This window comes from Phragmites australis, chromosome 2 (genome assembly GCF_958298935.1).
Source record: "Phragmites australis chromosome 2, lpPhrAust1.1, whole genome shotgun sequence".
NCBI classification, from domain to species: Eukaryota; Viridiplantae; Streptophyta; class Magnoliopsida; order Poales; family Poaceae; genus Phragmites; species Phragmites australis.
Genome location: NC_084922.1, coordinates 8,853,846 through 8,974,624, shown reverse-complemented (window position 1 = coordinate 8,974,624; position 120,779 = coordinate 8,853,846). Strand labels below are relative to the sequence as shown.

The 120,779-nt window shown below is 42.3% G+C and overlaps 5 protein-coding genes and 1 long non-coding RNA gene across 12 annotated transcripts in view; 4 read left to right on the top strand and 2 right to left on the bottom strand.

The window, feature by feature from the left end:
* Positions 1-26,333: 26,333 nt before the first annotated feature.
* Positions 26,334-28,675, bottom strand: LOC133898345 (clavaminate synthase-like protein At3g21360). Its single transcript, XM_062339016.1, has 3 exons — positions 28,136-28,675; positions 27,266-27,519; positions 26,334-26,865 (listed from the first exon to the last, which is right to left on the bottom strand). Exons 1-3 carry the CDS (start codon positions 28,499-28,501, stop codon positions 26,505-26,507), a joined length of 981 nt encoding a protein of 326 aa, XP_062195000.1. The 5' UTR covers positions 28,502-28,675; the 3' UTR covers positions 26,334-26,504.
* Positions 28,676-50,375: 21,700 nt separating this feature from the next.
* On the top strand, positions 50,376-55,706 carry LOC133898309 (NADP-dependent malic enzyme, chloroplastic). The gene is made up of 20 exons (XM_062338961.1): positions 50,376-50,641; positions 50,780-51,030; positions 51,921-52,041; positions 52,126-52,200; positions 52,351-52,502; positions 52,593-52,698; positions 52,767-52,832; positions 52,951-53,046; positions 53,137-53,208; positions 53,298-53,381; positions 53,509-53,607; positions 53,757-53,804; positions 53,906-53,959; positions 54,048-54,146; positions 54,257-54,346; positions 54,419-54,496; positions 54,839-54,913; positions 55,002-55,092; positions 55,221-55,349; positions 55,430-55,706. Exons 1-20 carry the CDS (start codon positions 50,594-50,596, stop codon positions 55,516-55,518), a joined length of 1,923 nt encoding a protein of 640 aa, XP_062194945.1. The 5' UTR covers positions 50,376-50,593; the 3' UTR covers positions 55,519-55,706.
* A 644-nt stretch (positions 55,707-56,350) lies between these two features.
* LOC133898318 (2-oxoglutarate-Fe(II) type oxidoreductase hxnY-like) lies at positions 56,351-60,647 on the bottom strand. 5 transcript variants are annotated; one of them, XM_062338972.1, is made up of 12 exons: positions 60,278-60,647; positions 59,172-59,317; positions 58,941-59,059; positions 58,706-58,804; positions 58,325-58,376; positions 57,850-57,986; positions 57,671-57,771; positions 57,531-57,589; positions 57,314-57,370; positions 57,044-57,089; positions 56,726-56,805; positions 56,351-56,613 (listed from the first exon to the last, which is right to left on the bottom strand). In XM_062338972.1, exons 1-12 carry the CDS (start codon positions 60,362-60,364, stop codon positions 56,523-56,525), a joined length of 1,074 nt encoding a protein of 357 aa, XP_062194956.1. In that variant the 5' UTR covers positions 60,365-60,647; the 3' UTR covers positions 56,351-56,522. The 5 variants fall into 5 exon arrangements, with proteins under 5 accessions (XP_062194956.1, XP_062194964.1, XP_062194973.1 ...); XM_062338980.1 differs by having other exon boundaries at positions 58,941-59,053; XM_062338989.1 differs by having other exon boundaries at positions 57,865-57,986; positions 60,278-60,645.
* An 11,232-nt stretch (positions 60,648-71,879) lies between these two features.
* On the top strand, positions 71,880-74,948 carry LOC133898300 (uncharacterized). Of its 3 annotated transcripts, none has more exons than XR_009906223.1 (5): positions 71,880-72,841; positions 72,966-73,077; positions 73,191-73,268; positions 73,379-73,498; positions 74,580-74,948. It is a non-coding gene; the product is annotated as an uncharacterized LOC133898300 (long non-coding RNA). The 3 variants fall into 3 exon arrangements; XR_009906222.1 differs by having other exon boundaries at positions 74,576-74,948; XR_009906224.1 differs by lacking the exon at positions 73,379-73,498 and having other exon boundaries at positions 74,576-74,948.
* A 13,838-nt stretch (positions 74,949-88,786) lies between these two features.
* LOC133898293 (transcription factor MYBS3-like) lies at positions 88,787-94,178 on the top strand. Its single transcript, XM_062338932.1, has 3 exons — positions 88,787-89,248; positions 93,116-93,324; positions 93,423-94,178. The coding sequence occupies exons 1-3, from the start codon at positions 88,924-88,926 to the stop codon at positions 93,990-93,992; spliced, it is 1,104 nt and encodes a 367-aa protein (XP_062194916.1). The 5' UTR covers positions 88,787-88,923; the 3' UTR covers positions 93,993-94,178.
* Positions 94,179-118,350: 24,172 nt separating this feature from the next.
* Positions 118,351-120,779, top strand: part of LOC133909829 (cytokinin dehydrogenase 1-like) — a 2,486-nt gene continuing 57 nt past the window's right edge. The window contains exons 1-4 of the mRNA XM_062352378.1: positions 118,351-118,977; positions 119,465-119,877; positions 119,985-120,250; positions 120,333-120,779. The exon at positions 120,333-120,779 is cut by the window's right edge and continues 57 nt beyond it. Coding sequence (XP_062208362.1) covers positions 118,386-118,977; positions 119,465-119,877; positions 119,985-120,250; positions 120,333-120,621 — 1,560 coding nt within the window. The 5' untranslated portion in view covers positions 118,351-118,385 and the 3' untranslated portion in view covers positions 120,622-120,779. The remainder of the gene's footprint in view (positions 118,978-119,464; positions 119,878-119,984; positions 120,251-120,332) is intronic.

Here is a 120,779-nt window from a genome sequence, read left to right as displayed (position 1 = left end):
TTTATAAATTGTTACTTAGATCTATATTTTTATAATAATTTTACTAAAATATATATAGTTTTACGATAAAATTGACGATAAATCAGTAGTTTTATAAATTATTGTTTAAATCTGTAGTTGGTGATAATTTTATTAAAATATCTGTAGTTTTATAAAAATTTACTTTATTTATGGTTTAGTTAGTGACAAAATGGCGGTGTTGGATAAAGAGGGTGAGAGCTTGCTATGGGTAAGATAAGCTCAGCAATTTTGTGATCGTTGTAGCTCTTTCTCGAAAATCCTATTTCACGGACGCGCTAGTGTCCTGATATAAAAATTTTCTTAATAACTTTTTCTTGATTGTTTTTTTATTTTTTTTCTTTAAAAATTTGAGCTAAGCTTTTTCTAGAAAAGTTTTCTCAAAAATTTTGCAGAAATGTTTTTTGAAAAATTCCGAAAATTGGAAAACACGGAGGAAAATAAGTTTTAAAATAAGAAAAGAAGGGAGCTGTTAGAAAAGGGCGCGAGTTTATCGATTCGCCAGTGTGAATTAGCAACATCGGCTCTACAGAACATGTTAACTATCAGCAGGCATGACACATCACATAAAACTCGCATTGGTTCTCCCCCACCCCCAAATTCTTTTAGGGCGTGTTTAGATAGCTGCACGTTTACGTTGCACGAACAGGATTTTTTTATTTTAGTTTTTTTAAATTAATATTTTAATAACAGCACGTGGATATCTAAAATTTTATAACTAAGTCTCTTTTATCACGTCAAAGTGTCTGACGTGATTCTTCAATGTAGTCACACTATATTCATTGACGTATTTATTGTCATATTCATTGGTGTGATCAAAGTGGCTATGCTGACAGAAATCTCGGCGTATTTATACGTGGATTCGACATGGCAGCAGTATTTTCTGTGAACAAACAGTGTTTTTAGCGATTTCAATCGGTCTCTTTCCACTCTCTTTATTTGAGCAGTGAGGTTGTCGTACTCTAAAATTTATGAAACTTTTTCTATATGTCCTATAATTCACGATGAATCTATTTTAAAAGGATTCACCTCAATACCCCATCTAGGTTTCAAAATAAAAACTCCAAAAATAGCTACTTTTAGAAATTCTAGCAATTTTTAAGGTCTCAAATAAATTCCCAAAAATATGAGAAAATTCAATAATATTCCTCTCATATGGCATAATAATTTCTAAAATTATTTCCAACCCTAGGTTACTTGGTGAAAAAAGTAAGTTTTTTCGCAATGCTCCATTTATATGCATTTTTATCATTTCATACTATTTCATACTCAGGCTGCCACGTCGAACCCACGTGTAAAGGTGCTGGGGTTTCCGTCAGCGTGACCACTTTGATCACGCTAGGCACTTTGGCGTGACAAAAGGAGCTAGTTCCTAAAAATTTAGATGCCCACGTGCTGTTATTAAAATATTAGTTTCAAAAAACTAAAATTAAAAAAAAATCTCCACGAACAGAGCCTGCTCCTGCCGGCCTGGCTCGCGAGAAACGCGAATTTCATTCGTATCCGCGGAGCCAGGTTGCACAGTGTTTTTACATCGGTGGGAACTATCTCGTGCGAGCACGCGTAGCCAACCAAATACCCGTCAAAAGGCACCAGCTGCACGCGCGGAGCCAGTTGAGCAACCAAACACCTGTACGAGCCTGTTTGAGTTGCACGCGCAGAGTCAGGACAGCGGGAGCCGAGCAGCCAAACAGACCCTTAGTTCCTAAGGTTATGATTGGTTGTGTACGTGTTTTATTTATATGAACTATATATAAATATTGAGCAGCTCATATTTATTAAAAAATAGTTTATTGTATCTGCATGGATAATCTGGGTTGAGTTTTTGTTTGATTGATCGAATCTGGATAAATTATAATAGTTAAGATTATAAATAATTACTCATATAAATATGATTTTTTTTATACTAACAAATGGATCGTCTGTATAAGCAAATATTGTATACTGTATCTGCCAAACCATACTGTATATGTACATTTATATTCACCAAACTAGAAAAATAATATATAAAAACAATTAAATATATTTCTCTTTAAAATTATATGTACGCACGTAGCCCCTATCCACTCATACATATAACCACTCAGACCCGAGTGTAGCAAACCAAACGTCCAAACAACTGCAAAGGGATCGATTCCTTTTGTAGATTTATCGCACGTTGCTTGCAAATGTGATCCAGTCATGGCGGCGAAAGGCGCTCGCTCCAGCAGCCAACGAGTGCACGAGGCAGTAGAGTGAGACTGCTCGCCAGGTCCCATCCCCGGCCGCGAAGCAGCCAACGAGGAGCCGAAACGTGGCGCGTGTTTCTGTCAGTGTCAGTGGGGGTTCCACATGGCTGGAGGCGACTGGCGATGGACGCGGCCGCGGGGTGGCTACGGCTACTTGCTGCGCCGTCGCGACTTGACCTTGGCCAACCCCGGCCACCCCACATCTAGCACCATCATCTCCCCTACTCTAGCCTATCTAGATAGCCCTCTCTGTGATTCTCTGCTTCTTCTTTTGCATCACGTACTGCTCCGTTTTGATGCTACTTCTACCGATGGACGTTGTGGTTTTTGTGTTACCAATCAATGATCCATAACCATCCATAGCGGTTATGTGTATCAGTTGTACATGTCCATTGATATTATATAAATACAAGATCTATGAAAGAATAATTAATTTCACTTTTAATCTCTGTAGTTTACTGTCTTTACATTTACTTATAACAGTTTAGTTGTTTCTCAACAACAAAATAGTCAAGTCTTTGCAAGGTCTTCCTGTAAAGAAATATTTGAAAACGCAATTCTACAACGTATGCAAGAAGAGGCTATGGTATAAACATGACGGGCGCAATGGCTATGGTGCAGTTTTGTTGTGAAAATAGTTTTAAAATGTAAATCATTATGTAAATTTGATGTTTTATTTTTCCTTGCCTTTGACTTGTAAACCAAATCATGTTGGCACATTTACTACTTTCTCTTTTAATATAATCAATCACATTATGGCTTTCGAAAAAAAACTAAATAGCGAAGTCTTGGCTTGGATATTTTGGAGTCACATGATAGATAGGTCAGTAGAATCCACACATGTATTTATGCATGCTTAATTGGTAAGATCGTTAGTACTTGCGATGGAAATTTCATGCATGTTAACCAATAACCATGTTAATTGTCCATTTCTTAACAGGTTGCACGGAAAATAACGATCCAGAGATGAGCATGATGCATTGGGTGAGAAGAATTATAATTAATTGTGACTGGCGCGGAAGAAAGGGTTGTCATTTTCATTTAGGCGCATGGAGACCTTAATGACGTCGTTTCAAAGTGAAAATGTTTCCATCGAGGAATGATGCAAAAGCGGAAAATCGAAAAGCCACCACTGGAACTTGGGGCAAAATCATTTGTAAGTGCTTTTGACCACTTTTCCAGAAGTGAAAAGCACGATTTGGAAGCGACTTGAAAGTTTGGTTTTTAACTAACACTATACAGTTATCGGAAGCTTTTGTAATAACAAGCTTTTGGAACATCAACTCTCTTTTCATCGCAGCAAAGAAGAAATAGTTCACAAGCTGATGAGCCTAAGTGTCTGTTTGTTTGGGTTTTTACTTTTAGTTTTTTTGAAAAACTGTGCTTTTGATTTATCTGAAAAGCTGTTTTTGAATTTTAGCTGTTGGATTTTACAATAATTTTTTAACTTCTCAACGCACTACTTCTCAGAAAAGCTACTCTCAGCTAGCTTCTCAGCTTCTAGTTCATTTCCTTAAAAGCAGACTTCTAACTTCTCTAGAAATCGCTTTTCAGCAAACCTGTTTGTTTGTGCTTCTGGCTTCTGGACTTCTGACAGAAGTAGAAATCAGAAACAGTCTGAAATAAATAGATCCTAAGCCTTATCGATACGACATTAACCAATCTTCTCTCTTAGTGTAACTAACTCTCACGGATATTGATCTCCTTTGGTAGAGCTTCACCATTTAGTTCTATATCTGATCTAAAATTTATACATTAAAATAAAATAATTTAAATATTTCCAATGTACCTAGCTCCAAATCCATAAAATTTTGAAGTTAGAGACACACATCTCTACAAAATCTTAGAGCCAGAGCTCTGTCAAATAAATCTTAGAACACAAGAATTAAAAATGTCAAAAAAGTGTTGGCAAACAACTCAAGGATAAGACAAATTGCATATAGATAAAGAATCAAAATTTGCGATGGCATTTACAAACAAGAAAGAAGTATGAGACATAACAGTACAGTTGTGTGCATGTCGCATAAACATTATTAGCTTTCTGTCAGCAATTTATTGATGTGAAAGAAATATATTATCACAAAATCAACCATAGACTTGGTTACTATTGCTTCATTCATGAGCATGTAACTGATAAGGAACAAAATACATGTCTGATCACTAAATGCTACTAGAACACAACTGTCAAAAGTGTGCAAGCTTTTTGATAGTTTTTGCAAGTCAAATAGTTTTATAGTTGCATCTCGAGATGTTGTAAACAAGATTAATTTGTTAAATATAACAGGAATACATTGGTGGATAGGTGCACCAGACAATTTGTTAAATATAACAGGAATATTACTCCCTCCGGTCAAAAATACATGACATTTTTAACTTTTTACAGTTTTTGACGTGCAACTTTGATTATTATTTTTTATTAGAATATAGTTATAATATCTAATAAAAATATAATATTATGAAAGCATTTTTTCGAGAAATCTCGAAAGGGCGGGGAGTTCGTGCAATTCACTATAGAAGAATAGAGTTAAATCAGTTTATAAGGAAAATCGGGCCTAAAAACCTTTAAACAATTGCACGGTTTATTACAAGGAAAGATCGGTGAAAACCCTGACAACGGCTGGAAAAGGCCAAGACGGTCACCTAGGATAACACACCACCACACACCAACAACTTACAAACGGCGGAGTCCGACATGAGTCATCATTGCAAAACTTGTCGAAGTGACAAAGCAGCTCCGACTTCCCATAACAGACCATAGCCTCCTCCGCGACACCACACCCAGACACACAATAACCCAGAAGGCATCCACAAGGGGGAGCCTGCCCCGTGTCATCGTTGTCAAGTTCATTGCACCCCACGATGAAGCCGCTTCAACTTCACACGACAAACACCCCTAACACATGCTAGCCGACCACAGTGAAGCAAGAGGCAGCTTTGAGGAGTAGAGGCATCGCCGAACGACCTAGCCCTACGACAAACTGGACACCATTTGCGGTGCAGGACCTCCAAGGCGACGACTTCAAGAAGGTAGCGATACCAGAGGTGCTGTCGTCGCTCGTCCAGGAATCGGACAGGGTTTTCACCCAAAGAGCCCCGTAGAGGGGAGGGGGGCACCACGACTACACACCATGGGGGAGAGCGGTGCCCAAGAGCATCGCCATAGCTGGCACCGGCGAACTGTTGGGGCGAAGCTTTCGCTTGGAGCCTCCCCACCCAAGCATGTGAAGAACCGCGGCTTACCGTCACCGGCTTGACACCCACACAAGGCTGCATGGAGCCCTGATGCCCAGCGCAGAGCACCACGGCACCGCGACAAGGTCGACACCACAACAAAGGCAAACACCGAGGCCACACCCCGGCCAGCCACTGAGCAGCCATCGACGGAGCCGTCGCGCCGACATAACTGTGATAATATATTTCTTTCACATCAATAAATTGCTGACATAAAGCTAATGATGTTTATGCGACATGCACACAACTGTACTGTTATGTCTCATACTTCTTTCTTGTTTGTAAATACTATTGCAAATTTTGATTCTTTATCTATATGCAATTTTCTTTATTATTGAGTTTTCCTTATCCTCTAAAAAGTATCCTCTTCACTATTCAGGAAGGAAGAGATATAGTTTTGGCCAAGATAGAAGTTTCTCAGGTTCGTATGGAACTTTTAAAGCTTACAAACATACTCAATGATGCATTTTATATTTCACATGATGGAGTAATTGGAACAGTAAACAACTTTCATCACGGACGTCTTTCCAGTGTAGAGGTAACTATGTGAATTGTATAATGTACAGATACCACATTGATTCAATATCCTCAGTGCTTCTCAAAAGAATCTATTGGTTGAGTAGGATGAGATAAATGATGCTTGGGGTCAAGCTACACTTCTATTGCATACCATGGCTCAGTATTTCAACCCAAAAATTAAGTATCCTTGGCTGCTTGGGACAATGATGTTTTTTTAAAAAAGACCAGAAGACAAATTGCCAAATTCCACTAACATATTGTCACTTAAAGATATAACTCCACTAAAAACTTTCACACAATTGTTATATTTCTTTTTACCATGTATGAATTGTTTTTGGACAATTTGCACCTGCAGGGGAAGTTGTTTTCAGGTTGAGTAGAATCAAAATTTTACTACTATATTGGTGTCCTATGCTGCAAGGTACGTTATGTCCAATCAGATCCTGATTTCTATTACATTTGTAGTTGACGTCTCTTTAATTGACTTACAACATTAAAGACATCACGTCCTTTATATTTTGTTAGAAAATTGTGTCAGATATCTAATTTGTATTTTACTCTAAATTAGGATTTCCATCCTATTTGCTTAGTTATTATGGCGATGAAAGGAGCAAAGGAAACATGCTAGAATAGAGATTACTTACCAACTGTTGCGGCTGCAGAGATCCTGAAAGAGAGGACAAACACCGACAACCAATGTTTCGGCAACAACCAAACTGAAGTGGACAAATGTTGTTTAACTGCAGTAAAAGTTTTGGCAAAAACAAATCTGAAATACAACTGGTGTTCATGAGTTGTAGAGTTGGAGATGTTTATGGCTTGTGACTATGAACCTGTCCGAACATGATATGACAATCAAAGGAGCAGAGAAAGCATGCTACAGCAGAGAAATCTCATCACCTGTTGCGGCCACAATGGAGATGCTGAAAGAGAGGACAAACACCAGAAGACTGTTTCGGCTAAAGTCAAACTAGTTCTGGCAAGAACAAATCTGAACTAAGTATGGAAGACAATGTTTCAGCTAAAACCAAACTGGTTCTGGCAAAAACAAATCTGAACCATGGCTGCCGTTCATGAGTAGTAGAGTAGGACACATATATTGCTTGTGCCAATAAACGTGTCCGATCAGGATACAAAAAGTTGGATATATTTTTTGCTTGTGCCAATAAACTTGTCCGAACAGAATACGAATGTATGAAATATGCTTGCTTGTGCTAATAAACGTGTCCTAATAGGATACAAAAGGTTGTATATATTTTTTGCTTGTGCCAATAAACGTGTCCAAATATAATACGAATGTACGAAATCAATCTGTATGCTTTGCTTTCCAATCTATATCCAAATCGAATAGATATTATTCCATATATTTTAATCTTTTAAACAAACTTTTGGGTTAAATCTAGACCGTTAGATGTTCATAGCTTGAGTGGTCTAGATTTTTTTCTTCTTTTAGATTAACGTGATAATTTCGTGATGTTGAGAGCGAATATAAAAACTTTTTTCTTCTCAAATATTAAGATAATAGATTTGTCATATACAGTTTATAATGTTTGGTTCAACACCTTGCTCGTGCTAAACTTAAAAACGTGATAATTTCCAATTTTTGTGGTTGTAGTGTAGCATTTCAAAAGGACAAAACAAAGGCAGGGACCCTGATCGTACTGTTGGACAAACGGTATCTTGGAACAGGCGGCTTCTTCATCCAAAGGGGACCTACAAAAGGCACTTGGGCTGTTGGATGGGTCAGTCCCAATCATACGGGTACGGGACTCTTGTATGATTGTTAACAGTGGGCCTAACTACACTCTCTTTCGGCTCTGGACTTTGTTCACATTCACATGAATGATCGCGTCATTGACTGGCTTAAATCAGTATATCATGCATCCCATGTATATCAGAGATCAACGGTGGCAAATCCCTTGTTCCACTCTGTTCTAATGGTGGTACACTTGTTGTAGGTGCTAATTGATTGAGGCCCATTTGGATAATAGGATTTTTTTTTTCAATTATAAGGTGACACGCACCACGCTTATATATTTGAGCACATCTCTGTTACATATCTACAGATAATAACACTGAGAGTTGGTTCCTGAGAACAGAAATTTTGTTTGAATCACAAGAATCGGATAATAACACTGAGAGTTGGTTCCTGAGAACAGAAATTTTGTTTGAATTTCACAAGAATCGGATAATAACACTGAGAGTTGGTTCCTGAGAACAGAAATTTTGTGCAGCATACGATCCTAGAAAAAATTCCGCATTTCAAAGAGGCCCGAATTATTTTTGCAAATGGCAGCAATAGAAAGATAGGCAATGCAATAATCAAGGGAACTGCCGATCGAGAAAGCAGCTTTCTGCAGCTCCATCCATATAACATCCATCAGTTCATCGCGCCGGAGGAAAGAAGTCATAAAAGAGGGGTAATGTCATGGCAGGAGAAGGAGTCTAAAAGTGAAAATTTATCCAACATTAGAAAATATCATGATGTTTTAAATGCTGGTAACCCAGTCATTGCTGAAGAGGTGACCCCAATTACTGCTTTTGACCCTAGAGAGGGGAATATTTTAGCTTTCACAGAGTTTGAAAAGTTTATTGAGAAATGTGATATTGAGGTACCCATGATGGGTGTTTTGAAAAGTGTTAACTCAGGAGTTAAAGGTGGGCAGGTGCTTGGAGATGAGGGGTGTGTTTTGTTCAATCTTATACAAAATAGACAATTGTTTGTGGATGGTGATATTGACCAAACAAGATTGGACATCCCTACTAACCAAGAAGTCTATAAGGTGGATGTTGCTTCTCAGACTACAATTCCTGGGGATCATTTTGTGGTGCACAGCTTGGAGGGTCCATATCTGATGGATGCTGCGAAATGGCCTAAGCTGAACCTCTAATCTGAGAAGCTTGGGGTGTTAGAAGTCGGGCAAGTATCTAAGGCCCTGTTTATTTCAGCTTCGGATTGTGGCTTTTAGCTTTTACAATCCGAAGCTAAAACAATAGCTTTTTAAAATCTGCTGGTTGGATTGTGGGAATCTGAGAAGCAGGTTTTTCTCAGCTTTTGATAGATTGTGAAAGTCCATTTTACTAAACTGTTCATCAAAGTTTTTTAGAATCTACAACCTAAAAGCTTTTCACAATCCAGCTTTTATAAGCTGCTTTTCAGAATCTCTAACTGAAACAAACAAGCCCTAATAACCCTGGTGATCAGACACAAGGGCTCCAACTTTGTACCTCCCAGAGTGTAAACAAATTTAATGCTGACGGTGATGAGGATCTTTTGGATCTGAAAGATAACACTCAGTCTGAAGACATTTTTTCTGAGAAGAGGAAGGCAAGATAGGGGCTCATGACCAAGGTTGGTCTATCCCCCTGTTGCCAAGAAAATCAGGAAGAAATGTAAAAGAAATATGTTGCCAACTAGGTTCAATACCAGAGCTTCTAAGGATGGGGTTCCAATTCAAGAAAAGGTCATGCTCAGAATGAAGATTAAAAACCTGCAAGATAATGAAATGGAAGATCCTGCTCACTTTGGAGGATAGGAAATTCCTGGAGGCTTCACTTTCTCACATCTTGTCTATTGTGGAGATGTAATCTGGACTGCTTATTTGGCTTGGAGTGTTTCTCAGGTAGTTTGATCATGGGTGAGCTTTGTGTCAGTTCTGTTGTCTCACTGGTGGTGAGGTCTCCCCGGCCTTGAGTCTTTTTTTCCTTGTTTCGGTGATATCCTGGTAGACTCTTAAATTTGGCTTCCGATAGAAGCCGAAAAGAAGAAAGCGCTCGGCGCTCCTGAGATAGCTTGCCGTGATGAACTGATGATGGCCACTTTTGGCGAAGCCTCCAAGAAGCCATGTGCTGCAGCTGCTGGTACTGCTGTACATCATGTCTTGGAAACTAGTTTAAGCTCGGCTTCTCCTCAGAGCTAAAGCTGGCCAAGGGAGCTAAAGCCATGTCGCCACAAGACATGGCTATTTCGGTCCAGTAGAGCCACGACACGATAATAAATGGATTGGACGGCATATGATACTCTGGGCTATAGCCACAGTACGTCCGGTCGGTATGGTACGGATCTTTTAAGTTTTTGTATTTTTTAATATTTTAATATTTTATTTAGTTCTAATACCAATATAATTATGTAGCGTAATAGTAGTGTACCTAATCTAGATATATGAGATCTCCGGTTTGATTTCCAGCGATCTCAATTTTTCATGATTTGCTAATTTTGATCGTGCTAACGAAAAAAACACATCAGACCTGTCGTACTATAGACCTATCTAACCTGACACGATCATAAGTAAATCATGTTTAGAAGTAAGGCTCAACACGTGAACCGACGACACGATACGACCTATTTTACTAACATGCCTAGCAGCCGTACCGGCTCAGTTGGCCATGTCTGCTCAGAGCACTCCGCCTACCTACAGCTCACGCGCTTGTTTGGTCTACTTGAACGCGAACCCATTTCCTCCTCTAGAACACGCAAAATGCTTTGGGCGCATATGGTTTGGAAGATATATATGGATAGAGCATTACGGAATGACTGGTCACGCCACGGTCCACGGCGCCTGATCTCGCGCGTCACTAGTCGGCAGTATGAAAACGCAATGGGAAGCTAGGCTCCCATGGAGAAGAGCAGGATGAGGGCACCGAGAAAGGAAAGGAGGCGGTTGGTGAGCAACTTCACTGAGCTGAGCACCGGCCGGAACAGTGACCCGTGTGGTGGTGGCTCCCTTCGTCTGTGGCAGCTGCACGGTTGGTTTCTCCTCCGAGAATCTGAGACCCCGCACGTTTTCGGATAACGAGTAGTGTGCAGTGTGGTACGCAATGCAATGCACCACATGCCGCAATTCGTTGCCGCTTTAGCCCGGCTGGACTCCCTGGCCAACCGGTGGCGATATTGCCCTGTCCCCATCGATCTTATCAGGCACCAAATGGCGAGCACTATTCCTTCGCCAGCGTACAGTCTCCGATCCAATCGGCTCCCGGCCTCGGTGGGCGCCACGGGTTCACACAGGACGGAGCACTAGCCTTGGTTGCCAGCAGCAGCTGCGGCCGCCACAGGGAAAAGTAGTATCCTTGCTGCAAACTCTTTTAGCAAAGAGCTCTCGCGGATGGTTGCTGTTGCGGCGACAGGAATGGATTCACGTGGGAGACTATTCAACCGTGCTTCGCGTGCCTTGGGCACAGTGGCTCGACTGGACACCATGTTTTCGTTTGATGATTCCTAGCTTTATGAATCGGCATCGCTTGCCCCTGATAATTGTTTGTCTCCCTTACCTTCTGTTGTTCATCACCCCAATTTTGCTGCATTGTGCCCTTTCAGAACCCTAAGGACCCTTTGGCTTGAGAAAAAAACGTAAGAGAACTATAGAAGTAGGAATTTTTCCTTTGCACTCACTGTTCATCCGTTTGGTTCACGGGAATGGAATAACATAAGAAATTGTTCTTTGTACTCGATTTTACAGGAAAAGTATATGAAAAAAGAATACACTTCGGTCTATTTTTCTCTTCTCGTAGGTTCGAGTAGATTCGTGTGTTTTTTGGGTACTCATCAAAACACCAACTTCAAAAAAAAAAATCTTAATTTTTCACCCAACATCCTATCATATTCATGTGTTTTTCGTATTCCTACGTTTTTTCAATTATGCATTTTTAGGGGCCGTTTGGTAGAGCTCTGATTCTATGGTGAGAGTGATTCTATGGTGAAAGTAGGGTGGAAATGATTCTGTGATAGAAGTGATTCTATTTGTAAAATCGTTTGGTATGCTAGTGGTGGAAGTGATTCCCGAGAGAATATTGTGTTGAAATCGAGGAGAATCAGGTGAAAACTAGTTTTTTCATCTCCCACCTCGCTATACAAAACGAGAAGTGATTTCCGCGCGGAATCACTCCCCGACCAACCCGTTTGATAGCGCTGGGAACGATTCCAGCGCGAAATCAGCTCACAGAACTCTACCAAATGAGACCTTAGCCCAACATCACCCTAGTCATCGCTAGTGAAGAAGACTTATTCCGTGGCATTGATGCAGGATCAAGGCATACCAAATCATTCTTTTTTTTATCATTATTAGTATGAAAATGTTGGAGTCTATATTTTTCGAGCACAAATAAAAATACTACCTATGTTATGTTGCACATCCCCAACAATAAAATCAATTCGTAGTTGCAAAGGCATGTTCAGCATTCGTAACTCATTCTGTCATATTCACTTGTTTCGTGCAAACAAATATATTATTCAGAAACATATAACAGAGTTCAAAGCAAACCAGCTCTGAATCTCAGATAACTAACGGATAGATCTTTTATCTTATAGCAGTTCATTACTTCCCTTTAGGCTTTTGTATAGCTTGATACAAATTAATAGGCTATTAGTCTCATAATTTACTCACAAGTATACCCTTAATTAATTAATTAGCCTTTCATATCTTTCATGTGCTACATATACAGGCAGTGAGCAGCGTCCCCAGAAATTTTCCTCCATTCTCTCTAGACCGTTTGATATAGGCTTTTAGTTTAATTTAGACTATTAGATGTTCATAACAATGAGTAGTCTAGATTTTTTTATTAATATAATAATTTCATGATTTTAAGAGCGAACATGATGACTCATTTTTCATCTTAAATAATAATATAATAGATGATGATATGTGGGACCCATGTTAAGTGTGCTAGAGCCAGACTACAAAAGAGATTACCTTTTATGCTATGTGTTAGACGAGTGGCAAATAATACTTGTCCATTCGATTATAAATACATGTTATTTTGAAAAAAAATTGGTCAAAATTGTTAAACTCTAACTAATAATTTTTTAAAAATATTTAGTTTGAAAACCTTAAAGTCATATGTGTACATTATTTTGAAAAATACTTTCATAATATCACAAGTTCAATAGATTTTATAAATATATTTTAATAAAATAATAATAATCAAAGCTATACACTGAAGATCATCTCTTATTAAAAAAACATATATTTATGACGAGAGGAAGTAGCTAACTGTTGACTAACTGTTGGAGCTGCGTTAGATATGCAAACCTGCTATGTTTCTATTTCTTTCATTCTTTGCTAAAATCCTGGGTGCAGCCTTCTTTTCATCAACAACTTAGAGACTCATTTACCAGCCAAACATGCAAAATTTAGTCCAATGTTGGTTCGTCGCGACCCGCTCTATTCCCAGCCAGCGCTCTTTCCTATCGACCTTGTAGTTCACATATTAGCGTTGTAGCAGAGCGACATTGTTTGATCGCCCGAGACGAAGAAACCGATCTAGGTAGCGTCATGTGCATTTTATAGTATGCACTTGTTCTAATGCATCCTGTGTTTGTATTTAGGATCGAGAATTTAAGGTTATCAATTGTACGACATAGAAAAATACCGAACACAGATGGATGTTAATAGGTTATAGATATTATCTTATTAGATACTCCTCTTTATTTTGGCGAATCACATGCGATGGCATGTGAAACTTACAATTGGAGTACAACACAGATTATCTAGCAACAGGCACCACAAGCGAGGAACGGCTGGAAGTAGGCGGTGCGGGTCGCTATGGTCACCGGGATGAACATGTATGGCAGCTGCATTGTCATCATCCTCATACGCTGCTGCTGCTGCAGCAGCAGCAGCATCACCTGCTCCATGGCAACACAGTTACACTGCTGCAGCAACGAGACCAAAGGCTGTTGTTGCATGATCACCAATGGCAAGACGCTGGTGGTGAACGCCTGTTGCATCATGCAAATTTGCATGCATGGGTGGTTTGCGGATCCTAACGCCATCATTGGCGGGAAATACTGCGGACAAATGGCTGCAGTAGCGATGCTCGTAGAAAGAGCGAGGAGAGCAAATATCTTAGCTAACTGTGATGCATCGTTCCTGAAGGTTTTTTTTTTTTTTTGCTAGTGTGTTTAACTTTCTCGAGTTGCTAGTCGGTGCTAATGATACTGGTGACAGATTACTGATGGATATGGGGCCTATTTATATACATGAGAGATCATGTGGTTCAAGCAAGATTTTGCCCTTTGCTAAACATCTTTGCAGGGTAGATAAGGTAGGGATTGACGTACGTGGCGTTTCATCGATTTGGACATTTCCTGAACCCTTTTCCTGCAAAATATAATTTGCACTAGATATTTGGTTAATAAAGTGGCTTTCTTGTATGTATTTTCTTGATACATGGACGAGGGAGATATGGCGAGTTTATCATTTTTTTTTCTCGAAGTGACAGCAGCAGCTCTACTGATTTTTTCATAGATTAGGGGATAAAATGAGAGTCACAGCATACTGCGTCAACGAGAAGTCTCACTTGGACTGGGATCCAACAGCAGGCAATGAAAATAGGCTGGAAGGAGCATGCAACAGAAAGGAAATTACTCTACGTTTGCACCCACAGGTTGCTCCCTCCACGCGGCTCTCCTGACCTTAACTGATTCTTTGATCAAGGAGGCAACCCTTTGAGCGGGCAGAGTTTGATTTTGGAGAACCCTTCTATTGCGCTCCTTCCAAATATACCATAAAAAATAAATAATGATACTGTCGAACTCCTTTCTACGATCGTGGTCGATATGCTTGTTGGCTTGGTGCCACCATGCTCGAATTCTCTGAAAGGAGTCCATCCGAGAGATCTGTTCCAAACTGTACCAGGCGGTGATCTGCTGCCAAGTTTCTTTAGAGAAAGAGCAATCCTTACACAGGTGATTTACCGTTTCATCCTCTTGATCACATAGCCGACAGGTTGTAGTATCACCCCATCCACGCGTTGCCAAGTTATCTCCCGTTAGGGTCTTGTCTTGGAGAAGGATCCATGAGAAGTTTTTGTATTTAGGTTCCGCTTTTGCTCTCCATATGTTTGTCATATTGTACCTTCTAAACTTTCCTATGAATTGCATGTGATAATGCACTTTTCATCGTGTACTCGCTGTTTTCGGTCCATCTCCAAGTGAAGGAATCCTGGGAACCTTCGGAGATGGTCATTCCTTACAGTTGTTCCCAGAGCAGCGCTATTTGATCAAGCTCCGATTGCGTTTCTATTGGACCGAGCCAGTTAATCCATTTGTGGTTGGGGAGGGCATTGCAGACTAGCTATTTCTTTCTCCTAGATTTTGCATAGATACTCGGGGCAATGTTCTTTGGAGCCTATCCATAGATCTAGTTGGATTGCTAGAAAAGAGTTTTGTTGCTGTCACCTAGGGTTACGATCGTTGAAGCACTGAATAAATCTTGGTCTATCTGATCGCAAAGTAATTGCATATGTGTCCAAGGCCTTTCCTCTTCTTTCCAACTAAACCATAACACATGTAAGCCGTAGAGCATAGGCAAAACTCTACAAATCTAAAATGCCCAGACCTCCAAGGGTCTTTGGCATGCAAACCGTGTTCCAATTCACAAGGCAGTGCCCTCCTGTGACCTTCTCTGGTTTGTCATCTCTCCAAAGGAATGCTCTTCTAAGGTGGCCAGTCCTTTTGGCTAGCCATTTTTTGAGAGGGAACACAGTAAGGAAGTAAATCGGCTGCAATGACATGGCTGTCTTAACTAGTGTTTCTCTGCCCACCAAAGACATGAACTTGCCTTTCCAACCCAGCAGCCTACTTCCTAGGTTGTCAATCACCGGTTGGATTTCTGATTTGGTTAGTCTTCTCTTGTGTAGCAGTAGTCCCAGATAACGGCAAGGGAATTCACAGATCTTCCCCGGAAAGTTTTGTAGTAGTGTTTCCGTGGGAACTTCCTCGCATCAAATTGGGTAAATCTCTGTTTTTTTCATGTTCTTTGCCAACTCGGAGCATTTCTCAAAAACTGAAAGGATCATGCTGGGAGCCGTGAGATCAGAGGTGTTTGGACAAGAGAAAATAGCCACGTCATCCACGTACAGGGAGCATCTCATGCTTGCCTGACAAGGCAGAACCAGTTTGATGATGCTTTTTTGTGCCGCGAGCTCTATTAGACGCTGCAAAGGGTCTATTGCTATAATGAAAAGCATCGATGATAGGGGGTCCCATTGACAAAGGCCTCTAGCATGTTGAATTTGTTGCCCCGGCTGACCGTTGAGAAGAACTCTAGAAGTTGATGTTCTAAGGAGCGCCGATTTTCAATTCTTCCATCTCTGGCCAAAACCAATGGTTTGCATCATTTCAAGCAGGTAAGGCCAATTTACAGAGTCAAAGGGCTTCGAGATATCAAGTTTGATGAACAGAGCTGGTTTTTCAACCTTTGTAGCTCTCGGGTCACGCTTTGGACGTAGATGAAATTATCATGGATGCATCGCTTCTTGACAAACATATTTTGGCTGATTGACACAATATCTTTGAGTCACTTTCCCAATCTATTTGCTAGAAGCTTCGTTATAATCTTAGATACGCTATTTATTAAGCTAATTTGAAGGTAATCAGCCACCTTCAAGGCTTCACTCTTTTTCGGCAATAGAAGGAAGTTTTCTCATTCATGAGAGCAAGATCATGAACATTTAGGCTGTGGAAACATTGTATTGCCACAACCACATCCTCTTTTATAATGTGTCAGGAAGACTTGTAGAAAATCCCTATAAAACTGTTTGATCTCGGGGATTTCTCATTTGGTATATTGTGAGGAACCATCCAAACAGTATTCTAATTAATCATTAAGTCAATCATTTTCTTAATCACGACTTTAACAATTAATCAAAATACAGCTCTGGTAGTCCCGACACGTGTTTTGTGTTCAAGACCGAAACACATGCCTTTTCAGTATGGAACATCATAACAAATCTTAAGAAAGAGCGAGCAATTAACATTATATTACAAGTTCTTAAACATGCACTAAATTAACAATTTACAGCAAAAGAGAGCTAGAAGGAGACTAAAACCTACTCAACTCCTAACCAACAAAAGAAACTATGCATCGGAAACAAAAGTTGGAGACAACAAAGATGGGTGAAGCCATATGCCCTTAGGCTTCACCTCAAACGCGCGACCTCCAAGAGTAGGATGCACTACTCATTCCCACCACTCGCATCGGTGGGCGTGAAGTAGCCAAAAAATAACTCCTCCTCACCTGTAAAACCTATAGAGCAGCTGAGTACGAAGGTACTCGCAAGACTTAATTTATAATGGGCACTTATAATAGCCCGACTTTAAGGATTATGCATTGGGGTGTTAGAAGGAATATGGCCACATGGTTAAGTAAATTCATATACGAAAACAAAATTTGACAGAAACATGTATTAGCATCTATACTTGACCAAAGTAACAAATTAGCTCATTAACATCAACTAAACATAACGTAAAAGAACCATTGTAGTAACATCTATAATGAACCATCTCAACCATACCAAACCACATTCATAACTCTACAACTGCTATAAATGAATAGAACCATACTCATGACCGAGAACGCGACATTTCAAAATATTTTTATACTGTAGGGGTACTCTTTTACCTACACGACTTAAGCACCATACAGCTTGCATAACCACAAAGGTTCATACAAGGGGTACTCATGTCCACCTTCTCCAGTAAGTTCTGACCGTTTGATCATGCGCCGATAGGTGCGGGGGTCATCCAAAACTACTCCCAGAGAAAATTGGATACCCCAACCGGCCTCACACCCGACACCATCGACCCGTATGACAAAAAGCCAACAACTACAAAGGTAATCATCTTATTGTTCCCATATACGACATGTAGTAAGCACGAAAAGTGCTAAAGCCAACTGCAACAACGATCGTTGCTTAAACGATGCAAGCGGTCTACGGTGTTCGAGTCCCTCTCCCGACCTACCTAGGGAAACTCTACATCTGGGCAGGACAAACTCCCCTAACACTACCCACATCTCACCTCATCCACCCCACTCATCCAACTAACACCATCAACCCATCATTATGATCATTGTATAGGTAGTTAAAGCCTACGCTCGCGAACAATGAGATATTTCACCGCTTGACTACTACCGAGGACCTAAGCACTTGCTAAGCATCACGAATAACATTTTAAATTAGAAGACATCATATTAAACCTAGGCTACAAGGATATAGATCAATAATTATTCAATATAAGATAATTAGGGCATCAACATAGGTTCTACCCATCATAAATCCGACATCGACTTGAACTCATGCATAACATACATAAAGCATATTTACCACATCATATCATACAAGATCCAAAATATTGGAATAAATATGCTTAGATGCTTACCTTGCTGCTATGGAATTTCCCTTATGCTACACGCGCAACACTCACAAAACTCGGGTAGATTGGCATTCCTTCAAGCATGATCGCGACATGCTTTGGTTTTCGTTCACTAAAGAAGAACGAGTGCAATAATGAGCATAAATGAAATGCACAATGTATGCTAAAATATGCATAACAAAAAGCTAAAGGTGTAAGATATACGGAGGAATAATGAAACTTACGATCTAAACAACGCCGAAAAAGTAACAGGAGGCCGGTGACTCCAGGTTGAACTCAGAGTACCCGGCTTCCGGAACCTTTGAGTGAATCTCTGGGTGAGGGCTCTCGGTTAGCTATTTTTGAAATAACCCGGAACCACCGGATGAGTCCAGATACTCCGGGTTGGGCCGGACACTCTGGGGGAGACTCCGAGTGGGGATCTTGGCTATTTACCTGGACCCTCCGAGTCGAGTTCGGATACTTCGGATTGGGTCGAACACTCTGGGTTGATTCGAACTATCCAAGTTCTGGCCGAGTTAAGTTCTAAAGTGTTTTCCGTGGCCGATTCAACTCGCATGCTAAATCTATTCCACCAAAACATGCAGATACACTATACAAAAGGTTCTAGACTTGAATTGCACCCTAAATAGCCATAGTTCTCGAGGGCAATTCAATGGGGTTTCTCAAGGTTTACCTGAAGTATCCGGGTCAATCCAGATTATCCAGGTTGTCCAGAGAGGCTGCTTCAAGTGGAAAATCTCGACCGATTTGATTTGCGAGCTTCTCCAAACCAAAGAAAAACATGTTTGAGAGTGTTTATAGAGTCTATAACTCACTCACCAACCTAGCAACACAATTTCTAACTCAAAACTCACCCAAATCCTCATTTTAGCTCCAAAGCTCAAGAACTCAAGAACTTTACAACCGAATCTTCAAACTCGGGATTCATCCAACCAAAACATTCATCGATGCCATGGGAGCCTAGGAGACTCACCAAAGATGCTTTGCCAAGCTTAGAGACCGTCGGTTTAAGGAGGAAAAGCTCTAAAAGAGGAAGAACACCGGTGCTCCTTGTGCTTCAACCAAGAACACCAAAAGACATCAAAACTGGCTCGAATCCTTCGGGGAAACGAAAATGAATTGGATGGATGGGTAGCACATGAGCTCAAGATCACGTGAGTACCACATGCATACCTCGATTCCTTCTCTTGAGGTGGGATTTTGGGGGAGAAGGAGAGAGGGAGCTTGAGAGGGGAGTGAGAGGGAGAGCTCCTTGCCTTGGCTGGTTGAGGAGCACAGGAGTGTGAGAGAGAGCACGAGAGTGGTTGGGCTGCTGCCCATAGAGAAGGAGAGATGCATGGTGGGGCCATATGTGGGGCCCACATGTTAGAGAAAAGGGTTTATTTTAACTTTATCTTCCAAAATTCTTTCTCTCGCCCGATTGACTTTAAATGAATTGCACTAGCATTCCAAAATAAATTACCTCAAAACTAATCATGACGCTAATAAAGTATAATTAGACTTAATCATGTGATTATGAGTTTGGGACATGACACATATTCTTATTAGATTTCTCTATTTCATCTTCCATGAACGGTTGCTCAAGGTCAGATAGATCGATCATTTGATAGCCCAGCTGCTCCCAATTGTTCTCTTTGTTTGTTGTTGTCCAATAGACCTTCTTTTGCTCCACGTTTATAGCCATCCCTTCTTCCGTTTGTAAAGTGTGAATGAAGTGCTTCCTTCATCATGCATTCGCTCTAATTTGGAAATTTTTTGAATTCATGTCTCCCTTCTGTATCCAAGTCATTCTTGAGTGTTGTCTCAGGCGGGTATGTTCAATTGCCGCTAGACCAACCACTTTTTTCTTAAGCTTCCTGAATTCCTTCTCATCTTAGGTCAGCAGCCTCTGCTCTTGGGCCACGTCCAGCCTGAAGATAACTTCGTCCACAATCGCCAGCCGCAACCTGGTGTTTCCAATTGATCGACGCACCCATATCTTCAAAGCCTTGGCTGTTCTATTGAGCTTGACCCAAAGCCATAACAAGGGATTCCTAATATTCAACGGTTGCTCCTAGGCTGCCTGAATCGTCTCCAAGAAATTTAGCATCTTTACCCAGAACGATTCAAAACGGAAGCCTAAAATTTCACTGAATCTTCCTCACCTTGGACTAATAATGTACAATGGTCAGAGGCCACAGAAGAGACTGCATGGAGGCCTGCTCGAGGGAACATAAGGTACCATTCTGATGTGGCGAAACAATGGTCAATACGGGTAAGCGTAGGGCAATCTTGTTCATTGCTCGAGGTGAAACATCTCCCTTTAAGCTGGAGCTCTCTGATTTGAAGATCATCAATAGTTCGCTTGAATTTCCCCATCAATAGATGATTTAGTCTGCCATTGTTTTTGTCTTTGACTTTGTATATTAGATTAAAATCACCTAAAAACAACCACTTGTCACGCAACTGTAGCTTGATTCCTTTAACTCTTCAAGGAAGGGCAGCTTCTGCTCTTCTGTTTGTGGTCCATACACCATGCAAATGACCTAGTTACATTGTCATTGAGCATAGTTATATTAGTCGAAATGGTGTGATCTGTTGTTGTAATACCAAGGGAGAAGTGGTTAGAAGATCAAGCAAGAAGGATGCTGGCATTGGCCCCCAAGGACGGAAGAAAAGCATAAGATTGTGCGAAATCAGCCCCTAGAATTTCTATGATGTCTTGTTGAGAGAAAACTTGTAGTTTTGTTTCTTGCAGACAGATGATTTTAGCCAATGTGGAAATCACCATGTTGTGCACAGAAGATCTTCTCGCCGGGGAGTTTAAACCCCGAACGTTCCAGCACAAGATATTGCAACTAAATTGAGCCATGAAAGAAACACCAAACACTACTAGGGTACTGATTAAAGGGGTGAGGAGGTACAAAAGTGGACGAAAGCACAAACTGATAGTTGATTGCCTTCCTCTGTCTCAGTCTTCGTGTCTAGATGCTCACCCCAATCTTCCAGTTGTGGCTCAGTAGGTTGACAGAAGCCCAACTGGTACTAGTGGCTACTTGAACAACTGCTACTGATAACACCCTAAAGGTAGTCTGACCTTGACACCTGAAACACAAACCACTACTACTAAACTTAAATGGTGAGGTACGATACTCTTAGCGGTACAAACATTGGTGATCATAACAAAGGTACAAACAACCATGATGGACCAAACGATGCTTCTCCTTCTTGTCGGAGTCCCTCCCATCACACTGAAGCCAACTCTGAGGGGGGCACCCTCTTGGATTTACTGGGCTTGGTGTGGTTCCCTTTTTCCACCAGCATGGTGATGACCTCCATTGTGGGTTTGCTCAGAGGCTGCTAAAAGCGTTGCAAGTAGCGGTCAGATAAAGATTTGTTAGTATTGGTCAGAGAAAGCTCCGCAAGCTTTTTTTGGCAAGGACTTCTTATGCAAGCTGCTCAGTGGTTTTGCCTCGAGTGAGTTTGTTTGCAAATCTATCACTACGCCTAGGCGTCTGCTGTGTGCGTTGTACAGGGGCACGTAAGGGAGGACTTGAAACAGGTGGTTTTGGACACAGTGGAGGAGAAGGTGCCATGGCGACTGAAGCAACAAAAACTTCCAGCGTTTGTACCTCAGGGGTGACATGGCAAGCGCTGGTGGTGATCTCAACACCACGTCCTTCTTGGTCTATCTCATGGTCTGCCTCTGCAGCGCGCCCTTGGATCTCGCACGCAACCGTGAAGGTAAGCAGGTGAAGTTCCACGCACGAAATTGTTGGCGTTGGAGTGCAGACTTGCCGACACATTCACCTGGTTCGATCCTATGGATGATGGAATCACTAATCATCCCCCATCGACAGGCAACGTCACGGGGGAGGCTATCGGAGGCGGGGGAGGGGCGGTGAAGCCGACCGTGGGATAGGTGGACTATGCAAACCTACAAGTGTGGAGGTAGTAGCCAGTTCATTAAGCATAGGATCGAAGTCCAAGGGAGTAGAGCAAGGTAACACGCTTGAAGAGGCTTGAAACAGCAACACTTCACCTTCTTAGGGAAGAGAGCAAAGCTTCTGGCGGGCAGGGGAGCAGAACTTGGCGATCGGCGACGCGAAGGATACCTTCTTGCGCCGATGCCATCTCTAGACTCCATGGCGCGAAGCAAAACTTTGACCCCATTAGAGTAGCAGTTGAGCATTGACAACTTCGTCCCTAACCCTTATGCTTCTGAAGATGATCAGAAAGTCCTTTAGATGGTGCTTCACCAATTGACACTTATGAATAGCGACACGGAACTATGTCATCAGAGCATCCGAGAGGACGGAGGGTTTCGTTTGAGATCGGGTCCCTACCAGCCGGCAGACAACCACTCTTTCCAAGAGCATCTCCCTCCTCCGCTCAATGCATGGCGAGTTTATCATTTCATATGTGAAAGCCTCAAAGCCACATCAGATTGGTTTGCTATTTAGTAAAACTGAGCTTCTAATGTTGTGATTTCCTGATGTGCATATAGGACCCTTCTTGTACTGAATTTGTCCACAACTTTAGATATGATGTGCTCACACGTCAAACTCACAAGAGTAACATTTCACGTGCTGGATTTTTTCTTAACAGATGTTGTGAAGTATGGATAATCGACTAGATATTTAGAACCTTTTCCAAAGGAGCTTTAATATATTATGCACATATTATTGTGTCGAAACGTATGCGAGCTCCGTCGACAAGCTAATGTAAGTAGTACAAGATACTGTTAAAGAAGAAAAAAGAAAGAACTTATCTCCCAAAGTATGAACCATAAATCTAGCCACTTATCCTAGTTTTGTCCAGAATAATTTGTTGTCACCTCCCAGAGTCTGAACTATAGATGGTCAAATGGGCCACTTAGATCGATCTGATACGGGCCCGGCTCGGTATGGTTCGGCTATGGCACGGTTTGAACGGCCCAACTACTGCAACGGGCCGTGCCGTGCCGGTCTGTGTGACTCCTCTCGGCCCACGGCACGGCCCGTCAGCCACCGTGCCATGCCGGGTCGGCTCGGGCATGACAGGCACGGGCGATCCAACAGCACATGAGCGGTCTGTCGGTACAGCCGGTCTGATAAAAAAAGAATAGCTACAAAATTAAAAAAAATATATAGAAAATAAATAATAATAATAATAATAATAGATAAAAATAGTTACAAAATTAAAAAAATATAGAAAATAGAAAATAGTCGGATCCATAAGTACCAGTCCGATCGTGTCTAGCTAGGCCATGCCCGTGCCGGCCTCACTAGCCGAGCCGTGCCGCGCGCTCGGTTCAGGCATGACCCATAGCCTCGTAATGTGCCGACCCGACCCGTCTCAGCTCAGACTGTACCGTATTTGAACCATGCCTATAGTATTATGACTCGGGCCAGCCCAGTAAACCCTGTCTATTTACATATCTTTAGTCTGAACCATAGAACGCTCCAGAGATGCTTGATTAATCTACCCCTGGGATTCCCTTTTCAGCTGCTGCCTCGTAGGCGGATCAGATCGCCAGGGAGCTGAAGATAGCACAGTGGCAAAGCGATGTTTAGATCAGCTAGCGGAGCTGCAACACGATCAGGCAAGGAAAAACAAATCTTTTCTCCAGCACCTTTGCTTTCGGGAGGGAGAGAGGGAGAGAAAGCGATCGAGACGGATGATTTGAGGCGCGATTTTTCTGGATTGGAGTGGGCATCTGCACAGCGCTGGCAGCACTAATGATCGATCGATCACTTGGCTTTGGTTGGATAGATCAGTTTTCCGCATCTGGGGCGAGATGCTTACGTTCTCCTGTCTGCTGATTATTGTAGTTTGTGCGGCTAATCGCGTGCCTAAGAGTGAGTAATGATGGATAAATTTTTTTTGAGAGGAAGGCAGACTCTTATTCATTCATAATGTTTTGAGGTACATGAAACATTTCTGGATGCCGAAGGAGCCAAACATATCTCCCTGGTGCCAGGTTACAAACACTTTAAGCAAGAACATGAGCCTTATTGTTAAAGCCTCGACCTTCATGCTTGAAATTGACCTCCTGAAAGAAGGTACTCATTTCTTTGATTTCCTTTAGGATGGAGGAGTACGCACACAGGTTCCGCTTCTGAAGATTCATGATAACTTCCAAGCAGTCTGACGCAATCACACACTTGCGCACATCCATGTCTAGGGCCAAGGATATTTCTTCATTGCAAGCCAATGCTTCCAGAGACGGTGGATGAACCAGCCCGTCAATGACAACAGCGCTAGCATCAACATAGTTCCTTGTACTGTCCCTGCACATTACACCCACAACTCCTTTATTGCCAAATCGCGCCATCGCGCCGTCAACATTGAATTTGAAGCGACCTTCAGGAGGAGCTATCCATTTAGGTACATGTTGCTTAGTCTTCATTGACGATGTTGCTGTGCTTCCTTCATATAACCAGAATGTTCATAGTGCCAAGCCCATGAGTCTTGCTGGTCAAGAGGGATATTTAAAATTGCCTCCTTATCCATGTCAAGGAAATATTTGTTGAGCGCATCCTTCCTCCAAGTTTTTGTCGTTTGATCGATGAGGTCACTTAACAAAATAGGTGGAAATTATTCCTTGGGGTAGAGAGGCTTAAGCATCCAGTCACGTGGAAGCCAATTATGGCTCCATACATAAGTATTTAGCCCATTGCCTATCCTTCTGATAAAAACCTTGTTTCAAGACCTCTCGCCCCTCCATGACTGCACGCCATGTTTGAGAAGGCCTACTACCCAGTTCAGCTTGCATAAAATCCACATGTGGATAATAAACTGCTTTTAAAACTCGAGCAGCCAAAGATGAAGGATCTTCTGTTGGTCGGCCTGGCTTTGTGCCTCAGATGGCTTTGGTGCTAGTGTTGCGACCCCTCCAAGCCATGGGCCGTTATTCCTTTGCAACATGAGCGTGAAGTCATCGCGCTCTTCGACGCTTCTACCAAATTTGAGGTTGGCAAGGGGGACTCCACGCTCTTTTGGACATATGCTTGGATTGGAGGCCATTCTATCCGATCCATGGCACCATACCTCTTTAGCTGTGTCGCCCATCACTCATGAGGAGTAGAATTGTTAAGGATGCCAAGCTCAACCGAAGGTGGGTCCGAGACATTACAAGCCATCTGTCCGTTTCAGTGTTATCCCAATACCTGCAGCTATGGTCTCAACTTGACTCAATCAAGCGACGGAAAAGACTGTGTGATTTGGAAATGGACTCCTTCTGGTCAGTACTCAGCTAGATTGGCATATCACCTCATGCTTCAGGGTTGCGTCCGATTTGGGGGAGCCAGGTTGGTTTGGAGAGCATGGGCGCCATCGATGGTAAAATTCTTTGGTTGGTTGGGGCTCCATGATCGCCTATGGACAGCGGCTCGAAGGAGACGACATGAACTACAACCTGATGACTCATACACACACTGCTCGCATATACCAGAAATCACCGATCACTTGCTCTTGCCCTTCACCTTGGAGCATGAGATTTGGTGGCGTGTCCTAGGTGTTCATGCTCTAGAGGAGGATTTCTCTATCCTAGATTGGTGGCTGGATCTCTAGGGGCGCGTAGCCAAAGATCACCGCAAAGGACTGGACTCCCTAATCCTCCTCACTTGCGGGTGGATTTGGCTTTCGTGCAATGATATCATCTTCAACAACCGCCACAACTCTTCTGACTCCCTGGTGGGCCTCATCTAGGAGGACGCTGGTGTGACACTAGGGCAAAGAAACTTTCAATCCTCATGGAGCGACTGAGCAGTTTTGGTTCGGTTATCTAATTAGCGCCGGCATTAGGGCAATTCAGTTGTTACTTCCTTGTGCAAGCTCGAATTCTAGTGTTTGCAGGAACGTGGCCTGACAAGGGTCGTGTAAGACTCGCTCCTTTTAATCCTCTTAATGCAAATATGCGTATCTCTCCTACGTACTCGAGAAAAAAAATTAACCCAATGTCATCCAAAAGTGAGACTGTAGAGGAGTGCATAGAGCGGCTGTATAGGGCATGCAGAGGCCAGAGGGATAGGTCCAGTGACAGAAAATGGGCAGCGGAGGGTTCGCGCGAGCGTTAACCTAATCCCTTGAGTTTACAGCAGCGAATAAAATGGATCAGTCTTAGAACATGAAGCAACTAGACCAATAATCACGTAGACACCACCAACATTCTAACAGTACACTGTGTAAAAAACACAATCTAACAATACACAAAATAATAGCAGCAATACATCCGTACTTCCTTTTGTTAACGACGTGCTGTTTGGAAGTACAAGCCTCTTCTCACAGCGTGAAATTATTCCTAGTTCAAAGGAGCTGCATATCAGCATACACCCATATATACTGAAGCCCTATTCTTTGCCTCTGGTTCATGGTACACTTGCATATTATCATTTACAAAGCGAAGCAAGTATGCGCCGTGGAGGCTCAAACGACCGCCGCGAGTGCAGGACTGCCCAGTTGTCGATCAGGAGGATATCACCTTGCTGCCATGGAATGGCAACACATTCCTCTTCCAAGATCTTCCCACATTCGGCTATGACATCGGCGGGCAAGGGCGAACCATCGCCGAACGTGACAGCCTTGACAGGGTCGTTACGAGCATCCTTCCACCCGGTGTAGGCAGCAACCATGCTGTTGAACCATATCTTCCTGCCCCGGCTTTCGTCCCACTTGACTGCCGGTATCGGACCCATTATGGTTTTAACTCCATCGTCAGTCCATTCTAGCTTCATTCCAAGCTTGGTAGCCCTGTGAAGAACATATGCGTTAAGAATTCAGCAAGAAGCAGCAAGGTACTTCAGCAAAAGCCTAAAGTCCCACTGAAATTTCATTTCATTTGATTTGGCAATACGAAAGAAGTCCAAAATTTCATAATCTTGGATTGAAAGGATGGCATGAATGCATCTCTGCAGTGTGCTGTACTGATGACAAGATGACACGGAGACCAAGATGAACAGCTTTTGGAATGGACTAGAATTGATAGCGCCGTTGAAGTACTTTAGTTCTACTAGAGCTAATCTTTAAATAGTACTATGTTTCATGTCTGTCACGGATATCTGATAAAATACAACGATACATGAGATTTCTGAATGCAAATCTAAATGTTCAGAAGTCAAGACAAAATTATGATATAATGCAATGATGTTACCTTTCCTTGGCCATGGATTTATCTTTAGTGAGAAATGTAGATTGCCATCCACGACCGATTGGAGAAGATGGGTTGTCACCCTCTCCTAAGATCCTTGTGTATATTAATCCGTCCTTCTCCAATTTCTCCACAAATTCAGGGAATTTTTCCTTCATCCTCTTGTAGACATAATGGCTCAACACAATTGGTGTTTCTCCACCACTCTTCGGTTCAACTTCACAGAAGAAGAACAGTTTGGATGGAAATGTTGGAACCTAAAATCAAAGTGCATTACTTACAGTAAGTTCTGATCACCAAACAGATCTCAAAATAAGCTTTTTACAGGAAAAATACCAAAATGAGCTTATGTGTTCAAAAACAAAATTTTCACTCGGTAACATTTGACCCTAAACAGAACAATAAAAGGTAAAAGCAAACTAGAGTGCTTTTTAAATACTGCACATTGACATTGTTTCTAAAGCTTGGCCTCGCTACGGTTAACTTATCCAGAAGTTTCAGCACGTGCAATAAATACCGAATTGCTTATTAATCCACGTTGACAGAGTGAACTATGATTAAATGGTTCCAACTTTGAAGACTCCAACTACAGTACTAAATGGTCTGAAAAAAAATACTATCTTGAATATTCAGTGCTCAAATTATGTGCCCCTCCAACATTGATAAAATCGGCACTTAGCACAGGTTTGCTCCTAACTGTTAATAGCTATTGCTTCATTGCAACTTTTTCTTGAAGAGGAGCACCAAAGCGAACCCCATTTCAGTGTCCTAGGATTATGATATAGATTTTCCATTTTGTGACGCTTCCTGAAATCAGCTTTTTTTTTATTGCAGGTTAAAAAGAGCACTGAATTCAGTTGTTCTGCTGTTCACCTGCGCCATCTCGTGGTGGAAGGGGATCTTCTGGTCGGGCGGCGACTCGTTTGCGGTGAACACCCGGCCCACTACGTTGGTCCGCGGCGCCGCGCCGCCAACGTACGGCAGCTCCTCGTACCCGAAGGCCTCCACGGCGCGGTCGAAGTCGGCGGCGGTCCGCGCGGGAAACCCGCGCAGGAGCAGCGCCCCCGCGGCCCGCAGCAGCGGCTCCAGCCGAGACGCCCTCTCCGACCGCACGGCCTCCAGGAAGTCGTCGACGCCGCCGGACGCCGGGGTACCGCTCGGGACGAGCACCGCAGGGAAGGCGACGCCCTCGACGACGCGCTGCTGCGGGACGTGGGCGTCCTGGAAGAAGCTCGCCATTAGCGTTCGCTTTGGTTCGGCGGCGTGGTGTCTGACAAAGAGGCCAGTGAGAGTGGTGACGAAGACGATGAGGCTGGAGGGTGCGTCCGGATTCGTCAGGAGTTTGGAATGATCCTTCGGGGATGAACATGGACGGGTTCTGGAATGATGGGGGCAGGAGGTTGGATGGTGTACACGCACTTGCCACTGATGGCAACATGGTGTTGCTTGCATGTTTGGAGGCTGTAGTTTTCAAAAGGCACGGTATTAAAAAAATACGAGAGAATGACCTATGACCTATGACCCGTGTGAACAGTACTAATCAGATATTATTTCTTTTCTCATCATTCTCAATTCAAAACAGTGTTCTTTTATTGCTTCAAAAATATTATATTTTTTTTATACGTGTTTCATAGTTCATATGTAACCTATTTTAATTGGATTTATCCAAAAAATCATATGCATAATGTAAACTAATTTTTTTAAAAAAAATATCACTCTTATAATTTCTAACAATTGTTAGCGCTCAAATAAAAATGCCAAAGATCTAGGAAAATTCACTAATAACCTTTTTAGTTGATGAATTAATTTTTTAAATTATTTTTAGCCCTAGGTTATATGATGAAAAATAAGTTCCTTTATAATGCTACACTTATATGTATTTTATAATTTCATGTGATATTCTTCTTTTAATTCAATTTGAATTCAAATAAAATTTAAACAATACAAAATTTAACCGTTGAAAATATAGTCGCTGCAAAAAAAATTATTTATAGGACATTAATAAAATATAGGGAAGTGGAATTTAAGGAGTGAGATTTAGAGAGTCGATTGGAGTGTGCTGATAAATAGGGAGTGTAATCTGGATAGAAGAATAGGGAGCTAAATTTTAGAAATTAATTGGAGATGCTTTTAGAAACCACATGTAATACCATAGTTTAGTAAAAAGAGGTTTTGGATGTAGCGTCCAAAACTCTAAAAAGATCATAGTTTTATCAACACTATGGTTTTCAAACTACAAAATTTTGTCAATACTATGTTTGCATGTTGTAGCTTCAAACACCTCTGAACTTTTTAAAACTAAAGTATTTTGTAAAACCGTAGTATTTTTTTTTTCAAAGCTCCAAAAATACTTTGCATCCAAGCATCACATTGTGCTGTTTCACATACTGGATCGAAAACTCTTGCAGAGATTGAAGTTTTTCCTTTTGCTAGGTGCGGAAATTGGAGTTGAGCTTGAAGAGTCTATTACATTTGTTCTTTTGAAATTCAAGCTAGATGAGCCGTTTTAGTTTTTATGTTCTTGGGAAATCTGCCCTAATTGTAGTTGATGCATTCTCTTGACAGCATGTAAGGGTTCGTGATTTTATTTTATTTTTTTGGAAAAAGAATGGGTTCATGAATACAAAAGCCAGATTTGCACTTGCCCATTAAATTTCCCACGGATTAAGTCTGTTTTTACTCCCAGACAGAAACTTCACTCAATTTTGTTCAATTTTTTCAAATCTGGTCAATTTACCCTTTGATGAAATTTATCTTTTTTGTTTCTCCTTGTACAAGTTGTATTTTAATTTCAAATTTTATGGGATGTCAGAAGACATTATACCCTATGTTAGAAAAATATTTACATTTTTGCCCCCTTTTTCATGCATTTATGTACCTTACGGTTTAAAATAGTATCAAATAATCCCAACCTATGAATATAATAACGAAAAATTCTAAAACATTTGTAACATAGGGTTAACGCCTTCTAGCATCCCATAAAATTTAAAATTAAAATACAACTTTTCCCATTTCCCACGGATCGCCCCGTTTTTACGAACATGATCTTGCCACTGCAAAGCCCAAACGCAGCTAGCCCCGGTTCAAAAGGTTAGGGAATGCCGCAATTAAAGTCGAATAGAGGGTATGGCGGATTCCCTCTGTTCACACAACTTCCTCAGATTATGTGCTGTATGTAGTATGGGCCGTAAGATTGAGCAAACTTCGTCGGGCCCGACCATAGATTTTGTTTTGGTCTCAAGTGTTTTTTCTCCCCATGACACTGACTGTATTAACAGGCACTTGCTTTTATTTTTTGACTTGCAGCGACGAACAAAATAAATTAAGCTGACGACGTCTACTCTAGATTAGTATGCTACTAGCTTGTATGCCAAGAATTATACGAGTGCAAGGTAAGTCTTCACTGGTCTTGATTTTTCAAGTAAGCTCAGTCACCAATTTCACCAAGTTGAGCTAGTCCAGTCCGATCTGAAAAACAAACAAATAAAGGTTTGAGTCGGTCCAGGAGCGACCCGTTAGGTAATTTATGCTGTAGTCGTTAAACAGAGGCTGTCTACTGTTGGGCTGATCCATGCGTGCATGCTTTCGCTCAAGCCTCCGTAGCGCAATTACTCCTTGCTGCGCCTGCACATAATTCGCCTCTCGCAAGACACGGCGCTACCTGTGGAAGGGAGCCTCGGATATCGGCAGCGGTGCATCCATGTTGTGTTTCGCAGGGTGTAACGGACACTGTTTAAATTTTCGTTTTGCAATGATATATTATATATGGGATATTCACTTTTTTACTACTATGAGAAAATAATAATTGCTTATTTATCATCATGTTCTACATGTATAGGCTCAGTGTGGTTCGCATATCATCCTCAATAACAATTGTTACTTTCTTAGAGTGATAACTAAGCAATTATCTTATTATACGTAGAACGTCATATGACATCATCTAGCTTAAAAAAGTAGGTTATCAGGACCTCTAACAGGTCAGATCGAAATATCTAGTAATCTTTTGTTCTAGATCCGTCACTGTATATTGATTTGAGCCAGGGCTACCGCCTTCACATCACTGTTAGCCTCCTCTCGTGCCGTGGTGAAGGGATTGATGATGTCTCAAGAGAGGATAAATTATGACATCTAAACTAATCGGCTTAAAAAAATTTATAATATAAATCTATATCAATTGCTATCTAAATATGATTTAGGTTTATATAGTATGTTTACTCTATCATTTAAAAAGCTTTATAACCTATAGCCAATCCAAATAGACTACTCTAGGATGGTAAACATACAAAAGTAGATTACAAGTATGTAAATCACAAAACGTAAATAAAGTAGAGGGAGCAAACTCGACACAAGAGATTTTTATCCCGTGATATCAATAATATAAACATCACCTTTAATCCACGCTAGAGCAGATACCTAGGCTATAGCCCGATTACGACCCTTGAGCCACCTAAGCCTCAAGTAGGTTAAGCCACCAAAGCAATGCCTCACCAAAAACCTCTCTTCCAATTACTTATTGTTATCTTTACTTTGAAGCTTGAGCCACCAAGATAAGGGTCTTCTTGTCTCCATACAAAAGTATTGTCGTTGCTCCACACTAAGTCGGATGGTCAACAAGCATGAGCCACCAAGGTTTAAGGTGCCAGTGAGTCACTAAGACTCTAAAGTATCAGCGTACCACTTGGCATAATGTAGAATTACTCTTTGATCCACTCTCTAGGCAGCAACACCTAGATACAACTCTCTCTGAGTTTATTAGCACCAATCAATCTCTAATCTTATGCTTAATTGCTTTGGATGATTATTTTTAGCACTTTGGTGGCTTGAATATCTTCTCAAGTGTATATGAGATTTTCTGAACTTCAACGCACTTAAATGGCTGAGTGGAAATATTTACAGCCTCAAACATGCGAATTAGCCGTTGATCCAACGATAACAAAAGACTGTGAATACCGAATAATTGGGCATCAATAGCAATACAAACACTAGACTATCTGACGTGTACAACAGTAGCAATTAGCCGTTGGAATTCCATGCAAACTCATTTTTTCCTTAACGTCGGATGTTCCGGCATGTAGCTTCTCTGAACACCGGACTATCCAGTGTGTGGTCCACCCTTACAGCCTACCAATGCTAGCTGTCACTAGCCGTTAATTCTCTGATGATTCTCCGATATTATCACCGGACTATCCGACGTGTGTAATTTCATCTCTATTGGGTCAAAAGAAAACCTTCTGGAAAATACTATGACAAATCTTTCAATGTGCATAACTTCATGCGACGAACCATCTGACGTGTGCAACACTTGAACTCCTTTTGAAATGCTTCGACGCGCACAACTTTATGTTGTTGGACCATCCAACATGTACAAAACACCAGCGGAAACACTCCGATATGTATAATTATCTTTGCACTGGAGTATCTGACGTGTATATTTTTTATAGGATTTCTTAATTCAATCATCTTTGTCCTAGCTACGGTAACTTCTTTATACACTTTACCTATAAAAGCTATTAAAGTGTATATTTAACAAATATGTTAATCTTATTAACTATATTATTATTAATCACTAAAATCACCTTAAATACTAAAAAGACTATGTTGGCTACACCGGCTAAGAAAATCAGGTGATTGCGTGTTCCACAAAGGCATCAGCCTCGAAGAACACATGGAAATAAACTAGTCTAGTAACGTGAGACGCCTAAATGAACAGTCAAACGACCAGCTATCTACGTAGTACAAGCTCCCAGCCCAGCTGAATTATGCCAGTTTTTTTATATAGAAAAGGTCCCACTGACAAAATGGATCTGGACCTGTGAGGTAAATATCCTCGGGTGTCCCGAGGCAATTCGTTTCATCCTAAACCAAAAGGCCAATGATGAATTCGGTACCATTTTTGTAACTAGTTCGCGCCGGAATTTCGACGCCCAAACTAAGTTCACGTACCTGTTCTGCAATCAACTTGAGCTCGTGCACGTCGTCCTTCCTCGCTTCGTTCGTCGGTCGTCACTGCACAAGTGCGCGTGGCAAGAAATGCCTACCTCTCCAATCAAAGCGCACTGTGAGAATCGACCCGATCCCTCGGCGGGACCGCAGATATACACAACGATGCCAATTTTGATCATGCAACTGGGAATAGTTTATACTTTCGGCACAGCGATGCAGTCATGAGCTGACAAGCTAGCACAGTAGCTCGATCACTGTGCTATGGACTAAGATCGATCGGTGGTTCAGAAGGGAAATTGTTTGACATGAACGGACCTGACCGTCTCTAATGCTTGACGCAAATATTGACGCCGCTCCCAGGAACAAACACGCTGCGCCATCTCCATCCACGAGGCGCGAATGTGTTTGCAATTTGCAAGCCTGTGGCTGGCGGTACAGAGCAGCCGCTGCTTTTGTCTATGCCTTTGATGGCCCACGGGGTACAGGTGCGGGTCGCGATCTGGCGGCATGATTGGGGGCACGACGCGGCCACGATCCATCCACGAGGCCGCGTCGCGGTCTGGCGGCGCTGCGACAGCCACCGCGCCCAGCCGATTTCGTGTGGTTCCCGTGGGTCGAGCGCGCCAGTAGTACGAGCACTATGTAGTGGGAACTCACATCGCTTATGATTCTGGCACGTAAGTAGATCCGAGATCATGGTACCTTACGCTCAATGGTGGATTTAGGACCATTAAGCAGAAGATCGCCTCTTTTTCAGCTTCCTCGTCTTCTTCTATGTCTAAAAATTGAAGGAAGCTTGGTGCTCTCAGTGCGCCCGGGGTAGGTGGGGCTCTGGATCCAACCCTGCTGACGCTGTTTTCGGCAACTGAATTATCGCGAGAAATCTACTTCTACTTCATCACCAACTTGTGCGGTGCCGACTCTCTTGTGCGAAAAGCGTCGCGGAATCTGGAGCGGTCTGCCATCTCACAACGGTGGCGACAGGGGACCTCTTTCGGCGTAAGCTCAGCGGTGCGTCTGCCATTTCACAACGGTGGCGGCTTTGCTTGTTTGGGATCTCCGATAGACTCATACAAGAGTCTTTCTAATAAAATTACCTCCTAATATCGTTGTATTCTCAGAGCCGGCACTGAGGAGGTCGAACAGGGTGGCCGCTCTAAGCCTTAAAATCGAGGAGCTCCTCTTTATATACCTGTGTATAGTATATATATCTACCAATTTGTACGACGATAGATACAACTAGGATCAAAATAGCAGATAGGCTTAATAGTTCGTATAGTAGGACGCAGGTGGTTTGGTTCCTTCAATTCATAAAAGATCAAGTGACCTGCTTGCATATTTAGTCTATTTGGCTGTTTGCCTGTTTCGTTTTTTTTTTCTGTCCAAACATTCTAGTTTTCTGTGTTTCGCAGAACTACAACTCCAAGGCGTTCCATATACTCGCAGCTCCAATCGAGGACAGACGTTAGCCATTGCTATATGACTTTTCATCGCTAGTTTTTCTCCTATATAGTTTTTACTTCACCTCAAATTAATCTGATCCTTACTGAGATCAGACGTTTGAAATATGAAAAACTCCCAGCTCGCTCTGGCGATTGATGGGTCCAGCTCTGTTGCACGGTACGAGGGCGGCTTCCGTGTGCGCTCAATCATCGCCGTTATAAAACCTGACCGTTCATGCTACCAATCATAGAAGCAGTAAGTAACTACCTACCAGTGCAGCGTTTGTAGTGTGGTGCTGGCACCTACAAGCAGATAGCTCCAAAGTTATATTGTGGCTACAAGTTACCTGCTGTATATACTGATGAGTAATTAGAGTTGTACATAGTGAGTTGTACATAGGCATGCAGATACAACTGATCGAGTGAATATCTCTACCTAGCTAACATGTATTAACGCAAGCATACATACGTGTACTTCTATCCCTCACAATTTTGTTCCTGCGAGTATTTTCGATAATTTTGTTTCTACGAGTATTTACGATAAGCTCGAATAACTTGAAATACATCATATCGTCAACTAGAACAACCTAGAATACATTCGATCGGACGCATTTCAAGTTGTTTCAGCTTATCGTAATGGACTCATTTTAAATTGTTCCAGCTTATTGTAATTACTCACGGACTTTACCCAAAATATTATTTTTGCAATTGATATATAAATATTTCAATGTTTATGTTCAATGGGTCCCTTTTTAGTTTCGCTTTGGGCCACTGAAATCTCAGGACCGGCCCTATGTATTCTCCAATAGACTCTCAATATCTAACTCCCTATATCCCAACGACTATATTTTTAAATGGCTATAATTCAAATCGTGATATTTTTAAAAACTATTTTAAAACATATAAATATTAATAGTAGTTACCATTCAACTCATGGTAACAATAGTTACAACTCGGGCATGGGTATTGTAACTCTAGTTACGATATTGGCAGGTGCACTGTGACCGCAGTTACTATTCAAGTCATGGTAACAATAGTTACAACTCGGGCATGGGTAGCATAACTCTAGTTACGACACTGGTAGGTATAATGTGACCGTAGTTACCATTCAAGCCGTGGTAACAATAGTTACAACTCGAGCATGGGCAGCATAACTAGAGTAAACGTAATTACAACACCCTCACGCTATGGTAAAAGTATTTATGACCTATAGCAATCTATAGAATTTGAATCATGTTATCATTCCAATACTAGTCAGGTCTTACATATTAAAACTTTAGAAGATGGTGCTTATAATATTTGCACCATATATGTTATACAATTTACTTTAATATTGCGAGATCGATATGATCTCTATGAGAAGAATCAAGGTGTTGTACATCCAACATATCAAGGAATTAATCAGTTCTCAGGCCTAAAGTCTAATGGCAATCAGCTTAGGACTTCAACTAACACATGTCTTCATACTCCCTATATAAAAAACATTAGGAAAATATCCATTTTACTTCCCAAACTATGCCAGTGGTCTGGATAACCCTTTGAACTTTCAAACCGTCCATTTTACTCCACCGAAGTTTCAATGACAGATCACTTAACCCCCTGAAGTGTTTTATCTAAGAGGTTTTGATGACGTGGACGTCATGTCACCTGGTTTTTTACCACGTGGCAGCCACCTCATCATCTTCCTCCTCACTCTCTCTCCTCTACTCCTTGCCCACACCCTACTCTACTCTTGTGCCACTGATGTCGCCGTCGGCGCGTCCTCCCGTGCGACCTCCCTCGCTGACCCGCTCGGTAGGCGTAGCCCAACACGCTGCCAAGCCAGCCCAGCTGGCCTCCTACCTCTGCGGTGCCGCTTCCCCTCTCTACTCTCCCTTCTGCCGTCCTGATAGCCCGAGGCCACGCCACCGCTGGCCCATCCCATCCCTCCTTGAGCCACCACCTTGACCACCCCTGTGGCACCCCGACCACGACCGCGCTGTGACCAGCCCCACGACCGCCTCTGCTTCGTCGATCATGCCCTAACCACCTCTGCGGCACCCCTGAACACACTGCCCCCTCCCTCCGTGAGGCCCCCGGTGAGCACCTACGCCACCTACACCCCTCCTCTCCCTCCTCTCTTTCCCTTTCCCCTCCTGCCAGGGCCGCCACCGTGCACGCCGCCTCCTACCGAGGGTAGCCCACCTTGGGCTCCCTTCAATCCCCCTCGGTCAGGGCATTGCCTCCCCTCACCGAGGTGGTGCTCGTGCAGGAAAACCACTCTAGCAGGTTAAGTGATCCGGTATTGAAACTTCGGGGGAGTAAAATGGACGATTTGAAAGTTCAGGGGGTTATCCGAACCACTGGCATAGTTCGGAGGAGTAAAGTGGACTTTTTTTCAAAATATTAACACTAGAGATTACCAGGGATTAGAACTCGATCTTTGTATGATTAGCTTGTAATTGACCTACATCAATCACACCATATCGACAAGTCACCTGCTTATGAAAAGCAAACTGTGGGTTGGTTATGTGGGGTAAAACCGTGTCTAACAAACTTAGAGAACACTGATTGTCACCGAGGAAATAACATGTTAGAGGTGGAATGTTTCATAGATTTAGAGCACCAGGAATGAGATTATTCAAGTTCACATATTTGTGTAGGAGTGTAGGCAGGTTGTTGAAGTCAAGTTGCGGATTCACGGTCGCGAGCTTCATGAACAAGAACTGAAAGTGTAATTAACAGAAAAAAGAATCAGAATTTTGAGCTATGACCATGTGACACAACTAAATGTAAGTGGCATACTCACCTCAACTTACTGCTGTAGCGGTTGAACATAGGAAACAAACCGTCGCTCATCGTCGCCTCCTCCACCTTCGGCTTCACCAGGCTCTCGCCGCCCCTCGCGCGCACCCACATCGGGTCGGACACCGATGACCCCTCCGGGGACCCACACACCCCGAACAAGTCGGCACCACCGCCGCCATAGAGCATCTCCAAGAACCTGCAGTCCAACGTGCCGAAGTCAAGCCCCGGAGCGGAGGCGATGGCGGCCATGAGCAGGCTGGTGACGTAGTCGCTATCCATGGACTCCAAGGAACCGCAAGAATTGCACAAGAAGCAAAGGAAGTCATCGCCTCCTACAAGCCGATCTTTTCGCCGCCCTCGCCCGACAAGCGCCACAGCCGCCCGTAGCCGGCCGCCAAATGACACCCTCGCCGGGCTACGAGGGCTGCGCAAAGCAGCCGCTACACTGGTGAGTGCTCTGTTGCGAGCGACGCAGGAACAAGTGATGACGTGCGAAGCGTGAGACGAGCGCGGGATTGAGGATTTCGCCGACTAGGAGTTCGATTAAAGTTCGCTACATTTTGTGAGCTCGGAGGCTTTTTTTGGGCGTAACTATTTTTTAGAATGTTTTTGAGTTTTTGTTGAAGGAGTTTTTTTAACTAATATACTAAAATTTAGCTATTAAAACTGATTTTAAGTATTGTTGGAGTTGCCCTAAGTACGCACTTGCCGTTTTGCCAAGTCCGTCGGTTTCGCATGAACTGTCTCGTCCTGTTGGAGTCAACATTCGTGGTCAGATGAACCCGAAAACTGCTGACAGGTGTTGGGTGCGACATGCCCATGCGTCTAAGTTCAGATCGTTCTCAGAACTGAGTTGAAGCAAACGAAATTCCTGCCAGCACTTCACTGCAGACTAGCCCTTTGCTGTCAGACTCAAATCATAATGATCAAGGAAACTGTGTACGTATGTGGTTACGTGCCATAGGCCCATGTACTGTAATTACGCCCACCGATTTTGAACCGTTGATCCGTTTGACGCAGCTTGGATTGGAAGCAGCGTTCCAGCGCGGCCCCCGGCACGCAACGCAGCTGCCACGAAGCAACAGGAAATTAATACTTTAATTATAGTACGTGAGAATCTAAAGATTTAATAAATAGTTTTTTTCACGTCAAAGTGATTGACGTGATTCCCACCTTAGCTACGACAATCTCTTTGGCATGAGGAGCCATGCTAGCAGTCGCTTCAGCGTCGTGCCATACGTTGCTGATGTGGTAGTTCTGAGTCGTGTCATGAGGGTTAGTACGATCGGTTGTCATGCCAACCTCTTTGACGTGGCTCAGTTGTATATATAAGGTCGTCTCGATCTTTCTCTCCGGCACCTTTTCTTCCTCCTCCAGCTACTCGTGATAGAGGCGACGCTTCCCTCTCCTCTAATTCCTTCAATAAATCCATCGATTTCGGACCCAAACCAAAGGAGATTTCATGAGGAAATATTTATTAAAGGTAAATACTCCATTGTATTTATTCAATTTCAATTTTCACCGTACTTTTAGATAGTTTATGGCTACAAAGGGTTTGGAGATTAGGTGATGAAATTTTTAATTTTTGGTTAGATTACCTATTGGTTGTTTGTTGTTGCTCAATGTTTAATTTAGCATGTTTATTATTTTTGTATATAGACTATTTTACTCTTGTAGGATGTGGTGCGAAATTGACAAGTTAAGGTGTAGTGCATAGGGAAGTATTATTGATTGTAAAAGTGTTTGGTGCATATTAAATTCGTATAATGGATTTGTATTTGTGCAGTTGTACGATATGACTTCTAATTTGTTTTGGGTTAGGGTAGATGCATATGACATTACTTTTGCTGATATAATGTAATAATTTGCATAAGTGAGAGATTTGCTACTTCTTTTAATGGATTGATAGGCCTGAGATGTATGATCCGAGGATTCTAAAGGTGAAATGGTTTACTCAGTATCCGAAACCCTATGACAAGTTTGTTCATTGGGTTTCTACTCCACCAAATTCGCCAAAACTAACGGATGAAGAGAAGTTGGAGTTGAGGAAAAAAGTGTAGCAGATCCTCCGTTGTGCAATTGTAGGAAGCAAAGTGTGCTTTGTGAAACTTCTAGGGGATCGCCTTACTTCCTCTGTGAAGGGATGACAAAGGTAAAAATTGAGTATGGTTGCTTGTTTACAATTTGAATAAGGTTGAATTAGATGTTATGTAACGTGTATCATAAATTTGAATGTAGCGTCATGGTGCTATTTGTAACTTTAGAGATTTATTGTACAAGCCCGATGGTGAATGGATAGAGGAGAAAGATGATCGAGTGAAGGGTGATATGGTGATATAACCATGTCGTCCAAGGAATATTTAACCTTTTGCTACTCTACCGAAGTGATAATTCCTCACTGAGGATGGCTAATGTATCCTCCTGAGTTTATGACAGTGGGTCTAGTGGCAAATTCGACACTCTACTGGATGGTAGGGTGGCAAAAAATCAAATGCCCCATCACCCAAGGATGTGCCCTTGTGGTGTGAATGCTCAATACGGAATAGTGCCCTCCGAACTTAGTGTGGGGTACTACTGCGAGCATGTGGTTAGCAAGGATATTGTTAGTTTTATGCTTATTATCTATATTTTCTGTTTCGATATTCTATGCTGATTGTACCTTATTAATGGGAATTCATATTGGGAATAGAGTACACAGATATGTTTATGGGAGTACCTTGATCAAGATGAGGTGAATCATGAGATTGCACGGCAGAGTATGCGTCATTTGATGGTGCTTTCAAGTTATCTAGAGCATCATAAGAAGGTAACTCATGATTTTTACCGTGCTATGTATCCTCAACACATGAGGAGAACCATGGAGGGTCAAGAGGCGGGGGCTACGACGGTGCAAATAGAGACAATGAAGGCTCTTGTTGCTAATCTGCCTATGGTTATCTTGGACGATGATGATGTTAATAATGATGAGTTGCTCTATAATGGGTTGAACGATTAGCACGAGGGGTCAGTTCGATGGTATATGGTTAGATGGTACTATGTGAACTATTTGTGAACTTTATGTGTAATCACCATCGATTTTACCATGTGAATAATATGGAATTTAATTGCATTGAGGTCATTCCATGATTAGTTTAATTATTGACAAAAAATAGGGATTACACCACAGCTACCAATTGAGCAACTACACCTAACAACACGAATTTTTCTTGCCCATATACAAGTTCTTAACAGGAAAAAAAACAATTTCTAGGAATAAAAAAATACAATCATGTAAAAAAATGAGAGAAGAGATGGATCATAGCACACAACGAATACGAGCATGATACCTTGTTCATAATGTTCCACTGGCCAATAGAAGGGTCACATACTTTTTCTTTTCTAGAGTCATGGTATTTAAGCTAGAAAAATATAAGTTGAACATCAGTACATGGTAACTAAAAAAAATATATTTGTAAAAACAATATATGATGTTATTTTTTACTCCAAAAGAAGAAGCACATTTACCCTTGGAGCTGGGAGTACACGAGCATCAACCAAGGTACCTTGGTTGATCACCTTAATACCAAATTCTTTTGCATAGTAGTAATCGCCATAGTTGTTACTACTAGCAACCTGAGAATATAAACAAGGTATCACTTTATGAAAATAAATAGCATGGATACAAGAAAAACTATAAGTACTATAAGAAGAAAAGTCAAAGATAGGCATAGTTATATATTCACCTCTAAAATACTGCTCTCCCTTTGTGCTGGTATATCGTAGCCAATAATTTGAAAATGGTTGAACTATGTCATGCCAGGGGGTTTGGCGTGACACATTCTGGTGTCACGCTAGCGGTAATGCATTTGTAGGGAAAACTGGGATCAAGGTGGGAGGGAAACGGGCTGGCGTGACGCTAAGTCTAGCCACGCTAAGTAAGTTGGCATGACTGAGTCTGGTGTCATGCCAGTCCATTTCTATTTGCATTGGTGCATTGGGAGTGATGGAATGAGGGGAGGGCCAACATGATGCCTTGACGGGTCACGCCAAAGGTCTTGGCATGATTGAACGGTATGTCATGCCAATACATTTGGCGTGACAAGCCTGTATGCCACTTCCAAGGCTATACATGATTATCACGCCAGGAGTATTGGCGTGACTATGTTTCCAGACATGCCAGGAAAGTTGGCATGAAAAACTACTGCTAGATAGACCAGAACTTGGAAGTCTATATGATGCTTTGTGTGGAAACCACATCGAAAGGAACATCCAATCTCGCAGATACATATTATTTGAAGATATCAAAATACTACACTTGCTCCCTTTCTTTTGTCGAGGGTTTTAACAATTGTTGCAAATGCAATTGATATCCTTTCTCAAATAATCGAGATGCAATTACATAGCAGCACACACTGTCATTTGATGGCAAGAAACTGTGTTGCCACTCCCGTTCGAAAACAAATACCCACCAACAAGGTGACACAACCACACGCGAGTGTACCTCTCGACGACCTCCTCCGCTGCATTAGGAGCACACTCCCAGAAGTTGGCAACCACCCAGGCAAAGATGATGCCAGATGGTTTCTTATCCTTCGCTCCCTGCTCTGGCTTAGGAGGCCTACTGCCAAGGAACACCTCCACCATATCGTTCCATCCAGCAGGCTGCACGATCCCATACATAGGCTGCCCGTCCACATGTAGCCCCACTATCATGGCCACATCCTGTAGCGTGACCGTGAGCTCCCCGCAAGGGAGGTGGAAGGTGTGTGTCTCCGGCCTCCAGCGGTCCACTAGTGCAGTCAGCGTTGTGTTATCGAACATCGGCAACCCCGCCATGACCAACCTAGCCAATGAAAAGAATCCTGCATACCAAATGTACGGGGCGTACCTCTCATCCCACCTGAGAGAACTGTGAGTGCGTATCCAAAGGGGTTTCAGCACCTGAAAGATACAATTTAAAATGAATTTGTTATTTACACATGCATGTTACTTAGCAATTATGCATAGCAGTTATGGACAAATCATACCTCGCCATTGTCAACCATCAGGTGTGCTCGGTGGTCCCTGTCGTAGTATATTGCAAGGAGTGGGTAATCGGGATGCGCCATCGCCCTGCAATATGAATTGTCACACGGTCGTTAGATAACGAACAAAAACAACATAATTGTCGTCATATATAAATTTTTTGACAAGGAACATAATATAATATTAAGGGAAAACTGCAAAAAACCCCCCAAAAGTCACTTGGATTTTGACTTTCCCCCCCAAAAGTTATTTTGTTGCAAAAAGCCCCCCAAAAGTTTGACTTTGTTGCAAAAAACCCCCTAAAAATTCAAAAAAATAAAAAAATCATTAAAAATATTCTAAAAAAAACTAGAGACAATTCTAAGACCTTCTGTGAAATTTGTTTTCAAAAATAATATCCTTTGCATCATATTTCATGGAGAGGAAGTTTGGAAAAAAAGAAAAATGTGCAGCTCATTTATTAACTCATGTTATTTTAACTTTGTCATGTCTACCATTATTTTTCCTACACAAATAATTGTTTAAGTAAACTAATAAAAGTGGTTTCACTAATTTTGGGGGTGTTATGGATTAGTTATGAATTAATCTATCTGCAACCCATTTACTGAATCCTGCACATTACAATAACTATTTCAAGATTTCATGTATTTTTACAAGATAGAGAATCATGTAAGAAGACTAAAAAAATTTGTTTCATGATTTTTGGATTAGTAAATAATTAACTATGCATTTAACTCGAATTAATAAATGAGTTACACGTTTTTCTTTTTTTTCAAACTTACTCTCCATGAAATATGATGCAAAGGATATTATTTTTGAAAACAAATTTCACAAAAGGTCTTATAATTGTCTCTAGTTTTTTTTAGAATTTTTTGTGATTTGTTTTAAATTCTTTTGAATTTTTGGGGGTGTTTTTGCAACAAAATCAAACCTTTAGGGGGTTTTTTGCAACAAAACAACTTTTGGGGGGGAAAGTCAAAATCCAAGTGACTTTTGGGGGGGGGGGGGGGTTTTGCATTTATCCCTAATATTAAATAGGTTGCCTCTATCAAACTACGATTTACTGCCCCTTTCTAGAGTTCCCCTTTTTCTCTATAAGTTGGCTGATTCTTCGAACACTCCTTATGTTGTTCCATCCTGTGGCCAAACCGATGGCATAAGGAGCAACGTATTTTAATAGGCGCCTCATAAAAGTCGTCAGCTCCATACATGTTATCACCATAACCATTATTGCAATCATCCATCTCGTTTTGGAGCCGTTTTCGCTTCCTCCTCCCTGATTTTTGTTTTAGTAGACCACAGTCCGGCACATATTCATCACCGTTGTAATTAGGCCATTGCGAAGAATCAAGTAAAGGCTCGAAGGTGGACTCCAAGCCTTCAAAGCCATTCTCTTAGAATACACTGGGGTCAAGTAGTTAGAGGATATGTGGTCCACTCTTCTCATCTGGCATGCCGTGATAACATATGAGCACGGGACATGTAACAATTGCGGAGTCCTGCACGTGCACTCTGCTGTAGTTAAGTCTACTTTACAGATCCTGCCGCCAGAGCTCTCACCACCTACGCTAGTCCGAAATGCTGATGTAATGTTGTAAACATAGCTCCTTGGATTAAAGAGTTGTGCCTCTTGGGTAGTAGATATTTCTCCCTGCTTTGTGAGGTGCTTAGCGATAGCTTTTGTCCACACCTCACCAGCATCAAGTCCATTACGTGCTTTCTTCCACTAATCGACAAAATAGAAGTTGCATTTGTGGAAGGTGTACTCCACGATGACAGATACTGGCATTGCACGAATACCTTTAAGAATGTTGTTGAATACCTTCGAGATATTTGTGGTCATTGTTCCATATCTACAACCACCCTCATCATACGCTAACGCCCATTTGCACTTATTAGACATTTCACTCTTCAACCACTCTGTCACAGTATTGTTCAAGAACTTTTCCAATTCTACATGTTTTTTGTTAAACTGTCTCTCCTCTTTAACTTTGAAAAGTATCTTCAGTTTCTTTATTACCTCCCTGCTCTTCTGTCTTCTCTAAATGTTGGTAGCAAAATGGCGCATGCACCACCGGTGCACAAGAGGAGGGTAACCCTCCATTTGTTCTCTAGCTGCATTAAGGAGATCCTGGTGCTGATCCGATATCACACAGACTTGGCACCCCGCTCCAATTAACAGCAAACCAGGTACAAGAACCAAGACCAACTACTATTCCTCACTCCCTCTGTCAACGCCAATGCTAGAGGTACCAACTGATCCTCCGCATCGATGCAACATCAATTATCAGTGCACCCTTGTACTTTCTCGTTAAGAAAGTACCATCGACGCTAATTATGGGCCTAAAATGCTTGAAGGCCTCCATGCATTGAGGAAGGCACCAAAACACACGCTGCATGACAGACTTCATGACACCACTATCGCTGCCCATCATGCCACCAGATGAAATGAACCACTTAGTCCTAGAGTTGAAATGTAAAATTGCATACAAGATCCTACGGACCCTCGCGTACGCCTCCTTCCAATCTCCCCATAGTAATACCATGACATGTTGCTTCGCCATCCATGTCTTGCCATATAACATGTGGTAATTGGTAAACCCAACTATAAACTCAATTAGAGATGCCACAATCGTGCCCGGGTTTGCCTGAACAATGGGGGTGATGCGTTGACCAAGATACCTCACCGCGCACTAGGAGTGCACTTGTTTGGGCCTTGCTGACCCATAAGTGTGAGATTGTTTCACATTTGTGACTTTCCATCGTCGATCATCGCTTGGAATAAGACAGACCCATACACCCCATACACAACATTTGTATTTTATAGTGTACCTCTCCTTCGCATAAGAATGAACCACGTTGTATGGTCTATGGTGCCGCATTGAGTAGTCCTTGAACCAGAATTCACTTCATCAAGACTATCAAATATCATTCTCTTCTTAACCAACTTCTTCTCACTGTCTACTTCCTCCTCCATGGACACTAAGCCATTATCATAAAGTGCATTCTTGGTCAATGAAATGTTCGCGTAGGCCGGCACCTTGGGCACATCCACATGTACAACCTTCAGTGTCCTTATCTCCTGTTCCGTGTAAATTTCATCCCACCAAGCCTCCTTCTCTTCCTCGCCTACTTCTCCTCCCACCTCAACACCCAAGAGTCGTTGCTTAACACTAGGCACATGTTCATCTTTTTTTTACCTCATCATCTTCATCTTCGTCCTCACTGTCTGACAAAAAGATTTGTGTCTCCTCAACATTTACTTGGGCCTCCTCATCCTAAAAAAAAACCATCATCGAAGTCATACATACCACAACCAAATCAAAGTTATTGGAACCACCGGCAACTATCTCCTGAATAGAGGCACGAGGTACCTACGGAACAGTAACATCGGCGAGTTCAGAGATACTGGCAATCTCTGGGACAATGGCGGGAATTTTCTGAGTCAAATGCTTAGCAGGCTCCACTTCTTGTCTAATACTACCCGACACATGTTGAACCAATGGCATCGAGCTTCCTTCGATACCCATATCAACTACCAACTCCGCGCAACAAACTTGAGAGCCATTCACACAATTCTTGTACAACTTTCAATCATTCTCCGGCGCCAACTCCATAACAATATAGTGAGCCCTACCACCCCAGTCGGCATCATACCTTCCACGTACGGTTACATTACATACATCCACATCAACATACATAACTTACCTAACCTGAGCAACAATTTCATCGAATCAAGGAGAGTTCCCAAATTTCAACACTTGCTCTCTCATCTTATCAAACTTCCCATTTGCATTAACCGTTCCATTAAAAAACATACGAACAACCTGATCCATCTACACACATAAACCATCCAATCATTACACATATACAAAAATATCATCGCTATAACACATGAAAATCCTACACATTATCCAATTCAATTCCTACACCTCATCATTTCATCAAAACAATTCAAAAATGCTCATATATATATAGAAGAATATGCATTGCTCATATACATTAAGCCTATCCACAACTGATTCAATTTCCTACGCTCAAATAATTGTATGCAACAAATTTCACACAATACACATACGTAATTATACATACATAGCACTATATATGACATCCGATCTAACTCAAAACATAGAAATTTCATAACAACATCAACATTATCTTAAACCCTAACTACCCTTGAACTATAAATGCAAGCCAAAACCTAAAAAAAACTTAGAGGGAATGGATGAGCTACCTTCCTAGAACACGTTTCCGCGAAATCCCCTTCAAATCGGGCTTGATTGGTGGAGATATAGGGGGATTCATCGACGCTGGAGAGGGAAGTGTCACCTCTGTTGCGCGCGGCTGGAGGAGGAAGAAGAGGTGCGGGGGAGAAGGGCAGGGGCGGCCTTCTATATGCAGCTGAGTCACGCCAAAGGGGTTGGTGTGACAGTCGGTCGCGCCAACCCTTATGGCATGACTCAAACCTGCCACGTCGGCGACGTGTGGCACGATGTTGGGGTAGCCGCTAGCGTGACTCTTTAGTCACGTCAAAGAGATTGGCATGAACAAGGTGAGAGTCATGCCAATTTCTCAGTCATGCCAATTTCTCTGGTGTGATGTGACTAAAGAGGTTACTTCTTAGATATTTAGATTCTTACGTGTTGTTATTAAAATATTAGTTTAAAATAGGCTAAAAAAATCCCAAAAGAAGCAACGCCGAGCTGACATCAACTGACACTTGGGTCCTAGTTTCATGGGTCAGGTCACATGGACTGGCCAAAGGACCCAAAGGTGTACCCAGGGGAGGTCTCGTTCTATCTAGCTATTCGGGCTCTATCCTACGCGCTACACTTTGAACTGTCAAACTGGCTTGTGGAGACCTCCAAATGTGAGGTTGGACTTCCATGTAGAGTGAGTTGTGTGCAAATGGGTGAGGTAGGGATGGCAATACGAAAATTCTCCGCGGCTGTGGGTGAACATACCCGCCCTTGCTAGGAAGAAATTTTCCCATCACTATTCCTCATCTTTTGTCCCTGGGATGGGTTACCCATGTGGTCTCTATCTCTATTACAAGCTAATAAAATACTAATATTAGCACAAAATACAATATTTTATCTTTACATTCAATATGATTAGCACAAATCAAATTAGCTGTTGGCATGCACATCTTTGTTCGCGTTTAGTGGCATACCATTGTGCAACCAGAGGTGGGTACATGACATCACGGGCTCGCTGACGATTTCTGTTCTGGTCGAGTTTTTATGCATTTGGGATGCTGTGGAACAGGTTGAATTATCAGATGCTCTAGATAAGTTCATTTGGCGATGGTTCGCAAACCAGCAATACTCATCATCGTCGGCCTACATGGCCTTTTTCCATAGACAAACAGAGCTATCAGGGGCGAAACAGCTATGTAAGACGAAGGCGCCGGTAAAATACAAGTTCTTCTTTTGGTTGGTTCTCTATGGTCGCTGCTAGACAAATGACCGCCTAGAAAGACACAACTTGAGGAATTATGGCATTTACTTCCTGTGTTGTCAGGCCTCTGAAATCATCCAACACGTGCTCCTCGTTTGTATCTGTAACCGTGAGGTCTGGTTCCATCTACTGAGGCCAATGGGTCTCCATCGTTTTACTCCACGGACGGACATGGAATTGGTGGACTGGTGGCAACACGCAAGCGGCTTCCAAAGGACATAAGGTACGTTTTCGACTCCATTTTCATTCTGGGAAGCTGGTTTCTCTCTAAAAAAAAATCAAATTAGTATAAGATCTAAAGATAGATGCATATCATTGATAGGAAGGTTAGCATAAATACAAAATAGCATAAGATAAATATCTAAATTCATAAAATAACATAATATAGGTATTTAAAAACCATCATTTGTAAGAAAAATCGAGGCTTGTGGGGGGAGAGGTGAGGTGCGGGAACATCCCGCCCCCGCTCTACCTACTTGAGAAAGAAATTCCACTATTTATATATTTAAAGGGGAGAAAAGCTCCCCATCTCATTTCTTATAGGTGAATTTCTCGTGACGGGATGGAGAAGGGGCGCTTAATATCCCATCCCTCCGTGCGGTGTGTGTGGGGGTGTTTCAGCAAGCCTGCGTGGCGGTGGAGGTGGCTACTCGCCGCGGCGCGAGAGCCCACACGAGCTGACGCGCTCACGTCTCGTCGTTTACCGCCCCGACTGACACTGTCACGGGCCATTTGGTTTCCTCCTTGCTACAGTGCAGGTTGATCCAGGTTGGTCGTCCTGCCGTCTCGGCGAGTGGTGACTTCGGCGTGCGTGAGTAGGTTCAGTGAACTCCAGCTGAAATCCTGGTCCTCCGAGTACGTATACAGTTCACATGGCACTATCGCACCACGTGATTTTCTTTATCTTTTTTTTTGAAAAAAAACTGCTCCCGCCGCAAAGCATTCTCCACGACAAAAATAATGCTCTTGGAAAATGTACAAAGATACTAGGTTCTCAAGATTTTTCAGTCAGTGTCTTGTAAGACTAGAAACTGACGGCGAGAAAACAAGTTGGTTGCTCGGCCAGCCCCAATTGACGGCCACGGCCCACGGCGCACTCGCCCACCAAACCGGACCAAATCTGACGACCTTGAAGGCTTAATACCTTATTCCTCGTTGGATCCCATCTGCGTATTCGCCTTTGGCAGCAAAGAGAAAAGCGCAAAACATATATGCATCCTTCTCCAATTGGCCGCGCATGGGGCGAGTATAATATCGTGGGAATGACGGAATATCATACTCTCATGCAATTTGATAAGGCCACGTCTCTCTAATTTATTATTATTACTGCAACAACAGGAGAAGAAGAAAGTAAAAAAAAAATGTTCGGTACATGGTTTTTACATCCAATAATTTGTTTTGTATTCATACCCTAAACCCTTCCTATTGGCCTCCACCTCTTCTGTGCCATGCACAGATCCCTTCGATAACCTTTGCTATTTGTATTACCCTTCTACTCGCACGCCGCCTTGTTATTCCGGCCGTGCCTCGAGATTGAGGTCCTCTTGTCAGATCTTGCCGCCTCTTTATGCCAACGATTCATAGAGCTTGAGACCCTCACGAGGAGACCCTACCATTACCCTATTTTATCACGTCCTCACTGCATGATAAATCTGCCGATCATTCCATATTACATCTTGTCTCTTAGCTTTTGGTTCCCATTGGTCGTTCCTCCAACCTAGCCACCGGCCTTCGAGCTCAGCAAATGTGTGATAAACTTATATTGCAAGGTAGGGTCACTAGCAACCTGGTTCTTCCTCCATGAATTTCACTTCCACCACCAACCATATAGGGCGAGACATCATAATTCATCACGGAGAAACAATTTAATTTTTTATTTTATTTTGATTCTATTTAGGATGTTAATGGACGATTAGTTCTACAAATTATCTGGATCGAATGCGTGTATGGATTTGATGAATGCTGTGTAGAGTTTAGCACTTTTATGAATTTCCTCAAAATTATTTTATTTTCACCGATTTTTTTTTATTTCTTTTGTTTGGGTGGAAATTTTCATCATCTGTCACCAAACGATGAGAGGAGATGTCTATAGGGTTTGACGGGATGTCGTTTACACGCAAAATTTCTGCATGAGGATTTAGCTCCACGTGATCCAAACAACCCCTAAAAATAGGACACAGATCTCTTGCAGTGGCACTGTGCTGAAGAAGGCAATGGTAGTGATTGCACAGCGGTTTATGAGTGGTGAACTGTACCAGCTTCCCTACGGTGCACGAGTAATTTGATCTGAGCCGTTCGATTTTAATCCGATGGTTGAAAAGTGATACTAATGTAGATCATTGTAGTTCCTCTGAGGGGTAAATTCGCTGAGGATCCGTGTCCCTAAAAATATACACTAATCAACTGGATCATTTCAGCCGACGAAGCCGCAGCACAACATTTGGTTTTGCCGTTTGAAGCAGGTAAACCGCGGTTCAGAGGTCACCGGCGAAGGAACCCAGTCAAACGGCGCGCGCCTCCCGAATTAAATACTCCCCCGCCGAGCCAGCCCCCCTCCCCTTTTATACCCCCTCCTTCCTCGCCACCACCCCCATTCCCCTCTCCACGCTGCTCGGCTCGGAAGAGGGAGGAGGAGGAGGAGGCAAGACAGCTGCCACGCGCCTCGCTCCCGCTCTCCGCGGAACTCGCCGCCACCATGCTCTCCGCGCGCACCGTCGCCGCTGCCTCTTCCCCCGCTTCCCTGGTACGCGCGCTTGTGCACGTAATTCCCCCAACCAGCGCGTCTTGGGCTGCGCAATTGCGGTTTAGTCCCCTTCCAGCTGAGTTACCACCTTTGGGTGTCTAATCGGGCGAGCTTGTTCGTATCTGTTTGTCTCCGCAGTGGAAGCGTGGAGGTGGCGAGGGCGGGAGCTCTGACGGCTGCAGGAGCTGCAGGGAGGTGCGGAGGAGGGCCGCTGCGGTGAGGGTGCGGGCGGCGGCGCCCAGGAGGGTGGAGGCCGTCACGATGGGGTCCGCTGCGCAGACCGAGGAGGAGGAGATGGCGGCAGCCGGCGGTGGGGTCGAGGACCCCTACAGCAAGGATAGGGCCACGGAAGAGCAGCCCGTCACGCCCTGGGCCTTCTCCGTCGCGAGGTGAGCGGGGGGCGAGTCGGATCGCGCTGGGGTGGGAACTCAGGAATTGGATCTGGGTGGGCGGACCTCTCGATGCGCCGATCTGGAATGGTTTCTATGTGCTTTTTTTGTTTGCTGATTTGGTTCAGGGTTTCTGTTGATCTGGCTTCGTCCGCGTGATGCTGACGTGTCTACAAGTGTGGATGCGTCGGGCTCTCACTTTACTTTACTGCTCGCTAATGTGATCAAATCTATTTGAGTAATGGTGCTTGTGGTTTTTGCTCGGTAGAATCTTGTGTCGTGTGGCGTTCACCAAAGGGGAAACTGTCCCTTTAGTTTGGTTTTTCTCCATCCATAATTTATCGCACAGTGCTTCAACTGAACTGTATTATAATCCGGTCAGCTTGATTTAGTCTTTTTTTGTCGCCTATAGATTATAGGCTGCGCAGTATCCTTGGAGTTATTGAGCCGTTCACATGTGAATTTCTAGCATTTTTCAGTTTAGAGAATAATTTTGGCGGTGTTTTCGAGAATTCAATGTCTGATTTGTGTCACCGATAGAGGTATTTTTGAGTAGGTCTAGAGTTGCTGAGCGAAGCGAAGAATCAGCGGGTCCTGGTAAAGGCTGGAGTATATTCTAATCTGGCCCACAGCAAAACCTCTTTGTCTTGTTTCCTCCACTACAATTCGACAGGTGAAATATGATGGGAAGAGATACTAAATTTATAATAAAATAGTAATAGCGAACAAAGTTGTTACGTAACTGACTGTAAATGATAAACCTTGTGCTGCTGTAGAATGTCTATCTTTAGTTGCAAGTTGAATGAATATCATACCTCTGCAAGAAATCAAATAATTTCTTGCACACCATATTGAAACAAAATGCTGATGTAAGATTATTTCTGCAACAGTGGCTACACCCTTTTGAGGGATCCACATCACAACAAGGGTCTCGCCTTCACTGAGAAGGAGCGGGATGCACACTACTTGCGTGGCCTTCTTCCTCCGGCAGTTGTGTCTCAGGACCTCCAAGTATGGGCAATATCTGCAAGCCACAATCACTGTATTAATTATGCTGAGCTTTTTTCCCTGAAGGTCGTCTTCATCTGTATGTAGATAAAGAAGATGATGCACAACCTGCGCCAATACCAGGTCCCGCTGCAGCGCTATATGGCCATGATGGACCTTCAGGTAATCCCAGTTAATACCAGGTTGTGAATGCCTGGCTGTTGTTGTTGTTGTTGAAGATCTTACAGAATCCAGCATTATTGGTATGTTATGTTCAGTTAGAATGATTGGTTTTGGTTGCAACATTGTGCATAACGCCTTCTCTTTCATCAGGAGAGAAATGAGAGACTTTTCTACAAGCTTTTAATTGATAATGTGGAGGAGTTGCTCCCTGTGGTTTACACACCGACTGTAGGTGAGGCCTGCCAGAAATATGGGTGCATCTTTAGACACCCACAGGGTCTGTATGTCAGCCTGAGGGACAAGTACGTTACAGATTTGCTTGAATTTAAAAGATTTATGTATTTATCTTCCATCTGTCTATTGGATTCTGACTGATTGGAGGTGCATTCCAGGGGAAAGGTCCTAGATGTTCTGAGAAACTGGCCCGAGAGGAACATTCAAGTTATTGTTGTTACTGATGGTGAGCGAATCTTGGGGCTTGGAGATTTGGGTTGTCAGGTATGATTGTCTGATTAGTTGCTTACTTCAGGGCCTTTTCTTATATTTGGTTGAATGGTCTTCTATAGGGAATGGGAATTCCTGTTGGCAAACTTTCTCTCTACACTGCTCTTGGAGGAGTTCGCCCATCAGCTGTAAGCATTCACATATTTTCTGTTCTGGTTTTGTCCCTTCCCTTGTTGTGATCCCAATACATTTGGTACTAACAAAAAACTAAATCGTCTTAACTTGTGAGTTCAAAATTACTTTCAGTGTTTACCCATTACAATTGATGTTGGTACAAACAATGAGCAATTGCTTAATGATGAGTTCTACATTGGAATCCGGCAAAGACGTGCAACTGGCAAGGTATGTACTTGTGACAAGGTTGCAAGAAGTAATGAGTTGGCAAAATATCCGAAACTTGAGATCTGATCTGTGCATTATCATTAATGGCAGGAGTACCATGAGCTCATGGAAGAGTTCATGAATGCTGTCAAGCAAATCTATGGCGAGAAAGTCCTCATCCAGGTCAGTCACAGATTCGGTGTACTATTTTGTTATTTATTAGATCAATTTACTTTTATTACAAGAATCATAAGACCAGAAACTTGTTACAGTTTGAGGACTTCGCCAATCATAATGCTTTTGATTTACTTGCAAAATATAGCAAGAGCCATCTTGTTTTCAATGATGATATCCAGGTAAGGGGAACCCACCCATGATACTTTTTATTTTTGCCAGGAGGCATCCTTATGATCCTTATTGAGTCATAATAGTCATCCTTCAGATTATTGCCTTCTGTAATTTTACCAAAATGGATGATTGCAGGGCACAGCATCAGTGGTCCTTGCAGGTTTGTTAGCAGCACTCGAAGTGGTTGGCGGAACCCTAGCAGAGCACACTTATTTGTTCCTTGGTGCTGGAGAGGTTAGTTAACACTTCTCTTGGTGGACTTGTGTTCTTTTGTTGCCTAACGGCTAAACATAGTTTTGTTGCCTAACGGCTAAACATAGTTTTTATTTTCTGAATGGAAATTGTACCCATAAATAAAATTTTGATTATGTATTTGACTCCAGGCTGGAACTGGCATTGCAGAACTCATTGCTCTTGAGATTTCAAAACAGGTAACTACACTTTTTCGGATCTCATGTGGGGCAGGGCAGTTTCAGTAATCCTAATGCTTACTGCTAATATTTACTGTTTTCAAATTTTCATTGATTTGTAGACAAAGGCTCCGGTTGAAGAGTGCCGCAAGAAGGTTTGGTTGGTGGACTCAAAGGTTTGGAACCACAGGAAAATGCACTGTTTCTACTACAGTTTTTGTTCACCTGTTTAGCTGAAAGCTTAATACAGTATTATATATTTAGGGTTTGATTGTTGACTCTCGAAAAGAGACCCTTCAGCCATTCAAAAAGCCTTGGGCACATGAACATGAGCCTTTGACGAACTTGTTGGATGCTGTCCAGGTATTCATTTTGATACATATTTAAGATTGTAATTCAATTCATTAGGGACTGCTGCCTTCACTGAAATATATTTCATCATATTGTGCTAATCTTTTTCGTTAATCCTCCAGTCCATCAAACCTACAGTTCTGATTGGGACTTCTGGAGTTGGCAGGACTTTTACAAAAGAAGTTGTCGAGGCAATGGCTTCCTTCAATGAGGTATTTTTGACGACTTCGCTACCTGGTGGTATAGAAAGGATGCTTGGCTAACTTATGACATTGCAAATACAGAGGCCTATCATCTTTTCACTGTCAAATCCAACATCACATTCTGAATGTACTGCTGAAGAAGCATATAACTGGACCGATGTGAGTTTTCTCAACCCAAGACTCTGACAGATATGCAAATTCGTGTACTCACAAGTCACAACGTTTGGCATTGCTTTGTGCAACTATATACCATTTGAAATGCAGTGATCACTAGCGACTAGCCCAACTATATACCATTTGAAATCATGAAATGCAGTGATCACTAGCGATTAGCGCAACTATATACCATTTAAAATGCAGTGATCACTAGGGATTAGCTAAAAATGATCTGTGTTCACTTTCCTGTTTCTATAAATGTTGCATAGCTGGCCAGTGTGGATAAATTTGAGAAAAAAACTTTGTGCAGCCTGTGGTATGCAACTTATATGTCTTTACTTGCAGGGTCGTGCAGTATTTGCCAGCGGCAGTCCATTTGACCCTGTGGAGTACAATGGAAAGATTCATGTACCTGGCCAGGTATTACTTCTTTTTTGCAATATCTTGCTGATCTAGACACCTTTAAAACAGAAGTTCTTTATTGAATAATTGTGCCTATCTACAACAGGCAAACAATGCTTACATTTTCCCTGGATTTGGCCTCGGAGTCGTTATATCTGGAGCGATCCGTGTCCATGAGGACATGCTTCTTGCTGCCTGTAAGTACCTTCTGATGGGAATTGATAGACATACAAATGTTCTGACTCGTCTCTTGAACTGTATTTACTGGGGAGATTAAGTGTGAACTTCTGTTGTAACCAAGTTCGTGTTTTGTTCCTTCAAACAGCGGAAGCTCTAGCTGAACAGGCCACCCAGGAGAACTTTGACAAGGGATCGATCTTCCCACCCTTCACCAATATCAGAAAGATCTCTGCGCACATTGCTGCTGCTGTGGCTGCCAAAGCCTATGAACTCGGTATGCTCTTCCTCCATTTCTCTCTAGATGCCATTCCATTTCTTCCTACCAGCGCTTGACATCGCGTGCCATCCTTCCAGGTTTGGCAACCCGCCTTAGTCCCCCCAAAGACCTGGTGAAATATGCAGAGAGCTGCATGTACACCCCTGTCTATCGCAGCTACCGGTAGCGCTGCGGGGATCAGTTTTGCAGTAATAAAAACCTATCAATGCAGGGTACTGCAATGTTGTTGCCGTCGCTGTTTGTCGCCGCCACCGCTCTTGCTGCTGGTGGTGGTGGTAGACATTGTATCTGCCTATACATACATCATATCAGTTGTAACTTGTAACGTTATGGAAGCAAACCATCTTGTACCAATGTTTGTTGTTCATTCTTTCTCTCGATCATGACGAGCGTATTAAGAGCACACGGATTGTAGTTCTCAGAGAAACGGTCTGCATGCCAGCATCCTTCGAGCATATCTATATTGAAAAGTCCAATGTGCTTAGTTATCTAGTAGTGTAAGAAATCCAGATGACGAAAGTAATCGACACAAAGGGAAAAGCTGCAAGTTGATTCAGGCCTCCGGCAGAAGTAACTTGTTGCTGCCGGTGTTCGCCTGTGGTTCCAAAATGTATGGCTGCATATGCTCCCAGTCCCAGCTAGACTATGAAATAATGGAGCTCTACTTCAACATGAAACCAGCCTCGCCGTCCACAGCCATAAACTACGTCGCGGCGACTTTGCCATTTCTTTTTCGAGCAAAGCATGATCGCGTGAAATTGTTGGATGAAGCTGATTCCTACCAGGACCGTGACATCACGCGGCTCACAAAGTATTGGCGCATGGTGCACCACGTGGGCGGGACAAGTTTCCGCCACAACAAATGGCACCGCTGCACCAAACCAAACAGATGCAGAGGCGAGAATTATCACGATGCCTACTGGCTACTGCCATCACATCGAAAGCTATTGCAAAAAAGGCAGAGGGATCAGGGAAGAACTCGACAACGACAGGGATAAGCTCGAAATTCTCTACACATGCACAAAGAAGACAATTCCTCTCTTCATGATTCATGAAGAATGGCATCTATAGAACTACTATGCTTATACTGATACAGTGATACTGGTACATTACCATACTTGATGGCTGAAAGGGCAAAACAGAAGAGGTGACAATAACGTAGGGCATCTTTCAGGCCTTGTTGTTGCTGTAGGAGCTCAGATCTGCATGTGTGTCCTTGTAGCGCTGGGACAGGTACGCAGAGCATGTGATTGGAGGGAACCTGAACAGACAATGCAATTACAAGCGTTTAAACTCCTTGGGACTTATGTGTTCTAGTTGTGATGATAAATTGCAGATGACAACTTTAACTGGCTGGAGGAACTGGAACTTACTTTGGAGGATTTGTTTCGGATTTGCAGGTCGGCAGGCACTCGACTACACAGTCGTGGCTTGGCTCCACGAAGTAGGCTATCTGTTCCAAGCAAGGGGGGAAATACAATGATCAAATTGGATGGAATCCGCTGTAACTGAAATAGGAACAACTTAAGGGCTTGTGGTTTTCTTTTTCCTTGTTCTTTTTCGAGGAGAATGGTAGGTTACAGTATGCATAAATAATACAATCCTCCTCCTTTTCCTTCCGCACTAGTTTCAGCTCATTCAGATATGCCAGTTCATGATCTTGATAGATTTACATAACAGAAGAAACTTACCGAGTAGCGTTCTCGTCCATCTAGGACCACTCGATGTAAGGTCGACCTACAAGTGTCAGAATCAATTGTAATGCAGCATAAAAAAACCAGCAACAAGCGGATCATAAGAGATAAGAAAATGTTTTTTTTATCTATTTTCTTCCTCAAACAGACAGCTTGGTGCAGAACCAACACTAATAATCCTCCCAATAATAAGCAAATAATAATAGTATCCAGATGCCAGCAATAAGAAGTACAAACATGCTACTGTGCTAATATAGATTGGCCTACCTGAAAATGCAGTTACTCCACCTTTCGAGCATATCACCAAGATTGACGATAAAGCCTCTGAAAAATCAAGGTCAAACATGTGAGGATCTTCACCAACATTCAGTATGGAACAACTTAAGAGTTACGATTAACAGGATGAATTTCATTCATGCCTTCACCTCCCAGACATGCAGCCAGAATGAGACATACATCTAAGTAATTAAATTAACAGGTTTACCCTTTCACAGGAGCCACATATTCCCATACTTGAGGCTGAGCATTCCTATCCTTACATATCTGCAGAATTCAGAGGGCAAATCCCAGTTTGAAACAAAGCCAAGAGAAATATAAGAGAAGTATTGTTTCAAGGAGTATTACTTGGAGCCCAACTACATCATCGGTTGCTAGGAGAGTTATCAGTCCATAGTCTGAATGGGCACCCGCTCCATAAACACCCTTTGCAGGATTTGACACTTGACCTGATGATAAAAGAACATCAAACAATAAAATTCGTCATGTTTCTTGTGGATAAATATCATTTGACATGAAGGCATGACCTGTCTTTTGTCCACCTTCATAGTGCAAAAGCCTTAGTGTGGCTATAGGCTCGCCAAGCATTTCAGGTCTATCAAAGAAGTCCACATCTAGGTTCAAAGCAAGAGCAATGATTCTTGAAACTGATTTTGCCACTCTCCTGAAATCCTCACAACGTTGATCAAATCAGAACAGTATAAACTCTGATTGAAGAAATAAATCTTCATAACCAAATTTCAATGGATTAAAGATGAGCACATATCAAAAAGATTTTATTTAATATTTAGAAGCTTTCTAGTGTAACGTCAGGCTTACCAGATGTTCATTGTGCTACTTCCAAAAAAAAAAAAAAACGTGGGAATTAAGTTTACTTTCAATCTTATGGATCATCCTTGCTCACTTTGACATTCTTAAAATTTTGAAGTCACTATCATAAAAGATGCGCTTCTATACAAAAGAAGTATCTTCATTACTGTATTCAAGGTGCAATAAACTCACAATGCCTCCGAGTGATATTGCTCCATCACCTCTCTCCATTTGGGCAATACTTCTGAAAGAACGATAGGAGAAGTTAATGTCAAGCATGTAAAGACAATGTAATGCATGATTATCATAAAAATAATAAACATCAAAGGAAAGATAGGCTTAAAAGTGATGACACCCTTATAGCGCTTATATATGCAAAGAAGGATTTATCCATAGGTGGTAAACACTTAACATAAACGAGTTGAACTAAAGAATCTACTGTTCTTTACGCACCAAGTTTCAAGCATAGGATAGACTGGAACCTATCAAACATTAGGCTTTGTTATCCATTGCTAATTCAGTTTTAGAAGAGGGGTTTTGGTAAATTGTGTATGAAAAAGGGAAACAACTTACCTTCTGAAGGCCACTGATTTGGACCATAAAATGGTCTGTTTGCTTGTGGATCATCTACAGGAACCTCAACTCCTATATAATAACCTTCCTTGTAGTCACCTGGAACAGATCAGAAGTACCGATGGTAAGAGTGCACAATCTGGAACTGAAAATGATACAATACACAAACCAAGGATATTCAGATTGAAGTGTGATTCAATACAGCTGCCTATGTAGAAGTACTTCGTAGTTTAACCTGCTCTTTTGAAATTACTCCAGCCACAACAGCATGATAACCTGTCCAGATTTTCATCCCAAGAGCATGGTTCCAAAACTGCAGAGCTACTCAACACTTGCAGTGCAACCAGCCTATAACTTGTTGATGGCCCATAAAAAGCAAATTTCAGTGTAGCCACAAATGGTAGTTAATGGATTACCATTCACTTGATTTTCTGGATCAAGAATTTCATCTAGCATGGGAGTATACCCTCTATTCTTCTCGTCCCGGAGAAGCGTCATTTTGTCACTGTGGGGCAGGTCAAAGAACTTCTTGCTCTGGTCAAAAACCTCATCCATGAACTCCTGGCTTATCCCATGATCCACCACATAGAAGAAGCCTGAATCCAGGCATGCCTGCCAAAGAAGAAGAAGAAGAAAACATTCGTTTAGCAAACAAGATGATGCACAACTATTAGAAGATTCGGAAACAGCAGAGATATGTAACACTTGAACGTTCAGCTGCTATACATGCAAACTATAATTTAACAAGAAGCCAAAAAGAAAATGGAATAGATTCTTCCCACATCGGCCAATTATAATAAAATACATTGATGCATACTGGATTTCAGTGGCCGGATACTAAATTATAGCCAGTCAAAAGGCAACACATTATGGCACAAATGAACTAATTCATGAGTTGTAGGGAGGGACTTATGTCACCACAAACAGAAACTAAAGCAAGTGTTGGAAACTGAAAATCTAGAACACGGTGTACTTTGACTTTCTAATCCGAAAACTGGGAATACGATATTACAAGTTGATGCATGTCATATAACGCTCTTACGTTTTACCTATTTAGCATGCAAAAATTGTAACTTGCATTTCATATAAAACTCGGTTCTTAGAGGCAAATGGTCCTCTTGGCATAATCAAGGATTCTAGTTGAAGATGTATACTAATACAAATAATTTATCCAAGTACCGCTGATACTCCACCTTGGTTTCCGAATGCAGCAAATTTGAAGGCACAATTAGACAACGTACGAGGTGAAAGCAACAGTTGATTAATGATAGTTCAATTAAACATTACTAGTATAATATTTCGAACAGGGCTAAGTCCATGTTTTTGCTGAACTTGTGCACTAACAGCGACAAAAGAAACATCTATTATAACAAGCAGATTCCTGCCCGCTAAACAAAAGAAAGAAAACCTAGAAACATGCTTCGATGAAATTTGTGCCTTCCTATATGGATGAATAACCAAAGAAGACGAACGATTTAACCGTGATCATAATTCTCAAGAAAGGAAGTTCCGAGCTTTCTGCAATTCAAACAACTGAAAATTGAGATTATATCAAGAAAAGAAACCGAGGACCTGCTTGAGGAGCGCGACAGATTTCTGGATGTCCGGGTCAGCCAGGCTGATGCAATTCAGACTCGTCCTCGAGGTCGAGCTATCCATGCTTCGCCCCCTCTGATCTCTGTCTTAGATTCCCTCTTATTTTGCTCCCTGTTGCTGCCGCCGCCGCCGCCTCTCCTCTTTTTCTCGTTGATTCACGTCCGCGTGTCTAGCTAGCCGCCTCCTTTCCTGATGCGTTCAAGCAGAGGGTTGGAATTGCCAATTTGGAGTGGGGTTATGGAATGATATAGGAGGGAGAGTCCCTAGAAAGAGGAAGGTTGGTGGAAAAGGTGCAAAAGCCAAGGCCAAGATCAAAAGTGGTGGACAAAGGGATCTCTTTGTGGCCAGGGAGTGCCTTGATCTTTGGACAAAGAAAAAGAAATTCTCTTTATTTGTTTGTATTTTCTCTCTTTACTTTTAGCACTTTATTTATGTTTTTACTTGTGTCATGAGAATCTAATGTAATCCATTATTGATGGGTCATATGAGCCAATTCTCTTTGGCCCCTTGATCCCATGGAAAGGAACGGCTAGGGAAGATGATAATCACAGTGCCATAAATAATAGTAGAGACGACTGCTCTAACGATTATGAATAGTATAGTGTGAATGGAGTTATCCAGTGTGGGTGTGCTTCATAGCTCATTGCACGCCATTTGCCCTTTTGCAACAAACATCATTGTTACTATTGATGCTAGGGACTAGGGTTGATCCATTGTGGGAGCGAAAGGGGACTCAAAACCACCCATGCGCACTAGGAGCCCCAAACCACTCCTTTATTTTTTAGGTATGGAAGAGGAAGATATCATACTTAGTGGTTTTGGATCCACCACTTGTTAGAGTGGGTCCCCATACTATTGTTGGCCACATTTTTTACTTGCCTTATTGGTGCTCTACCACTCTGTCAGAGCATAAAGCTAGGTGTCTGCTTTACCAATCTGCTATCTACATGTAAAAATGAACCATGGTTAACGATGCCATTATATTGTCATTGGTTACCTCGGAAATCTGAGATCGAGCTTCGATATAACATGAGACGTATTTATGGTTTTATCCAATGTAGAAAACACCGTTGCATTGTAGTTTTTCCAAGTTTTTGGAGGTGAGTGAGCATATATGTTTGCTAGCAAATGCGTGCCTTTGCTACCTAGATATCACACATTATATGGTTTCATGTAGAACAGAGCCCGTTTAATCAAAGAGCGTAGTGATCATAGATTATTTTTGAAAAATTTATTATGGTGCTAATATATATTATCAACAAATCTTTCTACATCAACAAATAGGAAAATCCGTATTGTGCACCTGGTGCTGGAGGACTAGGAGTAGGGGTACATAATCCGCAATATTGACGTCGACAGCTTCGACGCCGCCGTCGACCTGGATTCCAAGGAGCCAGAGCTCCTGCCCGACCCACCTTTGTTCTGCGTGAATGCCGAGCACAGACAAGCAACATTCTTTATGGCCCTCGGAACTAGGATCCTCACCATGCAGCGCTCATCCAGCATGGGCATCCCCACCTTCGACATCGCCACGTCGGGCCTCGTCGTAACCCCTTAGCTGCAGGGTGACGCGCTCTCGTACTGCCATACCCTCGTGACGGTCAGCGGCGATTGGATCTACAGCCTGGAGTGCAACAGAGCTAGGTACCTCAAGCCGCGCCAAATCAAGGTGCTGCGCGCCCCAGCCCCTTGTGCCAGAAGCGATGGTCATGGAGAACCGTGCCCTCACCACCGCCATTCAACCCCCTCTTCGTCGCTTGCCACATCGTGCACCCTAACGGTCGCACTGTCTTCTGATAGACTATGCGTGTATACATGCCATGCATGTTTGTTCATCGTACATCGCACGTATTGTGTTGGGCATCCCCTTCCTAATCTCTTGGATTCTATTCTATAAGCCGGTTGTTGAGATATGGAAAGCATGAGCCTATATACGTAACCATTTATTGTCCAATCAATCTATTGTGTGATTACCTAACTTATCCATGCTTTCATGCTATCAGACCGGTGTTTCCCACGCCTGGCTTGCTTCCGCATCTAACCCTGGCCTCCCCTCCTCTGGTGACGCCACCCCTCCCCTCCTTTCGATCAACAATGACAGTCGATGATGTGGAACACACACGTCACGAAGCGGACGACCGCGCCCAACGTGAGGCGGCTGAGCGCGCTAACCTCAACACCCAGTACACGGCGGATGAACGCATCTAGCATGATCGCGCCCTCGTTCTTGCCAACGCGCGCACCATGCTCCATGCGTAGGCCATCGCTATCTTGACGATCAAGACCCTTTTGCCGATTGTGCTCGACGCGGACTCTTCCAACTATGGCAAGTGGTCCAACCTCCTCCTCAACATGCTCGGCAAATATGCCCTCGACGATCATGTCCTCTCCGATGATGGTGCTCCCGATGATGAAGAATGGGTGCGGCTCGACCACACCGTCCTTTCATGGATCTACGTGACCATCCCCTCTGACCTCCTTAAGCTCATCATGAACCGCGAAGCCACCGCATGTTCAGTGTGGCTTTGCCTCGAGCAGTTCCTCGAGAACAAAGAAACCCGTGCGCTTTACCTCGATGTCGCATTTTGCAATTTCGTCTAAGGGGACTTGTCCATCACATACTATTGTCACAAGCTGAAGGGCATAATCGACGCTCTCGGTGACCTCGATGAAATGGTGCATGATCTTACCCTCATCCTCAACGTTCTCTGTGGCCTCAACAAAAAGTTCTCCTACATGACAGAACTCTTCAAGCACCAGAAGTCATTCTTGACGTTCTTTGAGGTTCATGTTGATTTGCTCCTGGAGCAACTCACTATGCCCCACAAGTCGTCCTTGACGTCCAACACCTTCATCACCGGCGCTCCAACCAGGGGCACTGGCGGCACCCACTTATCCAACGCTCCTGGTGGAGCCCAAACCAGCAGCTCTAGTGTCGGTTCACATGGCAACAACAACGCCTCCTCCGGTGGCAACTCCTCCAACAGCAACTCTGGTTCCCGCAACAGCAATTGCAACCGTCAGCGAGGGCGTCGAAATGACGCGTCCAACACATCTAGCAGTGGTGGCACTTCCTCTGGCAGGTCTGGTGGCCACATGGGCTAGCCAACCCTCTACAATCCCTAGACTAGGACCTTTTAGGTCTGGTCCAGCCCACCTAATGCCTACCAGGCTCCTAGACTCCTTGGGCCTCGTCCTCCACAACACCAACATGCCCGTACCACGGCCCAGCAGTTGTCGTAGCAGGCCTTTGTGGTCGCTGGGGCACCGCCGCTCCTGCTACCATGCAGCCGATCCTTGGTGGCTACAACGCCACGCAGGACTGGTCGTCTCCCTTAGGCTCTGGTTGGGATCAGCAAGCTCTGGCTAATTCATTTAATACGATGATGCTAACTCCCCCAGCCAACATGGACTAGTACTTTGATTCAGGTGCCACATCCCATATGACCTCGGACGTTGGTAATCTCTCTGCTTCTCACCCTCCCTCTTTCTCTACTCCCTCCAACATTATTGTTGGCAACGACTCTTTACTTCCTGTCACATCCACCAGTGCCACCTCTTTTCATGCTACCCACCGTCCACTTCACTTGTGTAATGTTCTTATGTCTCCTCACATAATTAAAAATTTGATCTTCGTTTGCCAATTTACACTTCACAATGACTGCTATGTTGAGTTTGATCCCTTTGGCATTTCTGTGAAGGACCTTCACTCCAAGAACATGATTGCCAGGTGCAATAGCTCTGGGCAGCTCTATCCACTTTGGCCAGTGGTGTTTAATCCTCTTGCACTCACTGTCGGCACTACCTCTTTCATTATTCAGCATCGTCGTATCGGTCATCTAGGTCATGAGGCTTTTTCAAAATTAGCAAGCACTGCTGCCATTCTCTTGTAATAAAAGTGAGCTAGACTCTTTATGCCATGCCTGTCAGCTTGGTCGCCATACATGTCTACCCTTTGCTAGCTCCTCGTCTCATGCATCTAAAGCGTTTGATTTAATACATTGTGATATTTGGAAATCTCCTGTTGTTAGTGTCCCTAGCTACAAGTACTATCTCGTAATTCTAGATGACCATTCTCATTTTTTGTGGATGTTTGCCCTTCAGCTGAAATTTGACATGTTCCCCACTTTGTCTCATTTCTTTTCCTTCGTTGCCACTCAATTTGGATCCTCCATTAATGGTATACAATGTGATGGTCGTGAATTTGATAATTCTAGCTCCCGTCTTTTTTTCTCACACATGGTGTAATTCTTCGCATGTCATGCCCTTACACCTCTCCGCAAAACGACAGAGCTATGTGCATCATTCCATCGATCAATAACATTATTCGCTCCTTATTGTTACCCCAACCTCTCTGCCACCCCCCATAAGCTGTCCCCTCGCTCAACACTTTGCATGTTCCTTGGCTATTTGGCAAATCATAAAGGGTATCGCTGTTTTGACCTCTCCTCAAGCCGTGTCATTATCTCCCGACACATTACCTTTTATGAGTCGTCTTTTCCTTTTCCCACATCAAACTCCACTTCTCCTTCCTCCAACTTTTACTTCCTCTCGGAGTTTGATGCCCATGCAACCTGCTAGTTTTCACTTCTCTGCAGGTACACTGCATGGCGCTAGCCCTGTTGCCCCTGTTGGTCTCACACCACAAGTTGTTGCCAGCGGAGCTGCCCCCCGGCATCCCCTACAGGTCCGGCCTGTTCCCCTGGTGAGAGTCCCTCACTGCCACCTCTTGCACGCTTAGATTGGGATGGTCCAACACGGAACTCTGTTGCCCCTACTGGCTCTCCTTCGTAGGTTGTGGCTAGCTAAAGTCCAACGGGCAATGCTAGGCCTACGTCGGCCTGCCCTGCTGCCCCTGTCAGCTTTGGGCTGTAGGTTGCTGCCAGTGCGGCATGTGACATCACCCTGTCCCCAGTCGCTCCTCCGACGAGGGCGCTGTTGCAGGCCGCACCTATGCATGCCACACCATTGTAGGCTGCACCTGGGCAAGCTGCGCCCGCTATGGTGCTTGTGCAGGCCATGCTTGCACCTACTGCGCCACAACGTCTCCCCACTTCCACTTCAGCAGTTCTGATTCCTCCTATCACGAACAACCATACCATGGTTACTCAGGGCAAAACTAATTTTCGTCAGCCACAGACTCCTATGAACCTCCATGATGCCCCTTTGTGGTAAGAACATGCATCCAAGCAATGTGGTAAGACTCTATACTCTTTACAATTAGTATCATTTATTATTTATCACTTGCTTTGGTTGTGTTGTTATAAATCACAAAAGTGGATATTGTAGTGAAAATGATCATATTAGGTCATAATTATGATTTTGGTGATTAATGACAACATAGTTATTGAGTCCTACTAACATGTTGTCAAGAATATATGTTAGTAGGTCTCATAGATACAATACATGAAGAAGCAACTGTAGCCGGGACAAAATTTGATTGAATTGAAAAATTCTCAGGATGATTTGTCTCACCAGATGGTCCGATACAGAGAAGTTTGCACTCACTGGAGCATATGTCTAGAGGCTGTTAGCCGCACCAGATAGTTCGCTGTTAGGCCTGAGTGTACACTAGAGTATTTTTATCAGTGGAGTTCAAGAAAATTACACTCACCGGAAGGTCCAATGATGAACTGGTGAACACGTCAAAATATTTCTAACAGAGGGTGAGGATAGCCTCACCGGATGATCCGAAGCTCAATGAAGCAGTACATACCGGAGCATTTCTAGAAGAAGGCAGTTGAAGATCAACACACTGGAAGGTCCGGTGATTGGAGATGTACTCACCGAAATATTGCACCAGAGTATTTCCTGCAGAGAAGGATTCAAATGTTCAAGACTGAAGATCAACTCACTGGATGGTCCGGTGATATATGTGTGTACTTTGGAGGATCACATCGGAGTATTTTTATGCAGAGAAGAATAAAGTGGCTCGGTCAGGCTCAAGACAACACGCCGGGTGGTCCGGCGATGGAGTTGAAGGTACACTGGAAGGTCCGGTCTTACATAGGCTTTGAGTGGAGTTCCAATAGCTAGTTGCTGAGGTTATACTCATTGGATGATCCGGTGTTAGTACTACTGTTGTCACCGGATCATCCGGTGTTAAAAGTTTTCTGAGCTGTTGGGAAAAGACTAGTTAACGAATTTGAGGCTATAAATACCCATCCACTCGATCATTTGAGGTTGCTGGAGTTCAGAAAAGTCCTTGTACACCTGAGAAGACATCCAAACCACCATAGTGCTTAATGTGATCATTCAAGGTAATTAAACAAACAATTAGTGAGTGATTAATGCTTATAGGCATAGAGAGAGTGTTGCTAGGTGATTGCTACCTAAAGAGTGGATTAAGGAGTGATCATAGCTTATACCGGGTGGTACGCCAGTCCCTTGGAGTCTTGGTGACTTACCGCCAACTTGAGCCGGAGTGTATATATGTGTAGATATTTTCTAAGCTAAATAAGTTTTTGGTGTATATATGTGTATATATTTGATTGCTTGCTCGATTGCTTGTTTAGGTGAGCCTATATATATGTGGTATATACGCTGTATAAGTATAACAATACATGTATATATATATGATTAAAAAAGGGGAGAAAAGCTTTTGAATGTTTTAGACCCAAAGCCCAGCTCTCACCTCCTCTCTTTCTCTCTTCTCTCTCAGCTCATTCAACCAAGTTGGCCCAGCCCACTCTCTCTTCTCTTCTCTCCCTCTCTGCTTCAGCTCAGCGCAGCGCAGCAACAGCAGCCAGCACCATCGCACGCACGCTTCGCCGTTGTCGTGTCCGATCTGGAGAGCAAGCACTCAACCGCCAAACGAGTTCACCCCCAGCATCTAGAAGCTCAAGCTTGCACTGTTTTTGCCCAAGCCCAAGCAAAATCTGAGATGAACACACATGGGAGTCCGCCGGTCGCCTAAAATCCAAACCAAATTCGCGAGATAGAGTTAGAAGCGAGCAATGGATCAAAAGGGGAAAGAATCCAGGTGCTATGTGTGAGTTTTTGCCGAAGAGATAGAGTCCCAAGCATGGTTGAATCATCAGATTCAAGTTTGAGCTGCCACCACCACCCCTTTTCAAATCCTATATATATGCGATCCTAGAGCCTCCCCAGATCATCCCGAAGCTTTTGCCCAACTCGCCAAGACAAAATCGTTGCTAGAGCTCATCGCTGTCGGGAACTGAAGCTTCAAGCCACCGTGTGCCATCTCCCGCCTCCCTGGAGCCTCTCCGACGTCGACATATCCCCTAGGTATGATCCCCGTACTTCCCCAATCCTTCTCCGTTGCTCGCCGGAGTAGTTGGAGCATCAGAGCGTCGTTCCGATGAGTTTTCAGTCTTGCATCACCGTGGTAGAGACACCACCATCCTCTGTTCCACCGGAGCTGAGCGCCAAGACATGACAACCATATGATCCGAAGCCAATAGTGCAGATTATAACCCCCTTATACCCCTTCGCCAGCCAACTTGAGCGCGACACGTGACTTACATAAACCCAGTGAGCCGGTCTACCACCTCACTTGCCCAGTCACCCAGCCACATCAGCATTTTTGCTTATGTGTCAAACCACGTTAGCGTTAGCAGCCAAATTTGCTTTTGTTTTTCTTTTTAATTATTTTATCTGTTTTGCCGACATCATAAATAGTAAATATTACGCAATAAATAGGTTTTCAGTATAAAAATAATTCTAGAAAACAAAAATAATTAGGAAATTGATTTTTGGTTTAGTAATGTTTTATAGGTATATTTAATTTTTTTAATAGCTTTAAATAGTTTTATAATATAAATAAATAAATAAAAACTCCAGAAATGTCCCAAAAACTTATAGATGGCTTTGGCAAAATTCTAGAAAATTCCTAACAACATAATTTCATCTTTAGTTAATCTTTTTAGCTCTATTTTAATCTTTATAAAATCATAACATGTCAACTGTAGCTCCATTTTGACCCGTTCTTTCAGCGAATTATCCGAAACAGTGTAATCTTGTGATGATGATGTTTGTTGTGCGATGTATGGTTCTTTTTGGACCTTGGTATTTATGTGTTCTTTTTATCCGCGTATGTTGCGAGTAGACGCCAACGTTCAGGAGGAGCTAGAAGGTTTGCAAGTTCAAGATTTTGAAGACCCAACTGAGTTCAATGAAGGCAAGTTGTATTCTTGATCATTTTTATCTCAGTTTTACAAATATTTTGTTTTGTAAACATGCATGCTAATAATTTATTAGGAATCCTAAGAGGGGGGGGGGCCTTTACTCTAGTTTTCCCTTATCATTCTTGTCGCAATAGTATGGTTTTGGGTTATAGATGAGTAGATGATGCTTAGCTTTGCTTTGGATGGTAATCATGATAATCGTTCCACGAACTTGATAATGGTCTTATGCAACAATGATAAAATATGACGGAATAATTTTTATAGCAACATGGCATAGGGATTGAGCAGGTGGTATGATGAGATGTATGGTTGGGAAAGTGGTAGTCTTGATCAAATCTAAGGACCGGTTCGTAGGGTGACCTTGATGTGTTCCTAGTACTACCACAATCCTAGTATGAGATGGCCCTAGCCAATTAATTTGCTACTCTTAGCATAGTGTAGACCAGACAGAAGAGCGGTGAATGGATGTAATGTCTTAGGATCTGAAAGGCGCAAGAGGGGGCTTTCGTTGTTGAGGTGGAATCACGTGGCGGTGAAACCTTAGTGGGTAGATATGTGCTAAGAGGGGCATTGTAAAGGTTTTGTAGTGATCTCCTAGCAACACACCTTAGGTAGTGTATAATGTGCTTGGCTGACACTGCAAAAAAGAGACTTAGTCACCGGCTTGCGGGTGATGAAATCATGACTTGTGGGCAAAGTACAATCTCTACAGAGTTAAAACTGAATATTTAGCCGTGCTCATGGTCATGAGCGGCATAGAAAACCTACCATGATTATAACTTGATGGTTTAGTTAGTGTGGTCAACTGTGGCGGTGGGAACCATAGTTAAGGTGTGGGTCAGTCACGATGATGGAAATCATGGTTGAGGTGGTTTGTCAATGGTTCAACCTTGGAGGTGGGAGCCATGATTGAGGTGTTAGGTATTCAACCTTGGTGGTTAGAACCTTGGTTGAGGTGGTAAGTTAGTCAGGATGGATGGAATCTTGAGGTGGTTGGTTTACAACCATTTATTTAATTACTATTGCTTTTCAATTGCTTTTGAAATAAATAATGTTTTATTCAAAAGAGTTGTATCAACCTTATTCTTGTTAAAGCCTTTATATGCATATTATCTTCCACATAACTTGTTGAGTACGACATGTGTTCACACTTGCTATAATCAAACACTTAGTTGAGAAAGAATTAGAAGACTTCGTGGAAGGTGCATTCTAGGGAGGTGTTCTCCGTCGAATTTTCCTGTGGAGTTATCGATAAAGATGAAGACTACGCTTAGGATCCGCTGTTATTTTATTTGGTTCTTTTACCTTTGAAGGTCTTGTTTAAGACATTTTATCGAATAAGGTATAGATATTGTAATGATTATCATCAATGAAGTCACTATGTGTTGGGAATGTTTCCTGGGCTCAACACGTAGAAGAGATTGGTTTGTTCCTTGAACTGGACTCAACTTCCTAGATAGGTTGCGATATATTTTGAACGGTAGAGTAGACACACTAGATAAACCTAGAGCACATTTAGATAGAAATTGATATATGTTTATTTTGTATAGTTTTTGGAGCCGAATAGATTCTAAGTGTCCTAATTCACCTCCTTTTAACACGTTACCAATCCTCACAAATAGCATTCATGATCTATCCTTTATACATGTCGGTAAAGAAAGCACTGTTGATGCAGAGGATATGTCAACAATGCTCGAAAGCTTTGATACATGGTCCTAACGCGAAGAAGTATTGCTTCAGGACATACTTACCAGGTTAGAGTACTAATGGGTACTTCTCAATGTCGTAATACATTTTCGGGTTCATTCGAGCAATGGTTTGCAGCAATTATAGAAGATTGTCATATGACACTTTGTTGGTCGTGAACCTCATCTCAATTGCCTTTCTCTTTGCCCTCCATACCTTGTTGTAGATGATAGTGTACTTGTACTCATCCTCAGTTTGTCTCATTATGAACCTTGGTTCATAGTTCAGGTTGTTCACAATCTGAGCGTACATCACATTAGCGACAAAGGCTGAGGTGATGTTCATGTGGTTGGGCTCAAGTTTGTCCATCGTACAAGTGTGGTTCACCACGATCGATGCCTCTCAATATTCAACCCACTTCTCCTTAAATCCCATTGAGTCACAGCATACTTCATGGCCTGACTGGTAGGATACCTAGCACCCTCCGTCACCTCATTCTGCATATACTCCCAGGACACATGATTTTTCTCATTCACCACAAGGTTGTTAAAGTTAGGATTATTCTAGTCTGCAAGAACATGAGCATTATCTTCATCACCCGACAAGTCATACTCAGGAGATTCGTCAGCCTCAAGATCATCCCTCTCCATCTGTTCAATTGTAGAAGGGATTCGTTCCCACTCGTCTACCTCACTGGTCGGTTTAGTTGGATAATTTGATGAATGTGCAGCATACAGATTGACATCATCATACCCTCATCTTCATCATACTCTTCCTCATCACCCTCCTCTGTGTACCCTCACCCTACATCTCTCAAACAGCCTCATTATTCTTCCATTGCACAAGCAACATAGGTGGCTAACCTCTTTGCACAACATCCTGCATATACATCCTCCAGACTTGATCTTCCCTGAGCTGATACACTTCTCAGTACATATCATCTTTTATACGGTTACCCACAATACTAATAGTAATCTTTTGAACATCAGAGTCCATTTCGAAACCCTGCATCAACTAGGTGTAGAAGTATCCGATACTCTTATGCATAGATCTAGAGATATCCTTGTCCATTGACTCAAATACGGACATTACTACCCCTTTTAGACCATATAATATTCCATTGTATTGGACACAAAATACTAAAATACCACCTATTCGCCATACCAGCCAACCATCGACGAAAAACCCTAACATTATTGGGTTAGAGCATACAAAATTATGTCAAACTACATCTACAATAATGCAACTTTCATTAAAAATATAACCCAACTGTTAATCTACATTGCAACAAAATATCCTCCTCGCTACATCAAACATCTCTAAGTCCTACATCTACTACATCAGTTATACTAAGCTATGTCTAAATCCTACATCTAATATCACTACACCACGGTACCAAATTACCGTCACACGTCAGTTGGTAAAAGTAGGTCATCACCGATACGCCATTGGTCGTTAAAGGTGAACGACAAATTGTCGATCGATGATTCAAGATTTACAGAGAAACGATTGGTCGGTAATTATCTCAACGTTCAGTGTTGAAGTGTTAGTCGGCAATTGATATAATTTATGTTGAATCATCGGTCGGAAAAACTTAGTATCCGATGATCGGTCAGCGATTAGACAAGGCGGGAGGGGGAAAATTTTAGGCGCCTCCGAAATCCAGCAGCGGCAAACAGTTACACCAAAAGCCCCTTCCCAAAAGCCCCCGCACGAAGCCTCCCAAAATCCTCAGCCTCCAGTACGCCGCTGCCATTGCACTCCCCTCTCCTCCAATCCAGTCACCACAGATCGTCGCTGGCAGCTCAATCCCGTGCATCCTCCGTCCACCTGTGGCCGCCACCGTCGTCGCTTCTCCCGCGGCCGTTCTGCTTCCCCCCGCCCTACGGCTTCCCGTCATTCCCCGTCCGCCACCACGACCACCACTGGGGACACGGACCCGATGGGCGCCATCGACGGCACCGTCACAACCCCCCGTCTTCCCCTTCTCCGACGGCAACCCCGTGTAGCCGCCGCTTCTATCTCCCCCAAGCTGAGTGCTTCCCCTCTCTACCTCTAAGCAAATCAGTTGAACCCGTGTGAAATCGATCTCCAGATTCAATCTCCACACGAACTCCATCCCTATCCGCGAAATCCATAAAAAATCTCAATGAATCCGAGTTCAATCCGACCACCTCGGATCCTGGGTGCCGCCTATGTATAGCAAGGGAGTTTGATCTACAGGAGGGGGGGGGGGGCAGATTGAAGAAGTGGGCAGATCCCTGCTGCTGGGCTCGGGCGGAGCCCCTGCTGTCGCTGCCCATGGCGGACGGAGGAGAGAGGACGGAGGCCCTGCCACCCTCGCTGCAACCCAAAGTACAGGAGGAGAGTTAGTAACGCTGCCATTATTTACTTGATGCAAAGATTGTATAAAGCGTTGAGCTCTTTTTGCTGGCTGTCTTTGATAAGCCTTTGACATACAATTTTGCCCATGATTTAGCCTTAGCACCAAAGATGAATTCAGTTCTTCCATTCACTGCCAGAGGGAACTATTGACTCATTATTTTTCTAATGATCTTGCACCTGTATATGCCCAATTTCTTTGCTTGAAGATTTGTTTTCTAATTTATTGTGCCGAGCGATGTTTGCAGGCTCTATCTTGCCATACCCATTGCGCATATACCAACTGTAAATAACCTTGAGAGAACCAAAGATGATCACCAATTAGGTGGGTACCCTCTTGTTTCTTGCTTCTTATGACCCTGGCTTGCTGCTGCATATCTTTACGCATGGTTATGCAAACCGGACTGCTTTGTGAAGTGTGAGCTGCATCATCTTTTTGTTCTTTTCAGTCAGTCACATGGTGAAGGTGGGGAAAGATTTGTTCAATCGAGATGCTCCTGATTCTGAGGAACACAAGTATTATCAAAAGGAATATATTTGATCAGTTTGTGTTGTATACTTGTATGTCTTCTCCAGAGCTCTCATATGCTGGCAACATTAATATGTTGTTTACACAAGATACTTATTCTACATTATCACTGTCTACACTCTTATATGTGTGGCATATCTTACAGGTTTGGGTTTCATCAGCCCCCATTTAATAGTGTTGATCACCTTCATCTTCACTGCCTGGCACTACCATTTATGCCTAGGTACTCGAGTTTTGAGATTGATGCTTTCCTTTTTCGACAATAGGGAGACTGATGCTTAGAATAGGACATTTACTTCCCATCTAAAATTATCATAACACTTCATGTAACAGTTGGAGAGAAGGTAAATATACACCTTTGGGACCCTTAGGGGGTTTTATTGAAGCTGAGGCGCTATTGGAAAGAATAAAACCACAAGCAGAAACATACAGTTAGCATGGATACTTTGATTGGTACCAGCGTTTCCTCCTCTCTCTTTTTTTGCACTGTGTTCTACTCTTCTTTTTACTTCTATTATTATCATGGTATGTGATGTGCAGTGTATCATAGTCACTTTGGATTTCTGGCAACTCAAAAGACTAGGTCTGATATTGTAGAACTGAATCACCCTAACCATTCTGGGAGCTGAATTGAACTATTCCTGAAGACCAGCAACCCAAAAGAAATCAATTAAACTTGTTATTATGCCTATAGACTGTATTAGGGATAGTTGAGATCCGAGAATTTTTGAATTGTCCTAACAAGGATTTTGTGAACATGGGTGCTTTTGGACCCATTTTGGTATGTGCACCATGCATTACAGGAAATGAACAGATTTTTGCACAATATTATGCTGTTTTGCTCATTGAAATTGATTAGAGTTAGGACTTGAGACACAATTTAGAAGCGCGTTTTGCCTCAATTATTTTGGGAAGTTGGCATTTACAAGCACATTCTGCACATCTTTGTTTACCTAACAGTTTATTAGCTTTGAACGAAGTGTTTAGACTGAATGAAGCATGGGATTCTATATTCTGCAAAGATCAGGATCATAGTGAAACTATGTATGTGGAAAATATGTGTAATGTTTTCTGTCTTCATATTGCAGTTTAGATTTAGCCTTGTTTTTGTGTGTGGAAGAACATGGTGAAACACTATATACCACTGTTGGCTAACAATATGTTGTCTGCAATTATTCTTTGTGCTTCATGGATGTGAGCTATGGACTATTGTGAGCTGTGAGCCTTTTCCTTCCTTCATGACGACATGAATTAATGCTTTGTGTATGATGGCTGTGAGCTGAGCCTTATTTGTTGCATTGCAATGCCTTTTACTTGTAAACATTGTGGCAAGCAGGATGCTGCCAATGGTCTCTGTATAAGGATGCTTGATTTTGAGCTATGTGTTGTCGCATTGCAATTTCACTTGTGATAGCTAATTTCAGAATAAGGATGCTGCCAATGGTCTTTGTATGTGCATTATTTGGTTGCATATAGTATGATATGATACCTATCATCATGTGCAACTGATTCAATGGTAAATTTTTTCAGGCAGGGCTGGACGGTGCTAACTAGCAGATTTGAGCTGTACGCATGTTTGGTGGCTTTTTGGTGTACAAAGTTAGATTTGAGCTGTACACAGGCAGACATATTTGGTGGCTTCTGGGTTATGAGCTTTAGATCTGAGAATGCTTCTGTTAAAAAATGCTATCATTTAGTATTTTCAACATGCAAGTATGTATTTTGGATCATTGAAGTCGATGTATACTTGTCTGTAGTACTATGGAATATGTGAACTGTGACCTTTTGGTTGAAAAATGTATATGATTATTGTGGTGACCTAGTGTATGGCTTATGAACTTCCTATTTGAATGTTGTACTATCAACTGTGAATATTTGGTGAAATTGTATCTGAGATTCTTGTGGTGACATGGAATTGCAAATTTATTTGATTGTTGTAACATGTGCAATACTAATTACCGACAGATACATAGTCTGTACATGGTTTGATATTTTTAAAATGTTTGAATGCTTCACGTTGGACTATCTGTCGGTAATAGTATTTTTTTCATCGGACAATCGGTCGGTAAAGAGGCAGTTAGTCGGCAATAGTATGTCGGTCGGCAAAGGTGTCGGTCGGCGTTTCTTTGATTATAGCATCAAACAGTCGGTCGGCAAAAAATAGTCGGTCGGTAATACTTTTCCCGACCGGGCTTTAAACGACCAAAATATCTGTCGGCAATACTTTTTCCCAACCGATCCTAAGTCGCTGATGGAGCTTTTAGCGACATATTTGGAGTCGCTGATTTTGTGCCGTGGTGTAGTGTATCTAACATATGTCTACATACTACATCTAATTGCTAAAATATGTGTACAAACATAATTTAATTTCTAAACTATATCTAACCCTAATTTGTTAGGACCCCCCCCCCCCCCAAATTAAATTCGAATTAATCATTAGGACAATTATTTCATAAGATGAGAGCTAGCTCGCGCCCGTCTTTCGACGAACCAGGTGCTAACCCACATCTCACCACAACAATCGTAGACACTAATGATTAAAGCGAATCTAATTCCGGCAGTCCCAGTATGTGTGCGTTGGTAACTCCTAGGAAAAGCTATTACCCATATATACCTTTAACAACATGAATATCACAGCATTACAAATATACAAGGGTTCAAGAGATTTCAAGTTGAACCATTTAACCAAAGACAAGGTTTCATCTAGCATAAACATATATACATCACAACAGAAAACACAACTAAAGAAACAACACCGGTGGCACCATTTGCCCACAAGGCAGCCGACCAGGGGTTAAAGTAGCCGACACCTAACAACCACCTGAAAAGAAAATAAGCAGCGTGAGTATGAAGGTACTCGCAATACTTAATTCATAATCGGTACATATAATAACCCGACTCCAAGGATTATGCAATTGAGTCATGAGGAAGGAGTAGGTCATAAGGTTAAGTAAATTCATATACGTAAGCAACCTGACACCTATGCGTGAACACCTATACTTAACCACATATATCTTTTTACCCTGTAACCACCAACTTGCATATAAATGTAAATAAAACCATCTCATGAACATAATTGTAAGTTGAACCATCTCAAACCCATACCAACATACCGCACCATATCATCCCACATTCATAACTCTACGATCGATGCAAATGAATAGAAACATGCTCAGGACCGAGAGCGCGATAATTTGAACTATTTTCACACTCTGCAGGGGTTACTCCTTTACCTACATGACTCAAGGACCATTCGGCTTGCGTGTCCACATAGGCCCATGTAAGGGGGCACTCATGTCAACCTTTCTCAATAAGCCCAAACCATTTGACCATGCACCGATAGGTACATGGGTCATGCAAAACTACTCCCGAAGCAAACTAGATACCCCTATAAGCCTATTATGCCTATGACACCATCGACTCGCAGGCCAAAAGGCAATAGCTACAAAGGTATTCGGCTTATCGTTCCCATATGCGACATGCTGTAAGTACAGAAAGTGCTAAAGCCAATTGTACTGGCGGACGATGCTTAACGATGCAAGCGGTCTATGACATCCGGATTCCTCTCCCGAACTACAACGATGAACTCCTCCAGTGCAGAAGATACCCCTAGCACCACCCAAATCTTGCCTCATCCTCACCTCTAATATAACCCACATCATTGTCATTGTGGTTGTAAACAATAAGTAAACCCTAAGCTCGAGAACAATGGTTGAACCATTGTTCAACTTCTACTGAAGACCTAAGCATTGCTAAGCATTTTGAATAACTCTTAAGTAAGACATGAACAATGTTATCAAGGCTACAAGGATATGGATACTCAACAATTTCAAGGTAGGAGTAATGCACTCACATAGGTTCTACCCATATAAGCTTGACATCGGCTCGCTAAATATGCAAACATACATAAGCGACAACTCATCATTTTAGACTCCACATTATTTCAACTAAAAGGTGCAACATGCTTAGATGCTTGCCTTGCTGCTTTTCTTCAATTCAGGATTAATGTCAAACCCTTTTCCGCGAAAACTCGTTACACTCCAGCTCGACGATCACTAAAAGAGAAGAATGCATCACAATAAGCATGATGAAATGCTACAAAACAATTTGTATAATGCACGATTATGAAAACATTTGTAAAGGAACGCTCGAACGATTGGGCAATAAAAGGTTTAAACATTGGATAAGAGAACCTAGGGTCACTATGATCTGTGAAGATGGCGATCTGATCGGAGAAGGCTGGCGGTCAGACCACAGTGTTGTAGAGAGAAATGGTGCCTGGCGGTTAGACCACAAGCATGCTGACGGTCAGACCACCGTATGGCGGTCAAATCAGCCCTAGTGGCGGTCTAACCCCATGTATAGGGTTTTAACCGGATGTTCCGGACTACATACAACGGTCAGACCAGCCTGAGTGGCAGTCAGACCATTGGGGCCTACTGACGCCACTTTGTGAGGTTGTTGACGAGGGCTCTAGTGAGGTTTTCAACCACAGAGGGCACTAAAGCATCCTACGAGACTAGTAGAATACTTCTATGGTAGTTTGGACAACATTCACTGGGTCGATTTGGAAAATTCCACGAATAGGATCCAAGCTAGGGTTAATTTTGGGCCTAAATGAGATGACGGCTGATTCAAGCCCGAAAATGATAGAAAAAGGGTAGGGAATGTCTCACCTAGGTGTAAGTTCCTAGTAGAACAATCTACTCCGAAAAAGCTTCGATTTGGAGATCAGGCTCCTAAGTGGTGTGTGGGCTCGAGGGTGATGAACGCCACTCCAGCGAAAGGATGAAGGGGATGAGCTTGAGGAAGTCCTACGGAAGCTTGGGGAAGTCATCTCCGTCAATCTCCGAACATCGTGGTGGTCGAGGTGGAGCTCTCCTCTCTCCTCCAGCTTGGGGCTCGCTCTAGTGATGAAGAAGCTTGGAGACAATGCAGGGAACTCGCAGACGACCTTATCCTTCAATCCCTGGCCTCCGGTGAGCTCAAGGGGGGGGGGGGGATATCCTCTCTTCTCCTCATCTCTCTCTCTTTCGCGGTGGGGAAGAACATATGGGGGTGGTTGAGCGGATAAGATTTTGGTGATGACTTTAAGTGGCAGTTCTGAGCAGTGGCGGTCAGACCACGAGCTCAGGCAACCAGACCGCCCCGGGACAAAGGAAAAATGGGCTTTGCTCGCATCTGGCGGTTAGACCGTAGGTACCCCGGCCAGACCGCGAGGGTAGTCTTTTTGCTGATTTTTCCCTAAGTTCCCTCTTTACTTTCTTCTTTCCCACCAAGGCATTTGGGTTTTCCTAAAGAGTTTCTGAGATGATTAGGAAACCTCAAACACATACGTGACGAAACACGCTTAAACTAAAGACATCCGTTTTCAAAACACTTTAAAATACTCAAAACATGATTTAAAAGATGCCCTAATGCTAATGCATGCTTAATGCCTAAATTCAGATTTTTGAGCTGTGACATAATTCTAAACCTATATCTATATTCTAACCTACATCTAATAGCTATCCTACTAGGTTTGTAAGAAAAGATAAAAAAGTATCTCCTTCCTTCGGCAGGGCTTCGCCTCCATTTCCTCTCCCTCTCCTCCCCTCCTCCTCTCCTCTCCCTCTCTCTCGGTTGCGCTTGGTGCAAATGAAGTGCTAACATTGATCGGACCGGTGCACCCGATTTTTATACCTAAAAGGTCTCACTCCTACCAGTGGGTGACACCTTTTGGGTGGGCTCGTAGAGCGTTGCTGCGAGGAAGATCTCGCTTGTTCATCGGGCAGAGCAAGGTCTCGTTTGCTAAACGGTGCGACCCCACATCACCATACTATTTTATTTTTGACCGACGATGCCCACAAGGTGTCGCCCATTCATTGCGCGAGACATTGATCTCGTCCGATGAACGGACGAGGTAGCCTATTATTGAATTTTTTTCAAATGGCTCTGTAATTTTGTGTGTGTGTATATATATATATATATGTAATTTTGTGTTTATATATATATATATATCTTTGTCGTTGTGAAAGTTGCTGTTGGGTTAAAATTGGGCTGAATTTGTGTTCTCGTTGGGCCGAAACGCAATCTCATTTCTTCTGGTCCATCACTTATTTCTTTCCTTTGTGATTCTCTCTTCTTCGAGAATAACTTCATGGGAACAAGCGCTAGCTCGTTTGGTAGAGCAGGCCGTCGAGTCTGACGCCACTCTGGATAGAACCCGGTGCCAACGAGTTTTTTTTATATTTTTTTGAGTTAAAATTTAAATAAATAGATTCCCTGCGAAAATATTTGCAAAACTAGCAGCTTGCAGCCCTCTCAGGGGGCTGCAGCCCTCTGAGAGGGTGGTTACGGTTCCTAACCGCCCCCTAAGAGGGCGGCAGGCCTAACCGCCCCCCTCAGAGGGTGGCAAGGGGGGCTAACCGCCGTTAGGGGCATTTTTTCCTCTAAAAATATTTTTTTCCATTTTGTCCTCTAAAAATGTATTTTTTTGTGTAATTGAAGAAATAAAAAGGAAGGGGTGTAAGGAAATTAAGAATTTAAATTTGGAGTAGGTTATGTAATAGCGGGAGAAAAAAAATCAGTAATTAGTAGTCGCAGCATTTTACGTGGGTATGGGGTGCGAACGAGGACAAACATAGTATTAAACATAGGGTGAAAATATTACAATACACTGTAACCGCGACGACACGATGAGGAAACAAAGGTGGCATGTACGGTTCGCACTAAGACCTACTTATTAGTGCGCCGATCCTAATCATAACATACCTTAGAGGGAAAGTATGTCGGGTTACATTAGGTAGTCTCTATTGCCTGCATCGATAGGTTGTATGTTACCATACCTGGAACTGTAGGATCCACTTCTTCGTTGGCCCTTGTGCATCGGATAAGAACTCAGGCACGTAGGGGGTGCGTCTGCCTTTCACTCCACCGGGCCAAATCGCTGATGCATGTCGGTCATCCAGTCAGCCTGCATATCGGTGACCCCAACCACAGCTCCCGCACAAGGAAGGCCTAAGAGGTAGGAGACGTCCTTCAGGGTCGGAGTCATCTCTCCGCACGGGAGGTGGAATGTATGTGTCTCCGGCCTCCAACGGTCGACCAGTGTTGCTATCAGCGACCGATCGAAGTAGAAACGACGGGCTGCAACCTCGGGGTTCTCCGTTGATCGGGCCTCGACCAACCGGCAAAGCGGTAGGAGTCCGGCCGCTCCCAACCTATAAGTGTTGCAGTATATCAATAATATGGAACAACAGCAGTGATATGGCAATTGCGTATCAAATTTTCTAAGTACCTGTGCTTCCATCGCTCGTCTATCGTCAGCAGCTCTCCAGGGCCTCGTGGGCGAAACACTCGTAGCTCCGTCTGGTGCTCGGTGGATAAGAAGCTGCGATGCTTCTTGTCCACGGCAGGGTCCAAAAGCTTGGGGTCGGAGGGTGAGCCATCTCTGCATTTGAATGATATGTACATTAATACATTGATAAATAAATACAATAACAATATACTTCGAATGCAAATTAACTATAGGTGAAATTAACGAATATTAAAATAGTACAAAACTATCACAACACACATAAAGCTCACCTAGACAACAGGTGCATCACCGCCTGCATTTTTGGGACAATATTTATAAGTGTGACCTACTTCATTGCACTGACTGCATCGCTTAATCCTAGGGCCAGCCTCGGATTCATCCATATCGTTGCGAATCCGACGAGTTTGTCTTCTGCCCGGTGCGTTCTTCATCTTTCCCAAATCAGGCACATATATTCTTGCTGGCCCTGGTTTACTTGTAAAAGTGTCAACAATGCTGTAACCATACAGCTCCTGGTTCCAGGTGTTGAGTATTTGATCTTTCATAAAATACTGTGATACATATTGCCTGGGAAGCATATGGTGCTCTGCGCACGCATCTATGACGTGTGTACAAGGTTTGTGGAGTATTTGTGGCTTCTGACAACTACATATGCATGTCCCACTTCTTAGCACACACTCTTGAACATGCCGCTCACGTCTACCCCCCATCCGACCCTTATCCCGACACAGGACACTGAACCTGTGCTCTGCAGTGCCCTCTTGATTTGCGCGATACATGTGGGCCTTCTTATTAGCCTTCTCCATATACTCACATAGCATCCGCCCATAAAGCATATGATTGTCCTCCATTACAACCTTAGCAGCTACATACCGATCAATAAAGTACTTACAGGTCCCATGCAAAATGCTTTGTACAATTCCAACTAGTGGTAGGGACATCATTCCTCGTATGACCCAGTTATAAACCTCTGCAAGGTTTGTAGTCATTACTCCATACCTTGCACCACCACTGTCGTACAACAGAGCCCATTTTTCATTCGGCTCATTGCGTATCCACTGTGAGAAGCTCCTAATAGATGAGCCCGATCTCCTTACAATCTGCGGAGTATCGGTTGGGAGAGGACCGAGAGCTATTGGTTCATCACCGTTAGGTGCAGCCTCCGCAGTTTGTTTTAGAGTCAGTTTATCAAGTCTTGCCCATAATGCATTGAACTTACGTTGCTGGTTCTGACTGCACAACTTCTTGAAGAGCTTCATTAACTCTTTGTTTTTAAACTGTATGTAGAAGTTCGCACCCATATGGTGCATGCACCACCTGCTTTTGAGATCGGGCCACTGTACTGGTACACCCTGTCGCACGCTACCATGTTGCATATCCAGCAAAGCCTGCAACAATCCTGCATGTCTATCATGAATGAGACACACATCTGGTCGGTCAAGAACAATTGCATGTTTAACCCGCTCTAGGAACCAATACCAGCTGTCCTCGTTCTCACTCTCCACGAAAGCAAACCCTAGTGGCAGGACTTGGTTGTTACCGTCGACCCCTATTGCAGACAAAATCTGCCCTTTGTACTTCCCAGTCAGGAATGTTCCATCTAGGCATATGATAGGTCGGTAATATCTAAATGTTTTGATAGTTGCAGCGAATGCAAAGAAAGCACGCTGCAACACTCTTTTTCCGCTGTACTCCACATCAGTAGAAGGGTAATGCTTGATATCATAGTAGCTACCTGGATTTCTTGCACAAATTGTGGCTAATTGACGAGGTAGATTATGATATGAATCTTCATATGTACCGAACCTCATCTCAATAGCCTTTTATTTCGCCCTCCATGCCTTCGCATAGTTTATTGTGTACTGGAACCTTTGCTCAATAGCACGGATTATTGATCGTGGCTCATACCTTAGGTTGTCCATAATCTCTCCGTACATAACATTTGCAATGAAAGCAGAAGACATATTCCGATGGGCGAACTCTATTTCCTCAATGTGACAATTATGTTCCTTAACTATTGAGCATTGCCAGTAGTCTACCCATTTCCCTCTGAATGCGTGCACCCACCAAGGGCACTGAGGCACCAAGCACTTCACATCGTACTCTCTTTTACTTGATTTAACAACCTTGAATTGCCTACGAAGAGACAACGATCAGAATTTCACTGCATCAATAACTGCCTCTTTTGTAGGGTATATAGCACACTGTGACACCTCATTCTCATGGTACTGCACGGTGTCTGGTCAGCCTTGCTAACCACCAAATTCGAAAATTCATGATCCCGCCACTCTGCAGGAACTGGAGCATTACCCTCCTCATCAGAAGAATCCCCATCGGCAAGGCCTTTCTCCAACTCTTCATCCTCCAAATCCATATCTTCAATGATGCTAGGGATGTGCTCCCCTTCATTAGCTACACTCATCGCTTGCAGCTCTGGAACATCACCAACTTCCTCCCTGGACCCTACATTAGCCGCCTCTAACTCATCTTCCACTGCCTCACTTGGTCCTGCTACTGCTTTTGTAGAGTTCACCTCATTTTGATCTTTCAGGTACGCCTCAGCTAACAAAACAAGCGGCAGCCCACATTCACATCATATATCTACATACTGCCTCCAAGTTGATGTGGCTTCGATGGGAACAAGCTCACCAAAGTATCCATGACTAGCACGGCTCAGGACAACTTTCAACTTCAGCTCATATTGTTGCGGATCCAGTTGGAAAAACCGCATGAGCTATTTGCACACACCCACAATAGTCCTCTCATTAGCTTTACTAAGCCCCTTCATGACATGACGAAATCCAGACAGATCTACACCGCTCGGACCGTACCTAATTTCACCCTCACCATAATATATCTGAAAAATTAATTTATCTGCCATCCCTGGAAACACCCGCAAACATAACCCATGTTAAGACAACAAACTATATTTCTGATTATCAGATAAAATAATTTTTAAATGCTAACCTAGGTTTGCAAATTATCATCTACTGTTGCCTCTTACGTCCGCAGGTACAAATAATATACTAAAAATAATATACTACAAATAACATACTGAAAATAATATACTAAAAATAATATTCTATATTGAACTGCTATCGTACCATTTTCTAACTAAATTTGACAATTTTCTAAACCCTAGGTCATAAATATCTAAAATCTATGTCATATACTACTATTGCACTAATTAACAACAATAAAAAGGAAAAAAAGACTTACCCAAAATTTTCCTTCAAATCCGCGACCCAAATGTAGCAGGGCTTCGCCGACCTCTCTTCCTCCCCTCCCCTCTCCTCTCTTCTCCTCTCTTTTTCCTCTCTCTTCTCAACTTTTCCTTTTTTCGGATTTTTATGATTTTTTGGCCAATTTTCGGCCTTTTTATAGCAGAGGGGGCCGGGCGGGCGGTGCGGCGCGGCGGGCGGGGAGGACCCCTTACCGCCCCTTGAGAGGGCGGTAAGGACCTCTACCCGCCCCCTCAAGGGGCGGTAAGGCTCTGGGCCGGGCGGAAAGGCCGTACTCGCCCTCTGAGGGGGCGGTTAGGCCTACCGCCCTCTCAGGGGGCGGTTAGAACTCGTAACCGCTCTCTTAGAGGGCTGCAGGCGCCTACTTTTACAAATATCTTCGTTGGGAATCTATTTATTTAAATTTTAACCAAAAAAATATAAAAATAAAAAAACTCCGGTGCCCACCTCCTCTCTTGGAGTATGCGAGTTCTCCCTCGCCAACCTGTAAAAAAATGAGTCTTGGGCTGTACCAATATGCCATAGGGCTGTCCATAACTCACCAGCATGCCATGTGCTGTCCCTAACTCCTTCAGAAAATTCCTCTGAAAAAACTCCTTCAGAAACCTTTCTATATAATGAAATAAACATCCCGGCCTCTGCATAGATGCGCAGCCTAACTCGTTCAGAATTGCCAAGAGAATTTCACAAGCAAGATAACTTTGCTTAGTCGCTACCTGCTTCGATCTTTGACGCGATTTGGAATGGAGGTTCCACAAGAAATGAATTCTCTCTCTCTCTCTCTCTCTCTCCGAAAAAGAAAGAAATCAACTCGACCTCGCACAAATTTACCGTACGATCGAGAAAATTGTTATCACAATGCATTGATTTGCCGTGGCCTATCAAGCGGCGGCCGCTGTCGACGATTGCTTACATGTTCGATCGTCTTGTATCTCAATCATGCATACATGTTAGCAAATGCTCCAAGCAACTTTTTATCATCCATTTATATATTCTTGGAACACCTGTACCAGATTTAATTAAGATAAGATAAAATAAGTATGTCTTGCAGCACATGATTTGCGAGAAAGGGAGACTCTACCCTCCGCATTTAGATCCAGAACAGGAAGATCACGAAAACGACGTGGACGTCGGGCGTGCACGAGTGAGTTGCTTTCCTAGTGCCGGAAAGACGCCGAGGTTCGTGACCTAGAAGCCCTAGCTGCTATAACTCGTCCTCTGGTAGTACTCTCATATCCTATACTATAAAATCACTTCAAGATCAGGTACCCAAAAATCCTTGTCTTTGTTATCCTCTCGATTTGACATGTGCGAAACAGCTGCGGAGTCCATTTCGGGTGATCGACATATCGTTAGCATTTTGTTTTTAACATAGCTTGAATCTATCATGATATGTGGTGGACCAAAACCTCGGCTTAGATAGAACATGCTGCCCATATGCTTGTATTATTTTCTAAGAAACTGAGAGGAAGATAAGGAGGTATGTAGCTGAGAAGGAAACGTCCCAAAAGTGAAAAAAGATGCGTCCAACTTTTGACCATTTGTGTATGAACTACGAAATGGTGTGAACCGGATCAAATCATGCATGCATCTTCCTCGGCTTATTTTCGTGTTTCCTCGTCGATCGATCATTCCAACAAGATATATAAGAAACAAGTGCAGGCAACGTCGAGGGGAAAATTAAAGAAATTCATCTGCTACATGATTGGATTATCCATGCATCGATCACCCCAATGCGAATATGTGATCCAAAAGAACGCAGCAAACCGGCCACCGAATCAACAGTATTCGGACCATCGCTTTTGAGTAGCTGGTAGCTTGTTTTCGAGGAAAAGAAAAGGCACAAGCAACTGTTGTTATTCAGAATGCATGAATTATTGTCGGTGGATATATGTTCCACCTTTCATTCAGCCTCGTTTGGAACATGGGATTTTTTTTCCTTTCAATTTTTGCAAGAATTGAACCATCTTATGAAGAATTACTTTTCCCGAGAGTTGTTTGCGGGTGGTCGACGGTTTACTGCTCTCCTTTAGAATTTTGTAAAATGGCCGATGGTATTTCTAATGTAATTTGATTATTTCCCAAGGTTGAAAACAAATCACCAACAAAACATTACGGACTAAAAAATCGACGAGGAATTCCCAATATAAAAAATTGTATAACAAATCTACTACACAATCGGCAGCTTAATAATGTAACTGTCGGGAAAAGTTGAGTATCTTGTAGTAAACAGCTAAAACATACCTGGATATGTTTGCGAAATATAGGTGAATCCGTCTCACTTTAGATTCTAGATCTCTAACTGTGACGGGAGGCGACGGACTGGCATAGAAGAACAAGAACTGCAACTGCTCGGCGGTAGTTAACAACAACAATCATCGTGGAACAGACGAGCCAATGCTCGAGATATATAGGATGTACAGGACATCTGTTAAAATTTTATTTTTAAGTAATTTATTATATGTAGTAGTTCATATGATATCAGTTAAATATAATTTATAGGAGCTATTTGAACTCGAGTTTGATACGAGCTCGGCTCACGACCCTAACAAAACCAAGTTCCAATCTAGCTATAAGCTCATGAGCATATTGAACTCGAAGTCGAATAGCTTGTTAAAAGCTCAGCTAACTCTAATTACTGTTTATCGAGATAAAACTGGTGTCCATTCACTTTAGGCAAGTTTTTTTTTTTTACCTCATACCATCCAATCTAAAATCCAATCGTCCGACTTTAAGATTACGTAATTGCATATACATATGACTGATAGATAGGCTATAAAAAAAAATTCGAGGTTTACAAGCTATTTGAATCCAACTCGCTCTACACTCAATTCAGACTCGACTCAAGACTCTAATGAGATAAGCTAGTTTTCTATAAAATATTACAACAAGATTAACTACACTATTAATACTGGTCATCTTACTAGTTTCCTACAAAATAGCATAGATGAGCGAGGAACCAAGGATAACCAAAATGTGAAATGTATCATTGCTCTATCCGTAGAGTGAATGAAACTTGATGTTCAAGGCGATTGGTCGTATGCGTCAGTATTTGTTGCTAAGTGGAATATGACGTCTCTCACGGGATTCGATGATGCAAGAAACGGTTGTTTTAGCGGCTGGATGAGTTTAGAACATCTTCAGCACATTAATTAAATTTTACTCTTTATATTTTTATTTATCTATCTATTATAAAAGATTTTTTTTTATATTTCTACACACTTTAGCAGACTAGCCAAATTACACTCTTCATATTCTAATTATCTATATTTTATTTATAATGCTTAGTTTTTTCAAACGACTATTTTTCTTTACAACAGCTGTAAATTAGTATATTAGTTTACATGATTTTGTATTTAAAATTTGTAATAGATTTTTAGTTAAAACCAGTTAAAATATGTTCTCTATTATTTATTCTATAAGAAAAAATCGGTATGATTTAGGAGCTTCAGAAATTCATCTTTTAAATTTGTAAAAGATGAGAAAATAAATAATTTTTTGAAGCATTGTGCAACTTGCTGTATTCGCTCGTCTCTCCTCTCTCTGTCGTGCACAGGAGCTGAACGCACACGCGACCGAGATGGCGAGGCCAGCGTGTGATTTGGTGATACTACAGTGATGACGATGTTGTTGATGAGGCTGCTGGAGGCGTGCTTTCACGGGATGACGAACTGAGCGGCGATGACGAGCCGAGTGACGAGGTCGCTGGAGCTGCTGTCAGGGTCTGTTTGTTTCAGTTAAAGATTTTGAAAAGCAGTTTATAGAAGTTGGACTATGAAAAGTTGAATTGTAAAAAGCTGGATTATGAAAAGCTTTTAGGTTGTAGATTTAAAAAAAAATTATGGATAGTTTAGTAAAATGGACTTTCACAATCTATCAAAAGTTGAGAAAAACCAGCTTCTCATATTCCCACAATCTAACCAACAAATTTTAAAAAGCTATAACCAAAAGCTGTCTGTTTGTTTCAACTTCGAATTGTAAAAGCTGAAAGCCACAATCCAAAGCTGAAACAAATAGGACCTTAGTCATAATGAGATCGAATGTCTTTTGGTTATATAAAAATGTAAGCATAAAGACACGATGTTAAGAAGCAGAGAATACTTGTCGTATTTCACATCGCTTGCACTTATTCAAGATTCAAGAACATTAATACTAATCAAAATTGGTTAATGCTGAAAATGCTTACTTATATATACAATAATACTTATAACTCAGCTGGCCCGAAACCATATTTGCACGATAGATATGTGAGCAGGGATCCAATAACCCATATCGTCTTGTGATTCTTCTTAGGCTGTCCTTCAACCTGCATGATAGACATATAGTCCCTGTTTAGGGAGCTGAAGCTTATAGATTTTTTCTGAAAAGTTGTTTTTCTGAAAAGCTGCTTATAGCTTCTGAGATAAGCGGTATGGTTTATAGACTTAATTTTTAGCTTCTCAGCATACCAGCTTTTCAGAAAAGCCACTCTCAACCAGCTTTTCAGCTTTTAGTTCATTTCACCAGAAACCAGCTTTTGTTTTTCAGAAAAGCTCCTCAGCAATCAGCCTGTTTGGGGAAGCTTCTCAGCTTCTCAGCTTTTCTGAGAAGCAGAAGCTGCCAGAAGCTCCCCCAAACAGGGTCATAAGCAGGGACAAATATTGTGAACGTTGATTCCTCGGATGCGGATGCTGGTCGAGCTCGGCTGCGTGCGATCTGAGTTTACCGCACTCTTCGCATCCGTCAAGAATGTGTTTGTTTCCCTGTATCTCCTCTGTTCTCATCCAACGGATGAAAAAAAAATCTTTTTATTGTCTATATCTACTACTACAATCTCATCTAGTGAATACAGATATATGATATCTATTCTGATTTGGAAATAAAGCTCAATTCAAGCATCACTCTGTGACTTAAATTTAACGGATATATACTACATTCGCTGGTACATATAACCCATTTATATATATTTAAAAAACATCTTTATACGAGTTACCAATTACATCCGCTCATACATCGTCAGATCCAATTAACTAAACATAAATCCAACTCAACATATCAAAACAGATATAGCTAACCATATATTTTTTAATAAATATAATTCTATTCAACTTATTTTCTCTTAACCTATTTATACAGTTAGCTATAAATCTAGTTGGAAGGTGCTGGACTTTTTCGTCATTTCGTGCCCACCTCGTTTTTTTTAATGCTCACAAAATATCACCTCGTCGGAAAGGAAAGAACACAGCAAGAATCAGCGCACACGGCGACACATTTTGTACGCTCGCTGCTGCTCGTAGCGCGTACGAAGCCCACGCGTACACGTGCCAGAGCCCCCGCACGGGAGCGCGCCGGCGAGGATGACGCGGCGGTGCTCGCACTGTAGCAACAATGGCCACAACGCGCGCACCTGCCCCGCCCGCTTCGGCGGCGGCGGCAGCCCGGGCGGCGGGGTGAGGCTGTTCGGCGTGCGGCTCACGTCCGCGCCGTCGCCGGTGGCTATGAAGAAGAGCGCCAGCATGAGCTTCATCGCGTCGTCGCTCGGGGGAGGGTCCGGGGGCTCGTCGCTGGCGGCGAGAGGAGGAGGTGGGGGCAGGGGAGGGGGAGACGGAGACGCAGGGTACGTGTCCGATGATCCCGCGCACGCCTCCTGCTCGACGAATGGCCGCGCAGAGCGCAAGAAAGGTGAGATTTTTCTACATCAATCGGTTTCGTTGGTTTGCTCATGTTGTTCGTGGGAGCTTTTCCGCTCCCGAATGCGCTTCTCCTAGACGAATTACCTCCATGAGCGAGCGTGAAACAGAGAAAGGTGCTGCTTTCCCTGCCAATTGCACTTGTTCTTGCGTTCGGTTGCTTCTTTTGTACTCGTGGGTCCTGGCGTTCTATGTGCCTACCACGTCATGGAGCATGCTGAGCGGTAGTAGTTGTCGAGTAATGAGTACTACTTACAATTTGTTATTTTTGGAACGAACTACTTACATTTTGTTCTGCGTCAAGAGAAGAAGATAAGAATTTTTTTTTTTTTTTTTTTTTTTTGCCATACCCAACTTTTCGGTTCGATCTTCAAATTTTGTACTTTTTAGCATCGCATTATGTGCTCATGAGAAATATAATGTTGCGGGGTGAATTGCATAGCATATTCCTCTTTTTCATGTATCTGACATGCACATCTCCATATTGTTCCATATCTTCATATGCATCCGAAATGGGATTTGGCAGCACCAAATATAATGCCAAAACCATATAGCTACGGTGTCTTTTTGAGATCAAGAGTGGTAGGCCCCTGTACCATTTGAGAAGCAATCAAGCTTTCCACATGAAATTAAAAAAAAAAATTGCACTTGATGAGTAGTATAGAACTAATATATCTGGATAACTTAGAGGTTTTCTGTTATTCTCGGGGTATATCTCTATCCCCGGGAAAGGAATCTATGTACGCATGGAAACTACTCAGGATATCTCGTAATCAGGGAAGTTTATCTTCAAGAATAAGAAGGAAGGACTTCATAGGCCGTACGACAACCCCCTGTATATATATGGAGCTAGAAGACCCTGCGGAGGATAAGTTCACACGAGCCATTAGAAGTCAATACCTCTTCATTGACACCATTCAAGCCTGCGGAAGCACTACACACCTTTGAGCCCTCTGCAAGTTAGATCCGTATTAGCTTCTCTCCCCGACTACATACAAGGGAGTCATCCGATTAGGTTTAGATCTATCTAGGTTAGCCATGCATCCTCTTGTACTCAATCCTAGAGATTAATACAAGACCGACAGGACATAAAACTATTATCTTAATAGAGACCTGAACCTGTATAAGATCGTGTGTGCACGGTGTGATTCGTCTACTCAAAACATCCCTTTATTTCTACAAGTTCGTAAGTTCGGCAGTTCGCCAATCGTCGACAACACAAGTAAGTTCGGTGGTTCCCTTTATGAAATGCTTAGGATATCTCGTAAATATGGAAGTTTATCTTTAAGAATAAGAAGGAATAACTCCATAGACGACGACCCTCCTATATATATACGGAGCCAGGGGATCCTACGGAGGACAAATCCATATGAGCCATTAGAAGTCAATACCTCTTCATTGATGCCATTCAAGCCTGCGGAAGCACTGCACACCTTTGAGCCCTCTGCAAATTACATCTGTATTAGCTTCTCTCCCAACTACATACAAGTGAGTCCTCCGACTAGATTTAGATCTATCTAAACTAGCCAAACACCATCTTATATTAGTCCCAGAGATTAATACAAGACCGACAGCCTGTAGGGCTATTATCCTAAGGAAGGTATGAACTCGTACAAGATCGTGTGTGCACTATGTGATTCGTCTACTCGAAGCATTCCTTTATTTCTACAAGTTCGCAAGTTCGGCGGTTTACCAATCGTCGACAACGCATGCTATAAGAATCACGCTCCTTTTTACTAGTTTATTTGCTAGACTCGAGTATTTGGCGCTATTATTGTTGAGGATGGAGTCTTTAGGAACCGTCCAGAATGACCGACACAAATCAACTCAGCTAAATATCTTCTCCCACCTGGTTAAGTTACATGGACATGTGCATCACAGTACCTGGATAGATCACATTCCACGAAAGCTATGTCCAGTTGTTTTGACTTTTGTCCAGTCCTAAACGTGCACCATGTGTTTTTTTATTGTATCTGTGTTAGTATAGATATGTTATTCTATCAGTACGACTGCGCAAGAGTACATTATTGGCACTTGCTTTAATGAAACTGTAGGAGCCAAGCATCTTTACAGTTTGCTTATAGGTTAAGTTAGAGCAGCCTTCCTGCCTGGTTTGAATGAGGACAGGAAGGATCCGACCTTAGCTGAGTCTATTAGCTCATGTTGCCCTTCGCACTGCTGATGGTCAATTGCTTTTCTTTCACACTTTTGTATTTGGCATTGAATCAGCTGCGCTAATGGTTATGAGATTAAGTAAATTATCTTGCTACAAATTTTATGAGCAAAAGAAGAAAATTTCGAATGGATTTCCCTTGTATGAGGCAACATCATGCGATTTTGGAGCAGAGCTTAATAGTCATATGCGTTTTTGACTTTGCCAATTGAATTGTTTATCATGCTTCCTGGACCATTCTACTACCATAGCTATTAAATTTTGAAGGTCTTAAACCATAGGCGTCCAATCCAAGTGGTCTGTCATACACTTGATGCTTATGCATATGTGTGCCCGCCAAGTTGCCATGGAGGTACCTGCAGCATGGTACATTTAGGACATCAGTATGTCTGGAAGTAACTTTGAGGCTGCATCTTGTTTTTGAAGATGCAGAGATGCAGGATTCAGATGGAACAATTCATTTTGTATGGAAACAGTATTATGCACTAACTGGGGTACTATTCCAGGCTGTGTACATCTCAAAGATGTAGCAGCTGTAAACAATTTCCATTATCTAGAAAAAACTGGCGTACTATTCCATGTCGTATGTGGCCATGATGTCTTGCTTTTGTATCAGGCGTAGTCTCTTAGCTTGTGGTGAGACAAGTGTAATGTTGGCGGCTTGAGGGGCGTTTTGTTTTGGTTCTGTTTTTGTTTTTGTTTTGTTTTGTTCTCATCCGCTTTGGGACTTTTCTTCTTCTTAATATAATGATGCGCAGCTCTCCTGTGCGTTCGAGAAAAAACTATTCCATGTGGTATTTACTGACCTTGCATGGAGGAATATCTGACTCCCTCTTCGGCCTGTTACTCCTTGTGTTCTCATTTCGTCTAATCTGTAAATAGTTGAAGTACACGGGAGTCGCGTCTTCCTTCTGTACTCACCCAAGAGTCCACCTTAGAAGAATAGCATTAAAAGCTCAGAAGTTAGAAGTCCTTCGGGTACTGGAGAATTTCCGAATGATATTTCTAACTTGAGCTTCCACTAGAAATGTGGAAATTGACACCAATGTTGCATGAGGATTCTCTTCAATATTTGTTCTTATCGTGTTTACCGGGACCAGAATTCGAGTGGAGACTGCACACAAAATAAATTGATAAGTTGGGTTTTAGAAGTTCAGAGTCTACTTGTTATGGCCTTTTTGTCTTAGAAATTAAGTTGGAGGCCAATTCACCTGCCTTTCCCCTTTCCGAAACTATTTCTTATTGTGACAGGGCCGTCTAGTTCATGAGAGTTTGGCATTGGCAATGAAACTCCCCAGATTAAGCATCTCCAGACTCATTAGATAAACACAGATGGGAGGCAAATTTATTTGCCCTTTTCTCTTTATGAAACTATTCTTCTGGTGCTTGGGGCATCTTTTGCTTGAGAGAGGAATCTCATTTGAATCAATTGTACATTCAAGCACATTATTCTGAATATGTGTTGATAGAACACATGCTAATATCAAGATAGAGAAGCTTCAAGCATGCTGGTTATAGTGCCTGAAAGTCCAAAGTTTCTGATTACCATCAAATTCAAAGGGGATGACTGATGATTTGTCCTCTTTGAAATGAATATAGTCTATTAAATGTGGTGCTCTGTATTATTTTTCTCATACTCATCCACTATGCATGGCACAGCTTTAAGGGATTGCTTTTGTGCTTCAGGTACACCTTGGACTGAAGAAGAACATATAATGTTTCTGATGGGTCTACAGAAGCTCGGTAAGGGAGATTGGCGTGGGATATCCCGAAGCTTTGTTGTTTCCAGGACCTCAACTCAAGTGGCGAGCCATGCTCAAAAGTACTTTATCAGACAGACAAACTCATCAAGGCGGAAGAGACGGTCAAGCTTGTTTGACATGGTCGCTGAAATGGTATGCTGTTTTCTTTCTTGTAATACTCTGCATAATATTGGCCTATCTTCTCCATATACTTCCATCCTAATCTTTGTGCTTCCCTCTTCAAATTGTAGCCAATGGACGAGTCCTCAATTGCGGCGGAGCAGTTTACTCCAAAAAATACTCAAGATGAAGCAACAAGTTCAAATGAATTGCCAACCTTACATCTTGGGCAACAGAAGGAAGCAGAGTTTGCTAAACACCTGCCAACTTTACAGCTAAGGCAGCATGACAAATCTGAATTCGCGGAGCCTTCATTGCCACTACCAGATTTGAAGATGAACCTCGATATAACATTTAAGACCATAACTGTTCCGTCAGGGCCTGCATTCTACCCAGCACTAGTTCCTGTTCCACTATCTCTTTGGCCTCCAAATGTTGCTAACATGGGGAAAGGCAGCACAACCCATGAAATCCTAAAACCCACTCCTGTGAATGGTAAGGAGGTGGTTAAGGCGGATGATGTTATCGGTATGTCTAACCTCAGTATTGGTGAGGCTAGCTCTGGCTCCATCGAACCCACTGCTCTTTCCCTTCAGCTTATTGGGCCATCGGATATGAGGCAATCAACTTTTCATGTGAGTCCACCAATGAATAGACCTGATCTAAGCAAGAGAAACAGCAGTCCAATTCATGCAGTCTGAGGAAGCATGGAATAGGCCCACTGAATCAAGTCTTACAGACTATAGTAATGGTCCTAATACCCCAGAATGTGAGCATGTACTTCTGTAACAACTTCTAAGTTATTCTATTTCCAGCTTATGTTCCTTGTCATCGACAAATGTAGAGATACATATGTTAATGAAAGTAGCATACCATTGATGTCAGACTATATTATTGCTGTTGGGATGCTACATGCCTCTACATTTTCTGATCCATCTTCCATGCTTTGGAAAATTTATTGTAGATTTTGACACATAAATGCTAAAATTAGACATGTGACCTTTCTTACTATATATTTACAACCAAGGGGTCAAGGGATGGTGATCTTGTAGGTGTTGTGTCCAGAGGACGACATGGAGAGCATTAGTGATATTTCAAATTCTTGCAAGCACATCTACTGACTCTTTGCATTGATGCAATCCAGATTGTGGTGCTTACATCTAAAACTTGACCCTTACTGTTTTTGCAAAGCAATTCCCATGGACCATGGTATTAGACTTTTGGTTATGGACTTCTTCATATTTTACATGGAAGTGTTGCTCAGTGCCTAGCATTTCTTGCCACTGTGATACTACTTAAATTGGAGTTTGCACTGCATTAAGTGCACAAAAAGTACTTTAGATCTGCCATTCTTGTCTTGAAGTGACCAACATCTGTATCCTTTTGCTATCGCCATGATGTTGCTGAGATCAATACTTTGATACTGTCATCTTAATATGCCTTTTCCTACTAAAGTTTTCTGATCACTTGAGTATTTATACAAAGAAGTTGTAATCACTGGCCCAGTTAAACACGCATGGTCTCGAAAGGGAAAGGGAAAACACTTCTTGTCAGTCTTTTCAAAGAATCTGGATCCTGAACAAAGGAACTGAATCTGCATACCAGAATGAGGTAGCTCCTAGAAATGTTTCTCCATGTTTTTCTATGTAAGGAGTCACAGTGGTCAGTGGTATCATTGCTTCTCTGCTTTGCTTCTCAGTTTGGTGTCTGGTTTGGTTATCTGATGGGTTTTGGTTATCTGGTTTGGTTATCTGAAGGAGAAAAGCAGCTGGCTGTTGTTCTATTAATATTCTTTGTTAGTCAACGCTTGTGGTACAGTTTTTACGATCCTGCAAAATGCCACCTTCATCTTAGATGCCTACAAATGCTTGGAGATTCGGGCACGAAGGGTTTGGGTTTGAGTTGACATGATCTTCTCAGTAACCTATTTTTAGAATGCGTAAAAAAGTCTTGAGCAACTGTTTATGTGGAATAGTACTATTAGAATGTCCTCTGTGGGCCACTTGTCTTGTTTATCCCTTCCCATTCATGTTTGCTTACTAATAAGATAGTTTCATAGTTCTTAATGTCCATGTTAACTTATAAGATGGGATGCTTTTTTGGTGCATTAAGGATAACAATTGACAATGTTTTTCAGATTTCACAGATCTTTATATTCATTCCAGTAGATTAACAGGGGGTATGCTGCATTGAGATCAAAATTAGAGAGATTAGAGGCTTATTTCCAGGTAACCATGCCCTGTTCTCCATTCTGCTGTTTTTATTTGCTCGTTTACAACAGGCCAAAGTATACTATGCTACCATATAGTTGAGGCAGATATTCTGGCAAGTGGGCCACTCTGATCATGTGGTGAATTCAAGCAAAACATGGCAGTGGATCTCCTGTCCAAAACCATCCTAATGTTATTATAACTGAGGACAGAAGATTATCAAGCACAATTTTAGGGGAGATATGTTGTCTCCTACTAGTAGTATTAATGAACTATCATGATACCTTCAATCCTCTAAGTCTGACAGCAGACACAAAGCTTTCTTATTATTTGAACTCCCGAGAAATAATTTGATTCTTAGGATACAACATTGATCGCCTTATATTTATTTTTGTCCATCTACAATGATCAATAGAACTAAAATTGTGTCATGTCTTATTGTTAGTCGTACTCTATCATGCTTAGTTCTGAGCAATATTATAGGTGGCCCATTTGAAAAACGTAAATAGATGGCACATTTTCTGCTACTATCTGACTCTAACATAGTAATACATTATAACTTGTGCATCGTCTAAATTCTCTGCACAATATAAAAAAGTACTAGTATTGTGTAGTAAAAACAACTGATGGAACTTGTTATTGAATATTGTCATGTGTACTTGATTATCGGACAATGACTGAAGTTTTGATGAGAAATTAATAAATATTAAATACCTAATGTCCGAGTAACTTGCAGATACAGTGCATCTCTCCAGAGTTCGTAGTTTAAGAAATTCACTGTCTTATGTTTAAACAGATAAAAATTGTGCTATTGCAATTATATAATGGTCATCCCCCACCACCTATATTACTGTATAGTTGAAAAAAATGTTTGGCCAATCCCGATGCTAATGCTGAGTTGTTGACTGTATTATCAGTATATTGTCGTTGCTGCTGCTGTTATCAATTTCGTCAAACAAATATGCACTGTAGTTTATTGCTGTATATATGTTACCTGTATGAACTATCTCTTCACGAGTTGGCCGTTTCATTTTGGGTCAATGATGAGTTCACTTACTAGCAGAGCATAAACTGTACATATTATCAGAGACTGGTTTATGATGCTGCGAACGAGCAGTTCAAGTCGCTTCCTGTCGCACAAGAAGAGCTGCTGAGGAAGGAGTTCAAAGGACTTTACCATCATCACCAACACCCTGAGCGACATTAAGGACTCCCTGGCAGACATCACTAGCGCGGTGACGGAGCTCACGGATCGGGTGACAAGACTCGAGAAGGCGAGGGGCATGGAAGGCATGCCGATCACGGGTGACACCTATGTTGTGACTGCGTCAAGCGTGGAGACTATCGTTGATACAGACCTACCCGCCAGATGTTCGACGATATGCCTGAATGGCGGCAATGGCGCCACCAGCGCTGCTACCGCATCGCCACTAGTTGTTATCACCGTCGTCTACCGCAATGTGCATGTTACAGTTGTTGGTGCTTCAAGCACGGACACCGCCCTCAACACCAAGCCACCCTCTATCTTTTTTATGAGATGTTCCGATGACAACAATAGCACGATAAGGTATGCGACCAAGCTGGTCGTGTGTGAGGAACGGTGATGTTCTAAGGAAATTGAATTATGATACTTAAAAACTAATAGCTCTAAAACTTCATAAGATAAGCATATCTCAATTTCTATCTAAATATGTTCTAGGTTTACCTAGTGTGTCTATTATACCGCTCAAGAGGATTGCTACCTACTCTAGCAAGGTAAATTTTAAAAATGTAAATACGGAAACGTAAATAAGGTACAGAGACAAACTCGGTATAAGAGATTTTTATCCCATGGTATCGATGGTATTAATATCACCCTTAGTCCATGTTGGAGCTCCACCAAAAATATGCTCTTGGTCGGCAACCGGTCATGACTTTTGAGCCACCAAAACAAGGTCTTAAGCCGGATGAGCTACCAACGAAAGGTCTCAACACTAGCCTCTCTTCCGGTCACTTGCCATCATGATCACTTCAGAGCTTGATCCATCAAGGCAATAGTCTCTGTGTCCCCGTACACATGTCTTGTCATCGCTCCACACCAAGTCGGAGGGTCAACAAGCTTGAGTAACTCTGGCTCAAGTTATCGGCGAGTCACCAAGACTTTAAGGCGTCGGTGTACCACTTGGTATAAACTAGAATCACTCCTTGATCCCTTCTTCAAGTTGTAGCACCTAGCTATAACTCACTCTAGGCCTATAAGCACTAATCACTCACTAATCTTATGCTTAATTATTTTGGATGATCACTTTAAGCACTTTGGTGCCTTGGATATCTTCTCAAGTGTCTATAGTCTTTTCTAGACTCCAGCAGCATGCCACACCTTCAAATGACTGAGTGAAGGGGTATTTATAGCCTCAAACTCGCCAACTAGCCGTTTTCCCAGTGGCTCAGAAAAGTTATTAACACTGGATGATCTGGTAAGAACAGTAGTACTAACACCGAATTATCCAGTGAGTACAACCTTAGAAACTAGCCATTGGAACGCCACTCAATGCCTCTGTGAACACCGGATACTCCGGTGTACTTTCAAATCTATCACCGGATCTTTCGGTGAGTTATTTTGAGTCATCCGAGTCTTTATAGCCTCTTTGTGTAAAATGCTCTAGTGCACTTTCTCTTCACACCGGACTGTTCGATTAGTTGTTCTTCATCCTTTAGCACTCGGAAACACCTCTGTAAGAAATGCTCTGGTGTGTTGTTCTTCCTCACCACCGGACTATTCGATCAATTGGATCTTCTCTTCTTTTCCCTGGAAATGCTCCGGTGTAACTTTCTGTAGTGATCACCGGACTATCCGATCAGTTCATCCATCTACTTCAACAGTTGCAGCCTCTCTAGTCGAAATGCTCCAGTGTGATCCTCCGATGCGCACAAGATAATCACCGGACCATCCGGTGGATTGCTCCTCAGTCTTTAATAGCTACAACCATGTTTGCAGGAAATGCTCCAGTGAGTGCAACACACTGAGTAGCAGACTATCTGATAAGGCAAATCTTTCTGAGATTTCTCCAATTTAACCAAATTTTGTCCCGACTATGGTGGATTCTTAATATATTGTATCCATGAGACCTACTAATATATATTCTTGATAAACATGTTAGTCCCAATGACTGTGTTGTCCTTAATTATCAAAATCATAATCATGACCTAATATGCCATTTTCGCTACGATCTCCTCTTTTTTGGTGATTGATGACAATATAACCAAAACAAGTGACAAATAATAAAAGATACAAATTGTAAAGAGCACAAAGGCTTACCACATTGCTTGGATGCATGTTGTTAGCACTTAGTCTCCCTATTGTTGTGGCTCTCTTTTTATTCATTGCCACTATCTCCCTTGATCAACCCATATAAGAGCTTCTTTATTGCATACTTTTAATAGCAAATGTAGATGAGTCCCCTTTTTCAACCTTGGCATCTTACTTGTTCTCCACTAGGTATGCATCTTGCTTTGTTCGTCAAACTTCTCCCCTTTTGTCAACCATCTCAAAAATGGCTACAAACACATGTTGAGTTTGAGGAAAAGCGTTAAAGCATATGGGAGAGAGCTTCATAAATTATGATCCAATAAGATAATACCAATTGAAAAGATATATTAATTGTAAGGATAAAAGGCATTAATATCAATTAAAAAAGACAAACAAGGATCATAACTCATTAAACTCACATGATATAATCTAAACTCCCCTTTTATGTGCGCATATATATAATAAGACTCACTTGTGAATACCACTTGTAGGAATGTAGCAATATATACGCATCTAGATAATAAGTAGAGGTATAAAGTTTAAGTCATATCATGCATGAAGGTAGCTTAAATGTAGAAATGAATTGACAATAATACCAATTGAAACCTTTAAGCATTGCTTACCTCTAGTGACGTGTTGATTGCTCCATAAAACTACAAAAGATATATCTAGCAACACATGTTAGTCTCAAAATCACAATCTATAGAATATGCTCTCCTAAATATGTGCATACAAATATTGAATACTTGTCAGATTTATGCACTTGTTATTGATAATAATGGAGAATTTATCATATAGATTAAACTCATTGCACATAAAGGATATCAATTGTAAAACTAGTGCCATGACAAGAGCCTATCACTAATAAGCTATGTAGATTGCTCACGGGTTAGAGAGAAACACAAGCAACTTACCATAAGATAAATCTACACTAGGTATTGCAATAAATTAAAATATACATATGCATATGTAATCCTAGATAAGGCAATAGTTCAAAATGCATAAACAAAATGCTAGCTATCATTACCTCATTACCTTTGGATGGTGATTTGGACATATGACGATAATGATCTTCATCAATACGCTTAATGTTATACACTTGACTTCTTTGCTTGAACATTTACTTCATCTTATGAGGCAAGTCTCCAAATCCCCTAGCTGTCTCATGGATTTCAAGTCTTCTTTGGAATCTAAACCGATTGGGACCCCTTCATATTGGTAATAACTTCCTTCGGCATGCAAATGGGTTTTTTCCATCTCCGGTCCTTTCTCCTAATCATATGTGCAACCACCTTACCATTGTTCTTCTTCTTGAGTTTGTAGTGATCGTTCTTGGTCTTGACCTTGTAGTTGGACTTGATGTAGATGTTGGAGGTCTTGTAGGAAAGATGCATCGTCTTCTTTTTTTTCTTTGGTCTCCTTCTTGGCTTGCTTACATTAGAAGAATTTGTGGCCTTCTTGATGGCACTTGAAGCATGTCACAGTTAACCCCTTCGCAAGCTTATTTATCATGGTAGCACGGTTATCTTGAGGAGATTGGACATATTCTTTGCCCTTTAATCTTGCAAGTCCTTCTTGAGATTCTCCACTTCTTACTTGAACTCATCATTTTCTTGTATAATGAGTTCATTAGATAGTTTTACAAAAACATTCTCAATACATATTTCATTGAAAAGAGGTGAGCTAAATAAATTAATTAAATCATCACAAAAAGTGCAAATATCTACCTTATGATTGAAATTAAATAGAGAGGTGAATTGCTTCAAATGAACCTTAGTTTGAGATTCAATGTACTCAAATTTTACCTTAAGCTCTTCATGCTCCTTGTTTAGCAATTCGAATTTGCTCAACAATTGTTTATAATTAGAAACAATGTAGCATGAATGTTATTAAGGGTATTGAATTTCTTCAGTTCTTTAGCTTGTTTCTTTAAGTCCCTTTGTTGCTCATTAATCAAATCAAGAAGTTCTTGTTGAGAGGGAAATCTTTATCGAATTCATCATCACTTACATTGTTTTCTATACCTTTTGCCATAAGACACTTGTGTAATGACGACTTACGTGATGATGACCTTAAGGAAAAGCTTTTCTTGAAGGAGTAGGTGTCAAAGCTCTAATCACTTGAGCTTGAATATTTATCTTCACCCATTGATTTTTCCATGCTTGCAAATGCTTTGGATCTTACCCTTGTCTACTTGTTGCTCTTGGTCTTCTTCTTCTTCTTGATGTGATAAATTGTTTTGATCAAGTCTTTCATGGAGATTCGGTGATAAATTTTGGTATTGATCTTCTTGATGTTCTTCTCCACTTGAGAGATGAGTTTGGCGACTTCGGGATCCATCTTCATCACTTGATGCGCTTTGCTCATCATCTTCATTGCTCTTTTCGTCTTCATCTTCATTTTCATCTTCATCTCCATCATCTTTGCTTGAGCTTAACTCCTGCTCTTGCCTCCTCATCTTTGCTTCCATATGTTCGTATGGTGCTTGCTTGCTTGTGAGAGTAAGTTTCTTGGCATCAGATGAAGAAGAAGCTTCTACCCCATGTTCATGGTCATCTCATAGGCGGTGATCTTATCAAGTACTTGACTTAGAGTCATTTTCTTGTCGTTGTTGTCATAGATGATGGAGACTATCAACTTGTACTTCAGAAGAAGAGCTTGAAGTATTCTTCTCACCACTTGATCATCATCAATTTGGGTCAAATATAACCCATTGATCTCATTGACAATAATATTCAAATATGAGTACATGTTATTAGCACTTTCATGACAAATTGTTTGATACTATTGAGCTTAGTAACAAGCATATGATATTTCTCATCGTGCACATCCTTTGTACCTTCATATATTTTAATGAGACTAGTCCAAATATAATGTGCATTGGTGAGAGAATAAATATGATTAAATGCATCAATATTTAAAGATGATAAAAGGATACTCTTCGCCAATGCATCTAATTATCTCTCTTTGTTGGTGATGCGATGTTTCATCCCTTCCTCGGTGACCCTCCAAATATCTAAACTTTTAACTTGTAAATAACAAGTCATTAGAATTTTTCAACGGGAGAAATTAGTGTCGTCGAAATGCGGAGCACTATGGGTATCCATCCTAACCCCAGACATCACAACTCTAGGCAATTAAACCTATCAAGAGCATGAGGCTCTGATACCAATTGTGAGGAGCCGTGACGTCCTAAGAGGGGACACATAAAAACTAATGCTGCAAAACTTCACAAGATAAATATATTTCGTTTTCTATCTAAATACGCTCTAGGTTTATCTAATGTGTCTACTCTATCGTTCAAGAGGATTGCTACCTACTCTAGCAAGATAAGTTGTAAGAATGTAAATGCAAAAATGTAAATAAGGTAGAGAAACAAACTCAGCACAAGAGATTTTTAACATGTGGTATCAATGGTATGAATGTCATCCTTAGTCCACGTTGGAGCTCTACCAAGGATATGTTCCAGGTCGGTACCTGGTCATAACTCTTGAGCCGCCAAGCCACCAAGACAAGGGCTCAAGCCGGATGAGCCACCAAGACACTAGCCTCTCTTTCGGTCATTTGCTATCATGATCACTTCGGAGCTTGAGTCACCAAGTCAAGGGTATTCGCGTCCCCGTACAGGTGTCATGTCATCGCTCTACACCAAGTCGGAGGGTCAACAAGCTTGAACAACTCTGGCTCAAGTTGCCGGCGAATCACCAAGACTCTAAGGCGCTGGCGTACCACGTGGTACAAGCTAGAATCACTCCTTGATCCATTATTCAAGCTACAACACCTAGCTACAACTCACTCTAGGCCTATAAGTATTAATCACTCACTAATCTTGTGCTTAATTGCCTTAATGATCGGTTTAAGTACTTTGGTGGTTTGGATGTCTTCTCAAGTGTCTATAGTCTTCTCTAAACTCTAGCAGTATGCCACACCTTCAAATGACTGAGTAGATGGCTATTTATAGCTTCAAATTCGCCAACTAGTCATTTTCCCAATTGCTTAGAAAAACTGTTAACACCGGATGATCCAGTGAGAACAATAGTACTACCTTAGAAACTAGCCGTTGGAACTCCACTCAATGCCTCTGTGAACACCGAACACTCCAATATACCTTCAAATCTATCACCAGACCTTCCGGTGAGTTATTTTTGAGTCATCCGAGCATTTATAGCCTCTTTGTGTAAAATGCTCTGATGCACTTCCTCTTCACACTGAACTGTCCGATCAGTTGTTCTTTATCCTTCAGCACTCAGAAACGTCTCTGCAAGAAATGCTTTGGTGTGTTGTTCTTCCTCATCACTGGACTATCCGGTCAGTTGGATCTTCTCTTCTTTTCCTTGAAAATGCTCCGATGTAACTTTCTCTATGATCACCAGACTATCCGGTCAGTTCATCGATCTGCTTAAACAATTGCAGCCTCTCTGGCAGAAATTCTCCGGTGTGATCCTCCGGTGCACACAAGCTAATCACCGGACCATCCAATGGGTTACTCTTCAGTCTTCAATAGCTACAGCCTTCTCTACACGAAATGCTCAGGTGAGTACAACACGTTGAACACCGAACTATCTAGTGAGGCAAATCTTCCTGGGACTTCTCCAATTCAACCAAACTTTCTCCCGACTGTGGTGGCTTCTTGATGTATTACATCCATGAGATCTATTAACATATATTATTAACAAACATGTTAGTCCCAATGACTATGTTGTCATTAATCACCAAAATCACAATCAGGACCTAATAGAACCATTTTCACTACACCGTGCTCTTAACTTCATCCACGACTATTGCAATGTTGTCACACCATCTACAGCCTAACTGATAGCATCCGTGCAGAAGATGGTATGGGATACACCTTGGATAAATCTATGACACGTCACCGAATAACTGTCTAATCTACTATATGACATCCATTGTAATGATGACATGTGGGACATGAACTCACATGTCATTGACACAACAATGACATATATGAAACATGATAAGTTATTCAGTGATAAATAGTGGAATCTTCCATACACCTTTTGTCAGTGTGAGGGTTGTTGGGACTGCAACCATGGTCGGGCTGCTCAAAAGGAGGGGTGTAATGTCATGGTGGCCAGCCGGCCCAAGGAGCACCACGGCAGGAGATAAGTTTAGTAAGGGCTAGATTTGATTCGGAGATAAGTTTAGTATGTTAGGATTTGAGATGATTTGTTTAGAGATAAGTTTGGTGGGAGATAAGTTAAGCATTGCAATTAATTTATGATTGTAATTTTCCCTCTCTATATAAAGGATCAACCACACATCATTGTAAGCAAGAAGAGAAGAATTAATGTAAGTCTCTCCCAATATTCAAAGTCTCTCTTATTTATAGTCTAATCTCTCGTCCCTAGCAATTGACGCCGCCTGGCTATCCTTCCGGTGGATATTGATCCCCTTATGATCCTCATGCCATGTGTAGAATAACTTTTAAGTTTTATTTATTAGTAGAGAATTGCATCAATGGAACAGATGAAATTAATGAGCCAATTAGATGAAGGACATAGTTATTAGGGCATCACAATAGCGTCGCCATATCATTGCTAAATCGCCGTGGCGGATAATCGTGGCTCACTATGGCTCGGGCGCTATAATATAGGGTTGTGCATGGGTTATTGAGGGGAGGGGCATGACACAAGGCACAAACCTGGTTATCGAGCCACTGAGCCTTCTTGCGTCGCACCAGGTGCCCTCCTTATGCCGCCCGCCGGCGAGCACGGGCCTTGACATTGGCGTGTTGCTTGATCTGCAAAGCTGAATAACATATCTAGGTTTGAATGACCCGATCATGGGTCGGGTTTGACTTCAGGATGCAGCCGAGACACCTTGGGATGTGCCGTCTGGAGAGGAGGGGGAAGAGAGGAGATGATGCGGTGGCTGCTTGTATGACTCGTGGAGACGATGGGGAAGGGAAAACTTTATTGCTAGGGCAAAGAATGGGAGGTAGTGGGCTCATGGGCTTTTGTTTGGCTAATGGGCTGACCAGCTAGGCTCTTGGGCTTTTGTTTGGCTAATGCATTTGTTTTACTATTTTAGATTCTTCATAGTATGGTCTATAGTTGTAACCTGTTCTGGTTAAGGTTCGTTTCTCTCTCTACATTGTTGAACAACTATAGTCTGACTCTAGTTATAGCTATGTTATAGTAAGGTACTAAGGGCATGTTTGGTTGGGATGAGGTTTTTGCAAAAGCTGCTTTTGAATTAGCTTTTGATATGACTAAAATGAATAATATATATATAATATCCCTTAGAAGCTAGAAAAGCTCCTCCAGACCAGCTTCTGGCTTCTAGTAATAATGACAGCTTTTGTTTCTCAGAAGCCATTTCTAGAAGTAGAATATTTCGTTTAGCTTTCTACTTCTGAGTAGCAAAAGTTGAACCAAATAGGGCCTAAGGTCTATACTCTATATTGTTTTAGTGATTGGTAATGGTAGATCGTGATGCGTGTATGATGTGTGTATTCACCACGACGATGTGTGCATGGCATCACCACGCCACATGCCATAAGCAATATAAAGGTGTAAAGGTAGTGAATCGCCTATGGGTGGCAACGGGTCGGGTCGGATGCGATTTGAGCCAAAACGCACCCGCCATGAAACCCAAGAATCAAAACTCAACCTGCACCCGAACTGCTAAACGGGTTAAATTTTGCCCCCCGAACCTGAACCCGACAAGGGCTCAAACAATGAAATGCAGGTGCAGCATAGATCAGAGTAATGCATATCAATGTTAACCAGTAAAAACAATGAAATGCTTGATTCTAGATTAAAAAAACAATTTAAAATATCTGTGATTTATGTGTTCATAGACAAAAGTCATGCAATAAAATAATAAAATCATGGACAGCTCCATCAACATTCAACCAAATGAAACCCTCTATGGAGTATAGTTTACATCATGTTATGTAAAGGCCTATCACATTTGAAGCAAATGTTGTTTCCAACAAACCACAAGAAACATTGGTAACCTTCAGTGCTTCACATTTTAGGAGACATACAAGTAGTCCCTATCAGAAGTTCAGAACCCAGATAACACAACCTAAACCATCACTATTAGGTCAATTAGACACAAAACTATAAGAAAATCAGAGAATCCGAACTACATAATATAATCATTGATAGTTGTGATACAAAAGGAGCAATCCTCTCTCAACTATGCACAAACATATGTAAGTTGCAAATAGTCCTCAAAACTGTTGTAAGTTGCAACACATGAATACATGAACTAATGCAAGGTACAAAGCTTTCTGAGATCTCCTCCAACCAAGCAAAAGAAGAATCCACTAGAAATGTACAACATTGCTAATCTCCTCTCTTCTAATATTAATAAATTAACAAACTACACTAAGATCTACATATCAATTTAGCTTCAAAATGTACATACACTGCTAGCAAGAGTTGAGCTAGCTAGCTTATCACCAAAACACAAACTTCATAGCTAGAAACCTATCTTTGAACTACATGGATCACCTGAAGCTGAAAGGGGTCCATTACAAAAATAAAAAATGAAAGGAAGAACCAAAAGTGAGAAGGGTGGCTGAGAACCAAACTAAATCTCAAGCACTGCTAACCTGTCTAACCACACAAGGTGGCCTAATTGTGTGATGGATTTGACCCCCCCCCCCCTTGAGCGGGAGTGTCACGGCCGACAACTTGAACGCGTCGGCGTACTCGGCTAAGTTCAATGTCGCCTCACCTAGCATCGCCGCCTTGCTTGACCCCTGCACCAACGCCATTGCCCGAGTCAAGATCAAGAGCGGAAGCATCGAAGGGGAGTCAAGATCGAGAGTGGAAGCACCAACTGGTAGATCTTGTTCTTGTCATGCCAGAGAGGAGTTTTGTGGGCTTGTAGCCTCGAAGATGGGGGCTACCCACCGGGCACCAGCACATCGCATGTGGAGGTGTCAGGTGTGGACGGGACTGCCGGACTGGACAACGACGTTGAAGATCAAGCGGTGATGGCGACGGCGATGTTCTGGCGCGTGGCGACCACGAGAGCGAATGGGCGATTGGACGTTGGGTGGGTGAATGGCGAAAGCGGCAGAGGGCAGAGGCAAAGTGGAATAGCGAGTGGCGGCAGCAAATGGGGATGGGCAACAGGGCGACTGGGCGAGGGCGTCACTGCGTTAGGGAGAATGGGGATAAGGTTTAGGGTCCCCACGGGCCAAATACTAAACCAGCACCCGCTACAGTTCGGGTCCTTGACCCATCAGACCTGTGGGCGGGATTTGGAACCAAAACTAGCACCTGCTAGGTGTAGAACCTGCGGGACCCGAACCCACGGGTCTGACTGCTATCCCTATTGGTCACAACTTCGACGATGGTATGGAACCACACCTTGTCCAGTGCACTTGGTTATTATGGCTGTGGTAAAAAGAACTAAAGGAACATGTTATCATGTGTACTTGATTATTGGAGGTTGCACTGAAATTCGGAGGATAAATTAATAAAAATCTAATCTCTGAGTAACTTGTGGATGCAGTACATCTTTAAGAACTAGTAGTTTATGAGTATCAATGTGTTGTGTTTAAACAGATAAAACTGTGCTCTTGCAATTTATATTTGATCGATTATTTACCGCTATCTATATTATTGTTCAGTTGAAATGAAAATGTTCAGGCAATCACAACTCTAATGCTGAGTTGACTATATTATCAATATATTGTCGCTGTTGTTGCTGTTACCTTATCGATTTCATCAAACAAACATGTCCCGTAGTTTATTGCAGTAAACTGACTATTGACGAGTTGACCTTTTTATTTTGGGCGAATGTTTAGTTGACTTCTTAGTAGTGCATAACCTGCACATATGAAACTGCCAAGTGTAGGACTTCTTTTAAATTTTCTTTAAAAACAGAGAACGACGCCAATGGAACAGATGAAATGAACCGGGCGATTTGATGAAGGAATAGAACCACCCATTCTCCATTGCACTTGCTCCATTATTCGACTGAAGGATATTCAGTTCCTTAAGCCAGCCTCCAACTAGCATCAACTGTACATAACACATAATATTTCAACTTCACGTGCAGGCAATGCCCGGCAAAACAAAGTATACATGAGATGAGCGTACCAGCTTATCGAAGAAGATTAGCAAGGTGACAATTGTCAACTCCATGATCAGTTCAAGATACTCTCTTGCCAAATGTCAAGACATTGACAATCTTCGATGAACTGAATTCAATCTTGCAATGTGGCAGTGCCATTGTTGCCAACCGGATAAACGTGTACCAATGTGTTCCTAATTCCGAATCAAGCCACATTCAGAGGAAACTGATACCGAGATCGTCATGTCGAGCAAAATATTTCTGACACACGTCAAGATCACGATTTGATCTGATCTGCAATCTCGGGGAATCTATGGTGTGACGAGAGTACAGTTCTTCCAAATCGTCCTAAATTACGACAGCTGATCGAGTTTGTCAATGCAGGATCAGTGTAAGATTTGGATTGCCCTAGATTAGTGAGGGTTAAACACGGCCGTGTCAAACAAGCTAGTTGTTAAACGTTTCATCAATCGGTGTCATGCAAGATTTCTTTTGACACCTAATGAGATATCGAGCTGTATTTTGATCTTCACTTTGAATCGATCATCTGTTGATTCTTTCTCGCAAAAAAACTTTCTGTCGATTCGGTCAGACTCGCTTTGAGTTCCTTATCGGTTATCTCGAACTCTGAAGCTGCAGGGCATCCTGATGGATCTATCTCTTGGGCAGGCACGGATTCTGCACAAGTCATGGGAGAAGCTGGTGGGAGATGTCGGACACAGGTGGCTTGAGGAAATGCACTGTATTACGATGATGCCGGTTCGGAACCTGATCGGTTCTTGCTAAGCTCTGCGTATTAAACATGTCAGAAAGAGAGGTCCGAGTCGCAGTCGTGGAAAGGAAGCCCGGTCGATCTGATTAGCTCATGTCTGGGTCATCACGCGATGCAAAATCCAGGCAGATCTTTGGTGTCACTAAGGGGCTGCATACCTTAGTTAATCTCTCAAATGACAATTAAAAGAGTTATGAGTTATGATAGATCAAATGGTCACCATATAAAGTTAAACTCTTTTCTCTTTCTAAAAATATATTTAATCTCATATTATTTATCTTTCAAGATGTTTAATATTTATCTTTTATACATTCTAAAATATATTCAATTTCATATTATTTGACTTCCAAACCTAAATATCAAATACCTGTCTTTTATACCTTCACCGTTTGGTTTTGTTCATTTTTTACTTCTTTAAATTACTCTATCCTAGATTGATTGCATGTACATGTAAAACATGTATGTAATTGCTAGCGTTGTCAAATGACCCCAAGATGTTTCCTGGTACACAACTCTTGAAAAACTTGGGGTTGGTAGAATACTCGGCCGGTGGCGGGTCCACATGTCAACGACACAACAACTGTATTTTGCGAATTCGCACGTTGGCTGCGGCACGAACCAGATTCTCTCATGATTAAAGGCCGAGGGAAACAAACACCTCAGTCTTCTTAGTCTAGAAGTTAGTCAGTCAATCATACTGTATATGTACATGGGCCAAATTGGGCGGTTATGTATGCGGCAGGTATGACCACACGAGCGGATTAGCAGAGGACATGCGTGCCCGGTCGTCGGTTCACATCCTGGAAGATCCTGCGAAGATCGCAACTAGATCTCTTGGACGATCACCTCGGACAGTGCACCTTGCTGGACCCAGGAGCCAACTGCTTACACGCTCATCCTACCAGGCGAAGTTAGAGCTCTAAAAGCTTGACCTATCTAATCCTAAATGGTGCACATATTTGAAACAATATGGAGCACTAAGATGAAATTAAATAGTTAATAAGTGAGGTTTTATTTTTATTTTCCTGTGTCAGTGCACCGGGGTCGGCTACTGTAGCTTCGGATGGAACATTTTTTCTACTTGTGATCCTGAGTGTTTCTTCTGATGGAACTTTTTTTCTGATGGAACGTTCGATTGGTTATTAAAAAAAAAACTACAAGAACCACATCATTGATATAAAATCCAGAAACATGAAACCAGTCGTACAATTGTAGCCTCTGAGGCGCGTCTGTTCCAAATCAGAGGGGAACAGGTCTGAACAAATCGTAGGAAGCACCTCATAATTATTGTCCAATTTAGCTGGAAATGAGTTTCGATTCCGAGTGTATCCAAGCAACTGAAAAACTGATCTGGCCCGATTTCAATTGTCGATTCCGCGCCCAATTCTGCAAACCAAACGGGATGTAAGATTTTTGCAGAGGTGGAACTTTCTGACTCTTATTCATACCTCACCCAACGTGTACAAATCTCAAAGCCAAATCGGCCGTATAGATTGCAGAGACGGTCACCATACTTAATAGGTAGTTTTGAGTTACCATTTAGTTTATTTTTTAATGTAATTAGATGAGAATAGATTTTTACTTTATTTTTTAGTTTTAGATTGATCTAATGACATAAAAATATAAAACTTGTATCTCTACCCGAGCTGGGAGCGCACCGAGTGCGTAACGTAAATATGTACGTTGGTGTAGTAGGGCACGTAAGTTAGGTAGAATCTAACTTACTCCCCCAGGATACATACATGCACGCATAAATTTGTGGCACGGTTGGCTAGACAGACAGACTAGGACAGCAACCGCTGACTAGCAGAGATGCATGTACATATCCTGTGACATTCACGGTAAAAATTAAAAAATAAACAACAAACATAACTGTATTTATTATAATAGATAATATATTTGTATCTTTATAAATCTAGTCTAGCAACTATATTTTACACCTTAAACATCAAAAAATCGATTATGGTATCTGAGGTACTGAAAACTCATGTATTTGCTAAAATCGATTTCGGTACCTAAGATGTCGAATACAGTGAACAGTGTCGTATTCAGCACCTCATGTGCCGAATACAGGCCGGCCCCGCTCACATCGCGTTGGTCGGTGCTTTTAGCGCGATAGGTCATGTCATGTCACATTGTTTCCCTTTTACCACCTTTTTGAACGCGCGCGCTATCGTGTTTCGCTATAAAATGCGAGTGTGCTGTCTTGTTTCGCTAGAAGGAGCCATAACATGACTAGAGAGCAGACGAGCAGCGCGAGTAAGGAAGGAGAGGAGAGGAGAAGTAGCAACGCAGTGCATGGAGAGGAGAAGCAGCGCGAGGTGAGGAGTAGCAGCAGCGCAAGGAGAGGAGAATCAGTCCGAGATGAGTATGAGCAGTAGCGCGAGTTACAATAATTACTTAAATTATATATTTAATTACTTACAGTAATAATAGTAATTAGAGTAAGTAGATTGTTTAATCTGTTCAAGTACATCCGTATAATTATTTGCTTAGTTTGATTATATGAATTTGATTATTTGCTTAATCAGTGTAATAGTAATTAGTGTGAATTTATATAATAGTAATTAGCGTGGATTTGTATAATACTAATTATTTACTTAGTCAGAGTAAGTAGATTGTATAATAGTAATTAACATGAATTTGATTAGTTAGTGTAATAAGATTATTTAATTAGTTTAATAATACGATGGTCTAGTGGTGGCACTTTGTACTAGTGGTGACGCAGGGTGGTGACCTAGTGCATGCATACTCTGCATAGGTGGAAGTAGGGTTTCGGTGCATGAGACGAAACAGAGAAAAAAAAAGAAAGGGTAAAGGATAAAAAATAATTTTTAGGAAGATTAAAAAACTTAGGTTGGATAAAAAGATTCGATAAAAATCACAATGCACCAAAAAAATTATCAAATTAAATTTTTTTAATTAATAGTGATGTGCGTCTGTTTAATTAGTATTTTAATTCAATCTATTAAAATAGTGGTGCGCACAAGAACTTCTTCCCTTAGTTAAAGAAAATATGCAGCTATGAAGTCAAATAGAGCAATATTTTCAGTATCTTCTACTCACCGTAGACTAGTCCATTTCTCTTTTCAGCTCACTCAGCATAAAGAAATATATGAATAGGTTAATAGTGTATTGTTAAATATGAGCACTGAAATTTTGCTAGGAACTATAGGCATATTAGTATTCAGCGTAAAAATGAGATGATCAGCCTGGTTAAGAGCGACATGTTGATGCTTCTGACTTCTGGAAGAGTAAATATAGTGTAAAAAAAAATCTAACAAAACTAGCTTTCAAACTAGTTTTGAAATCAATTTATAATGAGATTGAATATTTGATCAATATAACTTTCATGTTAGTTTAGTTAATATTTTAATTCAATATTAATTATTAACTATTTTATTTGAATTCAATATTAGTGATTTAATTAGCATCGTTAGTTACTTAAATATTTAGCATTATTAAGTATAGTACTCCTTAATTTGTATTGTTAATTTATTTATTATTTATCGAGGAGCGTAATTAGTTGTGTATCGTGTGTGTGTGTATATATATATATAGTAGTTATTTTATTAGATGTATTTTGTTTAGCAGATGTGGTATGACTTTCCATTTTATTACAGAGAACGTTCCGCAGTTTTGCACAGGAGGCTCATAACAATTCAGAATTGTTAGCACATAAAGAGTTCATTTGAGGTACCTAATGACCTAGATGTTTTGAAATCACATGTTATAAGCCTTCTACATGTGAACCAATAACCCTATATTGTTGTCTTAGAGGATTTGCAGCCACGATTTGTTTCAAACAGCTCGGTCGTTATCCATATGTTGTTCGAGATAAGAAGGAACAATGTATATACTTTGTACTCATGCAAGGCATTGGAGGAGAACTTTGATATGGGGGTGTACAAAAACATAGTGCTACGACTGGTGCAAGGTGATGCAGTGACTACCGTGGAAGGATCAAGCCAGCAGGTGATGTATGAAAAGGATGGAGGGCATGTCAAGGAGGGTAGTTTCGGTAGAGAGAGAGCTAGAGTGGACCCTTCTGAGGTAGATGCAAGATACATGGATGATGAAGCCGGTGATAGCGAGGATGAAGAAGCTGCTGACAACAATGACCCGGTACCTACGATCCAGTACTTTCATGGTGCTGGGCTGCTGGATTGTGCCGTCATTGAGTATAACACCTTATCTAACTGGGGATACCGGAATAGCGACATCTAGGTCGGACAACAATTTCGCAACAGGGGGAGGTCACTCACTTTATTAGCAACTATGCTATAATAATAAGAAGGGATCACAAGTGCGCCCGATCTAACCCTACGAAGTATGAGATTAGGTGTGTCAAGCACTCAAATTGTCCTTACTTTGTACGAGCACATATGCTGAAATATGAGAACTATTTTATGATCAGTAGACACACTCCACATACATGCAGCGAAGAGGCTATTAGGAATGTGAGCCACGCCGTTGATGCGAGGTTTATAGCCTAACTCGTCATCACTCTTGTTGTCATGGACATTTGTTTGTCACCAAAATTCATTATGGAGGAGGTGCAGACTAAGACATGTATACTGATCAATTACCATACCGCATGACGAGTGAAGCAGAAGACATTGAAGATGTTGTTTAGAATCTTCAAGGAGTCTTATAAATATGTTTTGAGGCTACTGCAGAAGATTGACATAACAAATCCAAGGACTCAGTGGGCTTTGGCAGATGAGCCGATCAAGCTAGAGGATGGGTCATACAACACCACTGATCGATACCTCATTAGGTTATTCTGGTCCTTTGGATAATACATCGAAGCTTTTAGACATTGTAGATAGGTTGTATGCGTGGATGCCATATTTTTGAGCGGTAAGTACCATGGTACCCGTATGATAGCGATAACGGTGGATGCACATAATCAGATCATTCCTCTCGCTTTTGCAATGGTTGAGAGTGGCAACAATGATATCTGGTTGTGGCTCCTTTGGTGAGGACACGTGTCATAGGAAATATGGAACGAGTTTGCATCATCTTCTTGATGATGTATATACTCTTTGGTAGGGGTGTCATGTCTGGTTCGCGTAGAAGATAACGACGGTCAATGAACCTAAGGGGTATAGGGGCACATTCTACTACTCATCCAGAAAATGACAAGGACGATGAGGATGATGATTTCATACCTCCAATGCCTCGACGTTCCACCAGCAATACAGGACAAAGTTCAATGATCACTGCAAGAGGACGTTCACACATCATATCGAGATGGCATACAATCGATAAGGAAATAGGATGTGCTACTACCATGATAGCTCAAGATGGTGATGATGATTTCATTTTACAACAACCCCTCCCTCTAGACCTCTATCTCCGGAGGACATTGATGACTAAAAAATGATGGTGGATTTGCTGGTACCCATTCTTACAACTTCCTATGACCATCTCAGAGACGACAACCATCTTACCCTGGTAGCATTAACTGGCCTAGCTCATATTCTTCCGTTAATTTGTGTCACCATGTCCCTCCGCCATCTTGACATGATCTATGTATTCAACATCTATGCACTACGAACTATGAAAATGGTAGGCAAGACTTTATTTACAAACTATTTTTGAACTATTTGTCTAATCAATGTGATGGTAAGTTTATTATGTTAATGTACTATTCAAGCACAATTCTTTCCAGCATATAAAAGGTATTTGTGAACTCAGGTTTTAGACACGCCAATATATCACCAACACCTCAGGGACTAACATTAATTGTAACTATAAAATCAACAATATGATTGTATGAACCGTTCAACCTCGGGTGTTGCTTGCTTTAGGATGAATGCTTAAAGCAGGCTTTGACTTTGGATTAAGATCTAAGAGATATATGTTACTTCTACATCCACTTAAAATCAACAGCTTTCACAAGGAATGCTTTCATAGGATTCTATACCTCCATACAGAGGCAACAATAACTCATTGTTGAGCTTTTGCATAATGAAATGACCACACCAAGCAATAATTTTCATAGTGAATCTCTACTAAGCATCAGTACCACAACTTTTTCAGCTTTCACAGGGAATCCTATGCTTTAGCCTCTAGCCAAGCCCATGTACTAAGTCCATGCACCAGCCTCCAGCCACCATAAACAATCTCACCCTCATCTATGGTTAGACCACTCATTCCTTAGCTCTCTCAACTACAATATCTTCCTCAGCTCCACCAAGTCTACCCAAGAAACATTAGGGAATTTTTATCCCCTAGGGGGTCGAACCGTTGATGTACTTCTGTGACGACCCTTATAGACTTTGCAAGTCCCAGGACATCTCCTACACATATGGCATGCGCTTCTTCATGTGTGCCAACTACCAGTATGACCAAGTCTCGACATGGACCATACAAGTACCCACGGTATAGCGATGTATATCACTAATGTGGTACTTTCCATACGATTTCATGCACTGTCTTACTAATCCACCCTCTTATTTCATTTGTTCAGTCTCCTCCACCTATCTGTGACTTCATGGAATGGCATGGAGCAAAATGAACACCAGAAGCGGTGGGTCGACATGAGCATACGACAGAGGAGAGAAGCGTACGAAAGCCGAGAGTACGAACAATAGTAGGAGAAACTACGACTTAAACATCATGAGGAGTAGTGTATAAGGAAGACAACCAAGGAGCACGTCGCGGTTGAGCCATGCAAAGTAGAGAGAGAAAGGAAGCGGGAGAGGGCCCGTCTCGCTAAAGCGGATGGGTCCAATGCCCTGCGAAAGGGTAAATATCCTATATACACTCAGTATAGAGCATCATTTGTGACCCGGTCTATTTTCATTCCCTAAGATATATTTGGGTTAGCAGTGACACGTTATTAAGTTAGTCTTTAGGCGTACTGTACATGTCAATATTTGTTGTCGTCATCTCTTTATGGTTAGGGTATATTCATGTAGTGATGAAAAACCTTATATCTTATGTAATATTATCAGCGTATGTAACATCTATACCGGATTATATGATAATCGTACTCCGCAACGAATACAGGGTAGGTTGCCAAAGACGGTGAACAATGACGTATTTAACGCCTATAAAAGTTTTCGGTGCCTCAAGTACCGGAATCAATTTTTTTGATATTTAAAGTGTCAAATACATATACTAGATTTACAAATACATCGATATAGTATCTATTTTGGTGAATTAGATAATATAGGTTATCTATTTTTTATTTTTTGACAGCATTGACGGCTCAGGAGCCTGACAAGCTACGACTGCCCGGCCGCCGGCTTTGGTGCGTGTGTGAGAGGTATGTTTCCAAGGCTGCAGTACACACGCACGTATGTGCAGCCTACAGGTCAACGATACGATCCGGCAGACTGCTGCTACACAATGCATAAGTCCCGTACATGTGTTCTGATGATTCTGAATCATATCGTCCGATGGAGACAACTGCCTGCGCGTCGCAGCATGTGTGTGCCTGCGGTCACTGCAAGCTAGGAGCCAAAATTTGCTGCGTCCGAGAAGGCCTGCTCTGCTCTGGTCATGGATCCTTTCAGACATTCTAGAATGAGTTCGGAAGGAACACAGGAATAGCCAAAGGAATCTCAAGGACATGATTCCTTCCCATTTGATTTTGGAGAAGTTCCATCAGAATATTCACATTACCTTTAGTTCCCGTTTCGAATACTAAAGTGGAAAGCACAGGAAGAAGAAAAACGCAAGATGTAAGTTTCTTGCACATTGCCTTCCCACATGAATTAAAAATGGATGAACTGTAGAAGAGGCTTTTTTTGATGCAGTATAAAAATTTCAAAGCGAAATATCTCTTGAATAGAGAGGGAAAAGGATAGAGAAAGAGCGAAGTTACATTAGGCTTCCCAAAAGAACTTCAAACTTCGCAATATAAAAATTTGAAAGAAAAACATCTCTTGAATATGGAGAGAAAAGGAGAGAGAAAGAGTGAAGTCGCATTGGGCTACTCAGAGAAATTCCAAACATGAGGTTTGAGGAGTTCCTATTAGAAAATCCTCCAAATCAAAGTTAGAGGAGAGAAAAGTTTCCATGAGAATTTCTGGACCATTTCTACATTCCAAAGGGTATTATAGGAAAATTCTTATGGGATTCAATTTCCACAAGATTTCTTCAAGTGTCATTTGCTCCAGACACCCCTTAACCTCATTTCTCTCACTCAAGTATCCAAACACTCGCGCCCTCAGCTTTACTGTATTTTCCAATTATATGGTTTTCACATGAACTCCTATCATATTCATGTTTTGCTTTTTTGTTCGTGTGTTCAAACAGGACTTTGGAGTTGTGTAGTTCCTCTAGCCAAAAGTGACATTCGGGGGACAGTCCTAAAAATATAATTGTAACCAAGGAATGTATTATAATAATCTAAACATAATAAATCTGCTGATGTCATTTTTCGTTTTGCCATAAAATTTTACATGATTGACCATATCGTTCTAAAAATATCGCCTGTCCTTTACTACAAGGAACATTAGTCAATCTGAAGTCACTGGACATTTTTCAATGTCTTCAGTAAGTCCTTATGAAGAAATGAAACTTAGTACAGACAATGATTAAAACTGTGCCTGCAGAAATAGTGACATGTCTTATTTAAGATACGGTGAAGGTTAATTCTTATGTGAGAAAACAGCATAAACGTCAAACTGGACGATAATTCTACACTTAAATCATCAGTATTTTTCTTACTTCTGCTAGAATGGAATCGAATGGATTTTGTTTATTAGTAGAGTAAATTTTATAAATCTATAACTATTTTAACATATATTGTAAAAAATTATAACTTCTAGTGTCCATTTTAAAAACCTATAACTATTTTGATACAAGTTTAAAAAAACTACTATTTTATCATCGTGAGTACACATGTCATCCTCTGGTAACAGGTGTGAATACACAGTTAATTCTCCTATTATATGCCATAGATGATAACAGGTGGTTTCACGGTAAAAAAATTATAGTTTTTTTCAACATGTGTCAAAATAGTTGTAGATTTTGTAAATAAACGTCAGAAGTTGTAGTTTTCTATAACATAAATCAAAATAGTTGTAGGTTTTTAAAATTTACTCTTATTATTATATATAGAGATATGGACATTTCATTTGCACATGTTTGGCTTTCGCATATTGAAGCAACTTATCGATCAAAATGTCGCTATCAAGGAGTGTCGTTTCCAATTTGTTGTCATTGTTTCGAATCATTTTTCATGGTTATTAAGATAGGATAAAGAGACATCAAAGTTAAAAAATTATATTGTCTTACCCATATTGCAATGCACTATTCTATTATCTGCTTGGTTAGAGGAGCTAGTACCATATCATCACATATGCCAATGCAAATGTAGCATCCCAATACGAAGACCTTCGTGTCCCTGGTCTGCAAATGTTCAGACAGCCTCCTGTAGCGAAACCACAAGAGAACCAATGTGATAACTGATCAGTACATTTTACATACAATCTAATGTACACACGTATACTCATAAGTTTTAGCATGTATTGATTTTTCAGTGGTCAAACAATATAAAACAATAGAAACAAAATAAGCAAAAGGAAAAGGAAACAAGACTAAAATAGACGGTATGTACGGCATCAACTTTCCTTACTAAAGTAGCTTTACAAGTAAATGAAACGTAACAAATTTTGTAGCAAAGGCAGCATATCACACGTATATGTTGCTCCATCTCCTATATATATACGGGTGCAAACGCCTCATCTAATTACCAACACATCACGCCTCTCTTGCAGATTAAGCTCGATTGGCATTGATAATGGCGGTGATTTACCTGCTGTTAGTTTCGCTAATCGCCTCCTCTCATGCACAAGGCACGTACGGCGATCGTCCCTGGCCAGCCACCCTCGCTACGCTCGCGGCGGACGGCAGGCTCCGGACCGACCCCAAAGCCACTGTGCCAGCCTCGATGGACTTCGGCAACATCACGACAGCGCTCCCGGTGGCCGTGCTCTTCCCGGCGTCCCCAGACGACTTGGCTGCGCTCCTGAGCGCGGCGTACTCCACCCCGCAGTGGCCGTACACCGTCGCGTTCCGCGGCCGCGGCCACTCCATCATGGGGCAGGCCTTCGCCCCCGGCGGTGTGGTCGTACACATGCCATCCCTGGGCGACGCCGCCAGCCCACCGCGCATCAACGTGTCCGCGGACGGCCAGTACGTGGACGCCGGCGGGGAGCAGATGTGGATTGACGTGCTGCGCGCGGCGCTAGCGCGCGGGGTGGCGCCGCGGTCGTGGACGGACTACCTCCACCTCACCGTCGGCGGCACGCTCTCCAACGCCGGCGTCAGCGGCCAGACTTTCCGGCAAGGCCCCCAGATATCTAACGTGTACGAGCTGGACGTGATCACTGGTACGTACACGCGGCGCACGCAATATCCATGAACCACGCCAACAAGCAACCGCTAGCTTCTAGTTAATTACGTGCCATACCTACCTGCATAAACTGCAGTTGCTTGTTCTGGTTCAACTCGCCACCATCTAAACCCGATTAATTCTGTTAACTACAGATCAAATTATATATTTAAGATTACATGCTTTCTAAATTTGAGACACTTGAAATTTAAAAGTTGAGATCAAATGATAAAGGCCGGCTGCAGGGGTTAGGATTAAGGGTTTCGGGATTTGGATTGTCCTCAATGTACTTAGAGGAGGCCCGAGGAGAAAGGTTGGCCTGACGGAGGAGACGGACGCGGAACGGAGCACGTCTTTAACTAGATTTGCTGGCTCGCACCAATGTGTTGACCTTGGCATTTCCCGTGGTTAATCACTTTTAGTTTATGCCCTTGATTGTTCGTGTTGACTTTTCCCTGACCGGTGCAACACTCGCGTGCGAGCAGGCTACGGGGAGATGGTGACGTGCTCCAAGGAGCTCAACGCTGACCTGTTCGATGCCGTGCTTGGCGGGCTCGGCCAGTTCGGCGTGATCACCCGCGCCCGGATCGCTCTCGAGCCGGCGCCGTCGCGTGCGCGGTGGGTGCGGCTCGTCTACACCGACTTCGCCACGTTCACCTCCGACCAGGAACGGCTCATCGCCCCGCGGCCGGACGGCGCGTTCGGGCCGATGAGCTACGTCGAAGGGTCGGTGCACGTGAACCGTAGCCTCACCGGTAGCCTGAAGACCACGGGGTTCTTCTCCGACGCCGACGTCGTGAGGATCGTCGAGCTCGCCGCGGAGAGGAACGCCACCTCCGTGTACAGCATTGAGGCCACCCTGAACTACGACAACGCCACGGCTGCCTCTGTGGATCAGGTATTTCGGTTAACACATATAGTAGTTACCTCATCATGCATGGATCGTGGCACACTGTGAGAACGTTCATATGGATCGTGTCAACGTATGTCTGGCGTGGCATGCAGGAGCTCAAGTCCGTGCTCGACGAGCTAAACTTCGAGAGGGGGTTCGCGTTCGAGCGTGACGTGAGCTACGTGGAGTTCCTGGACCGGGTGCACAACGAGGAGGTGGCGCTGGACAAGGTCGGGATGTGGCGAGTCCCGCACCCATGGCTCAACCTGCTCGTGCCGCGGTCGTGCATCGCCGACTTCGACCGCGGCGTCTTCAAGGGCATCCTCCAGGGCACCGACGTCGCCGGGCCGCTCATCGTGTACCCCGTGAACAAATCCAAGTACGTAACGGACGCACACTTCACAGTTCAAGTGTCTCTCGAACGATCAGACGCCTGACTTGCATGTCTGACTCGCTCACAGGTGGGACTACGGCATGTCGGCGGCGACGCCGGCGGAGGACGTGTTCTACGTGGTGTCGATGCTGTTCTCGTCGGTGGCGAACGACCTGGTGCGGCTGCAGGCGCAGAACCGGAGGATCCTGCGGTTCTGCGACCTCGCCGGGATCGGGTACAAGGAATACCTGGTGCACTACACGAGCCGCGGCGACTGGGTCCGGCACTTCGGCGGCAAGTGGGGTTGGTTCGTGGCGATGAAGGACAAGTACGACCCCAAGAAGCTGCTCTCCCCCGGCCAAGACATCTTCAACTGATCGATCACCGCTAACTCGCGTATACTTTCAAGGATTAACGTCTTGATTGTATCAGTTATTTTATACCAGATGATTGATCACGTATACGTACTAGATGTGAACATGTTCCTGGTTTTTTTCTTTCAAACTCGTCGTTACTTCTTCACTTGTGAACGGAA

Bases quoted from the DNA above. Each gene is read 5' to 3' on its own strand.
- LOC133898345 (XM_062339016.1), bottom strand. From the start codon at position 28,501: ATGGCGAGCTTCTTCCAGGACGCCCACGTCCCGCAGCAGCGCGTCGTC. The intron at 27,520-28,135 runs GTGAACAGCAGA...CTTTGATTTTAG, and splicing joins TCCACCACGAGATGGCGCAG to GTTCCAACATTTCCATCCAA. The intron at 26,866-27,265 runs GTAACATCATTG...TGTTCTTCACAG, and splicing joins AAATCCATGGCCAAGGAAAG to GGCTACCAAGCTTGGAATGA.
- LOC133898309 (XM_062338961.1), top strand. From the start codon at position 50,594: ATGCTCTCCGCGCGCACCGTCGCCGCTGCCTCTTCCCCCGCTTCCCTG. The intron at 53,047-53,136 runs GTATGTACTTGT...CATTAATGGCAG, and splicing joins AAAGACGTGCAACTGGCAAG to GAGTACCATGAGCTCATGGA. The intron at 53,382-53,508 runs GTAAGGGGAACC...GGATGATTGCAG, and splicing joins TTTTCAATGATGATATCCAG to GGCACAGCATCAGTGGTCCT.
- LOC133898318 (XM_062338972.1), bottom strand. From the start codon at position 60,364: ATGGATAGCTCGACCTCGAGGACGAGTCTGAATTGCATCAGCCTGGCT. The intron at 59,318-60,277 runs GTCCTCGGTTTC...CTTCTTTGGCAG, and splicing joins CTGTCGCGCTCCTCAAGCAG to GCATGCCTGGATTCAGGCTT. The intron at 57,590-57,670 runs GTAATACTCCTT...TGAATTCTGCAG, and splicing joins ATGATGTAGTTGGGCTCCAA to ATATGTAAGGATAGGAATGC.
- LOC133898293 (XM_062338932.1), top strand. From the start codon at position 88,924: ATGACGCGGCGGTGCTCGCACTGTAGCAACAATGGCCACAACGCGCGC. The intron at 89,249-93,115 runs GTGAGATTTTTC...TTTGTGCTTCAG, and splicing joins CCGCGCAGAGCGCAAGAAAG to GTACACCTTGGACTGAAGAA. The intron at 93,325-93,422 runs GTATGCTGTTTT...TTCAAATTGTAG, and splicing joins TTGACATGGTCGCTGAAATG to CCAATGGACGAGTCCTCAAT.